This window comes from Eucalyptus grandis, chromosome 3 (genome assembly GCF_016545825.1).
Source record: "Eucalyptus grandis isolate ANBG69807.140 chromosome 3, ASM1654582v1, whole genome shotgun sequence".
Taxonomy (NCBI): Eukaryota; Viridiplantae; Streptophyta; class Magnoliopsida; order Myrtales; family Myrtaceae; genus Eucalyptus; species Eucalyptus grandis.
The window spans coordinates 63,976,059-64,117,089 of NC_052614.1; the positions used below are offsets into that span (position 1 = coordinate 63,976,059).

The 141,031-nt window shown below is 40.1% G+C and overlaps 11 protein-coding genes and 1 long non-coding RNA gene across 19 annotated transcripts; 7 read left to right on the forward strand and 5 right to left on the reverse strand.

The window, feature by feature from the left end:
- Positions 1-6,648: 6,648 nt before the first annotated feature.
- Positions 6,649-17,925, forward strand: LOC104429782 (hydrophobic protein LTI6B-like). Of its 2 annotated transcripts, none has more exons than XR_005549587.1 (3): positions 6,649-6,744; positions 16,966-17,063; positions 17,674-17,925. XR_005549587.1 is itself a non-coding variant. In XM_039309004.1 (3 exons), the coding sequence occupies exons 1-2, from the start codon at positions 16,533-16,535 to the stop codon at positions 17,047-17,049; spliced, it is 168 nt and encodes a 55-aa protein (XP_039164938.1). In that variant the 5' UTR covers positions 16,330-16,532; the 3' UTR covers positions 17,050-17,063; positions 17,674-17,925. The 2 variants fall into 2 exon arrangements, 1 of the variants encoding a protein (XP_039164938.1); XM_039309004.1 differs by lacking the exon at positions 6,649-6,744 and adding an exon at positions 16,330-16,616.
- A 3,815-nt stretch (positions 17,926-21,740) lies between these two features.
- Positions 21,741-23,236, forward strand: LOC104429784. The gene is made up of 3 exons (XR_005549588.1): positions 21,741-22,047; positions 22,503-22,600; positions 22,988-23,236. It is a non-coding gene; the product is annotated as an uncharacterized LOC104429784 (long non-coding RNA).
- A 7,757-nt stretch (positions 23,237-30,993) lies between these two features.
- On the reverse strand, positions 30,994-34,710 carry LOC104424946 (anaphase-promoting complex subunit 11). The gene is made up of 5 exons (XM_039309911.1): positions 34,698-34,710; positions 34,346-34,414; positions 33,504-33,531; positions 32,255-32,373; positions 30,994-31,466 (listed from the first exon to the last, which is right to left on the reverse strand). The coding sequence occupies exons 1-5, from the start codon at positions 34,708-34,710 to the stop codon at positions 31,351-31,353; spliced, it is 345 nt and encodes a 114-aa protein (XP_039165845.1). The 3' UTR covers positions 30,994-31,350.
- A 1,494-nt stretch (positions 34,711-36,204) lies between these two features.
- Positions 36,205-49,177, forward strand: LOC104438210 (uncharacterized protein DDB_G0271670). 4 transcript variants are annotated; one of them, XM_039310065.1, is made up of 3 exons: positions 36,205-36,238; positions 47,793-48,170; positions 48,673-49,177. In XM_039310065.1, exons 2-3 carry the CDS (start codon positions 47,803-47,805, stop codon positions 48,986-48,988), a joined length of 684 nt encoding a protein of 227 aa, XP_039165999.1. In that variant the 5' UTR covers positions 36,205-36,238; positions 47,793-47,802; the 3' UTR covers positions 48,989-49,177. The 4 variants fall into 4 exon arrangements, with proteins under 4 accessions (XP_039165999.1, XP_039165997.1, XP_039165998.1 ...); XM_039310063.1 differs by lacking the exon at positions 36,205-36,238 and adding an exon at positions 45,993-46,014 and having other exon boundaries at positions 47,781-48,170; XM_039310064.1 differs by lacking the exon at positions 36,205-36,238 and adding an exon at positions 45,998-46,010 and having other exon boundaries at positions 47,781-48,170.
- On the forward strand, positions 36,245-41,271 carry LOC104438209 (mitogen-activated protein kinase kinase 6). Its single transcript, XM_010051303.3, has 8 exons — positions 36,245-36,386; positions 36,812-36,896; positions 37,664-37,798; positions 38,995-39,219; positions 39,312-39,494; positions 39,649-39,872; positions 40,599-40,644; positions 40,729-41,271. The coding sequence occupies exons 1-8, from the start codon at positions 36,304-36,306 to the stop codon at positions 40,822-40,824; spliced, it is 1,077 nt and encodes a 358-aa protein (XP_010049605.1). The 5' UTR covers positions 36,245-36,303; the 3' UTR covers positions 40,825-41,271.
- Positions 49,178-49,842: 665 nt separating the features above from the next.
- On the reverse strand, positions 49,843-59,974 carry LOC104438211 (arginine--tRNA ligase, chloroplastic/mitochondrial). 2 transcript variants are annotated; one of them, XM_010051305.3, is made up of 18 exons: positions 59,820-59,974; positions 59,162-59,232; positions 58,941-59,077; positions 58,701-58,776; positions 58,515-58,616; positions 58,163-58,378; positions 57,747-57,827; positions 55,248-55,331; positions 55,035-55,139; positions 54,345-54,523; positions 53,466-53,550; positions 53,048-53,234; positions 52,792-52,861; positions 52,251-52,320; positions 51,858-51,947; positions 51,464-51,532; positions 51,266-51,364; positions 49,843-50,248 (listed from the first exon to the last, which is right to left on the reverse strand). In XM_010051305.3, exons 1-18 carry the CDS (start codon positions 59,908-59,910, stop codon positions 50,138-50,140), a joined length of 1,923 nt encoding a protein of 640 aa, XP_010049607.2. In that variant the 5' UTR covers positions 59,911-59,974; the 3' UTR covers positions 49,843-50,137. The 2 variants fall into 2 exon arrangements, with proteins under 2 accessions (XP_010049607.2, XP_018727075.2); XM_018871530.2 differs by having other exon boundaries at positions 49,861-50,248; positions 59,162-59,236; positions 59,820-59,966.
- A 7,987-nt stretch (positions 59,975-67,961) lies between these two features.
- Positions 67,962-78,083, forward strand: LOC104438212 (serine/threonine-protein kinase VPS15). The gene is made up of 11 exons (XM_039309065.1): positions 67,962-68,474; positions 69,406-69,528; positions 69,607-69,652; positions 69,755-69,915; positions 70,973-71,052; positions 71,753-71,858; positions 71,948-72,124; positions 72,210-75,335; positions 76,478-76,725; positions 76,808-76,907; positions 77,672-78,083. Exons 1-11 carry the CDS (start codon positions 68,202-68,204, stop codon positions 77,846-77,848), a joined length of 4,617 nt encoding a protein of 1,538 aa, XP_039164999.1. The 5' UTR covers positions 67,962-68,201; the 3' UTR covers positions 77,849-78,083.
- Positions 78,084-78,752: 669 nt separating this feature from the next.
- On the reverse strand, positions 78,753-83,671 carry LOC104438213 (probable glutamate carboxypeptidase LAMP1). Its single transcript, XM_010051307.3, has 12 exons — positions 82,571-83,671; positions 82,397-82,464; positions 82,165-82,246; positions 81,914-82,006; positions 81,642-81,794; positions 81,367-81,438; positions 81,065-81,152; positions 80,058-80,141; positions 79,743-79,831; positions 79,512-79,628; positions 79,295-79,438; positions 78,753-79,152 (listed from the first exon to the last, which is right to left on the reverse strand). The coding sequence occupies exons 1-12, from the start codon at positions 83,519-83,521 to the stop codon at positions 78,970-78,972; spliced, it is 2,124 nt and encodes a 707-aa protein (XP_010049609.2). The 5' UTR covers positions 83,522-83,671; the 3' UTR covers positions 78,753-78,969.
- A 2,898-nt stretch (positions 83,672-86,569) lies between these two features.
- On the forward strand, positions 86,570-90,782 carry LOC104438215 (probable pectinesterase 53). 2 transcript variants are annotated; one of them, XM_039308320.1, is made up of 5 exons: positions 86,570-87,025; positions 87,493-87,682; positions 88,023-88,229; positions 89,079-89,314; positions 89,807-90,456. In XM_039308320.1, the coding sequence occupies exons 1-5, from the start codon at positions 86,655-86,657 to the stop codon at positions 89,844-89,846; spliced, it is 1,044 nt and encodes a 347-aa protein (XP_039164254.1). In that variant the 5' UTR covers positions 86,570-86,654; the 3' UTR covers positions 89,847-90,456. The 2 variants fall into 2 exon arrangements, with proteins under 2 accessions (XP_039164254.1, XP_010049610.3); XM_010051308.3 differs by lacking the exon at positions 89,807-90,456 and adding an exon at positions 90,522-90,782 and having other exon boundaries at positions 86,571-87,025.
- A 27-nt stretch (positions 90,783-90,809) lies between these two features.
- LOC104440313 (protein IQ-DOMAIN 14) lies at positions 90,810-92,928 on the reverse strand. Of its 2 annotated transcripts, XM_018871531.2 has the most exons (3): positions 92,103-92,928; positions 91,816-92,028; positions 90,810-91,737 (listed from the first exon to the last, which is right to left on the reverse strand). In XM_018871531.2, the coding sequence occupies exons 1-3, from the start codon at positions 92,499-92,501 to the stop codon at positions 91,015-91,017; spliced, it is 1,335 nt and encodes a 444-aa protein (XP_018727076.2). In that variant the 5' UTR covers positions 92,502-92,928; the 3' UTR covers positions 90,810-91,014. The 2 variants fall into 2 exon arrangements, with proteins under 2 accessions (XP_018727076.2, XP_010051558.2); XM_010053256.3 differs by having other exon boundaries at positions 90,810-92,028.
- Positions 92,929-101,848: 8,920 nt separating this feature from the next.
- Positions 101,849-103,341, reverse strand: LOC104440314 (protein IQ-DOMAIN 14). The gene is given in 4 exon segments (XM_018870372.2): positions 101,849-102,571; positions 102,650-102,868; positions 102,944-103,218; positions 103,221-103,341. Coding segments are annotated over 4 exon segments (1,338 nt in total).
- A 26,484-nt stretch (positions 103,342-129,825) lies between these two features.
- Positions 129,826-135,294, forward strand: LOC104438216 (hexokinase-1). The gene is made up of 9 exons (XM_010051309.3): positions 129,826-130,484; positions 131,359-131,509; positions 131,591-131,773; positions 132,422-132,496; positions 132,620-132,775; positions 132,948-133,046; positions 133,112-133,242; positions 134,179-134,260; positions 134,541-135,294. The coding sequence occupies exons 1-9, from the start codon at positions 130,210-130,212 to the stop codon at positions 134,889-134,891; spliced, it is 1,503 nt and encodes a 500-aa protein (XP_010049611.1). The 5' UTR covers positions 129,826-130,209; the 3' UTR covers positions 134,892-135,294.
- Positions 135,295-141,031: the final 5,737 nt, after the last annotated feature.

A 141,031-nucleotide genomic window follows, 5' to 3' on the forward strand; every position in this document is an offset into this window, starting at 1 on the left:
GAAATCCGACGTGGCCATTTTTTATTAATTTTTGAAGTCGACGTGGCTCATCGGAGAGTTGAGTCAGCATCCAAATACCAAAATGACGCCGTTTGGCATCTTTCCCCCAACTTAGAAACCCTAATCCCTAAATTGAGAGAGAATGAAGGCTCATCTTCGTCTTCTTCTTCCTCAAAGACCCACACTAGCAACGGCACCAACAACAACACTGGCAGCGCACCAGCAGCGACACCAGCAGCAGCAGCGCACCAACAACACCTTCGACCCATCTTCTTCCTCCTCCTCCTCCGCCTTCGCCTCCGATTTTTCCTGCCACTTATTGCTTAAGCAACAATCTCAGTCTCTCCTCACTTACCTGGTCGAGCAACTACAATGGTGGCTGAGCGACGGTGATCAAGTGACAGTGGCCGAGTGGCGGAAACCCTAATTTCAATCCCCATGTGAGCTAAACGGCGTCGTTTCCATGAGACCATCCATGTAGGGCGGCAGAACGATGTCATTTTCTTAAGGAGGACCGAAAACGATGTCGTTTAAAGGCCTTGTTGATTTTATTTTTTTTAAAAAGCCACGTAATCATTTTGGCCGAAATCTTTCGCCGGTGGCACCAAAGTGAGTGTCGTGCACAAGTTTTGGCACTGACAGTGTACTTATCCCGTAATTAGTAGATGCATGAAAAAAAAGATATCTTCATGATGACTCCACTGGTAAGATCCTCGCATCTAACATCAATGAGCTCCTCAATACTATTTTACAATTCCACTTGAGCCTCCTCATCCCACATGAGCACCAATCCACCCCCAATTCCAATCGGATTAATTATAATTGTATCTTTAAACTAAAGGCATTTTGTAACTCGTTCAACGACATTTTCCTTATTCCTAGTTTCCATAAAGAAGACCAAGTTGGGCCTTTCTCGAGCCACTAAAGCTCGAAGATGCTGGATTGTCAAGGGATTGCCCAACCCTTGACAGTTCCAGCTCACAACTTCATGTATACCCTGATGGCTTATTAGGGTTAGCCACCAAAGCTCGTTCATTAACCCCTTCCCACACCTAGATTGGGGTTTCTAGAAGATTCTCTTCTTCCAACAAGTTCCCCGATATCTCTCTCTTCTCATAAGGAGCGAACGGTTTCTGTTTTTTTGCAATTGATTTTTTAAGTCCTGTCTTTTCTTTCTTTGATGTCCATGCACTTCTGTAGCTTTTTGTCAAAGGAAGAGTTTAATACTTGAGTCTGTTGTGCTCTTTTTCCTTTACTCATAGCTGCATATTCCGCCATTTGATTATCAATAGTTGTCACATTTGCTACTAAGTTGTAAACAACCAAAGCCTTATGCAGCCTTGTTTGATCGTTTTGCAGGTCCATATCTTCCGAAAGGATTGGTGTTTCTGGTACAACTTCCTCTTCCTCAAGATTTGGATCTATTTACCATAAAAGTTTTCCAACATGGGCTATATTCTTTCACTTTAGCCTTCAACCATGTGTCATATCTACCGGGTTTGTCTTTAGCTAATCCTGTCTCTTCATAAGGATATTTTAGGCAAGAGGTAGCATAGTGTCCAATGCAACCACAAGAATAATAGTAATGAGGCAACCTTTCATATTTGAAGTCAATCCACCACTTTTTACGTCCCAGCTCTATTATATTACCTGTTTTCAGCAGGCAATTCAAGTTTAGCAGGACTTTAACTTTCCCAATTTTACGTGAACTATTGTTCCTTGCATCTATTTTGATATCCTCTACTTTATCCAGCTTCGAAGCAATTCTTCGCACAACATTTTCAGTAACCCAAGCTCGTGGAAGACCCAAAATATGCACCCATAAAGCATAGTGTGTAAATTCATAAAAATGTTCGAGGACATTGGGAACTCCTTCCTTCAGTACAAGTAGATTACTTGCGAAAGACCAATGACCAGATTCCAACACACGTTTCTTCTCCTCAATCGAGTTGAATATAAAAATAAAGTTGCCAGGTTCAATGATCTCACACTTCACCGATTCTAGCTTCCAGGCCTTCTTCATCATACTTAAAAAAGCTTGAAAGTTGACATTTGGTTTTGAGAAAAGTTTCCCATACAGAATAAGCTCACTTTCTTGTTTTTCTTTATGAGGCATTTCATCGACTAGCTTTGTGATATCCTCCTCCGACCATAAGTCACCCATGCTCTTGCATAGAGCCAACATTCTGAGGTGATTCTCTTGTTTGCCTTCCATTCTATGACAGATTAACTATAATGAAACAGTAGCAAAGGTAGGTCTAGCGAGCTTTTGTGTTTAGGAGTGAAGGGAGCCCTAATTTGTTGATATTCACCTATGGCCGATTATGCTGCAGTGGGTCAACTTGATGTGTTGCAGTAAGCTATACCTGGATGGATGGGTTCGGTGCAGTGGAAGAAAATTGACCAGGAAGTCTGAAGATGGAGATTGCGTGTAGCATTGCTCGTCCTCCTCAATATTTCGCCCATTCCATGCTGTGACGATTTCAGGGGCTCATAATGAAGAGAAGAGAAGATGCAATAAAGAATAAACTAATCAGGGTGCAGGGCAATGATGGGATCCATGGGAGATCCGAGGAAAAGATCAAATTTAGGGTTTTAAAAGGGGCAGGCTATCACCATGGGGATAGAGAGGGAGACTCACACAGGTTGAGAGAGAAACTATTCCGCTCCGCCGGAGTTCAAATTAGCTCCAAATTAGCTATGGAAAAGCTGGAAAGAGGACCCAAGACGAAACAGTCTCTTTTGCGTGACCATCTCATCTTAACATACAAAAGTTGACATTCCAGATTTAGGTAATTAATTAACTCAGAATTAGCTTTGGAAAGGCCGAAAAATACTAATATGAAGCAGTCTCGTTTGCATCAACAGCTCATCCTAATTTAATAAATTTGACATTCCAAAATTAGCTTTGCAAAAGATCGAAGAAGACCAACAATGAAATAGTCTCTTTTGCATCCCCACCTCATCTCAAACAAATAAAATCTACATTCGGCGTTCGCAAAATTAATTAACCAATCAATTAGCTCCAAATATGCTTCGCAAAAGCTCGAAAAAAAAATACCAACACAAAACAGTCTCTTTCGTGCATCTTTCTCCAATGGCATAAGGCCTCAAGTCATTACATCAATCAAGTAATTGTACCGTTTCTTTCCCTCTTTTTGGGCCTTTTGATCAAGTCATTACATCCTTTGCACTGTAATTAATATAATATAACTTCGAAATTCGAGCATATGCACCAGCATTGTAGAGCTGTCTAGATGCACAAATCCATGATCTCGAGAAGTACAATTAATTAGTTAATAAGTTTCTGAAACAACTATCTAATCACCCTTTCCCAAGCCGCCACCTCTTTTTCCCCTTTAATCACGTTGCTCCATACTAATTCAACGCTGGAAAAAGGAAAGGAAAAAAAGAAAAAGAAAAGGAAATCCCACATGACATATCTGGCACACGTGGGAAGGTCAGGTCGGTTGCAATTTCCTTAATGTCCCGTCGAAACATTAATTTCAATAAACACATTTTGTTTATTCAATTTAAGTGTCTTTTGGAACCGACAAAAAAAGAGACGTATAGAAGAAGATGATTTGGTGACCTGCTCGAGCACGTCCTCCGCGTTTGAGCCGTCGGTTATATCTCAACCGTCCAGAGCGTCGGCCTTCGTAGCCGCCGTTATCCAAGCACCAAGCACGAAGTTCATGTGACTTCATTTTGTCGATAATTGTTTTCTTTTTTGGACAAAACAAAGGGCAAATTGGACAATTTTTGTGGGTACATGTGGAGTAGATGAAAGTCAATGAATTAAAATAACTAATTAAATTAAATTTTAGCATAAAGTGACTCAAATTGAGCTCAATCATGCGAGAACAGGATCACGCGATCGACAAAGTTGTGACGGGTTTGGTTCCACGTGGCTCGTCCCTCTTTATAATCCTATCGATATCACACAAATCCCTATGAGCTCGGCATTTATGGTCTACCAATGTTTTGCAAGAATTATCCATATTCAACAAGTTGAGATTGGTGTAGCGCAATCTCATGTAATTTCCAGCCATGGGTTGGTTGGTATGGTGTGAATCGATTCAGATTGCAAATCGGACAAAACCGGCCAATTCTAGGTGGTTTCCGAGGGTTAGGCCGGATTGATGGCCCGATTAAGATTTCTCATTTTAAAATTTTTTATTGTAAAGCAAACCCTAATTAGTAATATTTTTGTTCATCTTATGTTTGGAAAATTACATTTGTAAAGAACAAAAGAAGCTAAAAAAGAAGAAGATATGATCGACTCCGAGACTGACCCTAGAACTGGATCAGAGAGGGTGGGGCAATTTTTGGTTCCACAAATTAGGAATCGATCCTGCCTAATTTGCTTTCGAAATTATTGGTGGAAATTAACCCATCCCAAAACTGATCACCCATTTGGGTCAGAGACTTAGAATACCTTGTTTGTAATATTTGCAACGGATGTCAACACACTCTGAAGACAAGAGGGTGAAGAGACCTCATTTCATTTAATTTAATCTGACCAATCGAAGTACACATCGACTACTCCTTTTGAATTTTGTACGCGTCTAATGTGAATGCTCCTTTTTTTTCTTTTCTTTTTTCAAATTCATACCTCACATGCGCGCATGAGAGACGAAGCATACCCTTGAAGTGTCCAAATGATTCTTCCTTCAACGATTCCCTTGGTTTGAAAAAAAAAAAAAAAAAAAATTATGCTCGAACTTCCTCAAGATCAAAAACCCTGATTTTATAAATTTCAAAAATCGCTGGCTCTCTATGCTTTTGTCGTCATCGAATCGGCATCACGGAATCGGCTTTCTTAGTGGTTTATACGTCGATTATCTCTATGTGGAAAACGGTTTATATTCGGACACCTTGTGACGAGGACGGTGAACAGACAAATGGGCCCAACATTTACCCAAGGCTCGAGTTTTTGTTTTTTTAATTAAATTTTCGGATATAAGGCTCGAGTGTAAATGACAAATGTATATATTTTACCATTATCTCGTCAGATTGCCCAGATTAGTTGTATCGAGGGTAACATTTCAATAGCTCATAGTGAAACTGTATATGATAGATCCTAACTAGTAACTAGTCCACCTCGTAACCTTTTTCAATTCATTTTTGCAAGTGATCGATAACACTGATATTATATTGTTTATTATACTCGTTCGAAGTATGGACAAAGAAATTACAACAGTGAATGAGCATGTGAAGAGAAAAATGAAAATTACAATTCAATTATAAATTTTTTAATTTGTTAATGTAGTTTTAAAATTTTTAGTCATTTTGATCATTTGTCGCTAGAAATTGCTAATGTGATGTTTCGTAATTTGTCCATGTCAATATGTCATGTAAGCAAGTGGGGATGACTAAATGCCACATTAGTAATTTCCTATGGCAATTGGTTGAGAGGACTATATTGGAGTTTTGTACAAAATTTATGATCATATTGGTAATATTGAAAAGTTTATGATCAAATCAACATTTATACAATATATTTAAGACTAATCGGATCATTATATCAAGAGAAAATATTAGAACAACCTCGTATATATGTTTATCTGAAAAGATTTCGTTTGGTTCACTAAAAATGATTAATCGACAAAAAATATTTTACAATCAAAGAAAATGCGCATGCTTAAAATTAAGAAAAAGAATTTCCTAACTTAACAAGGGCTGGACATTTTTCTAGAAAATGATTATCAGAAAAGTATTTTCTTTAAACGTGAAATTTATCTCAAAACAAACACATTTCAAGAAACCACTCAAAGTAAGTTTGGTGACATTTATGCTTCTGATAACAATTTTTGTTCAGAACTAGTTTCTTTTTCCATTTATGTTCCTATGAACAAATAATCAGATTTTTTTTACTTATAATTTTTATCCCAAATCTATTCCTTAGTTGCTTTTTATTTCGGTAAATGGAAAAATTAATAGATATTATCAAATGGACATCCGTTCTTTTTCCGTGCCGGGGAATAAAAGAAAAAAATAGAAAAACAAGACGAATATTAAACATGTCCTAAAGTTACCTATTTAAATTAGGAAACCATATAAAATTTAAATTGAAATTTCTTTAGGAGTTCAAATTCCAAAAGATGAGTCGGGACAAATCGTGATTGATGTGGTCCAATTAAACCCCAAGTCCAGTGGGAGGAGCCTAGGAGGAGGGGAACATGCACATGGGGTTGATCCCACGTGGGGTTGTTAGGATCACCATGACATGATCCTGAGCTGTAAATGATTCTTGGGCAAGCCGAAAAGAAGATGCCTCTTTGTAGTTTGAAATTCGAATCAGTTTATAAAGAAGAACGGGAAGAAAAAAAAAACGGTCTTCATCATCTATCCGAAGAAATAAATTAATAAACAGATCCAAAAATAATAAAAATATAAAAGAAGCAAAGCAAAAGCCCAAGAAAGGCAAAGCCCTGGCTGGCCCGCCACGCGTCGGCCCCGCCCCCTATAAGTACGACCCACGATCCCGCACCTGTTGCTCGCTGTCACCTGCAAATATCCCTCGAATTTCTCTCTTGCCCTCTTCCGTTCCCTCTCGATTTCTCTGTTTTCTTGTCCATTTTCTCAAGCTCGTTCAGAAAGCGAATCTGCTCCACCTTCACTTCGGTAAAGAGAGAGAAAGGAACAGGAAAAATGGCGGACGAGGGCACGATGAACTGCATCGACATCCTCCTCGCCATCATCTTGCCTCCTCTCGGGGTCTTCCTCAAGTTTGGTTGCCAGGTGATGATCGCCCTCCTCATCTCTCTCTCTCTCCTTTTCTTTTTTTTTTTTTTACTCTGCTTTTTTTAGCAATTTGCCTTGAAGTGCTTTTAATTTAGAGGGAGAAAAAACTTACGCAGTAATTTGCCTTGAAGTCGAGAGTTCTGGGTTCACAGGGCAGTCGAGAGTTGGGTTCTCTCTTTTTTTTAGTAGGGTTTTGCCAATTTTATGCGCGGGTGAAAGTCTTTTTTTCGGAGGCAAATTTTTTATTTTGTATTTTTTTTCTGGTTTCTTAATGTATAAGCAAAGGCAAAAAAAAAAAGAAAAAAAAAAAGGGAAAGGAGATATAATTTATGGGAGGGTTTCTTAATAGTTTTGATCTTGATTTTGGTTTTGATTTTGACTTATGTATGTATATTTGCAGGTGGAGTTCTGGATCTGTTTGGTGCTCACGCTCTTTGGCTGGATTCCTGGTATCATTTACGCCGTCTATGCCATTACCAAGTAACTCAACTCGATTGAGTAAGCTCTCTCTCTCTCTCTCTGCGTGTCTATATATACACACGCATATATATGTATATATGGATATAATTTTGAAAAATATTATTAGTTCAGATAATTGTTAGAAGGACCCCACTCACTCTCTCTCTCTCTCTCTCTCTCTCCTGAAAAAAAGGACAAAAAAAGAAGAAAAAATGGGGACTCCGCTAATTGGTAGATAAAATTATATGATGAGTCATGCATGGGGACTCCGCGAGTTAGGTGGGTCTCTTTTATTTTATTTTATTTTCAAACCAGATATAATAGACCATGACGCGTAACGACACGCGTCCAGTACATCCGGGCTTTTGAATGTGCAAAATATTTAATAAAAGGATCACGAAGAGTACGTGCGTGTTAAGGCGTTTTAACGAAAAATCTGATTTGTCTACTTCTTTTGTATTTTTGTTTCGACAGGTGGCAACACATGATGGGCTGATGCGTCTCCATTCAACGGTCACGAATTTCGTGGGATCTCATCTTCTTCTTCTTCTTCTTCTTTTTTGGGTCAGGAATATCATCTTCGTCGAACGTGTCCTTTCTTCTCTTCGTTTTTTTTTTTTCCTGTAATTGTCATTAGTTGTCCGTAGCGTGATGATGATTTGTTGTATTGTTGGATTCATTTCTTATGTATGAAGTGGCGCTCTGGATCTGTCGGCAGATTTTCAGATATTGCTTTTAATCTCGTTTCTTTAATTGACCCCACTCGAGATTTATAAGCTTTCCTACTAATAAAAAGGAGGATTCGCTTGCACGTTCGTGAGTGGAGGAGGGACCAGCGTCCCAATTTGCCCAATAAAGTAACGCGAGTCATTTTCTCGAAGACATTTTAAAATGATGAAATATATATATATATATATATGTACATATACATATCTATTACTATCATAAACAATTCCAAGGTAAATATCACAAAAAAGGTCAAGGTAAATATCACAAAAAAGGTCAAATTTTATCTATTATGACATAAAGACTCCAATTTTTTTATGTAAAGAAAACCCTAAACTTGCCCAACATAGCACACACACCCTATATTCTTTTCTTAATCACGAAAAAAACCCAAACTTAGCCTCTATTTCAATCCTATTAATGGTTAATTTGTCACATGAGTATAAATTAGGAGTTTTTATGACGCAAAAAAAAAAATTTGAGGCAATTTTAAGGTATTTGTGTCAAAAATGTTAAGGGCATGTGTGACACAAATACCATATATTCTTTTCTTAATGACCAAAAAAAAAACCCAAACTTAGCGTCTATTTCAATCCTATCAATGGTTAATTTGTCACACTAGTGTAAATTAAGGGTTTTTATGACACCAAAAAAAAAATATTTGGGGTTATTTGTGTCATAAACAAAATTAGATTATTTGTGTCACGATGGACATGATTTAAAATTTTTTGTAATAGTAACCCTCATCAATAGAATGCATGTATTTCCTTGAAATTGGGATAAAGAAACTTTTTTATATGTACCTCATGAGAAACAAAAGATAAAATGATATTAATTGTTGTTTGCACGGAAGAATGGTAGGTTGTCTATATGAATAAAAGCATGTGACTAGAATGTTGAGAGTATCATTAAGCATGTATCCCATTGTTGACAATCACAAGGATTATTATTGATATTAATGCACATCGATGACCAATATTGTTTAGTTGTCGATATACGACAATAGATGGCTAATGATAGTTGACAAAAGTATGGATCAACAAGGTCAACAGATTATCGATTAAGGCATCAAGAGAGAGTGATGGAGATTGTGGAGCAACTAATGCACAATTTTAAAGGAACAACTATTTGGAAACGAGGTCATGACATTGTGAAAGTGTGAGCACAAAATTTTTAGAGATAAGGTAACATGGCTCTAACCATAGAAGAACTACTTAGCGATGATAATGATATAACCATTAAAATAACATTATTTGTGTTGACATCTAAATTTTGACGACTCAATTATTTATTTATTGCATAAAAATTAGGGATCAATTTTATCTCCGAAAAAAAATATTATAATGTATAATATATAATTTTAGATGCATTTATTTATTTATTATTATTATATTTGCATTGGACCGATGACGGATGAGTTTGATTTCATGATTCCGAGCTTTAAATTGACAAGTTAAATTAAGCCCACAAAGAGAGCAAATTGGCTCAAGCTCATATTATCGATGAAATATTACGAACTCATCTTTGCGAGATTTCAAATTTAAAAAAATCCTATTGCAATTTTGAATCTTTGGTAATATGTGACAAAATCAGTGGAGAATATTCCTTTTTTGCAAAGAAAATCTAGAAGAGATGTCAAAAATAAAATGAATATTACGTTCAAGAGGTTATAGGTGATCTTTGTGTATATTAAAAAAAAGATAAAATATTCAACAAATATCACATTTTTGGTGGTTCTTAGGCCTCGGCCATGGTTGGCGATCGGCCGTTGAGGTGGCGACCTCGCCAAAGCGTTGCCGGCCGCCGGCAAGGCTCGGCTTTAACTTGGCCGGGCGAGCTTGGCCTTGCTAGATTTAGGCGAGGCTGTTGGCCCTCGTCGGCTGGTCGTCGGTCGCTAGCCATGGCCATGGCCGGCGACCAGCCAAAAGAAAGGAAAAAAAAAAAATATTAAAAAATTAAAAAAACAAAAAAAAATTATACTAGCAAAATCATTTTTCTTTTGCTGAAAAAGTACCGGGGCAGCAACAGCAACAGAGAAGAAACAGAGAGGGAGGTGACATGAGGGAGCAGAGGAGAGAAAAAAGAAAGAAAGAAAAGCGGAGACTGTTCATCTTCCTCGCGAGCTCCTCTGCTTCCGCTCCGCCACCGCTGCCCCACCGGTCTCACCCGCTGCTGCTGCCTCGCCGCGGCCGCACCACCGCGCTTCCGAACGCCACCACCGTCGCTGGTTGCAGCGCCGCGTCCGTCCGCCACCCTCTGCCCGCATCTCCGCCCGACGCCTGCAGCTGCCCGCCCGTCTGCAACTCCACAGCTGCGCCTCCGCCGAACGCCGCGAACACCACCCGTAGTGCCTGCCGTCGCCGCCCACACACTGCTGCCTCCGAGCGCCGACGCCCGCGCCTGCACCTCCGCCACGAGCAGCTCGCCACCGCGCCGCCCGACGCCGCGACCACGCGCTGCTGCCGTCGCTCGCCCGTGCCTTCCTCCGCCCGTAGCAGTCCTCCGCCGAGCCGCTCCGCCCTCTGCTGCTGCCACCGCCTCGAGGCAGCCGCGCCGCCAGCCCGCTCGAGTCAGCCGCCGAGCTGCCTTCCGTCCGAACACCACCGCCGCTGCCTCTGTTCCGGGTCCCCTTGCCCGCTGGTCCGCTCGCTGCTGCCGACGCCACGCATCTGCCGCCTCCTCGCCGGAGCTCCGAAGTCAGCTGCCCTCCGACCGAAGGCGATCCACCACCTTCAGCTGTCCACCACGCCGAAGAACAGAGCAAATCCAAGCTCATCCCATTGCTTGGAATTATAAGACAATGAAAGGGAATCAAACTCCAAATTCCTTCGGAACACGATTCTCTTATGCCGTGGTCGAGAGATATGTCCTTCGAAAAGATCGTGACCTTTTAATTTCTCCGGACCGCATGCACGAGGGCCAATACGGGCCCAACATCTCTTCATCATATAGTACAGATCGAACATAGATAAGGCCCAAAATGAAGCCCGGGATTCTCTCAAGATTCATCCAAGCCCAGCCACTCGATGAACGTGATTGTAACCCAACCAGACTCAAAACAATCAAAAACTGATTCTTCAAATTTGTATGGGGCCCAAAAAAATTTAACTCGAAGCTAGGCCCAATTAGGTTGGGCTAGACAAATGAAGCTCCTCTCAACCAGCCTATTGATCACGCTACTTTTCTATAAATTGAAACGAAAAACTTTCTTCCCTAAGAAAAGATTGAGCTGGAAATAGGAATCGCCATTGTATTTTGAGGATAGATAGTCTTGTGAATGGGCTTTCCCACGTCATGCTTAACTCCATTGTTTTTCCCAATCAAATCGCATCCCCACCTTGTTCTGAACAAATGAAATCAACATTCACATGATTGATTAATGACTTTGCAAAAGCTCGAAAACAACCAATAAGAAATAGTCTCTTTTGCACCACCGCCGCATCATAAAAATATATAACCGATGTTCACATCCCCACCTCATCCCAAACCGAAGATGATTGACACTCCAAAAATTGATTAATTTTCTCCAAATTAGCTTAGCAAAAGCTCGAAAAGACCAATATGAAATAGTCTCCTTTGCATCACTACCTTATCCTAAACAAGTAAATTTGACATCCACAGTTCACTAACTAATTATTCAGCTCTAGATTAGCTTTGCAAAAGCTTGAAAAAAGACCAGTACGAAATACTCCCTTTCGCATCGCCATCTCATCCGAAACAAATAAATTGACATCCCAAAATTTGATTAATTAGCTTTGCAAGAGCTCGAAAATGACCGATATGAAACAGTTTTTTTTGCATCATCACCTTGTCCTAAATAAATAAAATTGGCATTCGAAATTTAATTAATTAATTAGCTCCAAATTATCTTTACAAAAGCTCAAGAAGGCCAACAATGAAATAGTCTCTTTTGCATCTCCACCTCATCCTAGACAAATAAAATTGTCATATCGCAATTAATTAATTTAATAATTAGCTCCAAATTAGCTATGGAAAAACAGGAAAAAGGACCCAAGACGAAGCAGTCTCTTTTGCGTGACCATCTCATCTAAACATACAAAAGTTTACATTCCAGATTTAATTAATTAATTAACTCAAAATTAGCTTTGGAAAGGCTGAAAAATACTAAGAAGAAGCATCTTGTTTGCATCTACACCTAATCCTAATTTAATAAATTTGACATTCCAAAATTAGCTTTGCAAAAGATCAAAAAAGACCAACAATGAAATGGTCTCTTTTGCATCCCCACCTCCTCCCAAACAAATAAAATCGACATTCACAAAATTAATTAACCAATCAATTAGCTCCAAATATGCTTCGCAAAATTTCAAAAAAAAAGACCAACACAAAACGGTCTCTTTCGTGCATCTTTCTCCAACGGCATAAGGCCTCAAGTGATTACATCGATCAAGTAATTGTACCATTTATTGCCCTCTCTTTGGGCCATTTGATCAAGTTATTACATCCATTGCACTGTAGTTAATAGAATAAACCTTCGAAATTGGAGCATATGCACCAGCATTGTGGAGCTGTCTAGATGCACGAATCCATGATCTCGAAAATTTCTATCGGTGTAATTAATTAGTTAATAAGTGTCTTAAACAACTATCTAAATCACCCTTTCCCAAGCCGCCACCTCTTTTTCCCCTTTAATCACGATGCTCCTTACTAATTCAACGCTGAAAAAAAGAAAAGAAAAAAAGAAAAAGAAAAGGAAATCCCACCCGACATATCTGGCACACGTGGGAAGGTGAGGTCGGCTGCAAATCCCTTAATGTCCGGTCGAAACAATAATTTCAATAAACACATTTTATTTATTGAATTTGTCTTTTGGAACCGACAAAAGGGAGACGTGTAGAAGAAGATGATTCGGTCACGTGCTAGAGCACGTCCTCCGCGTTTGAGCCGTAGATTATATCTCCACCGTCCATAACGTCGGCCTCCGTAGCCGCCGTTATCCAAGCACCAAGCACGAAGTTCATGGGACTTCACTTCATCGAGAATTGTTTTCTTTTTTGGACAAAACAAAGGGCGAATCGGATAATTTAGGTCAGTACGTGTAAATTTGATAAAAGTCAATGAATTAAAATAAATAATTAAATTAAAATTTAGCCTAGAGTGACTCTAATCGAGCTTGATCATGCGAGAATAATATTACGTGATTGTTGAAGTTGTGATGGATTTGGTTCCATGTTGCTTGTCTCCCTCTATGATCCTATCGAAATCACAATTCCGTATGAGCTCGGCATTTAGGGTCCGCTAGTGACGTTGCATAACCAATGTTTTGCAAGAATTATCCGTATTCAATCAAGTTGAGATTGATGTCGTGCAACTTCACGCCATTTCCAGCCATGGGTCAGTTGGTTCGGTGTAAATCGATCCCAATCCACCTTGCAAACCGGACAAAACCGGCCATTTCTAGGTGATTTTCGAGGATCAGACCAAATTGATGACCTGATTAAGATTTCTTATTTTTTAATTTTTTTAATTGTAAAGCAAATCCTAAATAGTAATCTTTTAGTTCTTTTTATGTTTGGAAAATTCCATTATTGGAGTGGGTGGGGCAATTTTAGGTTCCACAAATTGATAATAAATCTTGCCTCGGTTCGCTTTCGGGTTTCAAGGTGGAAATTAACCCATCCTGAAACCGATTACCCATTTTGGTCAGAGACTCAAAATGCTTTGTTTGCGATATTTACAACGAATGTCAACACACTCCGAAGATAAGAGGGTGAAGGGAGCTCAATTCATTTAATTCAATCTGACCAATCGAATTACACATTGACTAGTCCTTTCGAATTTTGTATGCTTCTAATGTGAATGCTCTCTTTTTTTCTTTTCTTTTTTTCATATTCATACCTCAGATGCGCGCATGAGAGATGAAGCATACTAATGAAGTATCCAAATGATTCCCTCAACGATTCCCTCGGTTTAAAAAAAAAAATAAAAATTTATGCTCCAACTTCCTCCAGATCAAAAACCCTGATTTTATAAAGTTCAAATATCGCTGGCGCTCTATGCTTTTGCCGTCATCGAATCGGCATCATGAAATCGGCTTTCTTTGTGGTTTATACGTCGATTCTCTCTTTGTGGAAAACGGTTTATATTCGGACACCTTGTGACGAGGATCTAAAGATTACGGTGAACAGACAAATGGGCCCCACACTTACCCAAGGCTCGAGTTTTTTTCTTAATTAAATTTTCGGATATAAGGCTCGAGTGTAAACGACAACAAATAGTTTTTTTTTTTTACCATTATCTTGTCGGGATTGCCCTGGTTAGTTGTATCGAGGGTCCTGTAGCCTTTTTCAATTCATTTTCGCAAGTGCTCGATAACACCGAAATTATATTGTTTATTATGTAATCCACATACTCATTCGAAGTATGGACAAAGAAAATACAACAATGAATGAGCATGTGAAGAAAACAATGAAAATTACATTTCAATTATAAACTTTTCGATTTGATCAATGTAATTTTGAAATTTGTAGTCCTTTTGGTCATTTGTCGTTGGAAATTATTGATGTGATGTTTCGTAAATTGTCCATGTTAGTATGTCGCATAAGAGGTTGCAGATGACTAAACGCCACATCAATAATTTCCTATGGCAATTGGTTGGCAGGACAGTATTGAAGTTTTGTACAAAATTTATGATCATATTAATAATATTGAAAAGTTTATGATCAAATTGATATTGATACAATACGTTTAAGATTAATCAGTATATCAAGAGAAAATATCAGAACAGCCTCGTATTATGAGAAGATGAGTTTTATTAAGATGGTAGAAATTTTATTATGAATGTAAAATGTGTGAGAGGTATGGAGGATACATGGTTGGTTACATTACTCTTCTTAGACTGGGATGCTGTTCATCGCTTAACATTAAATTTTGCAATTTTCAATAGAATGCATTATGCATGTATCTCCATGAAATTGAGATCGAAAACTTTTTGCGTGTACTTCACGAGTAGCAAAAGGTAAAAGGATATTACATATTCAAGACCGTCTCCATTTTACTATTTAAATATTGCACTCGACAACTTCTTCGTCGTCATTGTTGTAAAGATAAGCGAATAAATGACAATAAATAAAACAGGAAAATAAATCATATGTTGTATTTTACATGATTTGGTTGATGTGACTCGTCTCACGAGGAGATTAGTACAAGATTGCACCATAAATAAAGTGATTTCATAGAAATCACAATCACAATCGAGTTATAGCCAAATATTCTCAACATTTCCCAACTTTTAATACATCCGATAACTCATATAATGTACGTTAATAATTTGTCATAAAATATTTTTTCAATCTCACATAGAGATTCACAAAATCCCATCACGAGATTTACTAGTTTCAAAACACTTATGATTTCTCTAGGGCATACTTCATGAGCGCACCGCACAATTGATTGTTACCATAAGGAACCCTTCTTAAGAAGTCCACTAAAATCAAGAGTATATTTGTTTATTTGAAAAGAATTCGTTTGGTTCGCTAAAAATGATCAATCTACAGAAAATCTTTTACAATCAAAGAAAATTCACATGCTTAAAATTGAGAAAAGGAATTTCCTAACCTAACAAGGGCTGGACATTTTTATAGAAAATGATTATCAGGAAAGTATTTTCTTTAAACATGAAATTTCTCTCAAAATAAACACGTTTCAAGAAACTACTCAAAGTGAGTTTGGTGACATTTATGTTTCCGATAACAATTTTTGTTCATAACTAGTTTTTTTTCCTATTTATGTTCCTATGAACAAATAATTATATATATTTTTACTTATTATTTCTATGCCAAATCTATTCCTTAGTTATTTTTTTATTTTAGTATAGAAAAATTAATAGACATTATCAAACGGATATCCATTTTTTTTTTCATTTTGAGAAATCAAAGAAAAAAAACAAGATGATTATTTAACATGTCCTTAAATTACCTATTTAAATTAGGAAACTATCGGAAACTATAAAAAATTTAGATTGAAATTTCTTTACGAGTTCAAATTCCAAAAGATGAGACGAGGCAATTCGTGATTAATGTGGTCCAATCAAACCCCAGGTCGGTGGGAGGAGGAGGTGGAGGAGGAGGAGGGGAACATGCACATGGGGTTGTAGGATCACCATGATCATTCATAATCCTGAGCTGTACATGATTTTTGGGCTAGCCGAAAAGAAGATGCCTCTTTCAAGTTAGAAATTCGAATCATTTTACAAAGAAGAACGGGAAAAAAAAAAAAAAAAAAAGAAAACGACCCAATTCTTCATCATCCGCCCGAAGAATAAACTCATAAACAGATCCAAAAAATAAAAAATAAAAGAAGCAAGCAAAAGCCCTAGAAAGGCAAAGCCATGGCCTGGCCGCCACGTGTCGGCCCCGCCCCCTATAAGTACTACCGCCGATCCATTTGTTACTTACCGTAACCTGCAAATATCCCTCGAGTCTCTCTCTCGCCAACCTCCGCTCCCTTTCGATTTCTCTGTTTCTTCTCCATTTTCTCGAGCCCGTTCGAAAAGGGGTTTTTCTGCAGAGAGAAATTTCGCTTCTCCTTGGCTTTGGTAAAGAGAGAGCTAGCAGAAGAGACAGAAAGGAACAGGAAAAATGTCTGGCACGATGAATTGCATCGACATTATCCTAGCCATCATCTTGCCTCCTCTCGGGGTCTTCCTCAAGTTTGGTTGCCAGGTGATGATCGCCCTCCTCATCTCTCTCTCTCTTTTTTTTTTTTTTTTTCCTTTTTTACTCTGCTTTTAATTTAGAGTGAGAAAAAGAAAATAGTAATTTGCCTTGAAGTCGAGAGTTCTGGGTTTTCTCTTTTTTTAGTAGGGTTTTGCCAATTTTATGCGGGGGTGAAAGTCTTATTTTGGGAGGCAAATTTTTTAATTTTTATTTTTTCTGGTTTCTTAATGTATAAGCAAAAGCAAAAAAAAAAAAAAAAAAAAATGGGAAAGGAGATATAATTCATGGGAGGGTTTCTTAATAGTTTTGATCTTGATTTTGGTTTTGATTTTGACTTATGTATGTATATTTGCAGGTGGAGTTCTGGATCTGTTTGGTGCTCACGCTCTTTGGCTGGATTCCTGGTATCATTTATGCCATCTATGCTATTACCAAGTAACTGAACTTAATTGAGTAAGCTCTCTCTCCCTGCGTGTCTATATATACACACGCATATATATATGTATATATGGATATAATTTTGAAAAATATTATTAGTTCAGATAATTGTTAGAAGGACCCCACTCTCTCTCTCTCTTTCCCCCTCTCTCCCCCTCTGTCTCCCCAGAAAAGGAAAAAAAGAAGAAAAAAATGGGACATCACTAATTTTGTTTTTAAATTTTGTTCCAGAAAAAAAGAAATAATTTTTTTTTAGTTTTTGTTTTTGTTCCAGAAGGGTTTCTGAGAAAAAAATAGGTTTGAAACAAAAATGTAAACAAATCCGTTTATGTTCTTTTAAAAAAAATTAAATAGAAAAAAGAAATGAAAATAAACAGGCCCTTAATAGATAAAATTATATGATGAGTCATGCATGGGGACTCGCCTAATTAGGCGGGTCTCTTTTATTTTATTGTTTTTCAAACCAGATATAATAGACCACGACGCGTAACGATACGCGTCCTGTACTTCCGGGCTTTTGAATGCGCAAAATATCTAATAAAAGAACCACGAAGAGTACGTGCGAGTTCAGGCGTTTTAACGAAAAATCTGATTTTTCGTACTTTTTCTATTTTTGTTTCGACAGGTGGCAACACATGATGGGCCGATGCGTCTCCATCCAACGGTCGCGATTTCGTGGGATATTATCTTCTTCTATTTTTTATTTTTTTTGGGGTCATAGGGATATCATCTTCGTCGGATGTGTCCTTTCTTCTCTTCGTTTTTTTTCCTGTAATTGTCATCAGTTGTCCGTAGCGTGATGATGATTTGTTGTATTGATGGATTCATTTCTTATATATGAAATGGCGCCCCGGCTCTGTCGGCAGGTTTTCAGATATTGCTTTTAATCTCGTTTATTTAATTGACCCCACTTGAGATTTATAAGTTTTCCTATTGATAAAATTGAGATTACGCTCGAAGGTTTGTGAACGGAGGAGGGACAGCGTCCCAATTTGCCGAATAAAGTAACGAGTCATTTTCGCAATGACAATTTAAAATGATGAAATATATATATATATATATATATATATTAAACGACAGTTGGAATTGCTTATGATAATAAAATAGAGTAAATTATTATCATTATACATGAAATTATTTTAGATATGAATTATTTTTTAGAAAATGTTGTTGATACAACTTTCCATAAATTTTCTTACGAAACTATGCCATGTGCAATGTAGGATGTTTAATGGTGACTAAATTAAAGGTAAAGTCAATAATTTTTCATGGTAATTGACCGGAATAATTACATTGGAGTTTTGCGCAAAAGTTTAGGATCACATTAGCAATTTATGACAATCCATATCATATAATATATTTGAAACTAATTGAGTGTTGTATAAGAAAGTATTAGAAGAATGTCAAGAGAAGTCTAGTTTTGTTAGGATGATAGAAATTTTATATAAATGTAAAATTTGTGAGAGATAAGGAGGACACGTGGCTTGTCACTTATTCCATCTTAGATTAGGATATCTTGTTCATCGTATAAAATTAAACTTTTATAATTTAACTCAAAGATAAATATCACAAAAAATCTCAAATTTTATCTATTATGACATAAAGACTCCAATTTTTTTATGTAAAGAAAATCCTAAACTTGCCTGGCATAGCTCAAAAACCCTATATTATTTTCTTAATCACGAAAAAAAACCCAAACTTAGCCTCCACTTCAATCCTATCAATGGTTAATTTGTCATGTGAGTATAAATTAGGAGTTTTTATGACACAAAAAATGTTTAGGGTATTTGTGTCATAACGAGCAATTTTAAGGTACTAGTGTCAAAAATATTAAGGGAATGTGTGACACAAATACTATATATTCTTTTCTTAATGAATAAAAAGCCTAAACTTAGCATCTATTTTAATCCTATCAATGGTTAATTTGTCACACTAGTATAAATTAAGGGTTTTTATGGCCAAAAAAAATATTTGGGGTTATTTGTGTCATAATAAACAATTTTAAGGTTATTAATGATAAACAAAATTAGATTATTTGTGTCACAATGGACATGATTTAAGATTTTTTGTAATAGTAACCCTCATCAATAGAATGCACATATTTCCTTGAAATTGGGATAATTTTTTTTTTATATGTACCTCATGAGAAACAAAAGATAAATTGATATTAATTGTTGTTTGCAACGAAGAATAGTCAGGTTGTCTATAAGAACAAAAGCACGTGACTAGAATGTTGATAGTATCATTAAGCATGTACCCATTGTCGATGATCACAGGGATTATTATCGATATTAATGCAGATCGATGACTAATACTGTTTAGTTGTTGATGTACGACGGTGGATGGCTAATGATAGTTGACAAAAATATGGATCAATAAGGTCGATAGATTATCGATTAAGGCATCAAGAGAGAGTGATGGAGGTTGTGGAGTGACCGACGTGCGATTTTAAAGAAACAACTATTTGGAAACGAGGTCATGACATCGTGAAAGTGTGGGCACAAAATTTTCAAAGGTAAGGGAACATGGCTAGAAGCATAGAAGAACTACTTAGCGGTGATTATGATATAACCATTAAAATAACATCGTTCGTCTATAGAATACTGTGTTTGTGAACAAAAAAATTTATTATCTTTCAATTATCTTTACTTTCATGTACTGCACTTTTAGTTTCTGAAGTCATATTGTTGATTAAATTTTGATGTGTTTCTTAACTATAGTTTCTAGATCTGTGTCGTTGATTAATTCGAGTGATCGTACGACATTCTATAACGTCTAATGATAAGTGTGTAATCCGAAACCACTAATTTGAGCTTCCATTTTTAACAAAATACATGACTAAGAATTTTGCTTTATTAATATTTCATAAATTTCAAGTATCTAAATATCAATGGATTATAGCAAATGATGGTCATTAGAGGTAATGATTTACTGCAATCGTTTAATTAAAAGTACATACGGAATGTGGGTAGATGGTAGATTTCAGGTTCCTAAGTATGCAGGACTGGTTTAAGGTTCTAAAATTAGGTAATCTATTATAATAGGTATGTTCCAAGTTCTAGGTGAAACTTGAACGGGAACAAAGCTTAAAATCGTCCACCCATAGTTTCTACATTAGGTTTTGTTAGTTTATGAAAGGTGAAAATTTTTATTTTCTTGATGCGTGTGCATGTTGACGGCAAAAGTTTTTTTCTTTTTTTCCTTTTGGGCGTTTTGTTTATTAAGAAAAAAAGAAGAGAAAAAACATATAATTTTGGGATTGGCCAAAGAGAGAAATGAAAAAAAAAAAAAAATACTTATCTTTTGGGGGTTTCAATTTTGATTATATATTTGAAGGTGGAGTTCTAAATCAGGAGAAAATATTGAGTGGGCTAGCCACGCCAAGTTGCTGTGCATTGGCCAATCAAGAGGTGACATGTTCTCCACGTGGAGCCAGGTCTCACCATTATTTTAAGTCAAACTCTCTCATCCATGGCTTTATTTTGAGTAGCATTTATGCCATCTATGTCATTACCAAGAAGTCAAGAACTCTCCCTCCCTCTCTACATATGTATGACCACAAAATAATTGAAGTGCCCCATTCTCTCACACACAAAAATTCTCAGTATTTCCCAACTTATAATTATGCCCAATAATTCACATAATGTTCGCTATTTGTTTTTCACAAAATAGTTTTTCAGTCTCACAAAGAGATTCACAAGAACTCAGCACAAGATTTATTGGTTTCAAAACACTTGCAATTTCTCTAGGATGTAATTCACGAGCACCCTGCACAATTCATTATTGCCATCAGGACCCTTCTTGAGAAATTCACTAAAATCAAGAGTCTATTCATTTGGGTGAAAGAATTTTCCGTGGATTGGGTTTTTAAACGATCCTACGTTTGGTTTGCTAAAAATGATCGGTCAATAGAAAATCATTTACGGTTAAAAAAATGCTTGCTTAAAGTTAGGACCAAGAATTTTCTAACCTAATGAGGGAAAACATTTTTCTGGAAAATGATTATCCAAAAAGTATTTTCTTTAATCAAGAAATATCTCTCAAAACAAAAATATTTCAGGAAACCACTTATGGTACTTTTGATTACTTTTTTTATTTCTGTTAACAAGTTCTATTTAGAAATAGTTTTTTTTTCTGTTTCCGTATAAAAAAAATAACACGTGTTATCAAATGGATTTTTATATTTTTAGAAATAAAAAGAATAGAAAAATAGTAAAAAAAAAAAGGATGATGATCACACATGCCCTAAAACTACCTATTTAAACTAGGAAACTATCCGAACTAAAAGAAATAAAAAAATAAAAAAATAGATCGGATTTCCTTCGTGAGGTCAAACGCCGGAAGATGGAAGGGGACAGATCATGACAACGATTAAATGATGTGGTCCAAGCAGACCGTAAATCCAATGTAAGAGGGTTGGCAGCCGTGCACATGGGGGGGTCTTAGGATCACGAACCGTCAGCCCATCTTCTCATCATCCCCCATTCGTGATCCTGAGCTGGACGTGATTCTTGGTCAACCCTAAAAGAAGACGCTTCTTTTAAGCTTCAAATTCGAGTCATTTTTTAAAGGAGGAGAGGAAAAAAAAGAAGAAAAAAAAGGCCTAATTCACCATCCCTATCCGTCTGAAGAATAAATTAATAAACAGAAGCAAGCATACGCCCACGGGAAGCAAAGCCCCGGCATGGCCGCCGCGTGTCACCCCAGGCCCCCTATAAGTAGGAGCCTCGATCCCGCATCCCTTGATCACTTTCGCTTACCAATATCCCTTGAATCTCTCTCTCTCCCTCTTCCGTGTTTGTTCTGCATTTTCTCAAGCTCGTTCGAAAAGGGCTTCTTGCAGAGAGCAAATTCACTCCTTCGCTTCGGTAAAGAGAGAGCTAGCAGAAGAGAAAAAGAAGAGGGGAAAATGGCGGACGAGAGCACGATGAACTGCGTCGACATCCTCCTAGCCATCATCTTGCCTCCTCTCGGGGTCTTCCTCAAGTTTGGTTGCCAGGTGATGATCGCCCTCCTTATCTTCTTCTTCTTCTTCTTCTTCTTTAATTAATAAATTCAGTGGGGAAAAAATACTAATTTGCCTTGGAGGTGGGAGTTCTGGGTTTTTTGTCTTTTTAGTAGGGTTTTTGTTAACGTAATTAGATATTTGACTATGCTTTCATTTAGCAGTTTAAATTCTTAGAATAGTATTTATCAGTTTTGATATCATGTAAAATTTTGTGAAATTACTATTAATTGTTCTAAAAGTTTAAATCATTATAAGAAGGCATAGTTTAATTTTTAATTGCCCTAATAATTTTGTCAATTTTATGTGGAGGGTGAAAGTCTTATTTTCGGAGGTAATTTTTTTTTTTTTTAGTTTTCTGGTTTCTTAATGTTTAAGCCAAAAAGAAAAAAAAAAGGAATATGATTTTTTGGGAGGGCTTTTTGATTTTGATTATTTTGTGTATGCAGGTGGAGTTCTGGATCTGTGTGTTGCTCACTATCTTAGGCTGGATTCCCGGTATCATTTATGCCATCTATGCCATTACCAAGTAACTGAACTTGATTGGGTAAGCCTCTCTCTCTCTATTTATATAATTATGAAAATTATTATTACTCCAAATAATTATCAGAGGATCCCATTACTCTTTTTCTTAAAAATATAAATAAAAAGGGATTATTACTCTCAAAGTAATTAGTAGATAAACTCATATGATGAGTCATACCTGGGCACTCCGCCAATTAGGTGGGCCTCTTTTTTTATTATTTTTAAATCAGATATTATAGACCGTGGCGCCTAATGACACGTGTCCAGTATTTGCTGGCTTCTAAGTGTGCACATTTCGCTGTTATATTCAATAAAACACGTCAGGAAGATTACGTGCGAGTTAAGGCATTTTAACGAAAAATCTGATCCCTTTGTGTTTTATATTTTTTTTGAATTCTTCTTCCGACAGGTGGCGATGCGTGATGGGCCGATGCGCCTCCATCCAACGGTCGCGGATTTCGTGGGATGTCGTCTTCTTCGAATGTGTCCTTTCTTCTCTTTGGTTTTTTCCTGTAATTGTCATTAGTTGTCCGTAGTGTGATTATTTGTTGTATTGTTGGATTCATTTCTTATTTATCATGTCTCTCTCCCGATACGTCGGCAGATTTTCTGATTGCTATTTTATCTCATTTCTTTAATTGACCCCACTTGAGGTTTATAAGTTTTCCCAATACTACAATCATGATACGCTCGAACGTTCGTGAATGGGGGACAGCATCCTAATTTGCCGAATAAAATAACGCCAGTCATTTTCGCAAAGACTTTCTTTCCTTCCCGCAATGACATTTTAAAATGATGAAAAATATTCGTTAAAAAATAACCGTTTGAATTGCATATGGTAACAAATTAAAGCAAAATATTTTCATTATTTACAGAATTATTTTAGGCATAAATCGTTATCAATAATGAAAACATCGTTTATGAACTAATTATATCAAGCGACAAGAGCGGTTGTTCTTTCAAAATTTTCTTGTGGATAATTCATTTTTAATGAAATTCAACATATTCTTGAGAATATATATTACTAATATAGCGTCCCACGAGTTGTCTATGTATGTATCATGTAGGACGGTTGGTGAAGATTAGACATCGCATTAGCAATTTTTGACGATAATCAGTAGGGAGGACTATGTTAGAGTTTTGTGCAAAGGTTTATGACTACATCAATAAATTAGAAAGTTTATAACCAAATCAACATCATGCAATATGTTTAAAATTGATCAAGTAATTATATGAAGAGAAAATATTAGAAGAATGTTAGTAGTAAGAGAAGACAAGTATTATTAGGAAGATAGAATTTTTTTTATAAATGTAATATGTGTGAGAGATATGGCAGATGTATGGTTTGTCACATTTCCCTTCTTAGATTAGGATCTTGTTCATCATATAAAATTAACCTCTCGTAATTTAATTAAAGGCAAATATCACAAAAAGCTCAAACTATACTTACCGTGATACAAATACCTCAATTTTTTTGAATAATAGAAACCTTAAACTTGCCCACCATAACACAATTACCCAGACTTATATTGGTGTGATATATAGAACTGAGGGTATATCTATCACATTGATATAAGTTAGAGGATTTTTATGACACAAAAAAAGTTTGGTTTATTAGTGTCATTGTGGACAAATTTGGATTTTTAGTGATATAAAAAAAAATCAAGATATTCGTGTTACAGTAGGCATAGTTTGAGATTTTTTTTGTGGCGTTTTATTCAATAGAATGCATGTATTTCCATTAAATTGGGATCGATATTGTCATTTGCACTAAAAATGGCCGAATTGTCTATATGAATAAAAGTGCGTAACAAAAATGTAAAGTTGTAATAAGCATGTACCCCCATTATTGTGACCACAAGCATTATTATCGATATTAATGCACATTTGATGACTGCTACTAATCAGTTGTCGATATACACGCGATAGTTGACAAAAGTATGGATCAATGAAGTCAACGGGTACCAAGAGAAAGCAATGGAGGTTGTCGATCAACTAATGCACAATTTTAAAGGAACAACCATTCAAAGACGATGTGATGGCATTGTGAGACTCATGAATGTTGTTAGGTTAGCACACAATTTTTGGGGAAAATTTCCAAATAAGGATATGAAATACCATTATTTTCTCAAATAAAAATATGAATTTGACCTTATTTCAAATAAGGACATGAAACCCTCATTTTCACAAATAAGGATATGAAGTTGATTTTGTTTCAAATAAGATTAATGATCACGTCAGTCTCGAAGAAAAGCTTGATCTCACCGGCTGGTCAATGGCATCTTCGTCCTTTACTCTTTTTTTTCCTTCCTTTTTTTTTTTCATTTTTTTCTTCTAAAAAGGACAAACTCAAAAAAGAAAATACGGCTAAGATTTAAAATTACAAAGCGGGAGGGCCTGCTTGTGGAACCTTAAAATAAGGCAACAATGCTTGCAAGCAACGAAACCTTAGTCAACAACCAACCTGGTTTAGCCAGGTTTTCGCATGGGACTTGATTGCAGGTGTATGATAATTATATTACCAATTAAAGAAAGAATGTGCTTAGTCGTCGAGCGCCTAGCTCGGATGGGGCAAATTTTGTGTTCGATCGTGTCGCCTTCATGTGAGCAAAACCTTAGTCGCTACGCGTGAAGTCGGATGTGCATTGATAAAGATTGACTGAGGAAAAGTCCATAACAACAAAGAAGAGCCCTCGATATAAAGCCGAAATGAAGATTACCACAAACATACCTCAAATTTCGCTCAAGACCACTAATACACCACTATTTTTGAAAATTTTCAAATACATATTTGAGTTTTTTTTTAAATCACTTCATACACCTTTGCATCAATCATCTTTGTGACTATATGCAAAAGTGTCATTTTCTTTTAAAAAATACCTATAATGAAATCCTAAATTCTCACACCTACCCAAAACTAAGTTAAACCAAACTATTCAAACCTTTAGCTCTATCCGCCGCTGCTATCTCTTGTCAATACGTAACTAGTTGTCACAATATAATAGGTTTCAGGTTCCAAAGTATTTGAGATAGGCTCCAAGTTCAAGAAATGAGGAAACCTATTTCAATGGGTCTTTTAAGTAAAATCTATACTAACCCGAAACTGTCGAATCTTTAATTTCTATACAAAGTTTTGTCATTTTTTTTTTTTTTTGTGGTCAAAAGAGTTCATGTAAGGTGGAAGGTTTAATTGTTTCGATGCCTGTGCATGTTGAAGGCAAATTTTATTTTTTTTGGTCAAAAGGTTTTGTCAGTTCATGTAAGGTGGAAGGTTTAATTGTTTCGATGCCTGTGCATGTTGAAGGCAAATTTTTTTTTTTTTTTGGTCAAAAGGTTTTGTCAGTTCATGTAAGGTGGAAGGTTTAATTGTTTTGATGCGTGTGCGTGTTGACGGCAAAAGTTTTTTTTTTCTTTTTTCTTTTGGGCGTTTTGTTTATTAAGCAAAAAAAGAGAAAAAAGAGTATAATTTTGAGATTGGCAAAAGAAAAAAATGAAATTTTTTTTTTTTTTTTTTTTTGGGGTTTCGATTTTGATTATATATTTGCACGTGGGGTTCTGGATCCGTGTGGCTTTATTCCTTCCTGGTATCATTATGCCATCTACGTCATTACCAAGAAACCAGTTAACCAATTTCTCTCTCTTTCTCTACATATATATATAACTAAAAAATAATTGAAGCACCGCATTCTCTCTCTCACACTCAAAAGAATAAAAAATAAAAAGAGGAAAAAAAGGATTATTACTCCACAAAATAATAAGTAGATAAAAAAATTCACAAAGAAGGCATTTTTCCAAACAAAATCTTTCTTTTTTCTTTTTCTTTTTAATTTTTTATTTGACAGGTGGAGATATGTGAGAGGCTAATGGGCCCTCTAATCCAGCAGTCGCCGATTTCAGGGTGATTTGATCCTCGAACATGTCGGGAGACCTTCTCTTCGTTTTTTTCATATTTTGTCATTAGTTGTCTTGTCTGTAGTGCGATGATTTTTGTATCGTCGGCAGATTTTCGGATATTTGCTTTTATTCTCATCTCGTTGATTGTCCTCACTAAGGATTTTTTCATAATTTTTTTCGTAATAAAAAAAAATGAGGATATGCTAGAACGTTCATGAAAGCAAAGACATTTGGAGTGTATTTATTTCCCCAAAAATAAATAATTTCAAGAATGTTTTTCATTTCAAATCATCGTTTGTACAATTTACATAAATAAATGAATGGAAAATATTTTCAATATGTCAATAATGAAAATATTATTCATTGATAGATTTATCAATCAATTCAAGTAATTATTTTCTTTTGGAAAGTGTTTTCGTATAATTCATTTTTTCACGAAATAAATGGAGTTGTGATGCGTTTGTTTAATTGAAAACTTCATACTAAAAGATAAATTTCCCATGGAAACCATTGTTACAAAAAAAAAAAAATGATTAGTCTTCATTTATTTGATGATTTAGAAAAATTGATTTCTTACTAATCAAAAGATGAAGTTTTTTCCCCAATTTAATTTATGTTGTTTTGATAAATGAAAAACGTTTTCCAATTGAACGATTAGTTTTTGTTATCTAAACATTGAAAAATAATTTCTCGAAAATAATTTTTTCAAATAAATGAATCCTAAATTTGTCTTCGCTTTCTATCTTTTCAAATAAACAGATAATCATGCAAAAGCAAGCTCACTTTCGTCGCGTTGAATGACAGTTAGAATGGGAATTGGAGATTGGGAACCAATTTCAAAAATGTGAAAAAAAAAAGAACAATGAGAAAGAGAATTAGGCTTCCGCTTAGAGAGGTAGGTCCAACATATCGTTGCTTTAATAAATGACTTCCAGTCGGGAAAATAAATTGGCATTTCAAAAGATGCCGAAGATTAATTTAATTTTGAGAATACCCAAATTTCAATAGCTTTTATGAATATTCGACATAGTCGATTACCAAATACATATCTTTGGAATTAATCAAATGAAAAGTAAAATATCCTTGTGTTATCTCCAAAAAGTAGAAATTGCGATCGATGCCATATATAAAGATGAAATCATTTACAATAATAATAATAATTTATTCATTAATTTCGTTGTGAGTTGCCAATTCACATGCCATCCCTTTTCTTCTTTTTAATGTCAAATGATCAAATTACCCACGATAATCTTCTCCCAAGTTCGAATCTTAGGCAATGAAATTTGAAAAAAAAAAGAAAAAAAAAGCATAATCAAGACCGTCACAATCCTAATTGTAACAACCTACAAATTGAAAAATAGAACGGAAAGCATAGACTTTTATTTCCAATTGCACTCTCGTTCCTTGTCATCTTCCTACTTTTTTCTAGGGACATGCGTGACACTCGAGACTAAGTTTATTTGAATTCCCATCTAATGTCTCTATCTTCAACCACACATTGAATTATAGGAACAAATCATGACAATTTCGACCCTACTTTAATTATCTTTTTACGGTTTCGTACAAAAACGATGTCTTGCTCTAAACCCTAGCTAGAGTTAAAAGGCAAGAGAGTACTTGCTTTTCTTAGCCATAAGGGAAACAAGAGAGGAAGATGCTAGGATTCTTTGGACAAGTTGGTGATGGTCCCATGTGGGCGAAGGACCCACGCACGTACTAAACCATCAACATCTACATAGTTGGCAATTTCCCCTCAACTAACGAACCCCAGTCCCACCGCGGACCAGCCCATCTGAAATCTAAAGCTTAATAATGAAGCGAATGTCTACTCTTTTGGTCTGAAAAGATAGTCCTTTGAAGGAATTGTTTTCTTCGATGAAGTTGGTTTTTTGGGTCGAGGATGCTTTCTCAAGGGGTTTTTTTTTTTCCAAGAGAAAGATCTTATTTTAAGTCATGGGGTGGTAAGTGACAAGGACAGATAGCGGTGGCGATAAGAACATGCCCCAACAGTCCATGAATGGAGTAACTATTCTTTAACGATTGCTTAGGGTGCGAATGGTAACGTTTCTTTTCTTTTTTTTGTTCGCAGGAACAGAAAAAAAAAAAGTGTTTTGTTCAGGAACGATTTTTCAACAAAAGAACGCGTTTGGTAACGTTTGGTGGGAATAAAAAATGAACAGAAACACGTTTGGTAAATTTTATTCTTTTTTTGTTTCTTTTAATTTTTTAAACATTTTTATTTTATTTTTCATTTTTTCCTTTCTTTTTTATTTTTCTTTTTTCGGCCGGTCACCGGCCTCCGGCGACCGGCCGACGGGGCCGGCAGCCTCGCCCAGCCACGGCGAGGCTCGCCGGCCCTCGGCGAGGCCGAGCCTCGCCGTGGTTGGGCGAGGCTCGGCCTCGCCTTGGCTGGGCGAGCTCGGCCTCGCCCAGATCCGGCGAGGCCGAGCGTCGCCGGCCCCGGCGAGGCTCGGGCTCGCCGGATCTGGGCGAGCTCGAGCTCGCCCAGCCATGGCGAGGCTCGGGCTCGCCGGATCTGGGCGAGCCCGAGCTCGCCCAGCCATGGCGAGGCTCGGGCTCGCCGGCGCGGGCGAGGCCGAGCCTCGCCTTGGCTGGGCGAGCTCGGGCTCGCCAGATCCGGCGAGCCCGAGCCTCGCCATGGCTGGGCGAGCTCGGGCTCGCCCAGATCCGGCGAGCCCGAGCTCGCCGGATCTGGGCGAGCCTCGAGCTCGCCCAGATCCGGCGAGCCCGAGCCTCGCCGGGGGCCGGCGACGCTTGGCCTCGCCCGCGCCGGCGACGCCGAGCCTCGCCGGGGGCCGGCGACGCTCGGCCTCGCCGGATCTGAGCGAGGCCGAGCCTCGACGGCCGGTCGCCGGCCATGGCCGAGGCCGGCGACCGGCGAAAGAGAAAAGAAGAAAAAAAGAAGAAAAGAAGAAGAGAAGAAGAAGAGAGAGAAGAAGCTCGCCCAAAATGTTTCTTCATTTTGTTTCTGGAACAAGAAACAACAATTTGTTGTTTCTTTTTCTGTTCCTATTTTATTCCGAAAAAAAAAAAAAAAGGAACAAAACGCAACCAAACGCGTTTCTGTTCCTTTTTGTTCCCAAGCACACTTTCCGTACAAAAGTGTGCCGGAAACACTTTTGGAAGTGTTTCCATGCACGCCCTTAATGTGTGTGTAAAGAGATGAAAAGATTAAATGAGAAGTGAGGTATCAAATTAATGCAATCGATAGGTACCTTCTTTCTTTCTTTAAAAAATAAAATCTTTATGTCACATCCCTCTTTTTTCATGCCTTATCTAATTAAGTTGATGTACTTTTAACTTGTCTAATCAGTTCTTTTAACTTTCACTCATTTCCCACCTTCCAACATAAAAATCTGGACAAATCTAGTTGACGTGCCCCTTGGAGGAAAACATAATATGATGGTTAGGTCAGCTCACAAATTTTGCGCCACGAAGACATGATTATAAAATTCGCGAAAGTATAGAGACTTGAATAGAGAGTAAAAATAAAGAGACTTGATTAGAAAAAAACATGTAAGGATAGTGACAAAAATTAGAAATTTTCCTTTCGATAATGAGAGAGAGAGAGAGAGAGAGAGAGCCGTCCAAGTATGAAGCTTCGAGGGATAAAGGAAGCCACTAGCCTGTAATCCAATTGAGGTGATTGCGGATTCGTCAAGCATGATTTCCCGATCTCAGGAATTGGTCGGCAGTGGGAAAGAGCGCCAGTTGGTTGTGTTCAATTTGATGTTGCGTACAAGGAGAGATCTATTTCCCAGTTTCAGGAATTAAATGAAGACAAATTGCAGATCAGAAGAACGGACAAAGACATGTGAATAAACCAAGTTTGTCAACTATATAGTACTTGAGATCCACGTCTCTCAACTTCACTCATTCACAATGACCAGCAAAATGAAAGTCCCTCTGGCATATCTCAAGCTTGACAGGTGGGAGAAGGATTTCTCTTGTGCTTCGATAACAAGAAACGGAAACGGAACTGGTCTTGGTGATAGCGACACCGACAGAGGACGATGTTTTCATATACGGGTACCTGAATTTGGTCATCTATTAAACTGTTTCGTTCAACCCTCGGGTGAAAGCAACTTGGCAATATATGCAGGCTTATAGACAAAGAGGATGATGCACAGGCAGCGCATAAGCAAGGCCCGCCCATTTTTGAGCAAATATCTGTGATCAAAACTAAGTATCATCAAGGCCTGCTTTGAATCGATACCGATCCAGCCACCTCGTCTTTCCTGGTTTTGAGAACACTTCAGATCCCAAGGAAGATGTCCGCGCAATAGGTTAGAAAGTCTTAAAAAGACATTGCCCAGTTTCAGCAAATTGCACAGGTCAGGAGACATCCCAAAAAAAAGTCTACAGACACCAAACTAGTTGACAGCGATAGGCGATTGTAGAAAAGTAAAACTCAGATTACCAGAACAGATGTAGTTTAATGCAAGGTATGGAAAAACATGCAAATCTGCAATCTTTAGACAGTACTTAAGAACTACTGTGTATCATGATAATCCCTTGAATTCATGCATATATAAAGATTACATTGCCACACTTATAAATCAGACATTCATGACAATAAGGCCATTCACATAGTGGGTAGGGCCAAACACCAAGTAATGTTGGCCATTCACATTAACATTTATCCAAAGTGACATCATTCTTCACAAATCAGCTGCACATACCTTTCGCTGAATTAAAAAACACTCAAGCTCAAAGGAGGAAGAGTTGGAGGATTTCATACACTTTGGCTTGTAATTCCATAAATTGCTGTTCTTCGTAACTCATGGGGCGCGATGTCTGTGTCTTCACCCATTTCAAGATGCAATAAAGATGGGAGGATTTGTGAGTTTTGACATGTCATTCTTTAAATTGCCATTCCCTCCGACACATGGGGCAATGTGCCTGAGAAGTCTGTGAGTTCACCCACTTCAAGATGCAGTGAAGATGGAAAGCATGATTGCATGCACCCCATACTGCAGAACAATCGCAGAATATGTAATCAATATGACTATTCTTAGAAAGCACACTTGTTTTCCTTTTTCTTCTTTTTTGTGGCTTCAAGGAGGGGGAGAGAAGGGCAAATTGGGAAGAAAGGAGAAGTGACCATATCTTTAGAGATATCAAAACATCCATGACACAGGTTCAAGAAATGGGGGTTCACTTACATAGACCGGAAATGACAGCACATCATGTTTCAGAAAAAAGCCATGCTATTTGACATTATAAATATCCAGTTCCTGTTCAAGTTTTAACTAATTGCAATAAGCTCAACTTAGAATATCCAAGCTCAGCTTACTCAGCTGAAAAAAGGCATGAAACAAAAGCTCAGCTTGGAACTTTGAATATGAAGGATGATTTGGCCTCAGACAAATGCTGCATACATTTCGAAACAAGAGCTATATCCAAGATTGCTCCTCTTCTAGCAAAAGAAGAAATAAAAAGCCAAGTAAACGGGACCTTCTCAGAGTGCAGCAAAGAAATTAGACGCCCAAATTCATTTTTAACCTTCTGCACATGTTGAAGAGAAGAAACAACCATTTTATGTTAAACAGCAACTGTTTAGCATTTGCTTGAATTGCTTATAAAGCCCAGGGCATTTAGCCTAGCTTGAAGCCTTGTTGACTATTTAGAGATACTTCAGATTCAAATGCAGACATCTCAAGAGGAGAAATGCAGGAAATCTCCATCTATATTCAAGAGGCAATATCAGCTATAACATCATACCTTACTAAGAAAAGAGTGTGGAATGGTAAAAACTTACTCAGTGGACAATCATCCCCAGGGAGTTTACAGTCAGGGCAACAGCCATCGAAGGCCATCCTACAAATTCCACACGTTTCATCCTGGGCATCCCAAGTCCATGAAGCGACAGCATGCCATCTGTGGTTCAGATAAACAGAAGATTTAGGGTTCCGCAGCCACTACAAATGAACAAGTCCTTCCCTCTTTATTACAAATCTACAAATGCCTATTGCAGCTATCTGCTAAAGGTGAGTACTTACTCTGTTCAATAATACCAGCAGGAATTCAGGAAGAAATAGGTCAAGGAAAACTGTCCCCACAGAGTAGAACATTTGTAACAAAAGAATGAAGCAGATGCTTACTACCAGTTGATGTTAGTCTCCAAACACTTCTGTGAAAATGAATCAAAACATTGATCATGGCAAGATCTATGTGGGACTAATAAGCTGATAAATCCAAAATTCAAGCCTCCTTTTTCTACTGGCTATTCTCGATGTATGTGTGTGCCCACACGCGTGCATGCTTCTGTGCTTGTGCACAAGCATGCACAAAGGTGTGTTTTTGAGTTTGCACAACAAATGCACATGAATTGTGCATGCACACGTTTGAGTAATGAATTTCTGCAAACTAAAGAGAACCATTTTACCAATTCTTCTGTTCTTGAAATGGTTCATAATGTGAAGAATATCACCAATTCCTTTTTTATATTAAGAATGAAAGCAAATAGTAAAGACAGATAAATGGGCATCAAAAGAAGCAATGAGAAAGAAAAAAAAAGAGAGAGTAATAGCAGGAGGACAAAGTAGTAGTAGAGAGAAAATCAGGAGCATAGGACTTACTACCAGTTATATCTCTCGTCTAAGTCATATGTCTGATCATATATAAGTTTGCTGTTTCACAGATAAGAAAATGACAATAATTGATTTTGGTACTCATGCGTTGAAGGATATATAAGATCACTGGCCAATAAAAATGGAAAGAATGAAAGATGTATTAGAAATCAATAGTGGAAGGATCCATTACTGAATGAGAAAAGGTTTAAAGATTACACCAATGCAACATCCAGGAAACAGCTACATATAGATCAAATCTTGGTCAGACAGCACAGAGAATTGACTGACAGCCCAACGGCACAAAGAAACACTAACAAAGCTCTCATTCCTGGACTGTTTATTCTTTTTATTATGAAAACAACAAACAAATTAACTGGCCAGTTTATGAATATATTGGGCAGCAAGAAGCGCAGCCAGGCATCGTGTGAAGGATACTCAAGAGCTTGACTCTCATCCTCGTTTTCTGCAAAACCGAGAAAAGCAAAAACGACCATGATGTTTACTTTGTGCAGTACACAACATATAATAAAGATATGCAAAATCCGTGAAACACAGTAGCACAATGAAGATATGAACATTCACATTAGTTATCTCAAAGGATACTTCACTGGGTTCCTAGAACATGTAAGGCAAGATAGTTTGATTTGTCTTTTCCTTTTCACCCTACTTGGCCTCACGAAAATCCCCATTTACATAAGAAACCCACTGGCCAATGTCACCATGGGCTGATCGATTCACAATGTTCTAAACATTCTCTGTGGCTCATGCAGGTTAGTTTCATTCTATCCAAGCCAAGCCTCCATCACTCCACGGTCGCGTTCGCATTCCCTAAAAATCACTCCCACAACTCCAGCCGACCATTACCCACAACTCGTAAAACGGGCAAATCTCATTCAGCGGATGCGATCTTTCCACACTGCTATCCACCAACAGCATTGCCAACCAAATCACGAACAGCATCAATACAACCAAAACAGCACAACCAGCGAAACCCCAGTAAGCATGTTGCTGGTGCTCTCGTTCTGGGGGTACTCTGGGAGGTATCACGTGCGAGGCCGATCTGAATGGCGTACATCTCGAATCACTCAAACCCACGGCTACTAACGCGTCGAGTTAAGAACCGAGGAGGAAACTCAACCGCTAAAGCTCTGATTTTTCAGCAGTAATCTCGCAACCCAAAACGGGAAACGCGAGATACAATCGACGAGCGAAAAAGGGTAGGGGGCGAAAAGGTTGGAAATTCATCTGCAGATGAAGGGCCCGGTTCAGGAACTCACCTGCAAGCGACGAGGCAGCTATCGAGGGAGAGGACTGGCGCTCAAAATCCAAAGAGGAGGGAGCTGACTCTGTGAAAAGAGCTATTTATAATTTTATATTTATGTCTCGAAATTTTCAAAGCCAAAAAAGCAAAATAAAATAATAACACTGCTTAACCAATTCCGCTATAACCCAAAATATTACTCGAATTTTCCTTTATCTTGGTCTAAGAAAAATTTCAAATAAGAACCTAAAATGAGTTTATTTTTTCAAATAAGAACCTGAAATGATCGTTATTTTAAATAAGAACCCGAAGTGGCTAACGAGCCTCAAATAAAGATCCGAACTCGCCGGCCTAGCCAAAATGTTTACCGGCGGCGAGCATGTGACATTTCTAGTGGCCGGAATATATGCAATTTTGTCCCAAAAAAAAATTATAGATAAAAATTAATAAACCCTAAAAACAAAACCCCCAAATTTTCATGTTCTTCTTATTCCCATTTTTACGTTCTTTGTCCCCTCTCGTTTGGAGAACCCAAATTTTTTGTTGATGGAGCAAGATCCATTCTCTATCGATGGAGCAAAATCCTTGTCTCCCTGAGTTCCAAAGATACGTATCCTCCCTCCCTCCCTCCCTAAACGAAACTGACCTCCGTTGAATGAGAGTGTAAATTAAAGTGTATGGCAAACCTAAGAAAAGATAATGAAGAATCGAGGCCCTCGTGTTACACAATGTCTCAATAACGAAAATGTTGCTTTACTCAAGATTTGTCTTCTTCGTTGGAAAGAATGAAGACAAAAAATTAAAGAAAAAGATGTGAAGAAACAAAGGTAGGAGTTTCTTGTTGTGTTTCAATTCGTGTTCCATTAATAGAAAATTTCCGTGTTCCAAGCAAGAGAGGACAAAGAATGGAGAAGATGAAGAGCAAAAGAAGAAAAACATGAGAACATAAAAGAGTTTTTCTTTTTAAATCAAAAGAATGTGAAGAGTTTTGGGAGGTGATTTTTAGGGTTTGTTAATTTGTATTTATATTTTTTTTTGACCAAATTGCTCATATTCCAGCCACCAGAAATGTCACACTCTTGCTGGCCGGTGAACATTTTGGTCGGCCAGCAATTTCAGGTCCTTATTTGAGACTTATTAGTCACTTCGAGTTCATATTTGAGACAATGGCTACTTCGGATTCTTATTTGAGAAAATAGGCTCACTTTGGATATTTATTTGAGATATTTTCCCTAGTCTATTTGAAAAGAGCTATTTATATTTATGTCTCAAAATTTTCAAAGCCAAAAAAGCAAAATAAAATAAAAACGCTGGTTAACCAATTCCGCTATGACCCAAAATATTACTCGAATTTTCCTTTATATTTCTTGGCCAATACATGTGAATTAAGCCTGATTTCTCATACATGACGTTTCCTTTTTTTGAATTATAAAAATTTTCCAACAAGAAATTATCAAGTAAGTTAAATTTCGCACACAATAAACCGGGTCGTTGGAGCAAGTTGGGAATCAATTTATCCTCCAAATTTATAGGATAAATTTCAAATGTAGGAAGTGAGACCATTTTCTGAAATCGGTCTCAAATAAAGGTATGATCATGTTGGTTAGTCAAATATTTGCCGGTAGACATTTTCGGGCGACTAGAATGAGGTTAAAATATTGAAAAGAAGAAGAAAATCCCTTTTTTAAAAATAAAGTGAAAATAATTATATATTTCTCGTTTCGAAAAATAATAAGACAAAAAATGTTCTCCACCGTCTTTATTATATTCTGCGCGGCCACTCCGGTTTGAATTTTTGGTTCCTCCAACGGACTTCTTCTCGTCACCATCTCCCTCGAAACAGACAGACACAGTCTAAAACAATTCTCTCTCTACACTCTCTCTCTTTCTCTCTCTCTCTCTCTCTCTACTCTTTCTCTCTCTAACTCTCCGTCCGCCATTGAAGCTTCTCCTCCAGCGCGGAACCCTAGAGGCATGAAGGCGATGAGGAGCACGAAGCCGCTGAAGCCCCTCAAGCTCGCGGTCCCCGCTCCCGACGCCCCGATCGCCTCCTTCTTGTAAGCTCCCGGCGCGCGGGTTGGGTTTTTTTTGTCCGTTTTTTTAGGCCTCGGATATGAGCTCCGTCGCCGCCGGCTCCGATTGCCTCCGAAATCGACCTGGATTTTTCGGTTTCTCCGGCGATGCATGTTCCGATTGCCGCGTAGTAGAAGCCCCATAGGATTTGGTACTGTGTCTGTCGCTTGTGGAAATGCCAGATGAACCAATAAGGGCATGCGATTGAGGCGTTGCGGCAGATGGAGTTACCTTTGGTGCTGTTCACTTGGTGTTGAGTTGAGATTGAGGCGGCATCGTGATTCGACAGCTTGAGCTGTTGTAGTCGATGTGGAACTCTATGTCCATAGTTAGCAGCTGAAGTTTACTGATTAGTCTTATGGAGTTTGTTCGACTCGTGGTGAATATAAACGGGCGCAATTGGATGCAGGACTGCGAGTGGCACGTTCCATGATGGGGATTTGCTATTGAACCACAAAGGTCTGCGGCTCAAGTCTGAAGAAAAGGAGTCTTGTGTAAGTCTGATTTTAGGTTCACTTCGCCGTAAGAGAGGTTATCTCTGTCCTCCTGCGGAGGATAGGTATTTGTCACTCGGATGGATTGTGTGAAGTTTTTTGCAGAAGCCAATTTGACCGAACCAGCGTAGTTGTCTAATTCTGCTTAAATGTGTGGTGAATTGCTACATATAATGCGTGTGATACCCTGTTAGATCTATGACCTTTGGTCTAAGATTCCCAAAGCAAAATAGAAGCAGCATGTGACTCCTCCATGAATGGCTTGCTGGCCAGAAATCTGTATTCTAAGATGTTGAGGACTTGACTCGAGTACTGTTACATTGACCATCGGGTTTACCTGTTCCCACTGTTATCCTGTTCTCTCCTTACTTCACCAAATATAGTTTCCTTCGTACCACTGTTCTCTGCATCTAGTAACTTTCCAGATTACTTGACTTTTGGATGTAGCATTTGAGCTCTATTGGGTGGTGTAAACTTCATGAATGCCGGTAGAAAACATCAACATAAATGTTTTTAAGTGAGAATCTGCGATTGTTGATGATCTGTGTTTCTTATTAGAACCTTTGCCAATTAGAAAGTCAGTTCCTTGTCCACTTGAACTTCCTATGGCGTTGGACTTGATTTTCACATTTTCTTCTCCTTTGTCGCTGTTGCTGTTGGCAATCAATATGGTCGACATAACTGGATGTTTGATTTCATAGCACTTCTTTCTTAATTTGTTCCAGTTTGAGCTCATGAGATTTGCTGTTCTTTTCCCATGTGGACAGCTTTCCAATGGTAAGGAACTTGATCTTGACTTCTCATTGGAAGACCTTGAGACTATCAAAGTCATAGGAAAGGGAAGTGGTGGTGTGGTACAACTTGTTCGCCATAAATGGGTTGGAAAACTATTTGCTCTAAAGGTAATTATAATAACATGAAAGGCTTCTCTGTTGCTCAGCAGGTTTTCCTATTTGATATTTTTCTATGTTGCATTTGGTCTATAATCTATCTTGTCCATGCAATCTGCAAGATATCCCTTATGCAAGTAATTTTACTTAAGTATTGCTTTTCCATCAAGCAAATTTCTGATATGACAAAGGGGCAGGAACAAAGGAAAATATATTCCAGTGTCAACGACCAACAGGAGCGGCAATCAAAATCCATATATCACCTTTTGACTTGACTAGGATATAGTTTAGATTGAGGCTCAGGCAACATCTATCTCTCAAAGGAACAGAAATTTGTAGAACACAGAATTGTATGCAGATTTATTGATTGTGCATTAATATATGTATAATACAAATGAATGTTCCTAATTATCATGATTTATCATATCTTGCCGAAATAATAACTTGATTATTAGTCTATAATCTAAATCAAAATTAGTAGTTGTACTACAATTTAAGCGAAAGTTTGCTATCTAGCATCATGATCTTCTAATGCATTTACATGCTATTTGTGTGCGCATTCATATTTATTACCAGCACAATTTTGTTAGAAAAGATATCTGATAGCAATACTTTCAAAGCAGATGTCAGGATTGTCTATTTGGAGTTATTAGGGCATTTCTCACTAGCAATGAGACAACTGCTTTCGCCCAAAATATCTTATTTTGCAACATATTTTGCTTAATATTATGTACATGTCTATAATAAGGAACATGTTGATAGGACTTTGAGGAACTTTTAGATTGAGTTCAATTTACATTTAAACCTAAGAGGCTCATGGTTTGAATATTAATCTCGTAACTATGTCACACAGCACTAAAACCTCAGAGGTTAAACTGTTCATGGTTAGACTAAGTTCGGGTTCTCAAACAGAAAGTGATTATTATTGACAAGCTCGAAGAGCAGTGGCATTACTGAATGAACTATCCGTACACATGCAGCTTAGATGTTAGTCTATTATCTTCAAACTCAAAATTTCAGAATGCATTTGCTTCCATAGTTTCTCTGTGTGTTGGGTAGAGTTTCACGCTGAATATACCAATGGCATTTCTGCTGACAATTTTTCATTGACTGCTACTGCATAGAAGTAGAAGGTTGTTCTATTACTTCTGAGTCTTTTGGGAAGTTTCTGGTCTTTGCTTGATCGGAGGTGTATTTCGGACTTGTAGGTCATCCAGATGAATATACAAGAAGAGATCCGTAAACAGATTGTACAAGAGCTAAAGATAAATCAAGCTTCTCAATGTCCACATGTCGTGATTTGCTACCACTCGTTCTACCACAATGGAGCTTTCTCCTTGGTGTTAGAGTACATGGACCGTGGATCCCTGGCTGATGTGATCAGACAAGTTAAGACTATTCTAGAACCATATTTAGCAGTGGTCTGTAAGCAGGTATTGAGTTCTCATGTGGATAAAAATCTCTCATAAAACATGAAGAGTTCCAACGAAGCTTTTTGACACTAAAGGCTGATTTTTGTGTTCAGGTCTTACAAGGTCTTGTTTATTTGCACAATGAGAGACATGTAATACACAGGGATATAAAACCATCCAATCTGCTTGTGAACCACAGAGGTGAAGTCAAGATTACAGATTTTGGTGTCAGTGCTATGCTAGCGAGCTCAATGGGTCAACGAGATACATTTGTTGGAACTTACAATTATATGTCGGTATGTGGGTACCACTGCTTTTGAACTACCTTCATGAAACTGAAACTCATTCCAGTCCTGAGTCATAACTTCCAGTTGTGTTGGCACATCGAACAAACATTTTTGCATGGAACAGGTTTATGAAAGTTCAACTAACTCTCATTATTACTTCTAGCCTGAGAGGATTAGCGGGAGCACATATGACTATAGCAGTGATATCTGGAGTTTGGGCATGGTAGTACTTGAATGTGCTATAGGACGCTTTCCTTACATGCAATCTGAAGATCAGCAAAGCTGGCCAAGCTTTTATGAGCTTTTGGAGGCGATCGTCGAAAGTCCACCACCTTCTGCTCCAGCAGATCAGTTTTCCCCAGAGTTCTGCTCATTTGTATCTTCCTGGTAAGGACAAAGCACTGTCTCGTTACTTGTTTGCTGTAATTGCCATGTATCCTCATTTTTGCCCTCACGTGAAGCCGAGCTCGTGCCTTTACCTCTTTGGCAGTTTCATGCTTCCAGGGTTTGGATATCGGCACAAGTCCTCCACAATATTAAATCTATCTGGCACATTCTTTGTCTCCTACTGGATTGACAGCAAGCTATCTCCACCCCTCAAACCTGGTGTTTGATCCCACCTAAATTGTGATCTTTATGGGCCTAGGACCCTAGACAATGGTTTTTTTTTTTTTTATCCATCACAAGTCACTTCTGTGATCAATTCCCAGCTGTAACACATTCTCTGTTATTGCATCAGTCACACAGTAGCTTATGTGGGATCGAATATATCAATTTGAGAGTAGGAGAGATGTCTCTTGAAACTAGTTGAACGGGGGAAAGCATTTGGTGCTCTTCTGAGACAATTGCATGATCCTCTTTGAAGTGGTGTGGCAAAATGATAAGCCTTTACCCTAAAGAAACAAGTTAGGTTCAACTCAAAGAGATCACGCTATCCTTTTGTTTTTTGGTATAAATTAGATCTATCAACTAGAAGGTGACCCATAATGCTTGTTGGTGCTGGGCACGAGCCAGCAAAAGACAAATCACAAAACTTCCCTCAACTTTTTCCTCATCTTCTCTTTGTAGAATCAGTATTGTTTTTTGACGTGCACTTTCCTCTGTGAATCTCAGCATACAAAAGGACCCTCAACAAAGATCTTCGTCTTTGGACCTTTTGGTAAGTGATATGTGATGCAAACTCTGTTTCAGATCTAACAGTCTCCCTGATGGTTTTTTGACAATGAATTCTTTCGTCTTTCAGAGTCATGCTTTCATAAAAAAGTTTGAAGACAAAGATATCGATCTTGGGATTCTCGTAGGTAGCTTGGAACCTCCCGTAAGTTTTCCGAGATGCTAAGCTGTGGGTGCTTATGGGGTAAAATCCTCTTACTCATATGTATCCTTCCTGCGCGTGGTTGAGGATTCGCATAGAGTGACTTCGCTTGAGCAATTGAGCAAATGATGATAGAAGTCTCTTACTTATAGAAAGAGCAGCATGCCAAGGTTCTGTACTGAGAAAATTCTGCCTTCTACTTAATCCTACCAGCTTAAGTGAGCTTACCCGAGATGTACTTGTTTTGGCTCCATAACCTTAAAGAGCTGACTCCTGAAAAAACAAGAAAACAAGAAGACAGGCATCTATAATCCATGCTTAGCCTTTATAATCCATCTTCTTAAACATTTTCTGCTCATGTATGCGAGAAGAAAGGCAGATGCATCAAGCCTTTTCTGATGCTGCCCTTGAACAATTCCCACGTTGTTTGTCTTCAAGGTTTATGTTATTTTACATACATGTGGTTTCTCTTCTTGTTTTGCGGTTGAACATTCAGACATTGAATTTTCAGCCCCTCATGTGTCGTCTTGCATGGTAGAAGGGTTTTGAATGTATCCTTGCTTGTTTACGTGGTTGAGGTGGTAACGGACATGTATTTTTGTTCTTTTGTTTCCGAGAATAGAAATAGAGCAGAAACACATTTGGTAATTTATTTTGTTTCTGGAAACAGATTTGGAATAGAAACGAAATAAAAAAAAGTTGTCTCTTGTTCCTGAAACAACTCAAGAAACAAGAATCAAGCTTTTTCTTTTCTTTTTTCTTTCTCTTCCTCTCTTCTTCCCCTAGTTGGTTGTTGGTCAGTGACCGCTTAGACGAGGCCTAGCGAAGTCACCATTGGCGGGGCCCCCCTAGAACCTTGTTGAGGTTGGGTGAGGTGTGACCACGCCTTGCCCACATCTTGTGAGGCTTGAGGTGACCTCGTTGGTGGTGGCGAGGCTCCATGAGGCCAACGACCTCATCAGCCTTTGTCTGGTTGGTTGCTGGCTAGTGATTGGCTGGAGGAAGGAGAAGGGAAAAAAATTATAGTAAAATTATTAATAAATTAAAAGAAATTTTAAGTTATAAAAATATATGAGATCTTGCCAAATCCGTTCAAATACTTGAAAACTGTTCTTGTGAATAAAAATAGAAAAAAAGTGTTTTTGAAAAAAAATGATTTTCTATAACAAAAACGTTATCAAACCTACTATAATATTCTCTTTATATACATGCGTCTCTTTTCGTATGTTAACTTAGTGTTGGACTTTTGACATATTTTTCCACATCATTCAAGTTGTCCTTTCCTTTTATATGCAATTCATTTTTTGGGCTTTTAACACCCGCAAACTCAACATGAACAGCATGCATAAGGTCTGTGAACTCGAGAGACCTTTAAATCAAATTGGTTCGGACCAAGACATTTAGTACGACACCCTTACTGTCTTTAGGGCTCTTGCCCTCCTTTGTGGTGAGATAATTATAAAGTTCAACTTCACAATAATTTCAACCTCCTCAACTCTGTATCCAAAATTTCCCGAGCCAATTCGCGTCTCGAGACCATCCTCATCTCTCTCTGCACACCTTGCGTTTCGAGTCAATGAAGACGAGACACTCGCGAAATTCGGATGTCTCGGGTCCATGTTCGCACGAGGCAGACGCAAGACGTTCTAAGGATGCCGGCGCGGCTTGTATCGTCCTCGAAGATGCGTTTCTTGATAATATCTGTTAGCCAAAACTTTAGTTGTACTAAGGATGCATTTGGGCGTGGGCTTTGGACACCCAAAAGGCCTTGAGCCGAATATTGAGTGTTTGGCAAATATTTTGTAAACCCTATTGGAGAAAAGTGGGCATTTAGAAGATTGAAAGCCCAAAATAGGCTATAGGCTACCTTAAGCTTTCTCGGTATGCCCAAGACTAGGGTTATATTTTCTTTTCTCAAAACTATCCTCATCAACTTTCTATTTTACCATTTTTGCCCTTGTTATATGACACTATTTATCTTCTCTGTTGAGGTCGATTGACATGGTTGTACCTGGCTACAAGGGGTCGGTGGCGACTAGTGAGATGTCGGAGGTTGCAACAACACGGGCGACTGTTGCCGAAGGGTTAGGTGACCTCCGCGAGTCGCAGTGCCGCACGATCTAGGTTACGGAACCCCCCGTGAGTCACAGCAACCCAGATCTGAGTCACGACCATTGCGAGGGGCTTGATCTGGGTCGCTGCAACCTCCACAAGTTGGTTGTGGCGGTGCGCAATCTAGGTTGCCCAACCTCCTACAAGTCGTTACTACCTAGATTTGAGTTGCGGTAACTACCGCAAGGGGCCACTGGCCACGACTCGTGAAGGTCGCAGTGATCTAGATTTGGGTTGCACAACCACCTTGAGGGGTTGCGAGGGTCGCACTACCTTGGTGTGCAACTAGGCGGCCCTCACCGAGGTCATGCGACCTCAAGCGGCCTTCACCTGAGTCACGCTACCCTCGCCAAGGGTGGTCCAACCCCAGGCAACCCTTGCCGGTGGTCTCCAATGGCCGCTTGAGGTCTTGCAACCTAAGACGTCATCGGCGACAAATTTCGATCGCTGGCAACTATCTGCCCTTCGCGGAGCAATTATTTTTGTCTTTTTTCTTTTAATCACAAAAGTCATTTATAAATGTAAATTTATTCAAATACTATTTTACTCAAAGTATTTCACAATAGAATTTTAGATTACAATTTACCAAATGCAATTTATATTTTGAAAAATCTCTTTTTATTTAAGTCCTTTGGGAACCTCGAGTAGAAGTTGCACGAGCTGGACCCTGTCGACAAAGAGCAGGTCGAAGCCGAACTGCCCGGTGGAACAAAGGGCTTCACTTGGTTTGCAAGAAACGGCGACGTGGATCGTGCATTGGCCTGATCGGTCCTTTAACATATTACTTTGTTGTCGTTGTCACTGTAGCATTTGTCAAAAACAAGTATTATCGTCGGAACTAGGCTACTAGTTTCGTTTCCTAAAGATAAGCGGACCTTTAGGAGATGATAATCCAATCATTTAGTATAATTCACTAATTATATTCAAATAACTAGGTGAGACTAGTTCTTGCAACATGATGCTTAGCGGACACGTTAACTAATTCGATCATTATTTCTCATTCTCAATCCATATTATATATAATGCTTTCGAACTTTAGTGTCCATCCTAAATTCATAACCGTATCCTTGCATCCACAATTGAATTCGAAGATAGTGAAGTAGTCAAGGTGGCGTGATCAAGACCAAACTGAAGGGGTTTCCGGGCCTCACTCTGGCCCATTGCAGCAAGGACATAAACAAAACAGCAGATTGGCTTGCAAAAGCCCAAGAATGAATAGCCTCCCTAGTAATTGGGTAGCAAACCCCCTGCCTGTTCTCTTTGATCTTTTATGTGCCGATGTTCTCGACGTGTATGCACGAAACTTGGTTAAGTAAATCAATATCAATTGTACTTTCGACAAAAAAATTGGGGGGGCGTGATCACATTTTGCAAATCAAAGATTCCGATTATATTCGCAGGCGAGCACGGGCATTGCCTCTTTAGTCATAGTTATATACCCGGTCTAAACTTCTTCTTTTTTTTAATTTCATCCAACCAAGTCAATCGTTAGAGTCTGACCATGTAGAATTTGAATGATTCAGGGGATTCTAGAAGGGAAAAAGGTCCCACCCTTTGGTCCCCGCCCGGACTAATTGGCGGAGGCGTGCGTGAATCGCGTGCGACTATGAAACATCGCAAATTTTTAGTCGGGTGGACAAGACGAGGTCAATAAATTTGCATGACAAAAAAGGTGGGTGGAACAACCTTTCTTCCAAATTAATCCTGGTGGATTCGAGGGGGACAATGGCAAATAGCTGGTGGGCACCCCTAAGACCCGAACGCGACTAATTATAATGTTGGAATTATGGACTTTGTTGCCCTTAAATGCTCCACATTGTCTTTGGGATAACTACCCAAAAAAAAAAAAAATTAAAAATCATAAACCTATTGTACGTATATCAATTAAGTTCTAAATTTTTTTATATGACCAATTTAGCTTTAAATCTTGACGATTTATCAATGTAGTTTTTCCGACCAATTTTAGGCTAGGAATTACTAATATAGATCGATTGTCCTATGTGGCACGATTGATGTTAATATGGACAATTTTGCATTTTCTTCGAACTTTTCGAACTTTTTGATTTTCTTGTCTTTGTTTTTTTTTTCTTATTTCTCTTTGCTGGTTCGCAGCCTCGACGGTGGTTGGTACAGGTCCCCAACACACAGGCGAGAGTTAGGATGCCCTCGCGGGCCCCTCTTCAGATTTGGGTGTTGTGGCCTTGACCAAATCTAGAGAGGGGCGGCAACCCCCTTGTCCAATGAATTAAAAAGTTTATAGTTTAATTGACACTTGTATAATATGTTTAAGATTAAATTAAATAAATTAAAAAATTTATGACTAAATTAACCGTCATAAAATAGGTGTAAGAGTTTTTTGATTATTTCCCCTATTTTATTTTGAAATGCATGCGTTTAAAAACCATATGTTTGTGGGGCATTGAGCAAGTTTCCATGATTTATGGCTTTGAGACTCTATTTTAAAAAACCGTCTTGGGCTCGAGCCGACGTCACATTTTACTTTGGGACCGACCGGAGTAGGGTTCCCCTTCTGGCCCGCTGTCCTCGCTTGCTCTGAGCTCTTCAAAAGGAAGGATAAGAAGAAGAAAGGTGAGGTTTGCAAAAAAGGGCAAAAAAAAAGAAAAAAAAAAGAGAGAGACCAGTAGATGAAGGGTAGGCATCAAAAACAGATAAGGTACTTTTTGTGGGGGGTCCAATCTACAATCTATGGGCGTTAATGGAAATGAATTAGGTAAGGCGGCAAGGAGGGAGAAAAAAGTGCGTGGATAAGATGATGAGAATCGAAAAGGGTGGGGGCGTGGGGCGAAGGGCAGTCCAAAAAGACAAGACAAAAACGTGTGGTAACCTGTGAAGGAAAAGGGCAGATCCTCTCTGTCCTCCCCCCTCAAAATCACCATGATGACTCCTCCCCAGGTCAACCTTCTTATCCTCTCCTGCTGCCAGCTCTCCTCCCCCAGCTCCCCACGCCTTGAAAACCCAAAAAGAGAATTGCATTTATTAGTAGATATCTTTGCATATACATTATAGTAATGAAACTCTCATTTTTAATTCGTGGGTTATGTGGACTGGACTGGTCTCTATCTCTCTCTCTCTCTCTCTCTCGATTCGATTCGGTCACTTTAAAATGATGAGCGTTATCTGGCAAGGCGATGAAAGACGACGCTGTTTTGGTCTTTGGGGATTCGGGGTTTTGGCGAGTTGGGATTGGTGTTTTGGCTAAGTTAGAAAGAGGGACAGGGGGAATTTTTTTTTGGGAGGCTTGTCGGTACCTGTGTTTTCCATTTGTGGATTAGTTTATTTCAATAGCCTCGATGTTTGACCATGGAATGGCGATGAGCAGCCGGGTTCTATTGAAAGTTTGTTAACGATTTCATGTCAAGAAAAACAGTGCAAAACAGAGATAAGTGTCCAAGTTCTTTTTTTCTTTTCATGAATAATAGGGTGAAAATGGGTAATTGGCGTCGATGGACTGCTCTTCAAGCCATGTTCTATTGCTTGTTTCATAGAATCTGTTATGATACTAGCGAGAGTAGAGTCGGGGTTATCTTATGCTGTTATGAGATTCAAATCTATGTCTGTGAATGAATCAATACTTATTAAGGCCGAGGAGCGACGTGGGGATTCAAACATATGACCATCGGACTCCAAGTCCTCACATTGAAAATTAGCCCTAGGCTACTTACTAGTCCAATCACCGTGGGGTAAGAAGAGTTCAAGATAGGGACTTCTTGGTTGGACTTAGAGCCCTAACGGGAGATAACATTTGAGCCCCATCAATTTTGAAATGGTCTAGCTCTAGAAAATAAAATGAAAAAACAAATCTTAGACTCCCCGCAAGGAACGCAAACCTAGAAGGCAACTCCACATAATTTTGACTTTGGCCGGCAAGTCAATCACATTCTACATAGTATTATTATATAGAGATGAACGAGAATAGTCGTGTTTCTAACAATAGATGAACCCATGATCAGTGCTTGTCAATTAAACGGATAATCATCGGTGACTGACGATGGGATTATGACTAATTATCCGCCTAAATAAGATGACCAAACTCGTGACCTAAACCCATTTTATTTTCAATGGATTCTAGAAAAGGAAATTGGGGATGTATAAAATTCGAAAGGCGAGAGGTCAAAATTCGGACGCGCTTTTGTTATTGCTTTATGAGGCAAAAGAAGGCCAAAATGGTAAGGGGGCTCCTCTTTTTGATCAGTTACCCATCAATGGAGAAAGGGATAGATGCGTTTTATACTGGTGACTCGGATATCCGTATGGATGTCTTCGAAAGAATATTTAAAAAATATTGAAAAATGAAAAAAAGAGAGAGATAATCATGCCTTATCCTCATTCCCAGATGGGGAAAAAAGGGCTTTCTTCCAATAATGAATTCGGACCATTTGTTGGAGAACGAGAATAGGAATGAGAATCGGGGGGAAGAAGCCCGACGATGACGACAACTGCCTGAGGATAAAGCCCCATAACGTACCAAGGAAAATAAATAGGTAAGCAAGCAATAGATTAGATAATTATATTCTGACCAAAGGAAGAAGGAAGAAAGATTAGATAATTACATAATTAATGAATTAGATAATCACATAATTAATGGATTGAATTAGACAAATGGGTCCATTTCCTATCCTGTCCACGTGCCACCTGGCTGCCGTTTTGGTATGTGGAGATAGACTACTATTTTCTCTCTCCGTTGCGCATTCACGCACATCACGTTATCTTATCCTTTTGCTGCCGTTGTTTAGAGTACGTGTGTATTTATATGCTGCGCCCAGATGCTTCCTTAAGAGCGACCCTGCAGATCATCACTTCATCCATCCTCTGCACAGAAAGTCTTCAGAGATAAGACCACAACACAATCTCTCTCTCTCTCTCTCAGACATGACATCAATGGGTGGAGAAGACCAGAGCTTTGGCGATCTGGGTTTGGAGTTTCTCGACGGTCGTCCGAGGAACGAGGGGTGGAGGATCACGGAAGTTGGTGGTGGTGATAATGTCTGCGGCGATTCGGAATCGAGAGAGACGTCTATGGAAGATCAAGGGTCGAGAGACTCTCAAGAATCCTCGTCGTCGTCGTCGTCGCTGTCATCTTCGTCCGATCTCCTGGAGGATGCTTCTTCTTCTTCGCCTTCGGTTTCCAAGTCGACCCTCTATTCGTTTCCTTCGTCTTCCTCGTCGTCGTCGTCTCTTGCGGGCCAGCACGGACCTCTGTACGAGTTATCGGACCTCATGGCTCAGCTTCCTATAAAGTAAGTTTGATCATTTCTTGTCCCGCATTTGAACTCGATCCGTAGTACTTAGTTCTGCTATCATAGCTAAGATTCGATTCGATTCAATCAGATGTGTGAGAATAGAATGTCATCCTACCTAACTCAAACTAGATCTCACGCTCGTGTTAATAAGCTGGTCATCTAGAGAATTTCTTGTGTTTCATGACATCATAGGGCCGGCACGAATCAAGGCACGAGCACGAGAGCGAACCCGAAAATGGTCGCTCTTAGTTTTGATTCATCGAGAAAAGAACAAGGAAATATCGTAGTACGGTAGTTCTTGAAGCATTCGGATTGCAAGAGAAACTCGACAAAAGAAAGAAAGGGTTTATCTCAAGCCACTAAATTAGTCGAACTGGGATCATGGCGAATGTGGAGCTGAACTTCCTAATAAAACCCTATAAACAACAGCTACAAAAACTGTAGTGTACACACTCATGAAGTGACGCTGATTGAATTCGTTGATTTCGTGGTGGTGCAGGAGAGGGCTCTCGAGGTATTATGACGGGAAGTCGCAGTCGTTCACGTCGTTGGCGAGCTGCGAGAGCCTGCAGGATCTGGTGAAGAAGGAGAGACCCTGCATAAAGAGATTGAAGCTGTGCAAGAGCTATGGAGGAGGCCTGGACAGTTCCGGCAAGTCGTTCAGTCCCAAGGCGATCATATCGAAGAAGGGTTCGTCATCAAGATCTGCCTTCTCATCGTCGTCTTCTTCTTCTTCTTCTGCTGCTTCACATCTAGGGAAGAGGTTTACTTCACTCGGCAATAGACCGCCCGTTCCGATACTCAAGACCTTTTGAGTTTTGCTCGATATGCATAAGCACTTAGTCTTCGATACATCTTCCATTCCATGGTTAATTTGTTTTCTGTTTTTTATTTTTTATTTTTTTGGCTTTTTTGGCATTTTTGCTTTGTATGACTTGGGAAGAGTTTAGGGTAAATGATCAAGGAGCCGGTAATTTTGGAGGAGTACCTGATGCGGTTTTTTCTTTCTTCAATTGTTAGCCCTAGTCTATCGATGCATCTACAGAAGGATAAAATGTTCCAAAATCGACTGTCGAAAAGAAACATCTAATTTGTATTCAACAACACTTGTACGATGAGATGAGGCATTAAACAAGTCATGTGTAAAGTAAAATTGAAGACGTTTGCTTATTCCGTCGGAAAATAGCCTTGCCTCGATCGGCATAACAGGCGCTTATGCCGGTGGAGCATAGTCGCGAGGTGGTTTGAAAAAGGTTTTTCCTATTCCCGATCTGTTGAGGCTTCGCCGGGGCTAAAATGATCTGCAAGAAGCAAGCATCGTCATCTTCTCGTGTTATCGTATGATCCTTTCCATCGAAGAGAATGGATAAGCATATGGCATCCTCGTGTCTTGTACCAGATCAAGAATGCATACGTCAAGATAAAGATGTTTCACGCCAATAGCATAGGATGATAACGACATTGATGGTGCCACGTTGCAATCGTGGAAAGAGAGGAACGACGGGAGTGGTTATCCAGTTAAATCAGGGTCCGATTAGGGTCACTTTCTTACTTTGAATAGCGTTTATTGGCTTCGACTTGATCTTGACAATTTCAAATTCGCCAGGAAATCAAAAAGAGCAGATTGAAACTCATAACGCAAGTCACAACGCGAAGCACATAATTGCGATTTCAAAGCAAAAAGGAATAGATTCGATATGCACTAATAGATCTATTTCCACCCGTGATAGCATGCCGGTGTTCTCTGGTATACAACAAATGCCGTGCAACGCAATACATGGAAAACAAAGAGAAGATTTGAGGCCATCCCAACAAAAAACCTTCTTGCCCCGGCATGCATTCCAAGCTAAACACGAAAAATTTCCACTTTCATATCTTGTTTCCTATAAATAACCCAATCTTTGGGTGAATCAGTGTGGTAAAACCCACAAAATTTGGAAAAACGTATTCTCTTTTAAATGTATTTATAACTTGTGGACGGGCACTATCCCAAGGAGATGGAAGCATTTCCTCATGACAACTGCGGTTGCTTCGCACAGCAGCAACCTGCTGGTCTCCTCTGCTGATCCAACCACCTGCGGGTAATTTCAACATTTGAGGACAATTTCCAGTAACATTGCAGCTAAACTGCATAAAAGTGCATTAAGCATAGCTTAAGTCTGTGTAAGCAGGGGATAAACATAATGTAATTCATCCATATGCATCCTGATATAGCCACTTCCCTCACTGATGAATAGGGTCAAATATGGAAACGAAGCATCATGGATATAGCCATCAAAAGGAAGTAACCTCTCAACCTCATATCACTGCGAATGTGCAGAGGCAATGCTCAGACCTTAGGGAGGTTATCCAGAAATAACAATGTTTCTCAAAAATATCAGGAGTACTCTGGCCACTTGAGAGATGCAACTCAAACCTCAAATTTAAATTTTAGCACTTTTAAGGAGGCAGTTGCATATCTGCTCTCAGAAGTGATTGAGGAGAGCCACAAATTACACCATTATTTTTCAGTAGCACCCCCCATTAAAATCATACCACTTTACATATATGGACTGAGATTCTTCATTTGGTAACCATTTTGTTCCAAGGAACAATTTCTGCTTAGAAATGGTTTTTTCTGATTTTGTTCCCTAGATAAGTTTCTTAATATTTGAAAACATCTGGTAGCTACACTATGATTCTATTCCTGGAATAGAAATGCATTTGGTATGGCCTTCAAATTTTATTATGACTAAGAATTTCTTTTATTTTTTTAATAATTTTATTACATTTTTCTTTCTTCTTTTTCTTTTCTTTTTCCTTTTCTTCTTCTTCATCCTCTAGCCAGCGACCGGCTAGACAAGGGAGGTTGACCCTCACCGAGGGCCAGCAAGGCTCCTGCGAGGTTGCCGGACCTCATCGTAGAGGAAGAGGAAAAAAAAAAAAAAAAAGAGATAAAAACAAAATGATTTGAGCCCTTAGCAAACTCGACAACCAGACAAGGATAAACCAGTGGAGATGAAACAAGCGCACATGGCATGAATGCTTGAAACAAGTAGCAGTTCATGTCCTGCTATCTGGAAGCAAAATGAAGGCAAAAGATGTAATAGTACCTGGCAGTTCGAATAGAATTTGGTAAAATTCTCTGACAAATTGTACAGGTATTCACACAACACATTGGGCAACAGATTAGTGCAAGCCTCCTCCACAGTCTGCAAAGTGACGATCAAGAAAGTAATATTAATATATATCCCACTTTGCAGCAGAGAATATCCTGACATTGTCAAAATCATGGTCAATTCATGTCCTACCTCACCGAATTGGAGCAAATGAAGCCCCAATGCCCGTTCATCTGGATGATTCAATGCTATGCTTCCGGTCTACAGCCAAGAAGCATGAGTTAAAAAACAAACGAAAAATGATGAACTTGTAGCACCATGGAATAGTAATTTTTAGCTTCAAGTCCCAAATTAATCACCAGGAGGTAATTGAATTAGCATTCATAAGAGATGACATCGTTAGTTGAGTTGTTGTAAAATTCCATAAACTTTACTACAATTATATATGGCAAAATGAAGGTGCAATACTTTATTATCTCCCATCTCCCAGAGAGAAAGATAGAAAAGGGGGAGGGTTGGTATCATTGCATTATCAAATGCATATGCCCATATCCAATTGAACATAAATAACAGACAGACTACTTACTTTCTTGAGTTCCTCTATATCTTTACCAGATTTTCTGATAATTGAGCACATCCTAGCATGGGCATACAACAGATAGACAGCAGTATTCCCCTGTCATCATAAATAACAACTTAGCCAAAAAGGAATCAAGAAAAGACAGATAAAGAAATAAGGAGCACGTGCATGCATGTGAGAGCAGGTAAAAATGGGATATAAAACTCACGAACTGAGTGGAACATAATAAAAAATCTAATAACCAAATTCAGTCACCACAACCAAAGTAATTTTGTTCACCTAGTATAGTAAAAATTTAAGGAGTAGAGAGGACTTTATTTCTCTGGTAATCATGACAACAATGTCAGCTACACCCATCAATTATTGACAGAGCTATCGATGGAGAACACAAATTTTCACCTTATCATTAAGCATTTGATCAAAGTTGAAGGTGTAGTTGGTGGTCCTATTGTTCTTCAAGTCAGCATACCTGCAAAGAAGTTCAGGATATCAATTCTCTTAATTCCTAAATCCATATAAAGGACAGAACAGACAACTACTTCATAGGCATGCAATGAATTTTCACAAAAAGAATCCTCAACCATTTCTCTTATAGCAAGGAAAATGCTCTAAGCAATTCTAGATAAAGAGCATATAATAAGATCTTATCAAAAAGCAAAAGCATAGAAGAATATTCTGAGGATCTTTCTAAACCATCACAGTTTCTATATACTAGTATATCACTCCCAAAAATTTTCTTGTTTGTTGCTAGAGTCTAGGTTTAGTTCAGCTCATGCTTCCTGAAGCTTTACTGAGGCCTTCTTCAATGCACTAATGTCTAACTTGAATTTTGGTAATAGACCCACTTAATGACATAAACCATCTCATCAGAGCTGTTTCTGAGCATGGAACCAACATAACAAAAACCATGGCAAGCTCATTAGCAGGATAGTGGACTTACTTCACAGCTCCATAACCCACTGCCTCTGCAATTTTGTCAAGATCCTCCTCGCTCCATTCCTTATCCTTGCCTGATGAAAGTTCCACCATAAATTTCAAAGGCTTCTAAATGAAATGCTGATAACAATATTTATGTAGTCAAAAGGTGTAAATCAAACAATTAATTTCAATTAGGAAATTCCGGTATCAATGCAACGTATACATCCTAAACTGAGCCAATGAGTTTCATGAAACCCAAATAAAAAACAGTGACATACCACGTTCAATAAGTGCTGCTTTACTGCGAGCTTTGGCTTCATCCAGTAAATCCGCAAGTCTAACGACTTCAGTACTGCGAGTTCGAAAACGCTTACCATCTTCACCAAGAACAAGACCAAAGCCAACATGGTTGGTCCTAGGGTATGCTTTATCATCATCAGGAAGCCAACCTGCACGCTTAGCAGCCTGAAAAAACAGAAACAAGGGTAGAAGTAAGCTTAGTTCCATGCCACTAACCAATCATATGGACTTGTAAAGAAGACCTATAATGTAAAAGCCAATGCCGGCATGTATCCTCAAGTCAATGAGTTCATAAAGATCGAATGCAGAGAATTTATAAATGAATCGTTATACTCCATAGCACAATAAACAAGGGAAAGAAATTAAACAGAAAGGCATACAGCCCTGAATATTCACCTTGAAAAACATTTGAAAGTGCTCAGACTGACCAACATCGGTGACATAAATAATCCACTCAGCCTTTTCTATGTTCAGGCGATACCTGCCATTGTCAGGTGAGACCTTATCGCTTAAAAGTAACAATAGTAGAACACCAATGTAAAACATAAAGTGAATCCGGAATAACAACAATGCTTCTGAAGGACCATTAACGCCCCTCCTCAAATAGAGGAAAACATTGTAATGTTGAGCAACTTAGGTAGACGAGAGGAGTGTCTGTGAATAAGAGTCTTGATGCTGGATGTTTTACAGGAATTTCCCCATTTTCTGTTTAATATTCATTTGTCTCTCTAGAGTTTAAAGAGTCGCACCACCAGCATGTGATTTTCAATGAGGTTCAGTGATGGAGATTAGATCTTAAAGTAGATAAAGGGCTAAGATTTTAGTGTTGTTTTGAATCAATTATAGATAGTCCTTAAACCCTATCCATAACGCGTAAACCATCCTCTTTCTAATATTCTTTACAGCAGATTACACTTTTAGGAGTTCTCAGTTTTCTTAACACTAGACATTTTCGTATCTACAGCTTATAATATATTTGCCGTGTCTCTTTATTTTAGTGAAAACCTTGATTACCTGCATCAGTTCTAATAACAATTGAAACCACCATACACTAAATATCCAGTTCCTTCTTCACTAAAAACCTTTAGCCAATTTCTCCCAAATATACAGTCAAATCAAAGGAATGGACTGCATTACAGGCTAGAATGTGAATGCATGAAGTCGACATGTTAAGCAGAAGGATAAATCATTTTAAAGAAACATTTAAAGAAATTAACCTAAAGGATGGTCATGTAAAATAAGAAAAGACTATGACGAAGTTTAAGGAAATCTAACCAAAGAGCAGCGAGATCAGTTGATGCATAGTTGTAACCGCCGTCTTTCTTCACCACGATAACAGGTCTCTCAAAACCTTCAACAAATATCACACGAGCTCCTTCACTTTCTTCTACTAGCCCTAATTCGCTCAGCTTCTCCAGTACACTAGGAATATATGGGTTGTAGAAGCTTTCTCCCTGACAAAAGGCAATGCATAAAAAAGTAGTAAGATTTGCCAGTTAAGATGCTTAGTTGTGGAAATGCACTATTCCCACCATGTACGACAAACATTTGCCACTAAAGTCAAATAGAAATTCATAGCTCCAACACTATGTCACAGAAAACAAAATTAGAGGAAATTAGGACCCAAAGCTCATATAGCGATGTTCTTAAAATCTTCAACACCACGTAAAGGATCATCTTTCTCACTGCTAAAAAGGATAAGTAAAGCATTCAAAAGAAGAAGATTTTCCATGGAGCTAATATTATAGATAACATAGAAGTATTCCATCACCATGACTTCCTCAAATTGATTACTGCATCAAAATGCACACTGTAGATTAATTATATCTCAACTGAGTGATCGATGATCACTCATGTACAGGAAAGAGCATCGCATGAGTCAAAATAGTTCTTAAATCATTAGACATCTCTACAAAATAAAAACCACATGCTGACTAATGGCAGGAATTCCACAATGTACAGTACCTTCTCCTCCAATGAAACCCCAAGGCGCTGATAAACCCCATCAAACTCCCTTCGGCTAATATCACAGATTTGCGTCCATGCACTGCGGTACCTTGGTTCCCCACCCTGAACACAAGTTCAACAGTCACCCAACAACAGACTTACATGTCCTAATGGCGGTTAAAAAAAAAAAGGAATATAGAAATTGCAGCTGTCCTAAGTACACGAAACTACCTGGAGGCGAACCACAGCCTTCTGTGCCCTCTCCTTAAAAACAGGATCCTCATCAAATTTCTGTTTTGATGCCTTATAAAATGCCTGGAATACACCAATTGAATTAGTAAAGCAAATTTTTAAGCCCAATCGATTCTGTTTCAGAGAAGAATTTGAATATCCCATGTAGATTTTGTAAGCTATCATGCTTAATGTTAAAGTTCAATGTGTTGCTTGTATTTTGGATCCTTGAAAAATAAACATCAAAGAAAGACAAAAGCAACTGGAGGAAAAAGGTATTAAGCACAGAAAAGCTGACTACATAGAGAGGGCAACTGTGCATAGAAATTAGTGAGATTTCACCCAACTTATGTTAAAATTTCCATTTGAAACAACAACCACCTCCATCACAAATGGATAAAACTGCAACCCTCCAAAATTTAAGCTATAAACATGCGAAACACAATAAATAACTAACAATAGAATAGAAAACAATAAAGTTTCTTTATATTGGAGAAAGAGTTGTCAAATAAAGAAGAAATGTTGCGGATAATAAAGCCATAAAAAGCCTGCAGCAACCGCAACATCAAGGAGAAAGAAAGAGAAATTGAGAAAAGAACAACATGAACAAGGTAAAACAGCTATCAAGAGGTGGGAAATAGTTTCCTCTCTTATCTTTTCCCATTTCTACATATGAGAAATTTCCCAGCTGTCGTAACTTCATTTTTAACAAAAGAAAAAATCACTGAAGAGATGACCAGGAAATAATATGAACAGCCCTATAGAGAATATTTACAGTTATATGTCTAAAAAGAGAATCCATCATAAAAGGTTCCTTCTCTTTCTTCATAATCACTACAAACAAATAACAAAGTCAAATTGCTGTCTTATAAGAATTAAAGCAGTTAAACATAACATTCATCAAAACGCATGCTGGCTGCTGGTATGGCCTATGTCCCTTCCACATGCTAGAGGACAAGGAAATAGAATCAAAGATAACCAATTTGGCATTGGAAAATATCCTCACTCCAGTTCAAACTAAATTACACAGGGACCGCACAACAAATTAAGTAGTAAGCCTATTGAACCTAACATTTACTTCTCTTTCACCAACTCCATTATTTCCCTCTCCATGCTATATAAGAAAGGCCAGAGGGACTTGAGTGGCAACAAATGGTTAGAGATCCAAAATCCTTTTGGCAATGACTGGGGGTGGCAATGGAAACACAGGGGGGTTGATGGGATGATGTCATACGTGTGGTAAAAATGGAGAATGTTAGATTCAAGTGTCAGTTTGCATATGAATGACCAATTCCGATAAAATAATAAAACTAGTTAAACATAAAAAAATAAAATAAAAAACAGCACACATCAAGACATAATTATGCCCCTTATAAACAGTCAAACAAACAGCATATTCCCCATATAAACAGCACTCAGAAATATATTAGGAAAAAAAAAATGAATTCGGTAACCTGCAGGTCTCCCATGGAAGTTTCACTAAAATCTTCCCAATCAAGGCACTTTGCAAAAATAATTTCATCAACATGCCAAAACAACCTTCAAAAGTATAAGGAATTGAAACGCCTAAAAATTTTTGCGATGCATGCTAAGAAAACTCGAGAATCCCTTGTAGGAAGAGAAAACTTCTTTAGGAAAATAAGTTGTCAAATAGACAAAAAGCTGACTTAATCAAATAATGGAGCCCCAAAAAGGCCTGCAATTATAAGATGTCAAGGGAAAGATTATGTGAAAATAACAAATGACTGAGAAAAATTATTGATCAAGAGTTAGCAGATAGCCAAACTGATTATTTCCATTATTTTCAATTTTCTCATTCCTAAATAGTTGTCAAATCGATCCAGAGTTACAAGAAATTTCCTGAATTAGTTGCAAATTAATTTTGAACAAAAAAAATCACCTGATATCACAGGGGAATATAACCCTATACAGAATCGTTTACAAGAGAGAAGATCAAATAGACCAGAAAAGAGAATTTGCCACAATAGGTCCACCGTAATCTAGAGTAAGGAAATATAAAAAAACAAAAAAAAAATGATTGAATTAGGCATTTGCACATACCTCACCCCATTTACACAAAAACAAACTGAAGTGCACAGGAACCACAATCAGTCACATCAAAAGCCTATTATCGATAGCTAGGTCTTCTTCACCAACTCCGTTATTTCCTACCTTACTTAATAAGCAAGCACAAGGAGTTCAAGTGGAGAAGAACATTGGGGGTTGAAAACCTTCCACTGCAAAATCTTAACCCAGGGAGATGGAGAGGGGTTAGTGGAATAACTATCTAAATGATGGAATGCTAGATTCAGGTGACAACTTCACGGATTAATGTCTGAATCTGAATGAAAGAAAGATACTAACTGCCAATAGGAATTTAATGAGCACTCCCCAGATCAAAGGCAGACAAGAAAGCATTTTATGCCATTTTTTACAAGGTCCTAAACAGCATGTCATCAGTCGAAGCTTCAGTAGTCAGATATATAAAACATCTCTAACCTGCAGGTCTCCAATGGCAGTGTCACCAGCATTTTCCCAATCTGGGAACTTCTCGAAAAGGAACTCAATTAACATGCCAAACTGCAAAACCCATACAGCAGGGAAGTCACTTATGGCATGACAATACAATAAAACAAAATTTTGAATTTGTTAAAAAGAGCATATTGCATCATCAACAGTCATCAACAGGACAATGAAATGAAGTAGGCCTATGTTCCCTCAAAGTGGAAAGGGCAGCTAGCACTCAATTTTTAAAATGTGTAATCTGATGAGAAGGATGAAAATTCAGATTGTAAAAGATTCATTTCCCCAGTGAAGCACAAGCAATAAGCTTTATGCCCCCTTATAATTTTAAGAGAAATCAGTCTCCAACTTATGAAAATAGTCAACACAACAAGCAAATTTTCAGGAATCACCTGTGTACCCCAATCACCAACATGGTTTCTACGAAGAACTTCAACGTTTGAAAACTCCAGCATGCGGGCCAGTGTATCTCCAATTATAGTAGATCTCAAATGTCCAACATGCATTTCTTTTGCAATGTTAGGAGAAGAAAAATCAACCACCACCCTTTTAACTGAGAGCCCTGGCGCGCATGTTTCAATTCCATCAATCAGCATCTTCTGAATGTTCTGGAGTACCAATAAAACATTTATAACTAGGTGAGTCATGGTGCTCAATTTGGCCTCCTACATAAGATCTATTTCAACTGCCACAACAGTATCAATGGCATTCAATTGCAATCAGAATTTTTCGAGACATAATCACCTTGGCAATCCAATTCTTCGATAACGTGACGTTCACAAATCCAGGTCCAGCAACAGAGCACGCCTCTACCATTTCAGATGAAGGAAGGTTCTTCATAAGTGCCTAAAGAGAATAAAGTTGACAAGTTAGAAGATCGTCAGCCAGAAAATTCATGGACTAAAGAACTCTGCTGTACATAGTTTGCACCTGTCCTACTGCCGGGGGACCCCTGAATTCTGTCTTTTTACCTTTGATCCTTGGCCATAGGCTCATAGCATTGTTGCTATGACACATGGACGTCACAAATTAGTATTAAGAAATCAAAAGAGGAAAAACATGATGAGGCCAAAAAAATCTTCATGTTTGGAAAATGCACAGCGATAAATTCATACAATTCCAGCAAACTTATTGATTTCCAAATGACCAGAAGGTGGGTTAAAAAACTACCATTGGTAATCGCCAAACTTGGCAGTGCAAGCAGCAACCAAGGGCTCAACATCTGATTCCTCAGGGACAGTTGTCCTAAGAGATGTCTCAAACAGCTTTGCCAGCTGTTTCCTCACATTGCCAATGTTTTCTTGATCCTGGGAAATGCCAAGCCAGACCGTCACAAAAACAATTTCAAAGCCAAATCCCGAAGAAAAGTGACAAAATCTTGGTTTACTTACACTCGCCATTGTTGTTGCTGCTTGCGTCCTTATGCTCCAAACCGATCTCCTAGATTTCACTCTCAGGATATCTGTCTAGTTTCACAAGGATTACAAGAAATTACCGGAAGAACTCGCACGAGAGACAAACACAAAATCGACCACCAAACATCACATGAAGCATGCATAATAAAATCAGTCACAAAACATATCCCTAAAAGCACAAACGGCAAGGCGCACGCATCATCACACTCCAAAATTCCTTTCACAAACCACCGCAATTCCCACAGAATCTCCACCAAAGCCCGACCACAACAGCACCGCCAACCTGAAAACCCCCAACCTCCGAACCTCACACTCTCCGACTACCAAAAAAAACCGCACAACGAGCTCAGTCGCAGGCGAACTACACCAGTTCGGCAATCGAGACCTGAGAAGGACGGCCTCAGTAGAACAAACGGCAAGCTAAGCGGACAGTGCATCTCGAAATGCGCGCGCGCGCGCGGGGAGGCGGCGAGCCCTCTCGATCGCCGCCGGCAAATCGGCACCGGCTGCCGGCGGCGAAAGTAGAAAGGAACGAGCGGCGGAGCGCGCGCGGGAGCTGAAGAATCCGAAACGACTCCAAACCTAGAGAGAGAGAGAGAGAGAGAGAGAGAGAGAGAGACGGAGAGAGGCTCACCGGAGGAGAAGAGGGGGCGGAGGCGGAGGCGGCGGAGCGGAGGCGGCGGAGGAGGAGAGACGGTGGAGAGCAGCGCGAGACCGCCTCTCATAACGGCCCCCTTCTCTATTTATTATTCCCCCTGCTTTCTCGCTGGTGGAGGCACAGGCCGTATGCGTGCTTTCTCCGCCGGCGCCGGTGCTGGTCGCTAGGGTATTTTCAGCAGAGTCCGCGGTTTCGGCTGGCTCACGGCCCGTCCAATGAAGCGGCGACACGTCAGCGGATGCGGTCCAGGTGGATATTTTGGTTGGCTCGTTTCTAGAAAATATTGTCGTGGCAGTAAAAGAAATGGGAGTAAAGTTTACTTATTTTATGGTAGTAAGCAGTATTTACAATCAGTTCACTTAGGTCCCGTTTGTTAACGTTCTTTTTTTCTGTTCATGAACAAAAATCCTGTTTTTTTGATCTAGGGAACAAAAAGAAACAGAAACATGTTTGTTTGTGTTTTTGTTCCAAATCTATTTTTGGTAAGAACACATTTAGAACGTAAATGAGAAATAAGAAAACATGTTTTTTTGTTTATGGAACAATTTTAAGAACAAATTTTCTCTCTTCTCTTTTTTTCTTTGGCCGGTTGTCGGCCTGGCCATGGCTAGCGACCAGCCGTCGATGTCCGCGAACTCACCGGAGTGTCACCGAATCTAGGGCGAGGTCGAGCGCCACCGCCCCCGACGAGGCTCGGGCTTGCCCGCCCACCGGCGAGGCTTGCCGGCTGGCGATGGCCGGCGAGGCCGACTCACCGGTGGTTGGGCGAGCCCAAGCTCGCCCGCCCAAGGGAGGCCGAGCCTCGCCGTGGGCAAGGCTAGGCGAGCTTGAGCTTGGGGCCGGCGAGCCTCGCCATGGGTGGGCAAGGCCGGCGGCCCCGTCGACGATTGTCGCCATGGCCGAGACCTAAGAACCGACCAAAAGAAGAAAAAATAAAAATAAAAATATTTAAAAATTAAAAAAAAAAAAAAAGAATATAAATTTACCAAACGTGTTTCTCGTTCATTTTTTATTCCGAACAAGTTTATTAAATGCATTCTTCATTAAAAATTGTTTCAAGTAGAAATAGTTTTTTCTATTTCTCTTCCCCTGGAACAATTTTTTAACAAAAACATTACCAAACGCGCGCTTTAGAGTTTGCATGGTAACATTTTATTTCTTCCAATTTCGATTTATGTTGTTCCCGAAATAAAAAATTGTTTGGTAAAACTTTTCTTCCCGATAACAATTTTTTTTTTTTGTTCCTCAGAACAAATTTGGAGTAAAAAAAAAAAAAATTAACTTTTTGTTTTTAGGAATAATTTCTAGAAATAAACCAATTTTTTCTTTTCTTTTCTTACTTGCTGTGGCCTTGTTGGTCGCTTGCCAATCGCTGGCCACCTCCGGTCGACAGGCCACCGTTGCCGCCGCCGTCTAATCGTCGTCGTTGCCACACATAGCCCACCGGCCACCATCGCCATCGCCAATCATCGACCATCGTCGTAGGACCGCCGGCCGCGCTGCCGCCGCCCACCGCCGCCACGGCCGCGCTGTCGCAAAGAAGACCACCAACGCCCAACGGTCCTATGGCAGCAAGTGGCGGCGACAGGTGACAGGTAGTTGGCGGTCCATGAACAAAAGTAAAAAAAAATAAATAAATACAAAAAAAAAAAATTGTACCAAACGCATTTATATTCTTTTTCTATTTTAAGAATAAAAATTTTGTATAGTTACCAAACACTTTATTTTACTAAGAAATCGTTCCCTGGAGTAGAAATTAAAAAAAAAAAACTATTTCTGTGAAAAAAAATTGTTCTCCAACCAAGAAGCGTTATCATGCGTATCCTTAATTTTGATCTATGTTATTTAGTGGGTCAAGCTTTCACTTTTTGCTTTAAATTTGTCCGAGCAAAAGCCACGTCGGCCCTTAAAACAAACTTTTAAATTCTTTAAAAGTAAATACGTGTATCGTGTGGAGAAAAAGAAAGGGACACAAGGAATCATTATCCTCCTCCACCTCCGACGCAGGCGTCATGGAGCCTTTAGCATCATTGCAAAGGGCACCGCCACTATTTACGGCCCGAGATGACATGATCCGGTGCAAGCATTGACGGAGGGTTAGGCAACCCTTTGTTGCGGTTGGAGTGGGCTACACCACCCAATGCCAAGGTGGGGAGGGTTGTGGATTCTCTATCATCGAGAGGAGAGTGTTGAGCAAATCCTATTGTCCCTAAACATTGAAAGGCAAGGCGGGTTGTGGATCCTCTATCGTCGCAAGGACATAACCAGCAACCCTAAGGTGGTGCCCATTTCTTTGTTTTTTTTTCTTTACCATTTTGTTTGGAAAAAGGCTAGATTAGGCAGCGAAAAGATGGGAGAAAAGACACTAAAGAATAGAATTTGGAAAGGCATGAAGATAATAAAGATGGTAGAGAATAGAATTTGGAAAAGCATAGGTAAAGTTGGGTGAAAAATATCATAAGTATTTCTATCTTAGTTCGTAATGGTTGTTTATTATTCCTCGACATTGAATCAGATTCTTCAATTGTAGGGAAGATCTTGTCTTTAACTATTTTGACAATCTATAGACCAAGAAATCCCCAAACATGTTTGGTGGTCTCCCTTTCTCTTTAGTAGGGAAAATTTCAAATAAGGATCTAGAGTGACAATTTAATTTTAAATAAAAATCTAAAATGGCCATTTAATTTCAAACAACTCACCAAATTGGCCAAATTTTCGACGGCAAACAAACATTTGCTTATCTTGACGGCATGAGTAGGGACATTTCTGTCCAGAGACATTTCTTTTTCTTCTTTTTATTTTCCTGTCATTTCACTGTTCATCCTCTCCATGCTAGGTTGGAGCTTTGGAGGAAGTTGTAGGTCTCAAGCTCACTCCAGCTACCACCTAGACAAGCCGGTGAGGATTGATTTCGAGCTCCCCCTACTAATAGGAATGAATATGATTCGGGTGGCCAGTTCTCATCTTGGAACTAGTATCGCCAACTAAGGGTCGATTCTAAAAAATTGGAACCGGGACCTACTCATTAGTTCCATTGATCCACTTAATAGCTAGATCACCGATTTGGTTTGGTTCTTGGGTAGTCCATGGATCCGGTCTCTAACGCCTACAAAGTTTGTTTGGCCTTATATTATAGTTGAATTGCGAGCCATTAATTTTGATTAAGGATTGAAAACTATAAGATAAAACAAATAGATAATATTCATTAACTAAAAATTTAATTTCTTCGAAGGTCATGGTGTGATCCTCCTAAGGTTTCTCGATACTAAAAACATGTGGAAAATTAAACTCCAAGTTAAAAGTCCTTACCTCCATAGAAGTTAAAACATTAATCGCATTGATTCATCCTTTTTTAATGTCAACCTAATTGAATCATGGGAATGGTTAATGAGAGACATAATTATACTCTTAAGACAATCCATTGGCTCTTATGGATATCTCCAATCGGTTCTCCCCTTCCTTTACATTCATTTTTTTTTGTTTTGGTTGAGAAAGTAAGTAAATGGATAACTAGAATTGGAAAAAAAAAAGTATGGGGTTAATCTTATTATACATCTAAGTCTATATATATCTCTAGTCTAAAAACTACAAAATAACTAAGTAATTGAGATGATATATATATATCGGTCCGGTCCGAATGGGTGGATAGACGGTTCTACATATAAAACAGAGAATTAGACCGATATTCACCAGTTCCAGTAAACTGGAATTGGGAACTAGACTGATCCACATGGAAACTACTAGTTTTGATTCTTGTTTCGAGCGACTACCATTTCTTTTACATACCCTTAACTGCTAGACCACATCAGCTTTCTTGATCCTTCGAATGATTAGGATCACCGGGAGAACCCCTAACATTGCAAGAACATCTTATAACATGGAGACTGCTATGTTGTGTGGAGATGCTTATTCTCCATGCCTCATAACAATTGTAAAGATGAAATCTTAAGAGCTCTTGCTACCACATCAATGCAAAAACTCTGCCCATCATGTAAAGAGAGCTTGCTAGCACACTGGTTGAAATAAAGAAGCCAACATACATGAAGTCGTGGAAAATCGATGACAAATCCACTTTGAAGGACAAGATTGGCTTCTTGGGTTTCACCAAACTAGGAGCAATTGTCATATTGATCACTTTCTCATTGGAATATCTAGCTTGCTCAAGTCACCATCAGCGATGTAACAGGAGGTTGGAGCAGAAGCATTCGACACCGAGCTGCTGATGTTGATTCCAACGTGGTTGTCATTAATGTTGCCGAACTTGAAGTCTTCGACAGCGCGAACTCGACAGCAAAAAGATAATTAAAGAACTGACATCACCGGCATTAAGTCGGCCCGAACATTGCCCGGGCAGGGTCCAAAGGTCCATGGTAGCAGAGACGGCAAAGGCGAGGTCACGACCACTAGATTCGGGTACTTAAGGACAAAGGCGAAAACAAAGGCGGACTTGTCACGTTCCGATTTAGATTTGGGAGCTTTCTTCTACCGATTTAGTTCTTAATTTGAAAATTTGAACTCTCTTAATTTAGTTCTAGATTTGGGTGTTATCTTTTCTCGATTTAGTTATGAGAGTTTAATAAATATGCTTTTAGGGTTTCAATGCCTCTCTACTCTATTCATGTACAAGTTCTCTACCTCCAGTCGTAACGATGATGATCATAAGAATTTTGGTATCTTGTTGAACTTTATTCACATATTAGATCTGTGTTTGTTTAACCATTATAATTGTTTTCGTATAACAATAGTATAGAAGAAGTCGAATTTAGGCATGCACTGCCAACTAACAATATCGTAATTATTGAAGAGTGCTCATCACTAATAAAGACACGAGATTTAGTGATCAGCCGTCCATTTTGTTTGGTAGATCTGCTCATGTGGAACAAATTTGTGTTTAACTTTGCAAATGCTCCTTGATCCTCCTTGTGTTATGGATTTCGGATTCAATTTGCTTTGTCATGAACACTTAAATACTTTTGCATCATTTTAAATAATGACTATAATTTTCTCTCGACCAAAAAAGAAAAACTACTCATGTTACTTCAATTTAATAAATCAAGTCGACTGAACTTTTTTCTTTGAATTCCTCTATGTCGAGGGATTGACTTCCAAACCCAAAATCGAATATTACTTACTCATCCCCACCTTTATCATTAACCCAAATGCACAACAGACGTGATCAATTGAAATCCTCAAGTAAGAGAAGATTCTTGATCCATAATTAAACCGTCAGAGAAACAATGGATAATAACATAAATAATCCTCGAACTTTGATTTAATGCACAATATCAACCTTGAACTTTAAATTATGTATAGTATGATATCTAGATTTTGGCCAAATATGTATTGTTGTCTTTAAACTTTTAATATGCTTTATATGATCTCTGAATTATCAATAATTATTTAATGTAGTCCTTAAATCATACGAAAATATTTAAAAGTTTATATACCATAATAAATATTAAATTAAAATTTATGGATTGAATTAAATAAATTAAAATAATAGTAATAATAATGATGGTGACAACGATAGTGCTCGTTCTTATCCGTTTCGCCATGTTCCTCGAATCACATGCCCACACCTTCCCATCTCCCACAGTTTCGCTCTCTCTCTCTCTCTCCATTGTTTCTCTTCTTGGCCCTGCTGCTCTGTCCCCTCTCGCGTCTCCGTCCAGTATAAATCCCCGCCCCATTTCTCGCCACCACCTCATCATCGATCCATCGACCGATCGCAAGATGAAGAACGCGGGCAAGAGCAGCAACAGCCCGAGGGCCAACCCGAGGCCCGACGCGCGGAAGGGCCGGAAGTCGGCGACGGGGTGGAACGGGTCGCCGAAGAAGGGCGGCCACGGGGGCAAGTTCACGTGGTCCGGCGACGGGTACTCGCGGGCCGAGATGGGGCTCGCGAGGGAGGAGGCCGTGGACGCCAAGGACCCCAACTTCGAAGATCCGGAGGACGGGAACGAGGGCCGGACTCGGGACGCTTGATCGGCGATCTCGACGGCCGGGGGTCCCCGGGTGGATCGGAGTGTAGATATTTGCTGATGTTTGATGAATGACCAATAAACGAAATGAGATTAGAACGGGATGTACTCTGTGCATAGTGTCTTATCTACGGCGATGGTTTGATCTCGTTGGGTGTTTTCTCTTCCCTTTTTTCTTTTTTCTGTTCTCTCTCTGCATACGATGAAGATCAGATCGCCGGACGGAAAATCGGTTCGCCGGCGACGGAGATCTCACTCACTCACTGCTTGGCGAGATCGTCGCATCTGAACCACGCGACGCACGTGACACGACACAAGCCATGGTGATGTCCGAGAGAAACTGGGCAACTGATGCGACCTGTTGAAGGTTGATTCGACATCCACGTTCCACTCCCAGTTCCGTTCCGTTCCGTTCCTAGATAACTTGGGCATATTAGCAAAGCCCAAGCATTATATAAATAAAGATGGATGCTTGATTGGGACATCTTTGATTCTTTTTATTTAGCCTTTCAGGCCTTTTTTTTTTATAAGAATTAAGATCCTCGAATTTAGCGTTCTCTTGAATAAAGTAGAGTTTCCCCCTCAATTTGGACACGTCAGCACCGAGAAAATCTGATTCTTTTTTGTTTTTCCTTTTCATTATTTTTGCTACTTCTTTTCCGCACCTTTTCTCCAATTTTTCCCTTGCACAGTGCGAATCACGCATGGCCTTACCAAGCTCGACTGTCGACCACGAGCATGCCAAGCGAAGCTTTGGCGGCCAGCCTTAGCTGCACCCGAGACGTTCCCTTTTTGCCACCGTGGCCACCTTGGGCATCGAGAGTAGGGTCTAGGCACGCAATGCCTGAATTCAACATCGTTAAGCCCGAGTCCCCAGCATAGCTCGAGACTGAGTGGCAATGTCATGGGGGTCATAAGATGGTGCCGAGCAGGCCTTCACTATGGGAAGAGAGGTACAGCACGGCGGTTGACAGCCAGCCAAGCTTCAGTGGCAAGAGGTGCGAGCTCAGACTACGCATGACTGTGGCGATGTGGCGGGTGTGGTGGCACCAATATTTTATAGCGCGTTTAGTAAAGATTTTATTCTCGAGAAACAAATTTTTATCGGAAATTGTTTTTTTTTTATATTTCTATTCCCAAAAATAATTTATAAATATAAGAATGCTGCAGTAACTATACAAAATTTATATTCCAGGGATATAAATGCGTTCGATAGAATTGGATAATTTTGTTGTTTTTAACTTTTAAATATTTTTCCTTTTTTTTCTTCTCTCATTCTTTCTCCTTTGTGTGGTCGATTGTCGGCCATGATGGCGGCCGGCGACCGGCTAGGCGAGAGCCAACAAGCTCGTTAGAGGCTTGCCGGCCATTGCGAGGCTCGACCTCGCTTAGGCGGCACAAGGTCGGCCTCACCATGACTTGGTATTCGCTGGGGGCTGGAGACGCTCCGGTGAGGTCATCGACTAAAAGGAGAAAGAAGAAAAGGATAGAGAAAAAGAGAAAAGAAAAAAAGAAAAAAGAAAAAATTATTCTTGGGAATAGGAATTTACTTTTTTCTACTTCATGCTTCTGTTCCAAATTTATTTATGAGAATAAAAAAATATATTTTTTTTTTATGAGAACAAAAATTTACCAAACATGTTTCTATTTATTTTTCTTTCCATGAAACAAAAAAAAAACAAAATTAGTTATTTCGAGGACAAGAAATCATTTTTACCCAATAGAGCTTTAGTGATAGGCGAAAAAAGAGGGGGAGAGAGAGAGGCGTTTGGCAATTGCATATTTGGTGAAATTTCAAAGACACAAACATTTTGATCTAATCAGTAAAATTACTTCTTAAATTGCATTTATAACACGAAAAATGAATAACTTGATAGATATCTTCTTAAAATCACATTTTAAATCGTTCGAAATAATTAGTTAATAAAAATATTTTCTATCAATAATAATTTATGTTTAATTTTTTTATAAATAATAATAAAATTACTTATTCATTTTATAAAAAATATAAATGATTATTTTAAAAATATTTTCCACATAATTTATTTTTCATAAAAACAAAGGAGCCCGAACGCTTCATCCTGCCTTTTCAAAAAAATTCTTGTACCATACGATAAATTACAGCATTTCGCCACGTCTGGACGTTCGGCCCATCCCCGACCCCGACCACCTCCCGCTGATCCGATCGCCCTTTGCCGTTGGCCGTTTCGCAGCCCCCCAACCTCCGCACGCAACCCTGCGAAAACAAAAAGCCAGAATCCAATCTCCCTCTCGCTCGTCGACGCTCAAAGTAAAAACTCCGGAAGAAAGCCCCATCATCCATGGCGTCGTCTCCGTAAAGACTTGCACCTCACGGAATCGCGCCCCCTCCCCATCCATGGGGAACAAGATCGCGCGCACGAAGCAGGGGTCGGCGTCGGAGTACTACCTCCACGACCTGCCCTCCTCCTACAACCTCGTCCTCAAGGAGGTCCTCGGCAAGGGCCGCTTCTTCAAGACGATCCAGTGCAAGCACGACGAGGGGCTCGTCCTCGTCAAGGTCTACTTCAAGCGCGACGACAGCATCGACCTCCGCGAGTACGAGCGCCGCCTCCTCCACATCAAGGACACCTTCCGCGCCATCGATCACCCCCACGTCTGGTCCTTCCAGGTCGGATTCGTCGCTCGATTGCAGTTTTCGGAGCTCGATTAGGTGTTAGAGAGAGAGAGAGGGGGGCGGGTCGTTCGAGTTGGAAGTTGCGATTGGTGCTCGGAAGTGCCTTTTCTTTTTGCTTCGGTCAATTATAGTTTGTTTGCGAATTCATCATCCTCTGCGGAGTTTTTTTTTTTTTTGCCGGTGAATCTTAAGACTTTTTTTTTTTGGAGGTTGTAGTTGCGTGGTAGTTTAGCTTCGTCGAATTTTCTAGTATTTCCGGGAGGGTCGAAAAGTGAAAGTGTGGATTTTGCCGATCCTCCTCTTGAGAATGCGGGAATTACTGGGAGGTTTCACGGAGTAGGGGGAAACGATGACAGTTTTGGTGCTCGTAATGCATTTGCTTTCACTTATAGATGGAAAAGGGCATTACTCTCGAGCATTTTCTACTTTCAAAGATGTGAATTAGACTACTACGTGTGGGTGACAGTGTAGGTTGAGGAAAAGAGATATACATGCCCAAGATTATGTGTAATTTTAGGAACATGAGGTATAAGCTGGTCAGTATGTTATAACATTCTGTTTCTTCTGAGTTCAAATTTGGGTCATTTTTAACTATTCTCACTTCTAGTTTAGAGACATATTGATTCTAAACATTGAAACTTTCACTCGGGTTGAACTTGATGCTAGTGTTTGGCGCTTGAAGGATTTTTAAGGTGTATGTTCATCACGATAACCAATTAGATTGAACTTCTCTTTTGTGATAGAGTATAGTTGCATTTTTGGCTCGGAGTACTTCGCTTAGTTGAACTCAATGTGGACAAAGATGAGACATGTGCTTCTAACTTTATTGTTGGCAATTTGATTTTTTGGGCACCCAAAACCAACTGCTTTTTAAATATGAGAAGAGTGCTTGTTCAATACCTCATGTGAACGTGTCTTCTTGCAGTCTTGGCAGGAAACTGACAAAGCGGCCTATCTGCTAAGGCAGTACTTCTTCAATAATCTGCATGATCGGTTGAGTACTCGCCCTTTCCTTAATATCATCGAGAAGAAATGGTTGGCATTTCAGGTTTTTCTCTAACCCTCTTGATTTGAGGTGTCAAGTATGCATTCCGATCTCAGCTCTTATGATCTGGTGGTTCTGCAGTTACTCCTTGCGCTGAAGCAGTGCCATGAAAAGGGAATCTGCCATGGTGGGTTCAGTTGGTTGGGCTTATCACTAATGTTTATTTTTTCCTTTAGCATTATTACTATTTTTTATTTTTTTTGGCTTTCTGACACTTTGCCTTGTTTAGGGGACATTAAGTGCGAGAATGTGCTTGTAACCTCATGGAATTGGCTTTACCTTGCTGATTTTGCCTCCTTCAAGCCTACCTATATCCCCTATGATGACCCTTCGGATTTTTCATTTTTCTTTGACACTGGAGGTAGAAGACTATGCTATCTTGCCCCTGAGGTTGGTTTTTCCTGTAACTTTGGTTCTTTTCTAGTTATACCATTTATTTTGCCTTTTACTTCATTGAGATTCTATGAGTGAAGACTTTGTGGATGTGCATCAAACGAACAACCTTATAACAACCATATGCTTAAGCAAGCAATGTGTTGTTCAGCAGTCTTAGTTTTAAGAGAAAGGCCAAGACTTCAACCCTTTCTTCCATCGGAAGTACCACATTCATCTTAAACTGCGAATGTTACGAAGAAGTGGCCCTATGGAAGACATTTTGTCTCCTTCTGCACAACACATCTGAGGGAATTTCCTATTGCTTTGTTTGGTAAAATTAGTCAAGAAAGTGATGTAACTTAATAGGAGCAGTACATCTTCTATTTCCTGCCAAAGAGTAATTTCTCGTTTCTTAATAATACTGATCTAAAGACATCCTTGCTATGCCTTCTTGTTTAGAAAATGAACAATGGGCCAACTTAAATTTAATCCTTACAAGATTCTGTCTTAGATGTTTGGATATGCATTTGGATTTATGATTCCTCTAATTAGTATGGCTGCATAGCAAGTTTCCTTATGTATGGTCTCGAATCAAGGCAATCTGGGGTACAGATCAATACAATCTATCTATAGGTCAGTACTTATCTTTCACATTTGAAAGGGTAGCTACATGAATAGCTTTCTGTACCAATAGCCTTTCCATGCCTGACCCTGGTAATGCCTTTACTTGCATACAATTCCAATTTTTAGACAGCAGGAGACTCTTAGAAAACCATCTGATGTATGATTTGGTCATGTTTGCAAAACTCATTAGGTGTGCATGCTTTTCCTTAGTCTTTTTATTGCACTTCCTTAATCCTTGTTTAGAAGTCATGAGATGTATCTGAGAATTTCTTGTTCAAACCTCGTGAGCCTTCTCCAAGCATATACATTTGTTGCCGGGAATTATTAGAGATTGTTCTTTGCAGTTAGTCCTCTGTGTAATTCGGAGATTGTTCTCTGAAGTTAGTCTTTCATGTAGTCTAAGGATTTTACTTGGGTAACGACCAACCAGTTTTTCCCTAACTTTCAGAGATTTTATGAGCATGGAGGTGAGATGCAAGTTGCCCAAGATGCACCTTTAAGACCATCTATGGATATCTTTGCTGTAGGGTAAGCATTTTTACCATGAGAAGCAGCAGCTTATGGCTTGTCACTTCCTGAGGACAGCAGAAGCTGTCCCAAATTCCTATTTTGTATTGCTGGAAATTTTATTATAAATCATCTGTACAGGCTTTCTTATAAAAAATGCAAAGTCTATCTCTATGTTACCAATAATGTGCTTACAGGAGAGTCTAGCTAGGTGTTTCAAGAACAGCAATTATAGTACATATTGCCCATTTATCTGTTTGTATAATATTATACTGCATTGTAGCCTATATTGAACATACTTTCACATCAATTTATGGCTAGACAGCGTATTTGTATATGTAGTATTGGACATTTGGTTATAATGGAGCAAGTAGTGGTGAACTCATTAATTCTAGGATTTTGTTTTGTCTCATTGGAGATATGGCACCTGAAAGAAAACCTTTCCCAGACACTCTCTGCATCTCTTTCTGATCCCACTCCTACTGATTCTAGAGATTATTTCTATGGAATGGATGCATTACTGAGGTGTTCATATCAATCGGCTGTTGGTTGATTCCATTTTATATCGTAATTAGATGGTGCAAGTGATTGTTTTTTTTTCCCCACAGTTATTGAGTATGAGTAATTTGATTGTATCTGTTGAAATATTGCTTGGCTTGAATCTAGTTTGTCTAGCTTTGCAGCGCAACTACATTAGCTTGTTACCATATTGTTGTTTTAGGTGTGTAATTGCGGAGCTTTTCCTTGAGGGCCAACCACTTTTTGAGCTCTCCCAGCTTCTTGCTTATCGGAGGGGGCAGTATGATCCTAGTCAGCATCTTGAAAAGGTTCTTCTCTCTCTCTCTCTCACACATACACAGACACATTCCAGCTCCTCTGTTTGTTGGACTCTCATTGGTGTGATTTGTGATCATAGATCCCAGATTGTGGAATTCGGAAGATGATCCTTCATATGATTCAATTGGAGCCAGAATGTCGCCTTTCTGCCGAAAGTTACCTACAGACCTTTGCTGGCGTTGTGTTTCCAGGCTACTTCTCGCCTTTTCTGCACAATCTTTACTGCTGTTGCAATCCTCTTCCGCCTGATGCAAGGGTAATGCCCTTTCAATTCAATCAAAAAATTTACTGCTGCTTTCGTTTCATATTAGACTCTTGATTCTTTTTAATATCTGTTATAGGTTGCAATGTGTCAGAGTGTTTTCAACGAGATACTTAAGCACATGATGAACAATAGGTCGTCCAAGGAATCTTATCTTGGAGCTAGAACACCTGGTAATCTATCAGTGAAGATGGTTGCAAAACAAAATGACAAGTTGGAAAATGACTCGGGGAGAAAAAGAGAGGATCTGGGGAAAAACTCATCAAAGGACCATGGTGGTGGTTTTGGTTATGAGAGTGATCTGCTTAGGGATGATGCAAAGACTGCAGGGAAGGATGAGTCCAATTGTTCAATGCAGCAGAATTTCAAAACAAGTCGGATAAAAGATCCTAATGAACCAAGTGAACACATTTCCCATCCGTTTAGGGTAATTGACCATCCCTGCATGAAAAAGATCACAATTGAGAAGCTGAATGATCTGATGTCTGCACATGATGGCAACTTGGATACTTTCGGCATGCCTTTTTTAGAAGTACCCGAAAATAGTATGAAGTGTGAAGGTATGGTACTCATTGCCTCCTTGCTTTGTGCATGTATACGCAATGTCAAGCTGCCTCATTTGAGGAGAGGAGCCCTGGTTTTGCTGACTGCATGCTCCCTATATATTGATGATGAAGACCGCTTGCAGCGTGTGATTCCTTATGTGATTGCTATGCTTTCCGATCCAGCAGCAATAGTGCGTTCTGCTGCCTTAGAGACTTTATGCTATATTCTTCCTTTAGTCCGGGATTTTCCTCCCAGTGATGCTAAAATTTTTCCGGAATATATTCTTCCCATGCTATCGATGCTACCTGATGATCCAGAGGAAAGTGTGAGAATATGCTATGCCAGCAATATAGCAAAATTGGCTCTCACTGCCTATCGTTTCTTGCTTCATTCAATAAGCTTGAGTGAGGCAGGGGTACTGGATGAATTGAGTTTACAACAGAAATCACCTTTAGTTTCTAGTGAAACAACTAAAAAGCTGCAAGCAGCAAGTACAGATGCACAACTTGCCCAGCTGAGGAAGTCAATTGCTGAGGTTGTTCAAGAACTTGTCATGGGTCTCAAGCAAACTCCAAGCATTAGGAGAGCACTCCTCCAGGATGTTGGTATCTTATGTTGTTTTTTTGGACAGAGACAGAGTAATGACTTTCTGCTACCTATTCTGCCAGCTTTCCTGAATGATAGAGATGAGCAGCTGAGGGCAGTATTCTATGGGCAGATCATATATGTATGCTTTTTTGTTGGCCAAAGAAGTGTGGAGGAATATCTCTTACCTTACATTGAGCAAGCTTTGAGCGATCCGACTGAGGCTGTTGTCGTCAATGCATTGGATTGTTTGACCATTTTGTGTAAAGGTGGCTTATTGAGGAAGAGGACTCTGCTTGAAATGATAGAGCGGGCATTCCCATTGTTATGTTATCCCAGCCAGTGGGTGAGAAGACTGGTTGTCACTTTCATCTCAGCTAGCAGTGAGAGTTTAGGTGCTGTCGATTCCTATGTTTTCCTTGCACCACTTATACGCCCTTTCCTCCAGAGGCAACCGGCATCTTTAGCTTCTGAGAAGGTTCTTCTTTCATGTCTAAATCCTCCGGTAGCAAAACAAGTGTTCTACGAAGTGTTGGAAAGTGTAAGGAGTTCAGACATGTTGGAGAGACAGAGAAAAATATGGTACAAATCGTCAGCACAAGTGAAACAATGGGAAACTGTCGAATCCTTGAAGAGGGGTTCAGGAGAAACAAACTCAATGAAAAGCTGGCTAGATAAGCCACTAAATGTTGATACACAATGCTCAATTGACAGTACCTTAAATCAGCCAGGCCTAACTGAGTCTGATGATAATGTGGCAAACCTAAGATCCACAGGGAGCTATATGCCAAAGACTACTAGCACTATAGAAGCTACATGCTCAGAAAAAGTGCAATTTTCAGGTATGATGGCTTCACAAGTTGGTGGTTTGAATAGCTTCATGGGTGACAAATCATCAGAAGGGATTCCTTTATACTCCTTCAGTGTAGATAAGCGATCAACTGGAAATCCTTCTGCACCATCTGCTTCTTCAGTGCAAGTGAATTCCTTGGGTTTTGATTCATCATCCATGCCTTGGATGGACACTGTAAGCAAATCATTTTCCTTGGCAAGTTCAGTTCCAGCACCAAAGCTTGTTTCTGGTTCATTCAGCATCAGCGGTGGTTCGAAACAATTTTATAGGGTGGTACATGAGCCAGATAGCAGAGAGAATGATCAAGCAAATTTTGGTAATAGCAAATTTCAAGAGATGGGAGTATCTAGCATGGTGAAAGGGAGCACAGTTAGTATGGAAGATGCTTCTACATTGTCTGATATAATGGGATTACCTTCATTTCAACGTGCATCGACCATTCCAGATTCAGGTTGGAGGCCACGTGGAGTGTTAGTTGCGCACCTCCAGGAACACCGCTCTGCTGTCAACGATATTGCAGTTTCAACTGATCATAGCTTTTTTGTTAGTGCTTCAGATGATTCCACTGTCAAGGTGTGGGATTCAAGAAAATTGGAAAAAGACATATCATTTAGGTCAAGGCTAACATATCACTTGGAAGGAAGCCGTGCACTTTGTACTGCAATTCTTCGGAATTCTGCTCAAGTGATTGTTGGAGCTTGCGATGGCACAATACATATGTTTTCTGTGGATTACATCTCCAGAGGTCTTGGCAATGTCGTTGAGAAGTATTCAGGTATTGCTGATATTAAAAAGAAAGATGCTAAGGAAGGTGCTGTGCTCAGCCTAATGAATTATAGTGCTGATAATATGTCCGGTCAAATGGTTATGTACAGCACCCAAAATGGTGGGATCCATCTGTTTGATGCAAGAAGTAATTTGAATGCATGGAGTTTGGCAACTACACCTGAGGAGGGTTATGTTTCTTCTATAGTTGCAGGACCTTGTGGAAATTGGTTTGTCTCAGGGTCTTCAAGGGGTGTGCTTACTCTCTGGGACCTGAGGTTCCTTATACCTGTCAATTCATGGCGGTATTCTGTTGTTTGCCCTATAGAGAAGATGTGTCTTTTCGTTCCTCCTCCAAATGCTTCTGCATCTGCCATGACAAGACCACTTGTTTATGTTGCTGCTGGCTCTAATGAGATTTCCCTTTGGAATGCAGAGAATGGGAGCTGCCATCAGGTATAAGGGTCTCTTATTCTAAATCATAGCATTAAGAACCTGCCACAGTAACATTGGTGTAATTTTGTAATGAGGAGTCAATTCCATGATCTAAACAGGAATGAGAAACATAAAATTAAGAACATCATGCATACATTGGCTAATGCACTGTCTTTTCCTTGCTGATCGATAAGAAGGATCAGGCAAGAGAAATAATTCACGAGGCAATTGAGCTGGACAAAGACAATAGAGAAAACATACTCCTCGGTACAACTTTATCAAGTACCGATCCTCTAGGTAGCCTAGTGCTTTTGGGACTTACACTTGTGAGATAATGCATGTACAGCTCCTCATTGAAAGTGGAGACACCCTAATCATGCCCCATGCAAATGGAACCTTTGTCTCTTTTGTGGAGTTCTACCTGTAAATGGAGATGGAGAATAAATAGCCTTTGCACTATGTTTGGAAGCACCAATGTGATGGAATTTGCAGAGAAAGTATCACAAAATTTAATTTTCCCTCCATTTTTTTCTCACAACTATTCCTAACTTTCACCCAAATATCCCAATCATAGCCTTGGGTATGATACTTATTATTTTATGGGTTCTCTTACACCAGATTTAAAAGGATTGCAATTGTTTCATGTAGAGATATTAGTTATATTGGAAGATTTGAGACAGATGTGTCAATGACAACCTGGCTTAGTGCATTGATTGCTGGGCATGGTTACTAATTTGATGCAAAATTGAAAAGTTAGAAACAACTCATCCATCCTGTTTTTCATTGCTCTGAGAGTATAATCATCCTCAATAATTATAACTTGTTTAACCTCAGGAAGAGCTTTTATATTTTGCATTTAAACCGCCAACATACTGTCACGGGCCATAACAGGCTTTAGCATCGAAGTGTTCCCATGAACTAAGCCTTACTGAGTCAAAAAATACTTGTGGCGCCTTTCCGACATCCTACTTAGGTCATTGCCCGACCGTGGATTTTGACTTATTCAAAATATGAACCTTAGGCTGATCAAAAAGTACAGGAGGAATGTTCAGTCTTTCTTCAAATGTGAAAAGTGAACTATACATTCTCTTATTTAAAATGTTTGGTGCCCTCTGATATGAATTGTTTCTTTCCTTCACTCTCTAATATGCCTATATTTCCAGGTGATGAGGGTTGCAAATTATGAGGGTGATGGTGAAGTGTCTGATGTGCCTTGGGCACTGGCCAGACCATCAAACAAAACAAGTTACAAAGCTGATCTGAGACGTAATGTGAACCCAAAGTACAGAGTTGATGAGTTGAATGAGCCTCCTCCTCGGCTTCCCGGCATTCGTTCATTGCTTCCGTTACCTGGGGGTGATTTGTTAACAGGGGGTACCGATTTGAAAATACGCCGATGGGAACATTGCAGGTTTGACTTGACTCTATATTTTTTTGCTGGTATATATCAAACCAGTTCATTTTATGATTAATGAACTTTAATGGGTTTGCAGCCCTGATCGAACATACTGTGTATGTGGACCAAACATAAAGGGCATAGGAAATGAAGACTTTTATGAATCCAGATCATCTTTTGGGGTGCAAATTGTGCAGGTAGGCGTTCTGATTTACAAGGCCACATGCTTCTTTTTTATAGAAAGAAGTAGAGAGCATATGGGCACTTCTTGAACCCAAAGCAATCTTCTGTGAACCCTACCATTACAAACTTCGACAGAAAGTTTTTCTTGCCTTCACAGGCATTACTTCTCTTGATATAGCGCAGAAAACTTCAGTATGGATTTCCATTGCCTTTACTTTCTTTTCTTTTGACAATTTTTTCAAGATACTTAGAATTCATGTACCATAATATTGATTCTTCTGCATTTAAAAATCTTTTATGCTTACTCGAACCATGATTGAGTTATGGGTGATAATGAAGATTAATTTCCTATCCTTAAACTTGTTTGCTCTTAGATGCTGGCAGTTTGACCATACCTATTAGTTCTAGCTGGAAACTGCTATTCGAAGCAGAAACTATTGGCTAATGCACTCCATAGCTTGTGTTATATCACTTTTCTATAGCTTTATATTCTATGGCATTGGAACTTATCACTGCCTTTTTGTTGTCACCTCATCTAAGGAAACCAAACTTCTCTGCGACTTGCCCCCATTCAGTTTTCTCTTGGAAACCAAACATCCTTGAAATGAGATTTGTTAAACGATTGTGCTCTTTTTCTCCTGAGCATGCTAGGGTTTGTTTGTAGTTATCTGAAACCAGGGGAACTTTTGGTAGAAAGACTTCCAAAGAAAAAATTCAACTATCACTCTGTCAGACTGGTCAGTAAGCTGATATTTCAGCCTTTCTTCATGGTGAACAGGAGACTAGGAGACGACCTTTAACAACTAAGCTGACAGCAAAAGCTGTCCTTGCTGCTGCGGCCACCGATTCTGCTGGTTGTCATCGTGACTCTATCATCTCTTTAGCCTCAGTCAAGTTGAACCAGAGACTCTTGATTTCAAGCAGTAGGGATGGAGCTATTAAGGTTTGGAAGTAAATAGACCATGCATAACTTTACTAATTGTATATATGTAGAGTCAACTTAGTTGAACTTTATCCTCCATGAATTTTTTCTTATAGTCCAGTGATAGAGTCTGTACAGAATAGTAACATATATTGTCAGTCAGGAATTTGCCTTGTTTCCTCTTCTACGTTATTTTCTCAACCTCATTTGTATGAAAGCTAATTATATAAGATCTGATAAATGAATGTGTCCTCATATGTTCACTTGAGCTTTTGATTTTGGGGCCCAAATCTGAGTTCCAAATGCCAGAGTTTGTAATGCCAAAGGGGCTTTAAGGAGCCAACTCTTGGTCAGGATAAAGGAGGCCGGAGAAACTGTCCTCATGTCAAGGAACTGCTTTCTCAAAAGCTATGGTGACTGAACTGACTAATGATTTTTAGTATAAGCGATGTATTTAAGGCATCTGATGGGTAAAGTTGACTATGGTTCAATGGTTATGTGAGTGCAATTTGGAAAATAGGGATGTGTCTTTGAAGCATGTTTCAATCAATAAGAGCTACAAAATTGGCAGATGCAAAAGGAATAGAAATAATTACTTTTGATCATAAGTTATACAGGTTGCCAGTGTGATCTTTCCAATGCTAACTACCCATGACCATTGCTAGTAAGAGTCGCATACTTTAACAGCGAGTTACCTGTGATTCTTGTAATCATCCTTGCCCAAACAAGTGCTTGATTAAAGGATGTTTAGGTTTGCAATCTGCAGTTTAATGCAGAGTAAATTTATGTTCTGCTTGCTAGGTGAATGGCTGATGTAAAATACTTTCTAATTTTCCATATAGTGTGAGTGCAGAAAAAGAGGAAAAAATAATTTGCAGCGTATATCAGGGGTCCGCATTACATATATTATGGATGTAATTAATGACACTGGAACAACGATTTAGAAGCCCTTTGCTCTGCATTTCGCATTATGGGTAACAAAATTAGTGTGTTACTCAGCTTAGAGTAAGTCATCGCAATAACAACGGTTTCTTTTGATTAAGAGTTGTACTGGTGGTCATTAGATAAAGACCACCATCATAGTTTGGACTTCACTAAAACTGCCTATCCTACTTTATGAAAAGTTTATGGAGTACATGAAAGACTTTGCTTTATCATGTGAGTTTGCCACTGAGCACTTGTGTGGCATGCTTGACAGCCCTAGAGACTCTCCATATCTCATGTTGTACAGAATGCCATGAGTCTGATGTGCTGGCTTTCTTTGCTTCCTCAATAGCATCATCTATTCCAGGGAAGGATTTACTTCCATAATCATTATGCTTTGAAGGGCCATAAATCTGCAATATGCAAATTCACAAGTCACTTTATTAGTAAATATGTGGATATAGTGGTCACCAAGGAGTATATCCACTATCTTGTTTCTGTGAAAATTGCCCTTGGTTAAAACAGCTAGAATTACATGAGGAAGAATGAGCATACCAAATGCTTATACCACGACCTTCCGAAAAGTCCATCAGGGTCTGCAAATGCTCTTTCCGCCATCATTAATCTGTCATTCAGCTCCCTTACTCTCATACGGTACTCTTTCCATATTGATGACCAGCTACTGCTTTCTTTTATCGCCTGGGATTAATTTCTTCTATCAGTGATTACTATGAGAATGAAAATTTTACTGTTGCTATCTATTAAGACCTACCTCTACATCAATGTTTATTTTGGTGGCTGCTCCTCTGAAATCCTCAATGGCCTTAAACAAGGGGATGAGGTTCAGCCCCTTATCTGAGAGCTCATCTTCTAAATCCTTTGCACTTTCCTGTAATTTTTGGATTTTTTACTTTCATGTATACATATTTCCAACAACTTGCTGCAAACTATTGAATTTCTTAAAAGTCAAAATTACTACATCCAACTCAGCATTGATATATACCTGAAGTTCAGATGCATACGAGAGGTAATCGAAAGGTAGAAATTCCTCATCCGCTAGACGGAGAGCTATGAGACCCCAAATGCTTGCCACTGTTTACAGAAAAAAAGAGAAGTCAGATGCCAGTATTTTGGAGACGAAATGATATGGCAGTAAATTGGTACAAGTTCCAGTCGACATACTGGTACCGGAGGTGCAATTTTTCAGTGATAGTATGGGACAGATTATAAGCTAATGAGGCATTACTGATCCAACTGATGTCTCTTCTTCATGCACATGTATTTTTTTATCCTGATCATGTGAAGGTCTATGTGGTACCTGCAAGATGTCTGTGGAACATTGGGTCGCCATACTTTTCCATCCAAACAAAATCATCGTACATAGAGTGGTATACTGGGTATCCTGCAATGCAGAAGAAGATTACTTCATCAACATCCTATTGGTGAATTATACTGTAGATGCTTTTGAAAGCAATGTCTAGAACTTGAAGTTATGAGGAACCAGAAGGCTGTAGTTCTGTGAAGGATCTCAAAGCTTAGTTGACTAGAAGGTAGCATTAGAAGAACTTTCATTTTACAAATTTGGATTATATCATGCGTACAGTAGTCATACTTAAGTACAAAATGATGGAACCAAATGATTAAAGGTGAAAACTAGAATGTAGAAAGTCAAAATTGGCTAGTGAGAGATGGAATTATGTTTTCTTTCTCTCCTAACCCCTTTCCTTGGCGCTCCTGGCTTGTTTGCTCGCTTGATTTTGGAAAATACAGACATGTTGACAAATGAATTCCTGAAGAACAAATGAGACAGTGCAAATTTCTCGACTTTTTGTGCTAGTTGCTTTCATCGTTGAGAATGACATGATAAGGCTTTGCTCCTAGCACGATGAAACAACCACTTGTGCTAGTTCTTTCTGGATGTGTCCTTTTGTAGTTAGTGATGTGAGTGATGTTGCTAAAACCTCCACATCGGCAGTCTTGTGTACAGAATGATCGTAAGTACTTACATTTATTTTGAACAGAATTTCAAGAACTGCACTTACTCATCATCCTCTTTCCAGAGGAGTGATTGGAAGCTTTGGGTTCTCCTAGATCCATCTTAGTAAAGGCATAAATATAAGCAAAATTGTTGCGGTCATGAATTTCCACAGCCTCCTAGTCAAAATGGTTGCTTACATATTGCAGTGCTTTTAACCTCCAAGAAAATCATAGACACTAGCGTGCATAAATAAATGCTATAACGGTCTTGTTCGTGTGACCTTCTGAACTAGCATTTCCATTCTAAGTATTAAGTCATCTCATAGCAGAAACTTTTGTCAACGTTACCTCCTCCAAAAAATAAGTCTGCTGCTGGGACACCAACATGCTGAACAAAAGCTGCATAGTCTGATCCACCGCCTCCTAACCGATCAACCTCCATAATCAAGGTCCAAGAATTAGTGAGGATGGATGAGAGAGGTTTTGCTTTATGGAAGTAATATTCATATCATAGAAGCCAATGCAAAATAAACATGATTGCTTGTTGCTGGAGGCAAGGTACTTATATCTCTATTCTTGTATATCAGACTGTAGTTCATGTGCTTATATCTTTGGAATGAGGCCTTGCCATGAAACAATTTTATGCTTACCATGGGGGAAGATTTGCTTTGCCCAGCCCAAGATTCGTATATGGTTTGGGATGAGTTATCTGGATCTTGAACCTTTAAAAGAGAATTAACTGAGTGATTGAGTTAGTTACAGATGTTGAATGCAGCATCACAAAGATTGAAATCCAGACAACTCAAGTTAAATAATATTAGGAGAGTCTGCTTCTGCAAATACTTTTTAATGCCAGAAGAATTTATGTCTCCATTGCCTATATGTTCCATTTAATTTCAAGCCAGGATTGCTAGTTACAAGGTACCTGCTGAGCAGCTTGTCTGAGCAGTTGATCAAGCTGTGGAGTTGAAGCGGCATGGAATCCTGCACCTGATACTGCGCAATCAACGTTCAGGTAAGCGACAGCCTTTGAAGCTAACAGTGCTCTGTTTTCTTCTACCCATTCAGTTGACCCTACCTGAGTTGGTAGATTTTCTTTTAGTTCTATTAAGCATGGCACTCAAAACACAAGCGCACACGGGGGCACAGAGAGAGAGAGAGAGAGAGAGAGAGAGAGAGAGAGAGAGAGAGAGAGACCAAGCCATATTCCTCAGCATCCCAATTGCAGAAGATGATTGTTCTTCTAGGTCTCCACCCCTTTTTTAGTAGCTTTCCTAGCCTTTGTGCAACCTACATCTTGCAAGGAATCAGGTAAAGCCAGCATGGGGGCGGGATGGATTAACTTGCTTGAGTTTTACTGTTCTACATTACTTGTAGTGACTCGGATTCATTTTCACTCTCACAATCTCTCTGCACTATAGTTTATTGCACATTGGAGAACTAATTACCTCCAACAGTGCTGCAGTACCACTATTAGGATCAACTGCTCCGAATGTCCATGCATCCCGATGATTGCCTAGCAGAACGTACCTGGAAAAAGTAGAATCCGAGTGATTAGTACATTAAGAAAGAAGCTAGTTATAGTCAAACATTACAGTTCTTATGATGCAAGCTTATTTGGTATTACAAACACTTCCATGAATGCATTTGCATTCTTCCTCTGGAATGTAAAATACTTACCTATCAGGTTCTTCTGCTCCTTCAATCACTCCAATAACGTTCTCTATTGTTTCTATTGTCTGATTTCCCTGACAACAAAGAAATGCACTCTTTCAGTAAAGTTTGGCCATTATATAGATTAGTTTTAAGTGGATACTTTGGTGGATAGGAACTAATGACCCATGTCGTACTTACAGAATAAGTGAGATTCAGGATCCCAGGCCCCGGTCCAACCCTATATGGAGGAGCATCTTTGCTCCCTTGCCAATCATCTTTTGCCAACTGACCACCAAGCGACCCCATTATAGTCTCACCATCAGCTCCTGACACTGGCAGCGAAGGTATCAGAGGAACATCCCCTTCCCTCTCTATTTCTTCATATGAGAGCCTCTCACTTCCTTTCGTGCTTGGCCATCCCGGTGTCGCCGGATCACCGGTCCCTGTGTACACCGACCCCACTTGAACCCCACTCGGCGGCATCCACCTGTCATCCGGGAACCACCGCACACCGCCCCCTCCACCACCGTAATCCTTCCTATCAGTATATATGATCGTCCCTATTGCCCCTGCCTCGTATGCATTATGCACAATATCTCCTCTATATATCTGCCCATATTTCGCCAATACTACTGTACCCGTAACATTCACTCCCATTTCTTTTAATGTCTCGTAGTCCTCAACTCGCCCATAATTGGCGTAAACCACGGGTCCAGTGGCAGTTCCGGACTTGGCATACCCATGAAAGGTGGGGAATACTTCATGGGCCACATCGGCATAGGGATCTCCATCATAGATCTCTTGGCGCAGGATGAACTTTACCGCCGGCTCAGGGGGTTGGCGGGTGAGCGTCAGGGAGCGGGAGATCGGGTAAGTGAGGAGGACGTCGTAGGAGGCGATGTGGGCTGGGACGTTGTAGGACGTGAGGGTGGATAGGACGTAGGATGCTGCTTCCGCGTTGGCGGGCGTCCCCGCCACGTGGGGGCGGCGGGTGAGGGTGTAGAGGTGGTGGGCCACGGAGGCATTGTCGGAGATGGAGGCCGATAGGAAGAGGGAGTGGTAGAATGATTTCGGAGGGGAAGGGAAGGAGCAGAACAGAGTGAGGGTAGTGGTTACAGCGAAAAAGGCCGACGCGGCTAGTTTGATCATTGGGAGTTTCTAGCTTTGGGCGTGTAAGAGAGGCAGTACTCCTCGATGGAGCGGTACGAAGAGCAGCTCTAGAAATTTCTGTTGCAGAGAGGGGAGGACGGATGGAGATTTTTTCAGCCTTACAGATGGTGGGTCTTTCGGGTAATCGACAGCCGCTGGTGGGGCATAATAAGAAGTCATTGATTTGATTACGCCTTTTGCTAAAAGGCTTCGAGTCTATCTGAATCTGATGACTCTGATGATAGAGACACCTTCCAACCCTTGGATTCTTCAATAATTGAGGGCCTAAGCCTTTTATCCTCGGGGCACGCCCTTCAGTGTCATCAAAAGTACAGAGATGCTACAGGAACGAGACAAACCAGACATAAGAAAAACCCAATTGTCCTTCTCACTCGCGATCAATCATTTTCCATCAGCGTTCGATACACGTGATGTCGCTGTCCTTGGGGTGAACCTAGACCCTTTTGAAATTTCCGAGGAAATTGTCGCTTCGATGGTAAGTCCAAGGAGAGATTGAAGATTGCTTGTCCATCGCCTAGGCGATTTTATGTATTTCTTACGAAAGTAAATGTTCTATAACCGTATTTTGTGGTCAGGGGGTCGTTGTGCTAGATTCTTTTTCTAACCCTTGATTTTCCCTTGGCGTTGAGATAGTGATTCGCAGTTTCTTGTCTGCTGGTTGATTAAAACCTCGAGTGCAATTTGCTGGCATCCTGATGCATTCATTCTATAATTACTTAGATTCTATCTTGGCGCTGCCGACCGTGTCGATATCACCACAATTTCTCATTACCGAAAAATGAGGCTTCCTTCCATTTTCCCAGAACCGGATTCTGATGTTGGACGCGATGATCTACCCAATGAGCCCTTCTCGTGCTGCGACGTCGAGCATCAAAAGTCCAATTAGTGATTTGGATGGACCTGTTCACGGGCCAGAGAAATATCTCCAAATCATTCTCGTTTTCCGTTTCGTCAAATTCCACGAGAGGTTCTAAAACAGGTGTTTGATTTTCAGAGGAAGACGTTCCTCTTATCAGACTCCAGAGCCACTTCGGCCCGTGAGTTTCTACGTGCTTCTTTGTGCTCTCTTGTGAGGTTACAGTTCAAAATCTTGATACTGCAAAATCTTGGTAATAAATCTCTTTTCTTTCCCCTTGCCACGGCGAAGGTTTTACTCATTAGGATTTATTTGTTTGACAAAAAGGATTTTTTGTGAATTAATTTTTTGGACTTCTTTGGTTTGCTGACAATGATAGTTAATGGAAAATCATTTACGATAAAAAAATATTTTCTTAAAGTTAAGAAAATGAATTTCCTAACCTGAAAAGTAAAAAATGTTTTTCCAAATTTTTTTAGAAAATCATTTTCTTTTATCCTGAAATTTTGCCTAAAACAAAACAAATTTTTGCTTATGCAATCTCGAAGTGTTAAAAGACTATTAAAGTGCTTTACTCAGATATCATACATATTAGTTAAGAGAAAATCAAATCATATGATCGGATCATATGAATATCTGCAGTTTGATATTTGACGAAAGGGTGACGACCCAAAGTAGGTAACATCTTCATTTGTCCAGTAAAAGAGAATTAGAACTCAAATCAGTCCTAGAGACTCACTGTGGTCCAACACCTGTTCTGGAAAACAGCTTCCAAGTCTCTCCTTGAAAGATGCCACGTTGTAGCCGCACTGGGCTTTGGTGGAGTTCGCACGAGAAAAGCTTTTTAAAAAAAAAAAAAGGCGTATATCAGGCAGATCAAAGATTGAATCGGCCCCATGAGCTGTCTAGACTTTGGTTTGCGTCCAAACAAAAGACCTAGCTCAATCTAATGTCGGTATCCCAAAAAAGAGGTGTTGGCACCTGGTGGGCCTGGCTGTTCTTGATTCCTTAATAAATCTTTTTGGAGCTGCAAGCCCAAGTGATTAATTTATTTCCTTTGCCAATCGGCCCAAAGATTAGGTTGGCTAGTTAAAGCTAACGTGCATTTACACTAATCATCTGGGAATGTTCGCCGAAATCGCCTTCTCCTAGACCGGTCCAGTGAGAAGGATCGAGCGGCAATCGACTCGGATAACACTGGCTCAGGTGGTCGGGCTCTAGGTCGAGCTTATATCGATGCCATCCATTTTTAAGTCCAAAGTTAGGAAAGATCAAAATGTAGGGAAAAAAAAACAAATCTCAGAATTGGTCGGTCGGAATTGGTGGGGCATAAGGAAATTTCTAGTTTGAAAATCGAAAGTCACCTAATCGAATCTATCGGTTGCATGTAAACTACTATGAGTCGGGATAACTTGCACGTGACCTAAATCTAATCGGTTTATGGGGTTTATAAGGTATTTCATGAGATTTCAAATAGTCGAGTTTCTACATTTAAATCATAAATTGTAAAAGAAAATATATAAGAAAATTAAAGAGAATTTGTGGACAAGACCATACTGGGCAAATACTTCTCCAATGCTCATGTCAACTCTCGTTCGATTGGCAACATTAATGAGACCTAAGTCGATTTGATTTAAGAATCATAAATACATCGAGCTGCACAAAGTCAGTTTTGAAAATCCATGATGATGTCAATGACATTCATCTCCATTAGCTCAAACGCTATGTACACTCTAAATTCATAATAAAGTAATCAATTTGCGGATGGATTGGATCCATGCCCATCCAAGAGCATACCTAACAATCCCCATCCAAACGCAAGGGTAGAGACACTCACGGGCACTAACAGGAACAACAACAACAAACGCTTGGCAAAAAGTTCTCTTCGTTTGTCCCAACCTTTCCTCCATTTCTTCATTAATTTAATCATTTGTAAAGCCAAAAAGCGCACCCATCAGAAGCCTGTCCTGTGGCTAGCGTTCCTCTCTTGTGACCTCTCTCTCTCTCTCTCTCTCTACATAAATGTCAGTACTAGAAGCGCCCGTGACCTATGACTCTGTGTTCTGTCAAATGATTCTCCTATTCAGCATCGCTTTCCACCTAAAACCGAAATGGTACGTGAGAAAAGGAAAAAGCAAATGGCCATCGACGCATATAAAACTCAATCGCCAAGGCATTCCCCTCCACCACTTCGAACTCTCACGTCCAAACATTCCCTCCACTTTTCTCATTCCCATTCTCATTCTCTCCGTGCCAATGCCAGAAAACAGACATTCCCTCGCTTCCCACCTCATTGTCGTCGTCGTCCTCCTCCTCCTCGGCTCGAGGACCTCGCTGTGCCACACCAAGGGGCTGCGGCCCGGGCGCTCGGCCCAGAAGCCGGTGCCGCAGAACATGACGCGGGTCCAATACTCCGAGCAGCAGTTCATGAAGTGGGTCAAGTTCGTGGGCAGGCTCAAGCACTCCATCTTCAAGACCGCCAAGAACAAGCTCTCCCCTTCCTACACCCTCACCGTCGACAAGAACCCGGCCTACGGAGACTTCACGTCGATCCAGGACGCGATTGACTCGCTCCCCTTCATCAATCTCGTCCGGGTCGTGATCAAGGTTCATGCAGGAGTTTACACGTGAGTCGAAATTGTCCTCTTTCTCTCTTTTTTCTCCACTCCTCTTCTTGTTCTGTATACACGTTTATGTACTTCCCAGCTCTGTTTGCAACACTTTTTGTCTTGTTGACCATGTTCTTTTGCCTTTAGGGGGCTTGACCAACTAAAAAAGAAAGTCGGTCTGGTTCTCCCTCTCTCTCCCTCTCCGTGACCATTGATTCTAGAGTTCTTCTTGTCCACACTCACTTGTTTTGTAATCTTTCATTGGCATCAGGTTTGAGATGGTGGAAAACTAGTCTCTATCTCTCTCTTTCTCTCTCTATCTCTCTCCTCATATTTTAATGTACTACGGAAAATGTTGTGTCTTTTGACCAAACCACTCTTGCAGCAAGTAAACCGCCCTTGCTTTATCCTCCTTTCCAGCTTTGCCATCAGATTGCACAAATGGGGTCTGATCTGAACTTCCCTTTTTTGGAACCCTACTGCAGGGAGAAAGTGAGTATTCCTCAATTGAAATCCTTCATCACGATTGAAGGCGCGGGGGCAGCTAAGACGATAGTCCAATGGGGAGACAGAGCAGACACGCCAGGGCCAAAAGGCCAGCACATGGGGACTTATGGTTCTGCCACATTTGGCGTCAACTCACCCTTCTTCATAGCCAAGAACATCACCTTCAAGGTCACTATCTCTCCTTCCGGTTCCATCACTAATTTCTCAGTCACGAAAGAATGATTTTCAGCTGGCTCTGCGAAATCTGCACTTTTTTCTTTTTTGCTATAATTAGGAGGAGCAATTTGATACACGACAATTCAGTGCCTCACTTGACATACCCACGAGTACAAATGATACAGAAGTCTGATAAGCCGGCTTGACTCCGACATTACTTGATAATCCTAATTGATAATTTTTTAGTATTTTATTTGAAAGGGTGAAAATTCATGTCTTCATGATTTGTGGCATCATTATCTAACAATGACATGTATTAAAGCTTGTCCTTATGGGGGGTGTTGCGATGCAGAATACCACACCGGTGCCGAAACCGGGAGCAGTAGGGAAGCAGGCGGTGGCGTTCCGGATATCGGCGGACACGGCGGCATTCTGGGGCTGCAGTTTCTTGGGAGCTCAGGACACGCTCTATGACCATTTTGGCAGGCATTATTACAAGGATTGTTACATTGAAGGCTCTGTGGATTTTATCTTCGGCAATGGTCTCTCGCTCTTTGAGGTTACAAACTCTCTTTTGTCTCTCATCTTTATCTCCTCCCACTCAATTTATGAAACGAACAATTCAACATCATGGTTGGATTGGGAATTCTAGTCCTCTGTCTTGCTTGCATTCTTGCTTGATAAATAAAAAATTACATAAGCTCAATTCTAATAAATCAAACTAATCAAATTTCAACATTGTATAGCGTTATCATCACCTTTCTTTTTTTTTTTGGGTATAATATGATTGATTCTACCTATCACTATAAATATAAAGTAAGCAAACACGATGAATTTCTTCCGATTCACGTCACATGCTGAGCAGAGGTGATTTGATAAGAACAGGGGATTTTCCTGCTTTCTTTAGCCTTTCATTTCTTCATCTTCATTTTTTTTTTTTTTTTACGTAACTTAATGGCCACATATAGTCAGAATTTAGAAGTTCATTTTTCGAGGGAGATGTAAAAATGTGGCAGTGGTCCAATTCCTCTCCAGCCACAAGTCAGCACCACCATTTTGCAGGCCTCTGAAGGGAGCTTTACTTTTCAAGGATGCTAATGGAGTGGGCACTTTGGTAGGAAAAGCTCTTCTAAAACCGAAAGTAGGCATGGTATATCTAGCTAATTAAAATTTCAATAAAGGAGGTTGCCCCCTTAAAATCTTCATCTAAGACTGGTTTATGAAATGGCACTCTGGTATGCTGTGACTTGACCTAAAGTTATTATTTTGGATTGCTTGGTGCACTCCAATTTAAGGAATGTCCTAAAGGATGCTTATGTGGCAAATGACATGTTTCGACATCTCTCTAAAATTCGTACATTATACTATGGTTTATAAGGCGCGCCGCTGATGGTTATGTGGGATGCAGAGTTGTCAGGTGCACGCGATAGCACTAAACGTAGGCGCACTGACGGCTCAAGGGAGGAGCAGTATGCTGGAAGACACGGGGTTCTCTTTCCTCAAATGTAAAGTTACGGGCTCGGGCGCGCTCTATCTCGGGAGGGCATGGGGTCCCTTTTCGAGGGTTGTCTTCGCCTACACTTGGATGGACGACATCATCATCCCCAAGGGTTGGTATAACTGGGGAGACCCCGGTCGTGAAATGTACGTATATCGACTTCCTATCTCCCGAACTGATTAGCTTTTTCCATCACATTGGTCTTGATTCGAGTCCATACATCGATTTTTCGGAAGAAGTTCAAATGAAGTCTCTTTGATTCGGCATTGTTTAGTGGTCCACCCAAAGATCCGGTTCTAATTGTGCATCTTAGCCTTCTCCTAGGTGCATAACACAGTAGGCCTTCTTTTAGTAATGAAGTTGTTACTAAAATGTCAAGATGCTTCCTTTGCACTTTAGCTGAATTCATCGAATATCCTTCCACTTCATTAGCAAATTCTTGTACTCCTCCCTTACTAGTAACTAGGCAATCCCTTCTCCATATTGATAGCTTCAAATGTAATCACCATATCGACATAGTCACCAACTGAATTCGAACCCCGAATTTCATAAAGTTTAAAGCAACTTGTTGGAACAATTTTAAGAAAAATTGGGTCTATGGTCTAATTATTCCAAATACATTTCTTGTACAATGCTAGGTCAGGAAGCACCATCACTATCGCCAGTGTCCTCAAGTGAACCTAGTGCTTTGGACGGTGCCACCACCTTTTTTCCAATCAAGCCACGCTCATGGGTCTACGTATTTGTCATCTTCCTCTTTTTCCCCCTATGGTCAGCTCTCTGCAAACAGCATATTATACAAACCATTCACAAGTTCCGAAATGACGTGACTGCCCTCCCGAGCACTTCCTCACCGGGCACCCACTCCCTTTGCAAGCGCAGGGGCGGCTCCGGAATAACGTAATTGGAAAGGGCTTGAACCTGAGTAGAGTAGTGCCAAAAGCGCCATGTCCTTTAGCTCTTTTTTCCCTTATGTACATCTACGTGTAATGCACCTCCCTGGAGCGTACCCAGAAAACATTTAAAACCCTAGACCACCTACCTAATCCATACAAATCCCACCAAGGGCAATCTCTCCATGTTGGGCAATTTCTGGGACTTATACTAAGTCGGCCTTCCCTTCTAGCATGCGCATAGGATATGCTTTTTTGCATAGACAGTGCTTATTCCATTTCATTTGTACACGCTACACATTTTCCACAAGCATGATTGGGGCAAGTGGGGTTAATTGTATTGACGGTCGAAGATTTTCATTTAAAGGGTAATTGAATAAAATATAATTTTAGTACTGATGATGATTTTTAATATGAAACCCTAATAGTGGTACGGTTTCTTGGGGCTGATGGAATGCAGGACTGTGTTCTATGGCCAGTACAAATGCATCGGACCGGGGGCAAGCTTCGCAGGGAGAGTCTCGTGGTCGAGAGAGCTCACCGATGAGGAGGCTAAGCCATTTCTCTCCCTTAGCTTCATCGATGGCTCCGAATGGATCAAGATGTAATGTCAATCACCATTGAGATCGAGATGTAGAATCTGCCACCAGTTAATGTTTAGATACATGTCTGATCTCCTAAATTGGTATATACGAAATGACGCCGCCGGCTTTTTACTAGACATCGAAAATGACCCGCACCTTTAAAAATACCCATTTGCATTCTCGGGAAATGGGTATCGGACTAGGTCTCGGTTCACTAACATGAAGTCAAGCCGTCGTTCGTTCGCCAGAATCTCCTAGTCATTCTCTCTAGATGAATAATGTTACAATGTCCTAGGAAATATGACTGCAAATAGGAGCGGCAAGAAGGAATAATGTTACAATGTTCATGTCCTCCTGCACAGAAAATCTTCACCACATCCTCTTGTCCGCTTCTTTGCCAAATTCGCTGGGCCTCCCAAGCTTGCCCAGTATGGCATTCTTGAAGCTGATCACCTCCTGGGCTCTCGAGCAGGCCCTCTGCATCCTGGCCCCGCTCAAGCTGCTCCGCGAGCCCGCCGCCGCATCGAGGAGCGAGAGCCGCCTCTTGGACCCTGGCTCGGGCCTCTGCTTCGGCGCGCTCTGCGACCGCAGCTTCGCGGCGGACGACTCCGTGCTCGCCATGTAGTTCGGGGACCGCCCGCCGATTCGCCCCCAGGAGGAGCCGTCCCCGCACTCGCCGCTCCTGTCGGACGGGGTGGCGGGCCCACTGGGCCCGCAGAGGCTGGAGCCCGCGAGCCGGGGCGTGCTGTGGGCCGTGGTGGAGAACCGGTACCCGTCGCCGCCGCTCAGGGCCCACTCGGGGTCGGGGAAGCTCCGGCGCTCCGGGATCGAGAGGCGGGGCGGGGCACGGAGCGGGAGGGGGGAGGAGAACGTCGGGTGGGGAGGCGGCGGCTGCGGCGGCGGCTCGGCGTAGAGATATGTGTCGGCGGGGTGGGGCCTGGCGGGCCTCGAATGCGGCCCGCCGGTGTCGACTTCCACGATCTTCGGGCTCCCTTCGGCGGTCGTGATCACCGTCGCGGCGTCGAGAGAAGACGACAGCCTCATGCTGTGAAACGATGCTGAGTACTCGCTTCCCGCGTCGTCCGATCTCTCCTGCAAGAGTCGACAAGCATGAACGAGTTCGTCGCGAAAAGGAGCAGATGCCGACGCGTTTCGATGGCCGAATCGTACCGTGGAATGGCGCGGCGGGCACTCGGCGGCGGTGGCGCAGACGCCGGGGCCGGCGAGAGGAGCGCGAGCTCGGCGGGAACGGACGGTGGCCTGAGCTCGAAAGAGAGATTGCATGCATTGAAACGCGGCGGTGGCTTGCTTCCTTACCAGATATCCCCTCACCACCGCCTGCAGCTTCACCAGCGCTCGCAGCGCTTTCAGTGCTCTCCTCGCCTGTTCCGCATCCGAAGAAACGATCAAATACAGAACGGAATGAAGACAGGGCGAATCTTTAAAACACTGCTCACCAGATATCCCCGGAAACTAGCCTGAATCTTCACCGCGGCCCACCTCTCGGGGCCGCCGAAGCCGCCGAACGCGGTGCTCCTGCCGCGGCTGGTGAGCCTCACGACGGCGACCGCAGCATGAGCCGCCGCCACCGCCGCGTCCGCAGCCGCCGCGGTGGCCGCGGCCACCGCCACCGCGTGCTTGCTCTGCTCCTCCTCGCGCTCCTCCGCGTAGAACGACCGCAGCCAGGCGGCTTCCGCGGCCGATATGTTGGGCGGGATCGTCGCCGGGTTGTTGCACAGTCCCCCGCCGGCGCGGCGGCGTTCTGGGTGGCAGCGGCGGTCGGCGGAGTCCTTGACGACTTCTCTATCCTTCCCGATCCCGAACAGGCCCTTGAGCCACCTCACCGCCCGACCCATTTCGAAAGAAACCACCACCAGCTTCCGAAAGACGGGAACTATCCAGGGGAAAAAACACGAAAAGCTTGGAGATATCGATGCAGTCGGGTCGCTTGTTCTCTTCTCCTCTCTCTCTCTTCTTCCGGCTTCTTGCAGAGCAGGTGTTGGATTTGCAGAGAAGCAGAGCGGCGATTATTCGTTGAAAAGAATACAAGGCTTTTCGGTACACGAGAAGGCGGAGAAAAGGAACAAGGAAGCAGAGGGAGAGGGCGGGAAACTTTGATGTTTTCCATGCTGTGTTTTGTCTCTTTTGCTTTCGGGTTGAACAGGAGCTGTCGTCGGGCTCGGACAAAGACAGCAATACGAGACAAGAAAATGGACTGAAACTTGCAGAGGTCGTATGCAATTATGCAAGAGAAAGATGACTTGTCGAACTGCACTCGAGGGTTTCCGAAAGAAACAATATATTTTTCACTTAATATAGAAAGGGTTAATATAGATAGGTAATCATTGGAATTTTCATACTTGGGTGTTCATAAAAATTTGCAAAATCACGGGAAGATGCATTTGACTCAAATTTCAGTCGATGCGCTCTTGCAACAGCAGCTCCTCAAGAAAGACGATTCGCGATAGAGATACAAATCAAGAAAGAAGAAGATTGTGTGTTTACATTTGAGATCCCGTGAAATTGTGCAAACGAACCGGTATCTTTTTTATTTGATCAAGTTTCAATTTGGAGAGAACCAACATGAAATCCTAATCCAGTTCCTAATAATAATGGCTTTTTGACATGTCATTGAAGTTCTGTTTCCAATCAAATTTTCAGTATATTGCCTTCTTCTCTAGCTCCAAAATCTGCGGCTAATTGATTTCCTGATCAGCCTATGTCCCCGGCTTATTTTTTATTTGGTGTGAAAAATCAAATTATTGTTTTAAGATACAGAAAGTTGGCACAATTTCGCCACGAAAACTCATGTTGTTATTTCTTCATGACATGGCTCCGAGTATTATTAGTTTTCACGTAGAATCGCCAAGAAATGGTTCTCTCTTGACCCAAGAATCAGTCCGTATGCGCGCTCATCTCCGGTCCGATCCTATGGTCGAACCAGAATCCGACCACCACCCACTTACTTAAATCCCATGGCAAACAGGCACGTGAAAATGAATTTTGAAGTGGTTTCCAAGGGGGGGTTAGCTTGCGAACGGAAACACTATCGCATCGCATTCGCTGTGTTCAGGCTGAATGAAAAGTCAACGTCGATGAACAGGGACTTTTCTGGGACATCCTTGTTTGTTTCCCTTCGCCATAAGTGGATGCAGACAATAATGACGACGTTGCGACAAGACCTCCCTCTGCTGTGTCGCAGTCGAATCCGGCGGTCGATTTTTTTTTTTAATTTTTTCCCAGGATTCCTCCCTGGTCCCACTGTCCTTGGGGATAGACATGCTAACTTTGGGTGAGTCCATCATTCGGCAAAATTTGACCGACGATCGATTGAAATCCAAAGGCTTTAGTGAAAGATCGTCGCACCGATCAGGCCGACTGATGCGACGCTTGCTTCGAGCGGTGGTCGGTGCTTAAGGACATGCTGCACGGCCGTGGCAGGGACCGTGCGACGTGGCAGGCTCGCCTTTTGAACGGTAATTATTAATTCAAAGCGAGCATCCCATGAACTCGTACGGAAACGCTATGCATATCAAAGGCTATTCGGAGAAAATGTTGCACAGGCCGACCCTCCACATCACCATTCGCCGGACCAGTCAGTCATCGACATGTGGCGCCGGTGGATCCCACGGACAAAGCCTAGGAGACTCCGGAACTTTTCTTTTCCATTGTTTCCCAACATGTGAGTTTTCTCTCTCTACGGCTCCTTCGCCAATCGCGTCGACGAACGGCAAGCTCGCTCGAGCGCTCTCTCGGCCTAGAGTTTCCGCCGACGAGAGATTGGGCTCCGGCGCGACGACCCTCTGACTGGTGACGACCTCCTCGGCGGAGTCGAGCAGCGCCAACCCGTTGAACGAGTCGCCGCCGGCGAAGAACTCGAAGGTCTTGGCCTTGAAGGCGAGGCGAACTTCCGCAACACGTCGGAGATCTGCGGCGGCTTGGAGGAGGCGCCGTTTATGTCCGGCGCCGCCGTCGTCGTCGCCGTCGATCGAAGAACATGAAATGAAAAGAGAGAGAGAGAGAGAACAAAAATAGAGGTCGCTTCGTTTCCGAGACAAAAGTCAGCGTCCTGGGGAAGATGAACAGTGGGGAGACAGAGAAAGGAGAAAGTATATTGGCTGAATCTATGAAACCATTCGAGGTGGACACGTGTCCATCGGGCCCACATTTCAAATTTACCGACTGCAGACCCTTTCTCTTCTCTCGCCTGTGTGTGTCTGTCTCTCCCTGCGTCCGAAGGTTAGCTTTTCTGTAGATTTTAGTTTGGATTGATGCAATGTGGTCACTGAGAAAAAGGCTACCTTGTCCAAGGATGTGTGCTGATGTTAATTTGGTGCACATTTCCTTTTCTAATGCATAGCCAAATTCGGACGTTTCTTGGTGGTTTGTCCTCATACGGTTAGAATTGGGATTGTTAGCAACTGTCAAGGTAATGCTACTAGTGAAGTAAATTTAACTCAAATCCTCAGATTACATCACTGACATTTGGATTAGCAGTTAGTATGGGAGTAAATTCTATGCCTTAGATGTATGGGGACAAAGAAAAATATATAGAAAGTATGTTAAATGCAATGATACTTAAATTAGTAGATAAGTAGGATTGGTTCAAAGAGTTTCATCGACTAATAAATAAACCAATCTATTGAATGTGGTACTAAGAAAGAAAGACACTTAAAATAGTTGATGTTGATGGAACTCTCACTGCTCCAAGAAAGGTGCTGATTTCTCTTTGTTTGTTAGGGGTGTCAACGGTACGGTTCGGTTCGATTTTTTTAAAAAAACCGAATCGAACCGAACCATTAGAAAAATCTTCCGAAATGAACCGAATACGAAATTTCGGTTCGGTTCGATTTTTCGGTTTTCAACTTTTGGTTTTCGATTTTTTTTTCTTCATTTGGATGTGATTTTACAGCATCAAGAAACCACTGCAGCTTCTCATTCCTAATTCCAAACTTAGAGTTCTTGTTTCCCCTGGCACCATATGGATGGACCTGAATTAAAAAAAAAAAAAAAAAAACCCATAGAATTAGTCTGAAACTTTTTCAGGAGAAGGAAGGAACCAGTGACACACCAGCCATAATTCATATGAAATGCACACAACAAATACCGTAAAAAAATGAGCTTGACAGAGAATAGTATGTAAGGTATGAAATGTAAAGGTCTTATGAGTGGAAGAACCAAAACTACCTGAGGATCCACGTCTGGATTAATGCGAAGTAGCACATTAACCTTCTTGCCTGCTATTCTTGCAGCTGCAACTATGTTCTCCAAGTCAAATTCGCTGTCAACATTGACAAAGACACCTTCTTGTGCTGCTAGAACCAAATCTTCCAAGAGTTTCCCGTTTCCATTAAAAATGCATCTATCATCATTTCCAAAAAACAAATATATAAATTCACTTTGTCATCCAAAAATTGCAAACAAAGTCAGAGCTGGTGTATGTCCTGATTAGCGACCATTGTCATCCAGAAAACAAGAATTAGAATGGTCATAACTAACCCGATGTTCCACCCACCAACAACTTCGTGTAAGCTGTTATCCCATTCAATAATTAATAGAAGCACAAGCACACGAACTATTTAACATAGTCAAGAGTCTGCAATACTCGGTAGTCCTCGACGAGTTCAAATCCTCAGTCAAGAGTCTAAGCCCTCCACACCAGATCATTGGAAATTCAGAACCCATTCGAGCAGCTGCGAAATATTGCCCGATGAACCCCCAACCACAATGTTCGTAACCACATATTGGCTAGACTATACTTATTTTGAAGCATTCCTCCCACAGAAAAAGTTCCACGATTTACACACGAGACAAACTTGGGCAAGCTCACTCCCTCATCATCCACGAGCTAAAAAAGAGTAAACCCATTTCTAGGACAGCCTCGCCTCCGAGATCACACCCCCGGGGGAGACAATTAAGAACCAAAAAGCCAAGCCAACCCCAATCAATCATTCACAATCGTTGGAAAGAGAGAGGGAAAGAAAGAAAAAGGAAAAATTTCTGGCAAAATTGCACAACAAGGCATCCGCATTTCGATGCCGACCAAATGGGCATTAAGGGTTCGCGATGCAAGGACGATACCAGGTTTCGCTTCGATAATCAATCGAAACGAACAGCATGCAGAAGCAGAAGGAGCAATCGGCTGTAACTGCGCTCCGAAGCGAATCATGATTGGTCGCCAGGAATCCCTCAATCGGTCGCCGTCGCCATTGTCATTGCCGTTGCCATCGCAGTTGCAGTCACCATCACCGACCAAGACGAGACACGAGAGGAGAGGAGGAGACAAGAGTTGGGAGAGATAAAAACGGTTTGTGGATTTTATCGGTTTTTGGTTCGGTTAACCGATAAAAACCGAACCAATACAAAAATATTGGTTTTTAATGAGAACCGAACCAAAAAAACCGAATTTTTCGGTTTGGTTCGGTTTGATTTTCGGTTCGGTTCCTGACACCCCTATTGTTTGTTAAGAAAATAATTGGTTTTTATATGATCTAGATTTAACTTGTTGATATGTACAAGTGTGAGTGATTGTATTTGAAAAATGTTTGTTTTGTATTTCCTTAGGAGGGAACTTTGAAGAATTATTTCTGTTTTAAACTCGTTACTTCAGTTAATCTGCATGTGTAGAGTTATTAGATGGCTGAATATGAGGTTCATCTTTACTCATATTATGTTAAACATATTTTGTTTTCTTTAATAAAGGATGTGATGTTATTTTTCTTGTAAAAGCATTACGTTAATTACTTGTTGTTCATTTGATTGTAGCATGAAAGTTTCCATCTTGTATATATAATGTGTGATATAAAAAATGATTTTGAGTTTATAGTTTTTTCTAATGAACTTGAAGCATATTATAAGTATGTGGCTTATGTACTCAGCAAATGATTTGGAGTAAAGAAGAGTAATACAATTAAAAATAGAAAAGAAGAAATAATCTGACGGGCTTTTTTGTGTAATTGTAAGGAGCATTTTGTTAGCCTATATGATCAAGAAAAGAAATATGAAAAGTTTGAAATTAGATGTGAGTGTTTTTCTCATATCAAATTTAAGGTTAATAATGATGTCTATGAAATTATAGAGTATGTTTCCAAGTATAATCATGCATTTGTATTGGAAGATCAAAAACATTTGATTAAATGTAGAAAAATGATTTATGAGACTTGTAAGGATATTTTAGTTGACATGATTAAAGTAGGCATTGGGGGAACTACGGTATATAAGTTCTTAGCAAATGAAGTAGGATGAAGCAAAAACTTAGATTTCATCTTATATGATTGTTATTCTCTATAAATCATGGAGATTTGATGCCTTAGTGAAGCGCTTGGACCTTGTTGAAAATATATCTCGAGTTAATCTTGTAAAGGATGCCTTATCTTGGTAGATTTCTAGTTGGGAAATGAGAAGGGAATGGCTCCGTTACTCTCGCGATTGTGACGGACCACTCTCCACCTGGAGTTTTTCCCACAATACTAGTTAACTAGTGTATCTTTTGTAGGAAAATATATTTTGAATTTAACGCTCCCGTATTGTTGCTAAGCTTTTCCATTTGATGGGACTTCTAAAGAGGCAAAGATCCAATGTGAAAGAGAACATAGACGGCGTAAAAAGAAAAAAACTACAGAATAACTAGAGGGGAAAAAAGACACAATAAACGCGCAAATCACAATCATTTTGGTTAAAAATTGATTTTTGGAAGAAAAATATATTTTTCTATTTCTATTTTTGCAGAAGTTTTTGAGCAAAAATTTGTGTTTAATAACGATGCAAAATTTATATTCTCGAAATAGAATTATGTTTAATAACGACACAAAATTTCTCTTACTCAATGGGCGTAGATAGTGGTCGCGATAGCCACTGGCGAATGTTGGCAGTAATTAGCAAGCAGCGATAGCGGACGGCAGTTGACGATCGGCAATGATCGGCAAAAGGCAACCGACAACTAGCGATGAATGATGGCAACAACGGGTAGGTGGCCAATTAATAGAGAGGACAAGCGATAAGAAGAGTTTTCATATTTCATTTCTATTCCAAACCTATTTTTGGATTAAAAATTTGTTCTAAAAATAGAAAAATGAAATTGTGTCACCAAACAAATTTCTATTTTGAAACAAAAAAATTATTCTAAAATAGAAATAGAATGGTTGCTATGCACGCCCTAAGTAATTAGAATGTGCATATCTCAATTTTTCAAAAGGATTTTAAAAAGAAATATACCTAAAAAGACAAGAAGACTCACCATTAAGAATTTCATACATGGAAACTAGTATGAAAACTTGTCCATTTCAGTGAGAAAGAGTAATGAGTAGCCAAAAATGAAAGAGTCAAGGTTAGTGAACCGGGTTTTTTTGTCCCAAAACAAAAGTTAGTGTTTCAAATCAATGATTTTGAGTGAATTGTTTAGTTTGCACTGATGGAAAACTTAACATATTTCTAAAGTAAAAGTTCATGCTTGGATACTCATTTCTTTTCATTTTGGATGAGTTGAGCCAATATGATGAATTAAAAGAGTTCCACGTTATGAACTTTATACTGCACACATAACTTACACGCACTTTAGAAGGTTGCCAAAGAGAGTATGGATAAATAGAATATGGAAAAAGAAATTAACAAAAAATTGAAGGGATCGAATTCTATTTGTATTGTTTCCGTCTTTGGATCGTTTTAGAAGTGAGGATACTTTCATGTTGTGTATTTTATTACATGCATTTTTTATTTTTTTTTTGGATTTGGCTTGGAAGTACTACAATTGAAAACACTTTTGTGCCATTTAAAATATTTCCTAAATTCAATATTCCACAATGTTTTTCATTCAATAATAAAATAATAATCCTCTGTGGATTTGCTTTTCAATATCTCTTAGTTATGGTCTTCAATATCTTTAATTTCCATAGCTCCAGTAGCCAAATCGACACATATGGGAATTTGTGGTCATTGTGGCATCATCATTGATGGTAAATAATGGTGCCATCATATTAGCAGGACGTACTTTTAGTTGGAGTAGGATTCTTGGTTTGAGTAGATTTCCTATTTTGGATCCAAATCTTTTCTATATAAGAAGTGAGTTTTCTTTGTAAATTGCATCAAAAAAAAAACTTCCTTTCATGACCATTAATCATGCAACTCATGAATTTCATCATGAGAATTTGAAACGTGAAAATCTTGTGATAAAATTTTATGTAACTCATCTGTGGAATTGACTAGCGAGAAATTGTGAAACTTTGAATTATTGCATATAATTAAGAGTTAGGAAACACTGTGAGTGTTTCAGTAACTCGAGTGTCCTTGTAATATAGCGATATCGCTCAATTCATAAAAAAATTTTGTTCTACTTTCCCCTTGAGGTTAGTTCCATTGACCAATCCACGTAAATCCGATATCCGATTGGATTCCTTTATTTTGTTTATTTTATTGCTTGATCACATATTTTTGGCTATAGATCCATCACCTCATCAAGCAAGCTATCTCAAAGCTCAACAGAAAAATTGCAAATCAATCAAAAATCTATTGCGTAAAATTCAATCAAGTCCTAAAATAAACTAAGAAATGCAGTTGCATTAACAATTTCAACTTCATATGTCCAAATCCAATGTAGGTATGTGTCAATTATGTGCAATATAAAACTTAGTACCCTTTCACGAGAATGCATGATGCTCCAATGGCCACCCTTCCCATATAGGAATGAGCAGGTAAGAAGTATGAATCTCCACATTTTAAAAGGGACTACAGATGAAAACATTTAGTTTCAAGTATGGAATTTGACTTTCACGCTTTGTAAAGAACTAAGGCAAAAGTTTGAGAGTGAGTTGAAAGACAGAGTAGAACAGACCAAAAAAACAAAGAATATCTATAATCATATAGAGAAGATACTCTTTTCATAATATATGTAGAAAATAAGATAATTACAATGGTTTTGTCATGCCAAGCTAGAACACTACAAAAAAGCTTTGTCAATGTTGTGGGACAATAAAGAAATCATTATTCAAAACCCTACTAATTCATGCACTAATTTCGTCAGATACGGATGCATAAAAGGTATATAAAAGGATTTTCGCTGGGAAAATAAATAATTTAGAAACTATTTCTTTATAAACGATCGCTTGTATTGCTTGAAATGCTTAGTCAATAAAAATAAGTTTCCATAATTGAGTAAAGTTTATGTCTAAAAAAATTTTCCGGATGAAGAAAATATTTTTCGTCAATTCATTTTTATAAGAGATAAAAGTTATTGTTTTTAGGAAGATATTTTCCAAATTTTTTTATTTTCTATGAAATAAACAAAGCTTACCAGAATGTCCAACGAAAGGGTGCAATCATTTTTAAAGGGGTTTTGGGGAATGTTTGGGCGTTTGACAAATTACGCATTGGAAAGTGACTTGTGTAAAAATACCGTTTGGCAAAACTTATTACAAATGGGCTTTTGCTTTTAATTTTTTCTTTTTAAAATATGAAAATCAAATCCGGCGGCCGGCGGTGCTGGACGGCCAGATCTGGCCTCCAGACCGTAGACGCACGCCGTCGTCTACGGTCGCAGAGGCCCGATCTAGCGACCTGATTCGTGCGAGCCGAAGGAGTCGGAGCGCATAAGCAAGGAGTTGACGCGGTGCTGCTTGCACTCGTCGAAGGGGATGGATCTGCCGCAAAAAAGGAAGGTGCTGACGGTCAAGGCGAAGGCGGCGGCGGGGCCGATGGAGAACTCAAAGTCGGGGGCTTCCCAGAACGGCGGGGCGGGAGGGCCATCGGGTTGGTCGAGGGGACGGCCGAGATCGGCCTTTGGACCGCCAGATTTGGCCTCCGACAACCAGATCTAGCGGCCTGAGGCCTGGTTCTCGCGAGCCAAAGGAGTCGACGCGATGCTACTCACGCTTATCGAAGGGGATGGATCTGTCGCAGAAGAGGAAGGCGTCGACGGCGGAGGCGGAGGTGGCGTCAATGACGGAGGCGGCGTTGACAACACAAGCGATGGCAAAGAACTCGAAGAATTCATGGGGAAGAAGGTGAACGACGTGTGAACAGTAGAGCTTACATTGAGAGAATGTCGAATGCTCAAAGCTGTCCTACCCCAACATTGGGCTTTGAGCATTTGGAATGCCCACATTTCGCCAAATAGCATTTAAAAGTTTTGTCAAACACAAAAAAATTTTCCCAAGGGGCTTTCAGGGCTGAAAGCCCCTTGGGAAAGCCCAACCAAACAGGGCCAAAATCTTCACCACATCCTCTTGTCTGCTTCTTTGCCAAATTCGCTGGGCCTCGCAAGCTTGCCCAGTATGGCATTCTTGAAGCTGATCACCTCCTGGGCTCTCGAGCAAGCCCTCTGCATCCTGGCCTCGCTCAAGCTGCTCCGCGAGCCCGCCGCCGCGTCATGGAGAGAGAGCCGCCTCTTGGACCCGAGCTCAGGCCTCTGCTTCGGCGCGCTCTGCGACCGCAGCTTCGCAGCGGAGGACTCCGTGATGGCCATGTAGTTCGGGGACCGCCCACTGATTCGCCCCCAGGAGGAGCCATCCCCGCACTCGCCGCTCCTGTGGGACGGGGTGGCGGGCCCACTGGGGCCACAGAGGCTAGAGCCCGCAAGCCGGGGCGTGTTGTGGGTCGTGGTGGAGAACCGGCACCCGTTGCCGCCGCTCAGGGCCCACTCGGGGTCGGGGAAGCTCCGGCGCTCCGGGATCGACAGGAGGGGCGGGGCATGGAGCGGGAGGGTGGCGGAGAACGTCGGGTGGGGAGGCGGCGGCAGCGGCGGTGGCTCGGAGTAGAGATATGTGTCAGCAGGGTGGGGCCTGGCGGGCCTCGAATGCCGCCCGCCGGTGTCGACTTTCATGATCGTCGGGCATCCTTCGGCGGTCGTGATCGCTGTCGCGGCGTCGAGAGAAGACAGCAGCCTCATGCTGTGAAAGGATGCTGAGTACTCGCTTCCTGCGTCGTCCGATCTCTCCTGCAAGAGTCGACAAGCATGAACGAGTTCATCGCGAAAAGAGGTCGATGCTGACGCGTTTCGATGGCCGAATCGTACCGTGGAATGGCGCGGCGGGCACTCGGCGGCGGCGGCGGCGGCGCAGACGTCGGAGGCGGCGAGAGGAGCGCCAGCTCGGCAGGAACGGACGGTGGCCTGAGCTCGGAAGAGAGATTGCATGCAGTGAAACGCGGCGGCGGCTTGCTTCCTCACCAGATATCCCCTCACGACCGCCTGCAGCTTCACCAGCGCCCGCAAAGCTTTCAGTGCTTTTCTCGCCTGTTTCGCATCCGATGAAACGATCAAATACAGAACGGAGATGAAGACAGGGCGAGTCTTTAAAACACTGCTCACCAGATATCCCCGGAAACTAGCCTGAATCTTCACGGCGGCCCACCTCTCGGGGCAGCCGAAGCCGCCGAACGCGGTGCTCCTGCCGCGGCTGGTGAGCCTCACGACGTCGACCGCAGCATGAGCTGCCGCCACCGCCGCGTCCGCAGCCGCCACGGTGGCCGCGGCCACCGCCACCGCGTGCTTGCTTTGCTCCTCCTCGCGCTCCTCCACGTAGAACGACCGCAGCCAGGCGGCTTCCGCTGCCGATATGTTGGGAGGGATAGTCGCCGGGTTGTTGCACAGTCCCCGCCAGCGCGGCGGCGTTCTGGGTGGCAGCGGCGGTCGGCGGCGTCCTTGACGACTTCTCTATCCTTCCCGATCCCGAACAGGCCCTTGAGCCACCTCACCGCCCGACCCATTTCAAAAGAAACCGCCAGCAGCTTCCGAAAGACGCGAACTATCCAGGGGAAAAAAACACGAAAAGCTTGGAGAGATCGATGCAGTTGCGTCACTTGTTCTCTTCTTCTCTCTCTCTCTTCTTCCGGTTTCTTGCAGAGCAGGTGTTGGATTTGCCGAGAAGCAGAGCGGCGATCATTCGTTGAAAAGAATACAAGGCTTTTCGGTAGACGAGAAGGCGTAGAAAAGGAACAAGGAAGCAGAGGCAGAGGGAGGGAAACTTTGATGTTTTACAAGCTGTGTTTTGTCTCTTTTGCTTTCGTGTTGAACAGGAGCTGAGAAAATGGACTGAAACATGCAGAGGTCGCATGCAATTATGCAAGAGAAAGATGACTTGTCGAACTGCACTCGAGGGTTTCCGAAAGAAACAATATATTTTTTCAGTTAATATAGAAAGGGTTAATATAGAAAGTTAATTATTGGAATTTTCATACTTGGGTGTTCATAAAAATTTGCAAAATCACGGTCAGATGCATTCGACTCAAATTCCAGTCGATGCTCTCTTGCAACAGCAGCTCCTCAAGAAAGATGTTCCGCGATAGAGATACAAATTGAGAAAGAAGAATATTGTGTGTTTACATTTGAGATCCCGTGAAATCATGTAAAAGAACCGATATCTTTTTTATTTGATCAAGTTTTAATTTGGAGAGAACGAACATGAATTCCTAATCCAGTTCCTAATAATAATGGCTTTCTTACATGCCATTGAAGTTCTGTTTCCATCAAATTTTCAGTATATTGCCTTCTTCTCTAAGATTTCACTCTAAAATCTACCGCTAATTGATTTCCGATCACCCGTCCCGCTTATTTTTTATTTGGTGTGAAAAATCAAATTATTGTAGTAAGATACAGAAGGTTAGCACAATTTCGCCACGAAAACTTATGTTGTTATTTCTTCATGACATGACTCCGAGTATTGTTAGTTTTCACGTAGAATTGCCGAGAAATGGTTCTCTCTTGACCACAAGAATCAGTCCGTATGTGCACTCATTTCCGGTCCGATCATATGGTGGAACCAGAATCCGACCAACACCCTCTCAAATCCCATGGCAAACAGGCACGTGAAAATGAATTTTGAAGTCGTTTCCAAGGGGGGTTAGCTTGCGAACGGAAACAGTAGCGCATTCGCCGTGTTCAAGCTGAATGAAAAGTCAACGTCGATGAACAGGGACTTTCCTAGGACATCTTTGTTTGTTTCCCTTCGCCATAAGTGGATGCAGAAATTGATGACGAGGTTGCGACAAGACCTCCCTCTGCTGTGACGCAGTCGAATCCAGCGGTCGTTTTTTTTCCATTTTTCCCAGGAATCCTTCCCTGGTCCCACTGTCCTTGGGATGGACATGCTACTTTGGGGTGAGCCATCATTCGGCAAAATTTGACCAGATCATCGATTGGAATCCAAAAGCTTTAGTGAAAGATCGTCGCACCGATCAGGCCGATTGATGCGATGCTTACTTCGAGCTTTTTACATGTCATTGAAGTTCTGTTTTCATCAAATTTTCAATATATTACCTTCTTCTCTACTCCAAAATCTACAGCTAATTGATTTCTTGATCAGTCTGTGTCCCGACTTATTTTTTATTTGGTGTGAAAAATCAAATTATTATAGTAAGATACAGAAGGTTGGCACAATTTCGCCACGAAAACTTATGTTGTTATTTCTTCATAACATGGCTCCGCGTATTGTTAGTTTTCACGTAGAATCACCAAGAAATGGTTCTCTCTTGACCCAAGAATCAGTCCGTATGCGCCCTCATTTCCGGTCCGATCATATGGTGGAACTAGAATCCGACCAACACCCTCTTAAATCCCATGGCAAACAGGCACGTGAAAATGAATTTCGAAGTCGTTTCCAAGGGGGGGTTAGCTTGCGAACGGAAACAGTAGCGCATTCGCCGTGTTCAGGCTGAATGAAAAGTCAACGTCGATGAACAGTGACTTTTCTAGGACATCTTTGTTTGTTTCCCTTCGCCATAAGTGGATGCAGAAATTAATGACGAGGTTGCGACAAGACCTCCCTCTGCTGTGACGCAGTCGAATCCAGCGGTCGTTTTTTTTCCATTTTTGCCCAGGAATCCTTCCCTGGTCCTACTGTCCTTGGGATGGACATGCTACTTTGGGGTGAGCCCATCATTCGGCAAAATTTGACCGATCATCGATTGGAATCCAAAAGATTTAGTGAAAGATCGTCGCACCGATCAGGCCGACTGATGCGACGCTTTACTTCGAGCGGTGGTCGGTGCTCAAGGACATGCTGCACGGCCGTGGCAGGGACCGTGCGACATGGCAGGCTCGCCTTTTGTACGGTAATTATAATTCAAAAAGCGAGCATTCCCATGAACGCGTAAGGGACTCTTTCCCCCTCCCGCTATGCATATGAAACTATCAATGGGTATTTTTGGTCCGTAATTCGGAGAAAATGTTGCACAGGCCGACCCTCCACGTCACCATGGGCCGGACCATCCAGCAATCGACATGTGGCGCCGGTGGATCCCACGGACAAAGCCTAGGAGACTCCGGAACTGGAACTTTTCTTTTCCACTGTTTCCCAACACGTGAGTTTTCTCTCTCCACGGCTCCTTCGCCAATCGCGTCGACAAACCGCAAGCTCGCTCGAGCGCTCTCTCGGACTAGAGTTTCCGCCGATGAGAGAATGGGCTTCGGCGCGACGACCCTCTGACTGGTGACGACCTCCTCGGCGGAGTCGAGCAGCGCCAACCCTTTGAACGGGTCGCCACCGGCGAAGAACTCGAAGGTCTTGGCCTTGAAGGCAAGGTGAACTTCCGCAACGTGTCGGAGATCTGCGGCGCCTTGGAGGAGGCGCCGTTTATGTCCGCCGCCGTCATTGTCGCCGCCTTCGTCGCCGTTGATCGAAGAACGTGAAATGAAAGAGAGAGAGAGACGTCATTGGTGGTAAATAATGGTGCCATCATATTAGCAAGACTTACTTTTAGTTGGAGTAGGATTCTTGGTTTGAGTAGATTTCCTATTTTGGATCCAAATCTTTTCTTTATAAGAAGTGAGTTTTCTTTGTAAATTGTATAAAAAAAAAACTTCCTTTCATGACAATTAATCGGGCAGCTCATGAATTTCATCATGAGAATTTGAAACGTGAAAATCTTGTCATAAAATTTTATGTAACTCATCTGTGGAATTGACTAGTGAGAAATTGTGAAACTTTGAATTATTGCATATAATTAAGAGTTAGGAAATATTGTGAGTGCTTCAGTAACTTGAGTGTCCTTGTAATATCTGTAATATCACTCAATTCATAAAAAAAAATTGTTCTGCTTTCCCCTTGAGGTTAGTTCCATTGACCAATCCACGTAAATCCGATATCCAATTGGATTCCTTTATTTTGTTTATTTTATTGCTTGATCACATATTTTTGGCTATAGACCCATTGCCTCATCAAGCAAACTATCTCAAAGCTCAATGGAAAAATTGCAAATCAATCAAAAATCTATTGCATAAAATTCAATCAAGTCCTAAAATAAACTAAGAAATGCAGTTGCATTAACAATTTCAACTTCATATGTCCAAATCCAATGTAGGTATTTGTCAATTATGTGCAATATAAAACTTAGTACCCTTTCACGAGAATGCATGATGCCCCAATGGCCACCCCTCCTATATAGGAATGAGTAGGTAAGGGGTACGAATCTCCACATTTTAAAAGGGGCTACAGATGAAAACGTTTAGTTTCAAGTATGGAATTTGACTCTCACGCTTTGTAAAGAAGTAAGACAAAAGTTTGAGAGTGAGTTGAAAGATAGAGTAGAACAGACAAAAAAAAGAATATCTATAATCATATAGAGAAGATACTCTTTTCATAATATATGTAGAAAATAAGATAATTACAATGGTTTTGTCATGCCAAGCTAGAACACTACAAAGAAGCTTTGTCAATGCTGTGGGACAATAAAGAAATCATTATTCAAAACCCTACTAATTCATGCACTAATTTCGTCAGATACGGATGCATAAAAGGAATATAAAATGATTCTGTTCATTTCGCTGGGAAAATAAATAATTTAGAAACTATTTCTTTATAAACGATCGCTCGTATTGCTTGAAATGCTTAGTCAATAAAAATAAGTTTCCATAATCGAGTAAAGTTTATGTCTAAAAAAATTTTACAGACGAAGAAAATATTTTTCGCCAATTCATTTTTATAAGAGATAAAAGTTATTGTTTTTAGGAAGATATTTTCCAAATTTTTTATTTTCTATGAAACAAACAAAGCTTACCAAAATGTCCAAAGAAAGGGTGCAATCATTTTAAAAAATATTTTCCAAATTATTTAATATTCGCAAAACAAATAAAGCGTTAATTTTTACAGAAAATATCCCAAAAAAAGGTGCAAAAACAGGAAAACAAGAAATCAATTCTTTTCTCCTTCAAAGCACTCATTCGACCATTTTAGTGGTCAATATCATCTAATGACTATACATCGGAATATAAGAATAGAGTGCCCTTTTTTCCTGGATGCTTCGATGCGAATATATATGGTCTACCTTCTGGGGACCAAAAAGACAAACAAGAGAAAGCGAATAAATGCCTACCTTGTTTTTCTAAAATATGGTCGATTAATAAATAAAATTGGGGGGGGGGATTATCTATCGTAGCCCTCCAACCCAACTCACGATCCTAGTCATCTGCAAAGAGTGTGGGGCCCATCTTGCACGCGTAACCGGACAAACCTACTGGCCGGCAAAGCCTAGTTGTACCATTGAAACGACACGTGTCGGTATCAGGAGCCTCCATCTAATGGTCGTCTCCGTGACGTAACCGATTAGTTGAACGACGAATGAGAACAAGAGGCAGAGGGACACAAGGAAGGGCTCGTAATTATTTCCAGCCACTCGCTCACCTTCAAAAAGTCAATTTGCTTTTCTTTATTATTACCATTTTTCAAAACATCGGTGGGAATTTAAAAAAAAATCAAAATATTAAAAAAATTCTCAAAAAACCTCAATCTATACTCATTATAACATACATACCTATAATTTTTTATGTCACAAAAAATTCAAATTTATACACGTGTAACATAATTCGGGTATTTACATCATAATGGGTAAATTTAAGGTTTTTGATAACATAAAAAAATAAAAAAAATCAGGCTCACTCGATTGCTCATTTGTTTCCATGTATTACACGTAGAAGACATGCCGGCAAGGAAGATAACCATCACCCTTGCATTCACTGGTCAACTCTTGTTTAAACCACTAAAAGACGGGAAAACAAGGAAAATAATCGACTCTTCATGGAAAGATTGTAGCTTTCAAATTGCTACCGTGGCTACTTTGAGGATGCCAAGCCCTATAAATCCAGCAGAGAACCCCAAGAAAAGAATAGGAGAAAACGTTTAGAAAAGGTACTCGGAAAAAAAGATAAATTGATCATGGACTCTATTTCAACACTGAAGCTTCCCATGATAGATCTGTCCGAATTAGATGGCTCAAAGCTAGGGACAGCTCGATGGGACTCCTTGCAAAGTCAAGTCCGAGAAGCCCTTGAAGAATTCGGTTGCTTCGAAGTCTTGACTAATAGGATGACCTTGGAGCTTCACAATGATGCGTTTCAAGAATTGGAGGCATTGCTCGAGCTCCCGACCGATGTGAAGCACCGGTTCAATGTCCCAGATAAGCCGTATAACGGCTATTTTGGGAATCTTCCTCATTCACCTCTCTACGAGGCATTTGCAATGACATACACCCCCAACTCGGGCTCTATCGAAGGATTTGCAGATCTCTTTTGGCCGGAGGGAAACACAAGATTTTGGTAATCCTTTTTTTTTTATACTTGTAATTATATTATTTGTTCCAATTAAGGAAGTGTTAAGAGACATGTTTATCAAATGGATCACCAATGACGCGAATTTTATTTCCATTTACTTCGATGCAAGAAGAAAATGTAAAATGAATCATCTGTGAAGATGTCAATCCACAACCCTATCTATAGAAATTGTGGTTTCGATGTGTGCCTTTTTTCATGAATATGCAGCGAGACAATGAAAACATATGTGACGAGGGTTTTGGAGTTGGATTCACTAGCGAAGAAGCTGGTTTTGGGAAGCTTGGGCGTAGAAAGGTACCTGGAATCTCTAGCCAAGTCGGTTAGATACAATGTCCGTCTCCTGAGATATGCTGCTCCTGGGACCAAGGAGTCCAAGAAGCCTGGGGCTGTGTGCCATCGCGATCCAAACTTCGTGAGCATACTTCACCAGAACCATGTGAACGGATTGGAAGTGCAAACTAAGGAAGGATGTTGGTTCGAGATTGCCCCTTCCTCAACTACCTCTTTCATTGTCCTCGCTGGGGAGTCATTCTACGTGAGTCTCCCCCCACCCACTCTCTCTTTATTGAATTTGGTTCAAAAAGTAGGTGACATGCTATAAGAGCATCGAACAAGAATTCGGGAGCCCGACTTTACATATCAATCATAAATTATTGTTTATATTTCTATTATTGATCATCACGTCCGGCAAGAGCTAAAATTATGACAGTAAAGTTAATTTCTTTGTAAAATTCTCATAGATGGGTTCACATGTGAAACATAGATTCGTGTATGGTTGAATGCATATTGATACAATGAAATTGATGCTAACTTGTGATGAGACAGAGCATCATCATTGTAAGCCTCTCCCTTTTTTTCATTTTTTTTTTTTTTTTTTTTTTTGTGTGTAGGGATGGAGCAACGGGAGGTTACACCGCCCTTGTCACCGTGTAATGATGAGTGGGCACGAGGCAAGATATTGCATAGGAGTCTTCTCTTCCGTTCAAGGCACGATCCAGTGTCCAGATGAGCTTGTAGATGACCAACACCCTTGGCTTTTCAAGCCCTTTGATGTTGCCGGTCTCTCCCGCATCTACAAAACCAAAGAGTTCGAAAGTGGAGCTTCGGCAATGGATACTTATTACAGAATTTGAAATCGAGATGCTTTCGAACCATCGAGTGTCCTTTAGCCCCACTAATCAATTGCTAGTCAAATCTTAAGGCATATGTTTTACCGTCGTTAATAATTAATCGAGTCACTTAGTTTTTGGGAAACTTATCAGGTTTCCCTTTCTTTCCCTTTGGGGCTTGTTTAGGTTATAATATCTATCCTAGAAGCTATATGCTTCAGGCTGTTTATGATGAGATTACTTTTGGCAAGCAAGTATTGTAAAAGAAAATAACAAATAAATGGGTGTTCATGAAGAAATTTTCTTTATTTTCTCTCTTCTAAGGAAAAGAACTCTTTAATTATTTCCTACAAGCAGCAAAAAGCATTCTACTACTTTCAAAAATTTCAAAGAAAAAGAGGTTCTTGTGTAAATGAAATAAGGTTGGCTCACTTTAGATGTACTGTTATGTAGGAGCCCAAAAACGTCTCCATAAACACCGGTCTTTCATCTCTATAAATCATGAAGAATTGATGCCTTAGTGAAGCGCTTGGACCTTATTGAAAATATATCTCGAGTTAATCCTGGAAAGGATGCCTTATCTTGGTAGATTTCTAGTTGGGAAATGAGAAGGGAATGGCTTCGTTACTCTCGATTGTGACAGAGCACTCTCCACCTGGAGCTTTTCCCTCAATATTGGTTACCCAGTGTATCTTTTGTAGGAAAATATATTTTAAATTTAACACTCCTGTGCTGTTGCTAAACTTTTCCATCTGATGGGACTTCTAAAGAGGCAAAGATCCAATGTGAAAGAGAACATAGTTAGCGTAACAAAAACTACATAATAACCAAAGGGGAAAAAAGACACAATAAAGGCGCAATGATAACCATTTTGGTCATAAATTTATTTTTGGAAAAAAAATAGATTTTTCTATTTTTATTTTTGCATGATTTTTTGAGCAAAAATTCGTTTTTGATAACGATGCAAAATTTCTATTTTCGAAATAAAATTACATTTGATAAGGACATAAAATGTCTCTTTCTTGGGGCGCAACAGATGGTGGCTATGGCAACGACCAATGAACAGCGATAGTAGTCGGCAGACAACAACAAATGATGGTGACCGACGATCGGTGATGATTGCCGGAAGGTAGCCAATGACCGGCAATAGATGACGGCATCAATGAGTAGGTGGTCGACTAATAGAGAAGACAAGCAATGAGAAGAGTTTTTATTTTTCATTTATATTCCAAACTTATTTATAGACTAAAAGTTTATTCCAGAAATAGAAAAATAAAATTGCGTCACCAAATGAATTTTTATACAAAAATAAGTCTGGAACAAAAAAATTTGTTATTGAATAGAAATAGAATGATTGCCATATGCACCCTAAGTAATGAGAAGGTGGATATCTCAATTTTTCAAAAGGATTTTAAAAGATATTTACTTATGTCGATAAAACTCCTATCATAGTTTTGAAGTTGACAAAACTTTCTTGTTCTTATTCTTATTTTGAAGAATAATATACTTTTGAAATTATATAGCAGACTCTTGTCAAAACCTATTCATTCTAGAAGTCTTTCCCACTCTGACGCAATCTAGACTGAAACAGAGTCCAGAACAAAGATACAATCAAACTTAGATTTATTGATCTTGCGACAATGATTTAGAATAAATGTAGTAGGAATCTATTTTTCAATATCCAGTTCTCTGGCGAAGAATCTCACTTACCTTCAATAAATACATTGATGGAATCAATCGCAAATTGATGAAATCAATCTTGAAGACAAGTTCCTTTTTGAGAAGCATTTACTTATGAAATTCTAGATTCTAATTGTATGGGCAACCATAATCAATGGATTTTCATCTCAATCTTCAAACTGTTATAAGATTTCCTTAATCAATTATGTCCAATGGATTGATTAGAATAAATTCCTTTGGAAAATGCCAACGGCTAGTGAGGTGTGGAGGAGTATTTAAGGAGGTCATTTAGTCTATTTGAGATAATGCGTGAAAATTGAAATTCCAAAGTCTGAAATCTTTCCAACCACTTGTTCTTCATCGACAGTCCTTACAAATTGTATTCAAGAGAGAAAATCACAAGAAGAGTGACTTAGTGAGAGAAAATGAATCTTCCACTGAGTGGTTGCGCTCGAAAAAATTGTACTTCTTTGTTGATGCTATAGTGAATTCCAGCCTGAAGACTATCGACATAAGAGAGTGGATGTAGACTTAATCAAAGCCGAATTACTATAAATTTAGTGTGTAATTTTCTCTTCCCTTAGCTCTTTTTATTTAAATATGTTGCATCCTTTTAAGTATCGCAAAAATCAATTCAATCTCTTATTTGATTCTGAATATTCTTTAAAAGTTTGTTGATTTGTTTATCAGACTCTGTTTGGTTCTAAGACTTTGTTCAAAATTTATTTTTCAAAAAAAAAAAATTAAACACATATTCACAATCTCTAGGTATTCATACTAGCTTTATCAATTGGTATGAGAGCCCTGTGCTCATCTGTTGAAGTGTTTATGCTTCTGAGTTAAAGATTTTCTATGACTAGTTGTTTAGCACCAAGACTCATGGAGGGGCAAAGTAATACCAGGCCATTTTATTTTGATGGAAAAGAGTATAGTGTGTGGAAGAATAAAATGAAGACATTATGAAGATCTAGAGATCTACTAGAATGGGATGTTGTAAAAAGAAGAATAAACCCAAAGGCAACTTTTGCATCTGACAAGGGATAAGAAGGCTTAGACAAAGATGCTAAGGAAACCAACCAAGCAGAAATTACCAAGAGACAAGCTCTTGATGCAAAGGTCATCTAATTTTTTATACTATGTTTTGTCCCCCGCTGAATATAACAGAATATAATTAAAGAAGTCTGGGATAGACTTCATGTCACCTATGAAGGAACAGATCATGTAAAGGAGACAAAAATAAATATCTTGCTTGGCTAATATGAATCCTTCAAGATGAAACCTGGAGAGTCTATTGGAGATATGTTCAATCGATTTACAGAAATTGTAAATGGGTTGGCATATTAAGGTCAACCAATGTCTGCTCTAATAAAGGTCAACAAACTTTTGCGATGACTTTCAAAGGATCGGAACCATGTGAAAACATCAATTCATGAGACAAAGAATTATGCCTCTCTTTGTTGATGAGTTGATAGGCACTCTTCAATCGTATGAAGTGAAATACATCAATGACGAAGAGGCAAAGATCCAATGTGATTAAGTACTCAATCCATGCGATAATTAAAAAGATCATAAAATAGCAATATTCAAAAGTAAAGAGTTACTTCTTTGCTTGCAGGGGTTGCTGTTCCTGGGCGAGGTATTAATTTTAGGCTTCATTTTTCACCTAACTACTAATTGTGTATTCCACGTGGACATGCCTAAAGAGGATGGCAACCGCATGATTGCTTGAGTTAAAGTCAAGTCACTAACTGCAAAACCTATATACCAAAGAAAAAAGAGAAACTTGCATGGACTGGTTAACTCTTGTTTAAACCACAAAAAGAGGGGAAAACAAGGAAAATAATCAATTCTTCATGGAAAGATTGTAACTTTCAAATTGCTACAGTAGCTACTACGAGGACCCCAAGCCCCCAAGCCCTATAAACTCAGCAGAGAAACCCCCCCCCAGGGAAAGAACAGCAAAAAACCTTTAGAAAAAGTACCCAGAATGAAAGACAAATTGATCATAAGCTCTTTTTCAACTCTAAAGCTTCCCCAGATAGATCTGTCCGAATTAGATGGCTCAAAGTTAGGGACAGGTCGATGGGACTCCTCGCAAAGTCAACTCCGACAAGCCCTTGAAGAATTCGGTTGCTTCGAAGCCTTGCATGATAAGATGACCTTGAAGCTTCACAATGATGCGTTCCAAGAATTGGAGGAATTGCTCAAGCTTCCAAACGATGTGAAGTGCCGATTTGACTTCCTGGATAAGCTGTACATCGGCTAACATGCAAATCTTCCTCGTGTGCCTCTCTACGAGGCATTTGGAGTTGGCTATGCCCCCAACTCGGGCTCTATCGAAGGATTAGCAGATCTCATGTGGCCAGAAAGAAACACGATATCTTGGTGATCACTTTTTTGTCGTTACTGGTAATTATATTATTTATTCCAATCAAGGAAGTGTTAAGAGCCATGTCTATCAAATGGATCACTAATGATGTGAGTTTGATTTTCATTTACTTCGATGCAAGAAGAAAATGTAAAATGAATCATCTGTGAAGATGCCAATCCATAGCCCTATCTACAGAAATTGTGGTTTTGATGTGCGCCTTTTTTCATGAATATGCAGCGAGACAATGAATACGTATGTTACGAGGGTTTTGGAGTTGGATTCATTAGTGAAGAAGCTGGTTTTGGGAAGCTTGGGCGTAGACAAGTACCTGGAATCTCTAGCCAAGTTGGTTAGATACAATTTCCGTCTCATGAGATATGCTGCTCCTGGGACCGAAGAGTCCAAGAAGTCTAGGGCTTGGTGCCATCGCGACGCAAACTTTGTGATCGTACTTCACCAGAACCATGTGAACGGATTGGAAGTGCAAACTAAGTATGGATGTTGGTTCGAGGTCGCCCCTTCCTCAGCTACCTCTTTGACTGTCCTCGTTGGGAGTCATTCTACGTGAATCTCCCCCCACCCACTCTCTCTTTATTGAATTTGCTTCAAAAAGTAGGTAACATGCTATAAGAGCATTGAGCAAGAATTCGGGAACCTGACTTTACATATCAATCGTATATTATTGTTTATATTTCTAGTATTGACGTCACGTCTGGCAATAGCTAGAATTACGACATTAAAGCTAATTTCTTTGTGAAATTCTTATAGACTAGTTCACATGTGAAACATAGATTCGTGTGCAGTTGAATGCATATTGATACAACGAATTGATGCTAGCTTGTGATGAGACAGACCATCAACATTGTGAGCCTCTTCCTTTTTTTCATTTTTTGCGTGTAGGGATGGAGCAATGGGAGATTACACGGTGACAAACACAGCCCTTGTCACCGTGTAATGATGAGTGGGCATGAGGCAAGATATTGCATAGGACTCTTCTCTTCCGTTCAAGGCACGATCCAGTGTCCTGATGAGCTTGTGGACGACCAACACCCTTTGCTTTTCAAGTCCTTTGATGTTGCCGGTCTCTCCCGCATCTACAAGACCAAAGAGGGTGATGGATATTTATTATAGAATTTGAAGTCGAGATGCTTTCGAACCATCGAGTGTCCTTTAGCCCCACCAATCAATTGCGAGAGGCATACGTTTTACCGTTGTTAATAATTAATTGAGTGCATGTTGCTCAGTATTTGGGAAACCTATCAAGTTTCCCTTTCTTTCCCCTTTGGAGCTTGTTTAGGTTATAATATCTGAGCCAATTGCAGATCCTCAAAGCTATGCGTGCTTCAAGCTGTTATTGATGAGATTACTTCTGTCAAGCAAGTATTGTAAAAGAAAATAGCAAAGAAATGGGTGTTCATGAAGAAATTTTCTTTCTTTTCTCTCTTCTAAGCAAAGAACTCTTTAATTCTTTCCTACAAGCAGCAAAAAGCATTCTAATACTTTCAAAAATTTCAAAGAAAAAGAGGTTCTTGTGTAAATGAAATAAGGTTGGCTCACGTTAGATGTACTATTATGTAGGAGCCAAAAAACATCTCTATAAACACTGGTCTTTCATCTCTAATTTAGGGGTGATCGGGTCTAGGGTGGATAGGATCTAGACCTGGACCCTATACCTGACCCTATTATAATCGGTTCCTCTTTTCTAGACCCTATACCCGACCCTATTTGTATTGGACTCTGTACCCGACCCACCCTATTTTTTCGATCCGATTCTAGGGTCAACCCTGTTTCCACTAGAACTAGTTTTACAATCTCCCGATATCCTATACGACTTCAAATTTTATATTAATACGCGAGAAAATAATGTAATCCTCCTAATTTGTATTGAAACATTAAGCACTTGTAATAAATAAATACATTAACTTTTTGACTAAACGAAAAATTAAGAATCCACAAGGCTAATTATAATAAATAAAATCATAAGGCAAAGAATTAGCAACAAACATGGGTCTAATATTAGTCTTATTCCCACAACTACTACATGAAGCTACTCATTTATGCAAGCATAACTCCTCCTATAAAAGAGAAATTAAACGAGTCAATCCATGTGATACACAAGAATTTGGTGGCGACGAACACCGTTCGTCCATTGGATGGTGGGAGAGGGAGCCGGTGAGGGAGGGAAGCAAGTGAGGAAGAGGAATGACAAAAGAGGAGTGCCGTGCAGATTATTTCGTCGGATTATTTCTCATTTTCTATTTTTAATCATATTACCCTTCCTCATTCCAAATCCTTTGCCAATTGCATAGGCCACATACTTATAATATACTTCAAGTTCATTAGAAAAAACTATCCCTACAGCAACCTCAAAATCATTTTTTGTGTCACGCAATATATGTGCAAGATGAGAAGTTTCATGCTACAACCAAATGAACAACAAGTAATTAATGTAATGCTCTAGCAAAAAACATGACATCACATCCGTTACTAAGAAAACATAAAATGTTTCATATAGTATGAGTAAAGTTTTACCTCAGATTCAGCCATCCGATAACTTTACAAGTGCAAATTAATTGAGGTGACGCATGTAAAATAGAAATAATCTTCAAAGTTTCCTCTTAATGAAATACAAAACAAATATTTTTATAACACAATTACTTGCACTTGTACATATCAACCAATTATTTTCTTAACAAACAAGGAGGAACCAACACTTTTCTTGGAGCCATGAGAGTCCCATCGACATCAACTAATTTAAGCATCTTTCTTTCTTAGTACTATATTCAATGGATTAGTTTATTCATCAATCGATGGAACTCTCTGAACCAATCCTTAGTGCTTTTGCTGGTCCAGTTGAATTATCATCAACTGTCATGCTAAATAGCGTGGTCTAATTTTGAGTGAAATGATTGGGAATGAATCAAACGATAAAAAAAAGTTAGCATTCAACCCTCCCTCCTCAACTCAAAGACTACCATTAACATCAAACAAAGCAATTAAATCAAGTTTTCTCGCTGCCACTCTTTCGAGATCTCTTATGGCCATCAAATGAAGTAAAATGTCAAAGGTTAGATGGGCAACAAATCCCCTGTGATAAACTAAATCCATAAAATCATTCAAACAACATGAGCAAGCTCTAAATCTAAAGGTGCATTTGGCTGGAACCAATTTCAAATGCAAAGTGTGATTCCTTCAAGTAGTTTCCATCTATAACAACTTGCAAAATCATGAAAAACCAATTATTTTCTTAACAAACAAAGAAGTTCTTGTAGTTTGCAGTTTGTTAGTCGAAAAATGCTTAAGCTTCTTCTATAAAACCACATGTTTTCGCAGTCAAAAAGTCAAAAAGTCTTGACCAAGAGGTTTCCTGTTTCCTACCATAATCAAGGCAAATGGTTTGTTCTACATGAAAGATGCATGGTCCGTGCTAGGCATTTGCTTGCTACAAATTATGGCACTCATGTCATAGAATGGGGAAAGCTAGTTGCAATTAGGGGTATGTCTCTATATGGATTTCTTATTTTTCCATGTTCATTGTTAACCAAAATACATGACTATGTTGCCACAAAATCAAGAAGCTTTAAGTCTCTAACCTGGAAAACATTGACCGTTTTCTCCAATTCAGTAATATACTGAAGTTTACATACCCTCAAATGCTATCCTAAATGCCTGTAGAGAAAACCAAAATAAGTCACTCCTATGCCTCCTGTCGCATGAACTAAAAAGGAAGACAAAGCGACTAGTTTGTAGTATTCATATTCACATCACAGCTTTGCACTAAAACATGAGAGAAGCATTTACATTGTGATACAGGCTACTTCAGCGACGAACAATTATCTTCTCTAGATATAAATATTTACAAAATGAGAGTAGAGGTTGCAATTACAGGAAATTGGTGCTCATATGAATCAATTTATAGTAAGATAAAAAAATTCAAACTTCACAAGAACTGGAGTGTTGTATAACTATGTTAGCAAGCCCACATTCTGAGTAATCTTCTCTTCTATTCAATTTAAATCTCGATGCTTATCTCTACTTAATTGACATACCGTGTTTATTTTACTATTGATCGATAGTGGATGCTCCAATGATCAGTTTAATGGTAGGAAGAAAAAAGGAAAGGTCTAACTTATCACAACAATGAGAGAGCTAGTGGCAAGAGGTCAAGTAATGCTCGACACCATATTTAACATACGTTCCACTTATTCTTCTTTGCCCTCATACATCTAAGGCATAGAGTTTTCTCCCATACTAACTGCTAATCCAAATGCCAATGCTATAATCTAAGGAAATGAGTTAGATTTACTTCACCAGTAACATTACCTCAACAGTTGCTAACAAACCCAATTCTAACCATATCAGGACAAATCACCTAGAAAAGTCCCAGTTTGGCGAAGCATTGGAAAAGGAAATATGTACAAAATTAACATCAGCACACAAGCACACAACCCCGGACAAAGTAGCCTTTTTTTCAATGACCACATTGCATCAATCCAAACTAAATCTATAGAAAACCCTAAACTTCGGATGCAGGGGACGAATCAAAGCTGCCAATGGGGCTTCAACAGGCGACAGTGAGGCTCGGGGAGTCGACGAAGGAGGCATCAACATCGAAGCCAGCTTCGCAAAGGAAAGAGAAAGAGAGAGAGCAGCGTGGAAGTCGAGAAGAGCGAGGGAAAAACGCGACAGTGGGTGCAGACGCAGAGGCAAAGGCACCGACGGCCTTGACATTCATGAGTAGGGGGCGCTTCGTGGAGGAAAGAGAGAGTAGAGCAAAGGTCATGAGGAGTGAGGGAAAAAAGTAATGACAGGATTCGGGGAGGCGACAGTGGAGGCAGTGACGAAGGCACGTTGGCGTCATAGTTCACTAGTAGAGAGAGAGAGAGCAGAGCAGACAGAGCAGAGCAGAGCGATTTTTAACACTTAAGAGTGATTTTTGATGTCCATCCGTAATGGTACGGAACAGTTCAATGGGGAGAGAGAGGAGAGAGGGTCTATACTCTATAGTCAGTAAATTTGAATCGTGGGCCCCGATGGACACGTGTACATCGTTGACTGATTTCACGTATGATCCTACATGGAGTATTAGATTCAGCCAATATTTTCTTAAATATTTCCCTAGAGGACAAAGGCAGCCACGTGTCAATTGCTGAATGGTCCGGCTCCATAATGACGTGGAGGGGCCGGCCAACGCGACATTTTCTCGTCCATCCGCTACTTTTGAAGGCGAGGGGCCGGTTTCTTCGGTTTCTTCAGAACCGGGCCTGGGCTCGCGTGGAAGAAGACCGGGGGGGATCATCAGCGTCGGACGCAGAACCGGCGGCCCTTCAAGTAGACCGACCCGAGAAAGACCCGACCCGATCAGTGTCGCCCCACCCCACGGCGGAAGCGAGAGAGAGAGAGAGAGAGAGAAATACGATTTGCGGTATCGCGTGCTCTTCCGAAGCGAATGGAAAGACCGGGGTCTGAACCCAAGAAGAGAAAGCTCAATCCACCGCCTCGCAGGTCATTCTTTCTCGTCTCTGTCTTTCTGTCTTTTTTCAGTTTTCGATGGGCAAGAACTACGTGATCTTATGAAAATATTTAATGAAACATGTGTTGTAAGAGGGTTCGTGGAGGAAATTCTTTGCTTTGCTACGTAGAAGCTTCTTGGCATGAGTCCCATGACCATTTTTTGAATTGCTTATTAGATGAGGGGTTGGATTGGAGTTTCTGTGATTTTTTCAGTTCTGGGTCGTGTTCGTGCGGGGCTAGGGTCGGTGAGATTGGTTCTTGAAGTTGGATTTGGTGTTTAGGCGATCGATCGGTTCTAGGCATTGGAAGAGGAAAAAAAAGATCATGGTATTTTTTCGGGTGGTCGGGATTGAAGTGCTTGATGTGTACATGGCAGCATTTTGACATTCTACCCGAAGAGGAGGGTGATTGATTTTAGCTCATTTCTCTGTTGTTTCCAAGACATTGTTGATTGAATTCCTGCCATGTTGAGCCCAATGGTAAGAATAGTCGAGCTTATGTCAGAAAGCCAAATGGTCTGGTGAATTGGTTGGAACGGAAATCTCGGGTGGAGATGAGACTGGCCTGGTTGATTGAGTGGATGGGTTTTAGTTAATCTCATGGATCATGATGTATATTGGATTCATCTAATAGAGTATATTGATAGGGAATTTTGGAGAGATGAATTCATTTAACTATTGGGGAAGTACTGCTGTCTATTGATAGAGAATTTTGGAGAGATGGATTCATTTGTCTATTGGGGAAGTACCGCTGTGCATTTGGACAATTTTTCGCATACAGTATTCATTGTTTCAAATGAAGACATGCTTAAAATTAAGGAGTTTCGTGAGGGAGGTCTATCTGTCCTAAGAAGGAAGTTGTGAGTACTTTCGTGCAGATGGACTCTTGCTCATTTGGACTAGAATGAGCAGTTGAGTGAACTTTATTTATCCATTTTTCCACCGATTAATGTTGCTCGGAGCAATATTGATTTTTCCACATGGACCTAATGAAAGCGTGAAGTGGCTCTTCTCAGTTGCTCAACCACTTATCCTGATGAATTGCTAACTAAGCTTTCCAATCATCTATATTGCATGTTTTACAATTACAGCAATTTGCTTTTTACCGCTTGTAGTACAGTATGTGTAGCTTGTTCAGAAAGCAGTCATGTCCCTAGAACGGGCAAATTTTACATTCTGAGAAAACCTGATGTCCATTTCCACATTTTGGAGAATTTACATTACTTTCCATTTCAAACTCTAAGAGAGTTTTCATTCTCTTCTTTAGATTTATTCTGTTCTGGCAAATCTGATCTCTTCATGAATTTTTTAGCTCCGACCAATTGTTGCGAGTCTGGGAGATAGAATTACTTGGGGTTATTCTTCATTGTTAAGATTAAGCACTTACAATGCTTTGTGTGGCTTTCCTATGCCCACAATCTGTGGTCCTGAAAGCAAAACTTTAAAAGTCTCTGTTTACAGGTTATACATGAATTTAGTCCTGCTTCATGGCACATCTCATTCTATGTATTCTTTATCAGGCAATATCATATTCTGATCTTGATCATGTCTTGTGTACTGCATAGTTCTGTTCATATTGGAGGAAACAATATCATCCTCATTCCTCTTATTGCATCATTAGCTGCCAACAATTTGTTCGAGAAGTTTGCCTATAATTGGCCTTGGAATGTATTTGCTTGCCTAGCCCATCTAATACCAGCCCTCTGCATTGGGGTGTAGTTGATAGTTCATTCTTGCTTATGGAAGATGCTCTTTATTGGTCTTAAGTTTGCAATCTCCTTCTGTGTTGGCCTTTTCTTTCTTCCTTGTTAGTGTCTCGTTGTTATTTTCATAAGATGATCCTCGTCAGTCAGCAGTAGCGGTGTTAGTGAATCACCGCCAGCAGTGGGTCGTTGCAGTCCTACTACATTTTCTACATTTCTTATTTGCTTATGACATATGAGAGCGTGATATTAACTACATAAACCATCCATGATTGCAGGAATCTTTCCTCGCCTCATGCAAATGAAGAAAGAGCCGGGAAATCTACTACTCAAAGTTCGATTGTAAGTGCATTTTCTTTGCTAAGTCCCTCCATACATGACCAATTTTCTTTTGGATTTCATTTGATGGCATTTTATTTCTCTATGTTTCTGCAGGGTAGTTCCGGTGGTATGAATATGAAGATTGAACAAGCCAAAAGATTTGCAGTCACGCAAGCACAACGTGATGGTTGCACTGGAAACTACCGCATCTTCGATTCGCCTTATGGAAACTTTCTGGTACCTGTCATCCCTACTCATGCAGACCTAGGTGGATGATTGCTCTTGCTTTTGCCAATTTTTCTGGACTGCATTGTACATACCGGGACTCATTTTATGAAGTTGATACAAAATTGCAAAAATGTGCCAAGCTATGTGTTCTGAGCATCACGCCCTTGACTGATTCAATCTGCTGTTATGTTTTGCTGTTTACAGGCTGGAGAAATTAATATAGGAGAAGAAAAGAGAGCGATGTAGAAATTGACAGAAGGAATGAGGAGAACTTGTAAAACTGATTAGGGTTTACCACGTCTCACACCTTTTATTATTAAATAATACTTAATGACCATAATAACCCTATCAGTGTTAATGACCATAATAGAGGAGAAAACTCCAAGTTGTGGTCTTTTCTTTGCTGATCATGGTGAGGAGTGGAAGCATTTTTGGATGTTGATCGGGCTAGGTCTCCTACAAATAGAAGGTCTACATTGGGTTACTGCACTTTTGTGAGAAGAGACCTAGTATCTTGGAAGGGTAAGAAGCAAAGTGTTGTGGCTAGATCCAGTGCAGAATTAGAATACAAAGATATGACTCAAGCTACTTAATTTTCTTTTTCTCTTTTAATTCAAATTATTTTTAATTTCCTTTTTCTTTCTTTTTTTTCTTTTTCTTTTCTTTCTTTCCCATCTTCTTTTTTCTTGGTTAGTCATCTGCCGTTGCCAAGCGAACCTCGAGCTCGTCAATCTTAAGCTCGCACTCTGCACTCTCGCTTATCATTTTCTTTATTTATTCCATCCTGCAGTTGTACATTGCTTAAGTAAGGAACTCTATATGTTTTGCTTCTTTTATCTTTTGTTTATTAGAACTCAAAAGACACAAGGGGAGAACAGGCCACTCAACTGGAAGATTTTCATGAGGGTTGTACATGCTTTGCTTCTTTTCTCTTTTGCTTCTTTTAAAAATCCATACGAACATTTTTTAGAGTAGATGAGTGTTTGGCGATAGTGAGGGAACAAAGATATGAAGTAAGTTTGCGTGAATTTAAAGGCAAGTTCATATTTGATAGATTTATAGGTCGGTAAGTAATGGATGCCTAAGTGGTGAAGTTTTAGAAAATATTTTCCTTAGCAAATACCGGAAAATATTTTCCAAAACATTTTCAGGTTTTAGCTAAACACCAGAAAATATTGTCATTTTCCCGGAAAATGACTTCTGAGAAAATATTTTCCAGAAATGGCTCATTTTCCGCGAAACGAACAGACCCTTAATTTCTACATGGTGTCAGAGCCAAATCTTTTACATGTTAGATGATTATATTGCTCTCTTTCAGTCAACACTAACAACACGATTTTCCTCCATTGTTGGAAATTGGTGATCCCTTCTAACTTATTTTCTATCAAACGATTAGAGGATGTAGACACAACCTTAGCTACTACACCTCTATTCTCCGTCATAATTCGATGTGTACAAATATAACGCAAGAACTTTCAACACAATTATCAAATTCAAATCCCTCCAACTAATTCAATTCAATAAACTACTGTGATTTGTTTTAAACAGTCCAAATCTCCATAATACTTCAATCAACTCATCCTATTTCATTAAGACAAACTCCCAAATCATAGATTATGCCCAACCAGAAACCACTTCATCCAACGTCAATTTTGTGGTGAACAAGATTAGCATCTCTATCAAACAAGTTGCTGCCATATAATTTTTTTTTTTTTTTAATTGGAGAACAACGAACACATGAGCGAACCTTAGAGGACCACACTAATCAGATCAATTTACATGGAGGGGCGCGATCTCAACCAGCCATCAGCTCTTGAATGGATGGATAAGACCGCGTGACGCTAGACGACATCAAATCTAAGCCAACGAGGCCAAATCTAAGCCGACTATGCTCGTCGGCATCAAATCTAGACTTGAGAGGGCTGGCCAACACCGACTTGGGTTGAGTGATGCTTGTTGATGTGGCTCTGGTACCATGTATAAATTAATATAGGAGAAGAAAAGAGAGCGATGTAGAAATTGACAGAAGGAACAAGGAGAACATGTAAAATCGAATAGGGTTTATCACGTCTCACACCTTTTATTATTAAACAATATTTAATGACCATAATAACCCTATTAGTGTTAATGACTATAATAACCCTCACACTATAACACAGGCCATGGCATTGCAGTAGGTTTTAAACTCCCCAGCAATTTTTGCTCCTTATTAATTTAGTTTGTCAAAACTTATAGTGGCGGCAAAGAGCTGGAGTTCTCTGCACGTGCATGCTGACCGGACCGGTAAAGCGTGCACAATAATTTAAGGACGCTCCAAAGTCATCTTGGCGTTTAGCAGGATTATAGTACTTTGCCAAGCCATCTGCAGTATATAATATTGCAAGCTTCGAGAGGATGCTCGAAATCAGATTGAATGAGTCATTCATATGAATGACCCGTGATCTGCATAAAGCCATCTGTAGCATATAATATTGCAAGCTTGGAGAAGATGCTTGAGATAAGATCGAATGAGTCATTCACATTAACGTCACGCGTGGATCATGTAGCATTCGCCGTGCCCGTGTTTTTTATGCTGAATTGTTTAAGTAGCAAGCGGTTAATGTTTTATGCGCAACTTGCCAACTTCGCATTTTGTGACTTCGGCGCTGTTTCCATCGTGTTGACTTTTGCTTTTAGCGTTTCACCAGGGGCAGGGCCGTGAGGGTTTGGGTCGTGAAAGTTCGGTTCACGCCTTCCCTTTTGTACTTATGATTCGTGCCGTCTCCGGGTCCGGCCGGAAAGTTTCGGCCCATGTTGTTCCTTTTCGTCTCGGATCGCGGCATGAGTCGCCCATTTTGTGTTTGTAATTTGGCGTCGCCTCTTGGGAGATTTGCTTGGAGTTAGAAAGGGTCGTCTTTTTGTTGCTTCTGGAATCATTTCTTGTAAGGAGGATTCAAAGTGGACTTACGGATATGGTTCTTGGGTTAGGTACGGTACGGTTGCTTCGGGTTGAATCAGCATTGGGCCCTTAGTTGAGTTTGACCGTGTCTGAAGGTTCGGACGGGCGTGACCGTGCGTTGCATCCTTTGACCCAGGTTGGAGAACTTGCAGTTACGTCTTAAATATCTCTCTGTCTCTCTCTGTCTTAAATGTCTCGCTCTCTCTCTAATTAAGTCAACAGTTTGCGGCATTTTGTAATCATGGGAACAGAAGGACGTGCTAGTTATTGGATAGTTGTCACACCATCTCATTAAAAGAACTATAATATGGATTTGCTCCATGACTCATCGATTCACGGACCACCGAGACGTCATGCGTGGAAAACATCAAATGCAACCTTTACCGCCATCGAACAATTTCCAGTCATTAAATAATTCGCCGACGGCTCGATTTAAAGTATCCTATGAAGCCCAACATGTCACCGATATGACGTGTAGATACAAATCATATTTCGGTGTTCAGCTATAATTATATCTTACAAAGAGGATATCCATTATGTAAATAAATTTCCTTTTCTCCCTTTTTTTTATTTTTTTTATTTATTTATTTTTATCCTTTTCTCCCTTAGCTTAGCGAAATTGGTTGATGTAGTTGTTTTGCGAAGAGATTGCTGAAATTGCACAAAGGGGTCTGTGCTGACGATTTATGACGTCATCGTTCGAAACTTTTGTCTTGGAAAAGACACGTGGGAAGGAGAGGCGAAAAGAACGAAGACATCGGTTTCGGGATGCTTGAGATGTTCGAGGGCTTTACGTTGTCCTGAAAAGGAGGAGATGCTCCCGTTGTTGGGATACATGTGGGGGGGGTTGGGACCACTTCTCTCTCAAATCTCATTTCCAATATTCGGGGGAAAGCGAAAGGACAAAAGGCAGGAGCAGCTAAGCCGGTTTAGGTTAATTTTAAATTTTCATCCGGTTTAGATCTAATTCTCTCTCTCTCTCTCTCTTTAATTTTTTGTTCTGTATTTTTGGCTGATTAAAAAGGAAACTTGTGCGTAAATCTATTCGGTCAAAACCTTCCAAGGTTTCTTAGTTGTCGTGTACTCTTTCCTCTTCTTGATCACGGACACGATCTTTCGTTTTGAGGAAATGAGTAATTTGAATGGTTCTTTCATAAAAATAATTATTTACATCGTTTAGATAAATGAGAAAAGGGAGCATGTTTTCATCATTAATGGCCATTAATATGCTCATTAATGATAAAAAATGGTTTCTGTACATTTGACTTTTGTAAAACGGGCAATCATTTAGAAAAAAAAAATAAAGACATTTCTAATAAATTTGCCAAAAAAATTTACGCGCGCCCAGTCAAATTCTCGCTCCTTTTTCCTTTTTTTGGGGCTAAGGAATTAATGAGAGACAAATACAAAGGATAGAGCTTGCTTTACTACAATTATGAGGCAATTTAAACTTTTTAATTTTACGAATTTAATCTTAAATTTTTACGCAAAATTCTAATATAGTAATTCCTTTCGATATTCACCGAGAATAATTGATGTGACGGCGTGGCATGATAGGCTAATATTGCCCTGATGACTCTTCGCATGGATTTCACCTCCAAATAGGTGAAACTATAGATCCTAGCTAACGAACCGCCACAGTTCTCGCTTTAAGCTAATCATTGATCCATCGCCCTTCCAAAACATCATGCCCGACACCAAGATCGAACATGTGCTCGCGCCCGCTCTTCCATTGCTCTTTGTCGACAATGTCTCTTTACCAATGATCCCACGTTTTGGTATGCTCGATTTGGTGAAGGGTCGCGACTCAAGGGGGACATTGACCAAACTTCCAATCCGAACTTCAAAGACAGCCAACTGGTTAGGAGCAATCGATCTAACTGGAAGCCCAAAAGGGACTGAAAATTAAAGCAGGGTGGCGATAGGTCGCTGGCTACGTCAGGAAGGGATGCCATTTGAAAACCACCCTCCACCGAGAATATATGAAGAGTACACTTTTGACCAGGTACATTGTATACATAGTCCTCACAATAGACTTTACATACGTATAGTTACCCCCTCGGGTATTAAATTTCTAGCTTCAATGTTCTAATGTTAGAGAAAATTATCAAAAAAGTCATAAACCTATCGGACATATATTAATTCAGTCATAAACCTTTAATTTTGTCAAATTTAGCCATGAACCTTTTTTATAATTTGCCCATTAGTACTTATGAATAATTTTGGTAGAAAACCACTGGTATGAATGTTGACAGCCTTACGTGTCACAATCAGCATTGACATTGATACTTTTTATAATTTGTCTTTTTTTTTTTTTTTGTTATTCATGGCTGATGAAGGGCGAGACCCCTATAAGCCCTCATCGATTGGTCCTCGATGTGGTTGATGAAGGCTTTCGTGCCCTTACTTGCAGTCAAAAAGGGCTGCAACCCTCTTTAGCCACAATGAAACAAAAAAGAAAAGAAAAAATTACAAAAAAAATTGTAAAAATTATCCACATCAACGTGGTCATCTTACGTGTCACATGCTTGACATCTATGTTGGTAATTTTTAGTCTAAATTATCTAAAATGATGGAATTCATAAATTGTTAAAATGTTTAAAACTAAATTAGTCAAAATTGAAAACTTTATAATTGAATTGATATCCATTCGCACAATAAGTTTATAAATTTTTTAGTAATTTTATCCTCGTGATGATTTTAACATAACATACTATATGGTCCGTCCATATCAATTACAAAATAATTGAAGCGCTTATAGTGTATTTCAAAGAAATGGCAAGTGCAAAAGTTCGTCATTGATTGATAATCAAAGCTGAATGAATAGTATCTGACGAGACACAATATCGCGAGCTCACAATAACGTCTCTATTCAAACTCTTTTCCCCACAATTCTCGATGACTGACGGAGCACAGAAAATGGGTCATTGAAGCTTATCCAACGATGAGAATTAAAACGGGCATCATTCAAAGTGGCAAACAAAATCGGTCACGATCTATCAATAGAGAGATTTTTTGTCATCGTTATCATCGGTTCAATCCACTACCATCCCTTCCTTCTTTCGAATCATCGTTGAAACCCCTCGTGCATTCTTCGTCATGCCACGCCTAATTCGAAGTCAACCCTCTTATTTTCTCTTTATCCATTTCACCATATAGATTTAAAAAATGTTTGATTAAATTTTGAACGTAAAATAAAAATAAAAAGACAAACATACGGCTGCGTCACTTTGCATGGGTTGTTTGACACCCACCCACTTGCCCAAAAAAAGTACTCAGTTTAATTTTCAAAGGGTAATTAAAATTTAAACGCTCTCTCAACATGGAAAAAGGGAAAAAAAAAAAAAATTCCCCCTGTCCCCGTCTCACTCTCTTTCTCTCTCCGCCCCCCACCCAAAATATTTTTATTTCGCTTGAATTAAAGGTCACACCAGCCCAAATAGACCAACAACATATCCTAAAATTCTCAAATAGACCTAGAGTACTTGACAGAACATTTAAAGTTGTCAGACAAAAATTGAAATATTAAGTAATTGCACACGCATCGAATTTATTGAATCCTGCATGTTAATATCTATTGGATTACCGTACCACGTGTCAATTTGCTCAATTAATTCGATTCCATTTTATTTTTCCCTAGACAATTTGCCTTTGTCATAGGATTTGTCCTCTCAGATAAAAATCAAAACGTTGTAGGATTGAAAGTGTAAACCAAGATTTACTTACTCCCTCTCTCTTTTTTTTTTGTCGTGAGCAAATTAATAAATCATAAAAAATTGAGAAAAAGGAAACTCGAGATTTATTGAGGCAAGAGGCTCCCCAGGAGAGGCGGCACGAGATTCTTTCGGGAAAATCGCTCCTTTTTTTTTTTTTCTTCTCCTCGCACGTGGGAAATCTTTAACTGGATCATGCGGCGGGGGAAAAAGGGACGAAAAAAGAGAGAGAGAGAGAGAAAGATCGATCGAATCAATTAGGTGACGACACGTGGCGCACCGAGGCCCGCGGACCAGGCTCGCCCGCACTCGGAGGGCTCGACCGTAATTTGACGCACCAAAGCTAGGGCCAAAAAAAAAATTGCTCCTTTTTCCCCCTTTTCTAGCAGATCTCGTTCTCGCCCCCTTTTCTTCCGTGAATTTCCCGCAATTTTCGTGGTCTAAAAAATTCGGATAGCGTTTGAACTGGATTGAACAGATCGATTTGGTTCAATTCCTAAGAGTGCCAGATCAGATCGGTGTCCAATGGTCCAATGCTTGATTTTAAGGAAAAATAGGACCACTTGGATATTATTTTTATTTATTTCTTAAATATGTTATTCATGTCTCATTATCTTTTATGGTCTTTCCCTTTTGTCTCACGATGCTTACGTCTACCATTCTCTTTCGATCTTTTCTTTTGTCCGAGCCTCCTCCACCTCTCAAGAAGTCCGAGGCACTCTCTTATTTAAATTTGATACATTCTATTGAATTATCGGAATGCTAAACTCAACTGATTGGTCCGGTTCAATTTGATCATTAGTTCCAAAAACTAGGGACTGAACCCTCTAATGTGGTCAGAATCGAGCCGGACCAAAAATTAATCAAACTCTATCAAAAATGGAAAGGAAAAAATCCCGAGCCCCAAAAGAGATTCTTGGAAAAAAATATCTTCGCCAATCGCTATCCGGCAAGATGAATCGAGGAATATTATTATTTTAAATTAAATTTCGTCGAGTTTTGATTGGAAAAAAAAAAGAGGGCGGAAAAAAAGGCAAAAAAAAAAAAAAAAAGCCAGAGCTGCGGACCGGTCGTTTTGGGTACACTCCTCTTCTCTTCCGGCCCTCTTCTGTTCACTCGTTTTCCGAGAAAAACCCGATTTTTTTCCGGGAAAATCGCTCTTTCTCTACAGTTGTTCTCAAAATGGCGATGGCCTGTATCTAGCGCAGCACCTTTCCCTCCTTCTCTCTCTCTCTCTCTCTATCTATCTAGGGGAGGAAAAGGACGCGCCTTTCGCCTACTTCGACCTCTCTCCCAATCTCGGGGTCGGAAAGGAGGAGACCCACTTGCGGAACATGATCAAGAATTGATCCGGCGAGGAGCAGCGGGTTGATCTGAGTAGGTTCCCATAATTTTTTACGGAGAGAGGGATAAAGGGTAGTTGGCGGCGGCGGCGGCGGCGGAGGAGGAGCTGAGGATGGGGAAGAAGGTGGCGGTGGTGCTGTGCGTGGCGGCGGCGGCGGTGGTGGCGGCGGGGGCGGCGGTCGTCGTGAGGAGGCAGATGAAGAGATCCGGGAAATGGGCCAGGGCCATGGCCATACTGAAGGAGTTTGAGGACAAGTGTGGGACCCCAATCGGGAAGCTCCGCCAGGTGGCGGACGCCATGACCGTCGAGATGCACGCCGGGCTCGCATCCGAGGGCGGGAGTAAGCTCAAGATGCTCATCAGCTACGTGGACAATCTCCCCACTGGGTATGCGTACCCAGTTCCCATTCATTAGTTTCATTGCGATTTGTGGTGGTGTTCATGTATTGATGTGTTTATTTTATTTATTTATTTTTTTTTGTGTGTGGTTGTTGCGTTGATCTCGAATCCGTTGGTGGGTACAGGATTGGAAGCTCGTGTTTTCGCTCTACCACAAATTTCACTTTTTTTTTCATTGTGATTGCCAATTGATTGTTGGGTTGACGGGCTTCTTGATGAATTCTTGCGATGGCGTGATCAAGAGCTAATACGGAGATTCTGAGATGAATTGGAAAACCGGTGATTAATCAACTGGATCCACTGTTGCATCATTTAGGTTACGATTGATTATTAGGAGCTGTTCTGTTTTAGAAAAATTCGTCCTTGGCTTGTTTCCTTGGTTGTAGGAAGTGTTCCTAAAACTGTCTTATGAGTAATCAGCAATGGTCAGTGCTGTTTGCATTTCTAAATGAAGTTGGTCGCATGTATTATGTACACAGAATCTTATCTAGCTTCGAGGTGGAAATAATGCTGTTGTAGTTTATTTCTGTTTTGTTTGGATAAGATTCCCTTTTCTTTGGAGGAAGGAAGGAAAAGAGAGGCGCCCCCGCGGGGTGGGAGAGGGGGGCGCTTTTTACTGATTAGGCTTATATGTTTGGTGGAATGAACTTAATAGTTAACTATATGATCAAGTGGTTCTTATGATGGAAAGGGTACTGCTTGATGTTCTTTGGAAGACATTTATTGGGAAGGCAACCGAGCAATGTGTTTGTATCACGAAAATGATTTGCTCATAGGTTATTCAGCTGTGGTTTTGTGTACACCCTAAATAACCTTTTGGTTGATTCTGCAAATCTCATGTATCTCTTCCTCACTGCTCTAGGAATGAGCAAGGATTGTTTTATGCATTGGACCTGGGTGGTACAAATTTCCGGGTCCTTCGTGTTCAGTTGGGAGGAAAGGAAAAGGGTGTTGTTTCCCAAGAATTTGAGGAAGTTTCAATACCTCCTTACTTAATGATTGGATCTTCAGAAGTGAGTGCATTTCACTACCCAATAAACTTAAGTTAATTCTGCTCATTACGCTCATTTTTTAATGTTCATTTTATCTTTCAGGCTTTGTTTAATTACATTGCTGAGGCACTTGCGAAGTTTGTTGCCACAGAAAGTGAAGGTTCTCATCCTTACCCTGGTAGGCAAAGGGAGCTAGGCTTTACCTTCTCCTTCCCCGTTAGGCAAGTATCTATATCGTCAGGGACATTAATCAAATGGACAAAGGGCTTTTCCATAGAAGATGCGGTGAGTACTGCTGATCCCAATTTCTCTTAAATCTTCTGATTTTGTCTCAATTATTTGGTTATCATGGAAAATCTGGTTTATAATACGGGACAATAGCACAATAGGAATCATATAGCTGACAGACATAGTTGGAAAGGCTTGGCCGTTGTAGTAGGAGTTGTGTATGAGTGTTGCTTGCATGATGCTTAACTGTGGTGGTTGACATTGTTTCTGACTCTTTGTTCCTACATTAACTGAATAGCCTGCGGTCAGCTTTCCTTTGTTTTTAATATCATATTGGCCACCATGCCTCCATCTTTGAGTGCAAATTTCTTAAAGTGTTTTTATGGAAAGTTCTGAAATTGAGAATTAAGATGGCTCTAAGGGGGCTCACAGGGTTTGAATTAATCAAGGTTGTTTCATTTTTGGGCTTCCATATTTCTTCAAGGTGAAAGATCAAATCCTAGCTTTCCAATAATTTAGTCGTGATCTGCTGGAAAGTGCAGAGTCATGCTTTTACTAGACACGTGGCTATATGGCATTTTGGGAACATGATAGATGCCGGGACCTGTCTGATGTTTATTGTTGTGGTTTGGTGTTACCTTTTCATTCCTATGTTTTGGTGGTTCTGGTTTATATTGACTTCCTTGTTTGTTTGTGTTGATGTAGGTTGGGGAGGACGTTGTGGGTGAACTGACCAAAGCAATGGAAAAAATTGGCCTCCACATGCGTGTAACAGCTTTGGTTAGTATTAAATGGAGGGTTGTGATTGAAATTGCTTTGCTGATAAAGTATCCTGATTTTCTCGTTCGAAGATTGCTCTTTGTCAATAATCGTCGCTGGATCTATTCGCTTGCCATGGTGTAGGTTAATGACACAATCGGAACATTAGCTGGGGGCAGATTCTACAATTCCGATGTAATTGCTGCTGTCATTTTGGGTACCGGAACAAATGCAGCTTATGTTGAAAGGGCTCAGGCAATTCCTAAGTGGCATGGTCCTCTGCCTAAATCAGGAGAAATGGTGATTAATATTTACATTACTGGACTTTAGTTTTTTTTTCTAGAATTAGTTGTGACAATTTTATCTACATAAGATCTCTGTCATCATCTTCAGTTGTCAGAATCAGGCGATGGACTTTCATTACCAGTGCAAAAAATTTATACAAAGTTACCTATTTTGCTGAAATTTGCAGGTCATTAACATGGAATGGGGCAACTTCAGGTCGTCACACCTTCCCCTGACAGAGTATGATCAGGCACTGGATAGTGAAAGTCTTAACCCAGGAGAGCAGGTGACCTACTTTCAATGTCCTAATCTTTGTTGGGGTCTTTTGCTTATTGCTTATTTTTCTTGTAGATTTTTGAGAAGACAATATCAGGCATGTACTTGGGAGAAGTTGTGCGTAGAGTTTTACTGAAAATGGCTGAAGAAGCTTCATTTTTCGGTGACAATGTTCCTCCTAAATTAAGAATCTCTTTCATATTAAGGTGTGGTACTGGTCATCTGGCATTTCACTTGGTGTCCTTGTGATTGCTTGGTGTATCTTCCATGGCATGTTTGTTTTGATTTCGCCTTCTCGATGTTGAACCGTTAAGTTTGTGTCATCCTGTTCCTGAACAAAGAGTTGACAGGGCAATTTTGCCACTAACAGGTGATCTGAATTGAAAAGAAACCAAATCCATTTCTAGACAAGTAGACAATGTCAGGTCGATTTATTTGGTTCGACATGTGCTTGATCAGTTCTTCATTTGTGGTGGCTGTCAGACATAGTTATGCTCGTATGATGCCTGGATTTTGATTGCACAAATCGGTATATTATCATTAGTGACCTTGGCCTTTCACGTGGAGCTTTTACCAAGTCAACCACATACTTTTCTCTTCATCCCTTGTTTTTAGTAACTATCAGTTGCTGGGAATTTTCTTCCCCCCCTAGCGAGCCCTTTATTGTGTCACTTCTAAAGATGATTGAGACAACATATGATTTTTCCCTTAGTGTGACATCCAAAATTTATCATAAATGACGTCACAGTTGGATTTTGTGGTTTCAGTTCTCATTACACAGCATTGTCACTCTCTTATATTGTGTTAAGATTTCTAAAGTCTTGTGTAGTCCTTTTCTACTAGTTCTGATTTCACAATGCCACTGTCAAGGTATATGCTGAACTTATCACACACTCATTACTCACAATTGTAATCTGCTAAGCATTGTCAATTGCGTTTTTCCTTATAGACTGAAGCGCCTTACTTTAAATCCTGCTTTGAGTTGTCTTGCCTCGGTGTCCCTTCTTATTTCGATCAGCAGTGAAAATAGGATGTGATCCAAAGATTATGCTTCTCCATCACTAAAAATTTTCCAGCATTTTATGTATTTTAATTTTCAATGAAGTGTTCAGAACTTTAAATTGCTCTTTTCAACTTTGAAGGACACCGGACATGTCTGCTATGCATCATGACACGTCTTCCGATCTTAAAGTTGTTGGGAACAAACTGAGGGATATCTTAGAGGTATATTCTGCTTTCTCCCTGGAGTGATAAATTACTTTACTGTCCATATGATTTTCTGGAGGCTTAATATTATTAGGTATCTTCCCTGACTCAAGAAAAAGAATCCTCTTGTGAAAGTCCCACATTGTTTTTAGCAATACTCTGTGAAAGCGAATCATCTTTCCTCTCCAAAATTTCTTTTTAGTTCCTTTCAACCGCACCCTGTATACCTCTTGACAGGAGGACATGTGGGTGAATACCTTTGCAATCATCTGTATAATTTGCAATCTGTGTCCATTAGATATCCAATACTACCTTGAAGATGAGAAAAGTGGTTGTTGAGCTCTGTGACATTGTCGCCACTCGTGGAGCTCGCCTATCTGCTGCTGGGATAGTTGGGATCCTGAAAAAACTGGGAAGAGACAGCGCAAAAGAGGGAGCAGAACAGCAGAAGTCAGTAATTGCACTTGACGGTGGTTTGTTCGAGCACTACAAAAAATTCAGTGCCTGCATGGAGAGCACTCTAAAAGAGTTGATTGGAGAGGAAGTCGCGCAGAACATTGTTATTGAGCACTCAAATGACGGGTCTGGCATAGGAGCTGCCCTTTTAGCAGCTTCGCACTCCGAATATCTCATGGCTGAGGAGCCTTGATCTCTTCTTTCTTTGTATAATTTTTTCATTTCCCTTATTCTTGAGACATCTTGTGGAGAATTTAGAGCTCTTCTTACTACCAAGGAGTGACCAGAAATTTAGTCTTGCGGAGCAGAGAACGAGCACTTGGGTTTATATAGGCAGCTTGGATTTGGTTATCGGGGGTGCAGATGTTTGTGTGCTGCTGCTAGTTATCACCTTCTTGGATTGTAGCAATATGACGGTTGTAAGGTAGAGTTCATGTCTACTGAACTGGTGAATAAATGGGGAAGGGAAACTGCAATGGGAGAGTTTTTTTTTTTTTTTTTTTTTTTTTTTGGCATGACCCAAAGAAAAAGAGGAGTTCTTGTTCTTACAGCGAATAAGACAGTTTGTTGGTAATAGAAAGTAGAGATTCCTGGTACTTTATGTTTGTTTACAGGTCATTTTGTTGATGATTTCTGCTTGTCTGAAGTTCTTCTCTTGTTGAATGATTGCTAGGTCATTCATCTCTTCTCTCAGATTTGGTTGAAGATTTGGTGCACATTTTTGTGTGGATAAGATATTAGGTGAGTGTGTTACGTGTTTGCTAGAATAGATCTAAATCACTGAAAATAGGAGCTTCCACGTAGAATTCATCAGATCCGACACGTCCACGTGTTGTGCTGCAAAACACCTCATTTGTATATAAATTATTTTAGCCGTGTCTTCGTAGCTTTTGATTACGAAGAGAATTTGTGTTTGATATGTCTGAACTTCAAACTTTTCGGGATGGGAATTTTAATATGAGAAAAGGTCGCATTGTTAGATAAAAGCACATGTTACTGAGTAGGAAGATGTAACGTTTGGTCTCCAATAATGATCTGTGTGCTTGAACGTGGCACTTGTCCAGTGTTCTGGCAAATTCCATATATAGGCAATTGATAGTTCTTTTATCAAAGTGGTAAGAGGCATGTGCACAATATGGGGTGATGATGCAGTGATGGAAGATTAGAGATACAAAGTGCAGACTCATTACATTAGAGGTGGCAAATTGGCAAGTCAGGTTAGATTTGGGTGTCTGATACGAGTAGGGTTAGATTTGGGTGCCTAACACATATATTGGCAAAACTGGCTCGGACCCATTTTCTTGCCATGCGATCTGGATGGCCCACCCGAGACTCAACTAGGATCAAACGTGAAGCGACCCACTTGACCATGGGTTGCATCCTTTGATTAGTATCTTTTTCAATCCTAGGTTATGTTTGCTCTCTCTCAGCTCCGGCTGATGCAGAAGTTCCTCCTCGTTCTGAAGTATATGATGTTTGGTTGTTATGACATCCAAGTTTTCCCAACCAGTTGGAAGAGAAAGTTACCATCATATCAAAGATTTGTCATTCTATCTGATAATATGAGAATTGTTATAGAGAATTGAGTTTTTGTGCCCAGCGGCATTGGCCTGGCGTGGCGAGGCAGTACCCAAGAGCAGACCTTGTGTGGCTCCTTCTCGATCCTACCCCAACGTCAGGCACTGTAGAAGGAAGAAAAATAGAGAGAGAGAGAGGCTACACGGACCGCCAGAGGGTTGTCGCCGGATAAGAAAGAAAGATAGAGAAACCCAAAGGTGGCAACGGAACTGACCAGAAATCGCGAGGATTGGATGGTCGGTCTGTTGCTATGTGTCTCTCTCGCTTTACGATACGACGATGGAAGAGACGAGGTTTTTCAAGAACTCGAACATCACATGAGTTCACATCAATCACAAACATTTGCACATGTAATACAACGTCGTCTTTATTGCAATCTATCATAGAAAATTGTAGCCCCTTGTCGTCGAACGGAAATAGTTTTAGTTCGATAAGTTCCACAATAGCGCGAGAAGTTCCACAATAGCGCGAGGCAATATTTATGCGATTAGTTCGGACATCTCCCGCGAACTCAATGATGGAGCTGGAATATGTCCAAGTCATCGAACTACTCATGCAAACCACTTATCACCTACAGAGCCATAATCATACTACAGGCACACCATAAACAGATGAAGAGAAAGCCCTCAAATTCGTGACGTTTATCACTACTTTGCATCTCTTCTCGGAGCTGTCGATTCTGACGACACATCTCCTCCACTTCCAGGACAAGTTCGCCTGTATTTCTTCCGTGCGCAGGCAATTCAATCCTGAGCTTTGATACCAGATGAATAGGGTACGCTGAATAGATGAAAGGAACTTCTGATCTTGGCGAGGTTGAAGCCATACTAGGAGTAAAGAGCATAAGAAGGAAAAGACTAGATAAACTAAGGTCTCTCAAAAAATCAATAACTTAAATCGTTTGTTACTATTAAAGGCTTGGGGGAGTATTTATAGCTGAGATGAGTAACCTCAAGTAAAGGAAAGATAATCTACCTAAAATTCGAAAATTTGAATGAGTAACGATATTATCAGATTCCTAATACAGTTCAGAGCAATTCAAAAAATATACAAAATATACTTGCCGATTGAGAAAATAGGTTTTCCAGTAACAAGAGATGATCTTGAGGTTTTTAACCAGAGGTAGGTTGCTCGTATAGAGTGACATTATGCAGTGAATGTTCAGGTTAAACTAGCTGGAGACATGGAAGTGAACTAGAAACTCAAAAGTGGGTATGCTCCTACTGCATTAAAATGTAAATTGGTAATCTTTAGCTGCATTATCAAACTTCACTGGCCTATGGTTTGGCAAATCTCTGTTCTACATTTGTTTGCTTGCTCTTTAACATTCTTATAATATGCAATAATTAAGTATTATTTGTTATGTATTATTCATTACGCAAGGAGACTAGACTTATAGCACATGCGATGCCCAGGAGTAAAACCTATTTTTAAGTTAACATCATATGACTTTGCTAAACCAAATCAAAATTATTTTGGAGATCCATAAATTATATATGTCATAAAAGAAAAGCAAACAAATTTATTGCCCTATAATGTTAGTAAAATCGAAAAACGAATTTAATCTCACACAACAGTAATGAAAGCAGAAGAAATTATCGTGGCGATAGGTTATACTGTACGTGGTTTTGAATTGGGACTTTTAGCTTAGCTAAGCTATTTAGGGTTTCCGAGACGGATCTGCATAATCAAGAACAAGAACAATACCGGCCCATCTAAAACCCCTTGGACAACCTAACTAGAGATTACAAGGTTGTGTCCTAGCTAGTAACGGTCATTTCCATAGGTCGCAGATTTGATGGATGTACTTGAAAGTTTGAGAAATATTCATGAAAATAATATTTTCATGGCACGTTAGAAAAATTCCAAAAGGTCTACACCAAGTACGAATCAATGGGTCCGCTTGATTATATGTGATGGCAGATACTAATGGTCGAAACATCTTCTTCTTTGGAGAGATAATTGGTCTAGTCAAATAAGTCAAAAATATCGCTTCTATCGCTTGAATCTACATTAAGCCACATAAACGAAAAAAATGACCATTATAATCTACAAGATAAGAAAGTGCATGCAAAGTCAATTGCTTTGTCGAGCACTTTGAGCACTTTGTCAAATGTGACTTGTTCAAGCTGGTTAGTTCGTGCTCCGCAAGGGACTTGACAATTTTGATTGAGTGAAGTAAGACCTGTGCTGCTAAAATTCGAAGTATAAGAATGCAATGAGCCCTTTTTGCATAAACTTTCTCTTACTAAATAATGTAAATTTTTAGGTCAAATATCTTAGCGTTATACCATATTCCGGTTCCATATCGTTGTTGCTCTAGTTGACATTGACTATGTGGTGTTATCTCTCATTCTTCTTTCATGAGAGGATCATGTTTGCCATTTCCAGCAGTTTGCCTTCTTGCCCGCAAAGACAAAGGAAACAACCATAAGCAAAAGGGTGCATGACCAGACAAATGCCAACTTTTAGGGGTTCCTGCTCTACTGGAGCTAAAGTACGAACCAATGCCACATCTTTAGAGCCATCGTAATGGAATAGGGACTCCGGCGAGCAACAAAAAATAAGACATCGAAAGGAAAGACAATTTAAGAGAAGAGGAAGCTTCCCTTTTCCTGTTCTCAATTGATTACAAACCTCATGTAAATACACCACCAAGGTGGTTGGCTTAGTGACAAAGGGATCGCCTGTCTTATATGAGATAATAAGTTCGATTCACATCATAAGCAAACCTCAAAATAGCTTGTATCGAATTGACAAATTGTGACATACTTGAAGAAATTCCACGGCTGCTGCCATATTAGTGTGGCCACGATGATGGGCTCACATATCTCGGATCTTTGATTCACATGTTGTGCAAAATGTCTATGGCTCATCTACTATTCCGTAATGGAAATGGAGCCCTTATGATAAAGCGCAAGGGGGCAAGTCTCTAACGTTAATCGCCACTCCTCACCTTTTAACAGATAAAGAATACCACATGGAAGCACTTGAGCGCTAGTGCATGATGCACGTTCGAGACGACATCGCTTTCGATAAATGTAATTCAACCTACGATGCAAGTAAATCGCTACTCACGCGAGGATCGATAATCATGTGCACAGGACTTATTACAAAGAAACACAAAGACACACCAGAAAACTATGTGCAGCCACAATTATCAAAGATGATCCCATCCTAAATCTGTGTGCAAGAATTCCATCAGACAAAACCCCATCAGATATCTCTAAGAAATAAATAATAATAATAAAACATCATCAGGTAGAAGAATGGTAGGTGGTCTTGTGCCTTCACCTTCCCCAGACGGATGCTCTTACAATATGAAAACAACATATGGAATCGGATACAAGCGGATTTAACCAAATAAAAAAACAATTAAGACTGCAGAAACATGAAAGAAGAACAGAAAAGAATCCCCAAGTGGTCACATGGTATGATGTGATGGATACCAAAGATGCTAACGTGGGTCAATGAAGCTTGGGAGCTGGCATTGTCAGGTGAAGTAAGCAACGTCTTCTCCTTCATCTCCTCCATCTTCCTGCTTGTCAGCACTTGATGACGATGTGCCAGTTTCATTTCGTGTGCCCGAGTCAAATGAATTTACTTAGAGTGCATCTATTTAGAAAAAAATTTCTTGAAAAAAGAAAATACTTTTTGGAAAATATTTTTTCAAAAAAAATGATTAGTCTTCTCTTATTTTGCGATATGTGACCGAAAATATTTTTTAGCATTTGAATCTCATTTAAAAAATGATTTCAATCAAGTCAAAAAAAGATCATTTTTTAAAATTTTTTTTTTTATTTTTTTCCCTTTCTTCCTTCTTTGCTGATCACTGGCATTTAGTGAAGGTCGTGACAAGTCCCCAATGCCATCACCAAGGCCTAGCGAGGGCTGACTTGGCCATATAAGGGGGAGATCGAGACCGACGAACTCGAGCCTTTTCGAGATCTGGTGAGCTCAACCTCACCCAAGGCTGGTCCTTGCCTATGGTCGATCACTAAGGCCTAGCAATTGGCAAAGGAGGAAGAATGAAAAGAAAAAAGACAAAATATTTAAAAATCGATTTTTTAATTAAAAGAAAAGGTAAGATTGTCTTCTTAGATTTAGGAATTCATTTCCCTAAATTTTTGCATGAATATTTTCCTTTACCAGAAAGTGTTTTGGGTTGACTAAACATTATTCGACAAATCAAACAAGTGAATGTTCAAAAAACTAATTTCAAGAAAACACTTTCCCTAAAACAAATGCACCATAAGACTTTGGATCCATTTGGTTCGGCTTTTGGGGAATGCATTTGCCAAAATGCAAATACCTTTGGGTGAAGGAGATTTTCCAAAATGCAAATATCGTTTGGTAAAATTTGCATCAAGATATAATTTTGGCCAAAATATCGTTTGGTAAAATTTGCTTTTATAAATGACTTTTATTAAATTAAAAAAAACAAAAAAAAAAAATTATATTTTCTTTTTTGAAGTCCGACCACTAGATTGCCGGTCGGCGGGAGTTTGGATGGCCGAGATCTCGGCCACACAGGTCGCGTGATTCAAGCAACGGTCGCTGGGTCGTGCGATTCGGGCGACGGCCACCTAGGTCGCGCGACCCAAGCGTTGCTTGAGGTCTAGCGACGATCGTCGGGGTCAAGCGACCCTTGGCTAGCGGTCGCCGGCGTGCGCGACCCCTTGGCCGGTGAGTCGTCGGCCTCCGATCGACTTCTCCATCGAAGAGATGAACAAAGTGAACAACAGAGGAAGTTGC

Excerpts from the sequence above, each read along its gene's own strand:
- LOC104438209 (XM_010051303.3), top strand. The coding sequence starts at position 36,304 with ATGAAGGCGATGAGGAGCACGAAGCCGCTGAAGCCCCTCAAGCTCGCG. Across the intron at positions 37,799-38,994 it reads GAAAACTATTTGCTCTAAAG|GTCATCCAGATGAATATACA; the intron begins GTAATTATAATA and ends TCGGACTTGTAG. Across the intron at positions 39,495-39,648 it reads GAACTTACAATTATATGTCG|CCTGAGAGGATTAGCGGGAG; the intron begins GTATGTGGGTAC and ends TATTACTTCTAG.
- LOC104438213 (XM_010051307.3), bottom strand. The coding sequence starts at position 83,521 with ATGATCAAACTAGCCGCGTCGGCCTTTTTCGCTGTAACCACTACCCTC. Across the intron at positions 81,439-81,641 it reads TCAGACAAGCTGCTCAGCAG|GTTCAAGATCCAGATAACTC; the intron begins GTACCTTGTAAC and ends TCTCTTTTAAAG. Across the intron at positions 79,832-80,057 it reads GTTCCACAGACATCTTGCAG|TGGCAAGCATTTGGGGTCTC; the intron begins GTACCACATAGA and ends TTCTGTAAACAG.
- LOC104440313 (XM_010053256.3), bottom strand. The coding sequence starts at position 92,501 with ATGGGTCGGGCGGTGAGGTGGCTCAAGGGCCTGTTCGGGATCGGGAAG. Across the intron at positions 92,029-92,102 it reads CTAGTTTCCGGGGATATCTG|GCGAGGAGAGCACTGAAAGC; the intron begins GTGAGCAGTGTT and ends GATGCGGAACAG.
- LOC104438215 (XM_010051308.3), top strand. The coding sequence starts at position 86,655 with ATGCCAGAAAACAGACATTCCCTCGCTTCCCACCTCATTGTCGTCGTC. Across the intron at positions 87,683-88,022 it reads CCAAGAACATCACCTTCAAG|AATACCACACCGGTGCCGAA; the intron begins GTCACTATCTCT and ends GTTGCGATGCAG. Across the intron at positions 88,230-89,078 it reads ATGGTCTCTCGCTCTTTGAG|AGTTGTCAGGTGCACGCGAT; the intron begins GTTACAAACTCT and ends TGTGGGATGCAG.
- LOC104438211 (XM_010051305.3), bottom strand. The coding sequence starts at position 59,910 with ATGAGAGGCGGTCTCGCGCTGCTCTCCACCGTCTCTCCTCCTCCGCCG. Across the intron at positions 58,777-58,940 it reads AAGTTTGGCGATTACCAATG|CAACAATGCTATGAGCCTAT; the intron begins GTAGTTTTTTAA and ends CATGTGTCATAG. Across the intron at positions 51,948-52,250 it reads ATCAAATGCTTAATGATAAG|GGGAATACTGCTGTCTATCT; the intron begins GTGAAAATTTGT and ends TTATGATGACAG.
- LOC104438210 (XM_039310062.1), top strand. The coding sequence starts at position 47,332 with ATGAGAATCGGGGGGAAGAAGCCCGACGATGACGACAACTGCCTGAGG. Across the intron at positions 47,415-47,666 it reads GTACCAAGGAAAATAAATAG|AGTACGTGTGTATTTATATG; the intron begins GTAAGCAAGCAA and ends GCCGTTGTTTAG. Across the intron at positions 48,171-48,672 it reads ATGGCTCAGCTTCCTATAAA|GAGAGGGCTCTCGAGGTATT; the intron begins GTAAGTTTGATC and ends GTGGTGGTGCAG.
- LOC104438216 (XM_010051309.3), top strand. The coding sequence starts at position 130,210 with ATGGGGAAGAAGGTGGCGGTGGTGCTGTGCGTGGCGGCGGCGGCGGTG. Across the intron at positions 131,510-131,590 it reads TAATGATTGGATCTTCAGAA|GCTTTGTTTAATTACATTGC; the intron begins GTGAGTGCATTT and ends TTTATCTTTCAG. Across the intron at positions 132,497-132,619 it reads ACATGCGTGTAACAGCTTTG|GTTAATGACACAATCGGAAC; the intron begins GTTAGTATTAAA and ends GCCATGGTGTAG.
- LOC104438212 (XM_039309065.1), top strand. The coding sequence starts at position 68,202 with ATGGGGAACAAGATCGCGCGCACGAAGCAGGGGTCGGCGTCGGAGTAC. Across the intron at positions 71,053-71,752 it reads ATGGATATCTTTGCTGTAGG|GTGTGTAATTGCGGAGCTTT; the intron begins GTAAGCATTTTT and ends TTGTTGTTTTAG. Across the intron at positions 75,336-76,477 it reads AGAATGGGAGCTGCCATCAG|GTGATGAGGGTTGCAAATTA; the intron begins GTATAAGGGTCT and ends CTATATTTCCAG.
- LOC104424946 (XM_039309911.1), bottom strand. Across the intron at positions 33,532-34,345 it reads AGCTGCCTCGTCGCTTGCAG|AAAACGAGGATGAGAGTCAA; the intron begins GTGAGTTCCTGA and ends TCGGTTTTGCAG. Across the intron at positions 32,374-33,503 it reads GATGAGAGTCAAGCTCTTGA|ATGGCATGCTGTCGCTTCAT; the intron begins GTATCCTTCACA and ends TCTGAACCACAG.
- LOC104429782 (XM_039309004.1), top strand. The coding sequence starts at position 16,533 with ATGTCTGGCACGATGAATTGCATCGACATTATCCTAGCCATCATCTTG. Across the intron at positions 16,617-16,965 it reads TCCTCAAGTTTGGTTGCCAG|GTGGAGTTCTGGATCTGTTT; the intron begins GTGATGATCGCC and ends GTATATTTGCAG.